This window comes from Hemicordylus capensis, chromosome 1 (assembly GCF_027244095.1).
Source record: "Hemicordylus capensis ecotype Gifberg chromosome 1, rHemCap1.1.pri, whole genome shotgun sequence".
Taxonomy (NCBI): Eukaryota; Metazoa; Chordata; class Lepidosauria; order Squamata; family Cordylidae; genus Hemicordylus; species Hemicordylus capensis.
The window spans coordinates 412312028-412432197 of NC_069657.1; the positions used below are offsets into that span (position 1 = coordinate 412312028).

The window sequence follows — 120170 nt, forward strand, 5'->3', positions numbered from 1 at the left end:
GTGACAGCTGCAGGAGGGGTTAATTCACACCCAGCCTTCGGGACTTTGTTATTCACTAAGTGCCAGCCACTCGGAAAGGGCAATCAGATATATGCCTCTGGGAAGGAGACCTTACACAGACATCGCCACTCATGTCTTTGAAATCAATGGTGGTGTTTCATGGATGCCTCTCAGAGCAGAAGCTGGCCTATGCAGTTATCAGTTGAGCGGTGCATCATTTTAATCCATATGATTTTATGTTCTTATTTAAAAGATATTCGCTTTCTGCAAGTTAGGACAAAAACCAGTATTATAAAAACCAGAGTGTATTCCTAGAAGTTGCCTAGCTCCTCAGTAGGCTGGCTTCTCATTCAGTGCCTTATTATCTGAGAGGGCATCAGAGTTACAGAGATGGCAAGGGCTCATTTGTAACTACACATTGATCCTGTTTGGACATCATGTTCAAAGCCAGCGTGGTGTAGTGGTTAGAGTGCTGGACTAGGACCGGGGAGACCCGAGCTCAAATCCCCATTCAGCCATTATACTTGCTGGGTGACTCTGGGCCAGTCACTTCTCTCTCAGCCTAACCTACTTCACAGGGTTGTTGTGAAAGAGAAACTCAAGTATGTAGTACACTGCTCTGGGCTCCTTGGAGGAAGAGCGGGATATAAATGTAATAATAATAATGTTCTACATGTGTACATATATGATATGTCTGTACACTTGCACATGTGTTTGTGTGAATGGCAATGCCTGCCTTCATTTTAAAAGTGAATCTGGGCACAGGCCCCTCAAATACATGATACAGATAGGAAGTGTACTGCTGTATCTGTGTTCAACATAACAAGTACTGTATCAGTGTACAGATCTATACACGTGTACACTGTACACTCATTGTCTGAGTGTTGAACATAAGTAGTGGTTAGAATGTTGGACTAGGACCAGGGAGACGTGAGTTCAAATCCCTATTCAGCCATGAAACTCACTGGGTGACTCTAGGCCAGTCACTTATTTCTCAGCCTAACCTACCTCACTGGGTTGTTGTGAGGATAAACATAACCATGTACACTGCTCTGGGCTCCTTGGAGGAAGAGCGGGATATAAATGTTTAAAATAAAAATAAAAATTTAATAAAATTTAATAACTAATAACGTCTGAGTCGAACTATATTTTGCTTCTGTTCGGACCCATTATGTTTAAAGTATTACCAAAAGTTTTACTTAGGAAACCCAAATAAAGAAATAGCACAATTATTTATTAGGATAAACAGCTAGTAACAATAAATCCCAGTTAACATAAACAACAGAATCTTTGTAAAGAAAAGGAGAGCTGGGCTTGCAGTAGTGAGCATGCATTGTCCCATTTGCTAAGCAGGGCTAGCCTTGGTTTGCATTTGGATGGGTGGCTGCCTGGGAGCACGGTCCACTGTAAGGCCATAGCACAGCGATAGAGCATTTGCTTGCATACAGACAGTCCTGGGGGCAATCCCTGGCATCTCCATGGAAAGTCTATTGCCTGAAACCTTGACCCTGTTGCCAGTCAGTATAGACTATATTGAGATAGATGGACTAATGGTCTGAATCACTATAAGGCAGCTTCCTATGTTTTAACAGCAAACACCCTCCTCCCCCCACCCCACCCCCAAACCCCAACAACAACACTGTACCTAGTTTACAATCCTAAAGCAATAAGAAAAACCCCCGAACACCACCAGTCTACATTTCCCTCCTAGCATAGACAGAATAACTGTGAATTACTGCTAGTGCAGTTGCAAAACATAGAGGCGGGTCTCACGCTCAATGAGACCTGCCTGGAGAGGGTTAGCCCGCACACGAGCAGGCAATCTGTCCGGGCAGCCGAAGCCGCCGCCCACACGACTATGGAGCCAGTGGGGGCTGGGAAGATCGGGGGATGCACGGCCCCAGGAAGCTCCAGCATGCCTTGCGTGAGCGCACAGGGCATGCTGGAGAAACCCCCAAGCCGGGAGGCTGCTTTTCAGCATCCCGGTCAGGGGGCAACTCACAATCAGAAAGCCCAGGTTAGCGGAGCACTCGCTCTGCTAACCTGGGCTTCAGGCAGGGGCAATTAAGCGGGTTACCCGCTTAAGAACCACCGGGCTCGCAACCAAGCCCAGTGGTTCTCCCAGGGATGTGTGAAGCAGTTTGAATTCAAACCAGGGTGGTTCGGAGGTTTGCATTCGAACCGGACCAGTGATCAGGTTTGAGCTGCAGGTTCGAATTCGAACCGAACCAGGGGGGTTCGATTCGAACTGGTTTGAACTGGTTCAGACACCCAAAAATTGGTAGGATGGTAGCTGGCACCCAGGGGTACCTGTCACCCAAATCCCAAAGCAATCGGACATTCATACGATTTTTAATGAATTTTTGAAAATTATTTTAATTTTTTCTCATAGGATATAATGGGACTCCAAAGAGGCCATTATACCTTATTGGGCAAGGAGGCAAAGGGGTGGCCTAGAGCAGTGTGGGGTTGGTGGTAGTGGTGTGGGGTTGGTGGTAGTAGGAAGATCCTTGCCCCTACCTGGCACTACCACCAACCCCACACTGCTCTAGGCCACCCCTTTGCCCCCGACGTGAAGCTATACATTTGCGGACACCTCCATGCTTCTTTATGGAGAAAAACCTTAAAGACGCGTAAACTTCAAAAATCACTTAAAAATCAGCCCTTTGCCCAATTCCTTTCAAATAATTCTGATAGCTTCCTTGCCCACCCTAGGAACTACCACCCACCACACTCCACTCTACGACACCCCTTTCCCCCGATGTGAAGCTATACATTTGCTGCAATCCTAATTATTCTCTATGAGGAATTCAGAAATACTTGAACAATTCACCAATAATCAGAGGAGTGTCCAATTGCCTTGGGGTTTTGTGGGTGGTAGGCACCCCTGTCTGTATATCACCCACCCCGCTTTTGTGCCCCTAGGTGCTCCACAATAGGGGATATGGACTGGTTCAGGTCCCATTATACTCTATGAGAAAAATAATTAAAAATATTTCAAATATTCATAAAAAATCATAGGGGTGTCTTATTGCTTCAGGGTTTGCATGGTTGTTGGCACCCATGGGTACTCCACAATAAGGAATAATGGGCTGGTTGGAGTCCCATTATATCCTATGAGAAAAAATAAAAATAAATTTCAAAAATTCATTTAAAAAATCGTACAAGTGTCCGATTGTTTTGGGGTTTGGGTGACAGGTACCCCTGGGTGCCAGCTACCATCCTACCTATTTTTGGGTGTCCAAACCAGCTTTAACCAGTTCTAACCGGTTCAAATTCAAACCGAACCAGGGGGTGGTCCGAACAAAACCAAAACCGAACCACCCCCTCCTGGTTCTAACCCGGTTTGAATTCAAACTGAACCAGGTAAACCGGTTTTGTGCACATCCCTACGTGCAAATAGCCTCATATATTAGGATACTCATGATCTTGTAGGTCATGATGACCTCCTCAACTTAGCCTAGCTTTTAAAAAATGGTATTTACCTCAGATCACTCTGCAACAGCCGACACCTTTGTGAAGGTGCTCATTGTGCCCACTAGCCTCCAAATAATTGTGTTTGTGAAAGGGTGAGGTGTAGATGAAGCACAGTTGCCAAAATCCCAGTCTTTGCCACCAGGAACTTTTACACACAGCAGGCTTTACTGAGAGTTTCCTTGGAGGCTTTATTGCAAACTCGAAGTTGTCCCCAAAAACCAATGCAAATAGTGGATTTTTAAGAACTGGGCTACACTCTAACACGCAGTGAAAAACCCGAATTGTGTGTGACTGGGGTGAATCTGGGTGATATGTGAATGCACCGCCTCTATTCCAGAGGAGATGTGAGTTAAAAGGCTTTAAAATCCCCATGTGAAAAGCTTCGAGGTGGCAAAGTCCAAGGCTCCATATCAGTTCACAATTCGGTATAGCAGCCTGACTTTGAATAGACACATTGGATTCAGTCTGAACAGTAATTGCTTATGTAACCAATTGTGTGCATTTGCTAACATCTTTTGCCTCCATACATACTGATGTGTCCTTTTGCTCTTCTTCCAAATGCAGCTGTATTGCTGTTGTAGTGCATTATCTGCATGTTTTGTTCCCTTCATGCTAGCTGGGCAAAACAAACAGTCAGGGTAGAATGATTTATTTTTATTAAACAAAACAACATTGTTTAATAAAATATACCAGTAATGAAATACGCATTGCAATGCTCCAAAGAGAAACTTCCAAATGACCTCTTTAATGAATAAAAGATATTGGAATAACTTAAAAATTTTGCACAAAACTTGTAGGCTAAAACAACACCAAGCAAACCTTTTGGTGTAACACACTCTCCTCAGTGCTTCAAGCACTGAGTAATATTATACTGACTGAGTATTACAATGAAACATTTGCTTGGTTTTGTTTTAGATTACATGTTTCATGCAACATTTTCCCCGGTCTAATTCAAGGTGCTGGTTTTGACCTTTAAAGCCCTCAACAGTTTGGGCCTTGATACCTGAGGGACCACCTGCTCCCAAGCGTTGCTGCCCATCTGACAAGGTCATCTGAGGGGGCTCTTGTCTGGGTCCTGACAATGAAGGAGGCTCAGTTGTTGTGCACACGGGACAGGGCCTTCTCTGTTGCAACCCCCAGACTCTGGAATGCTCTCCTGGTGGCTATTCACTCCTCTGTCTCCATCACAGTTTTTAGAAAGCTTGTGGAATCCTGGCTTTTAACCCAGGCTTTATATGATTAACTCTACTGCTGCTTCTTTGTTTTTTTGAGCTGGTATGTTGTGCTTGTATTTTCAATCTTTCTATTCAGATCTATGTTCCTATATTTTTAGCTTAATATTTTGATTGTGTAACTTTTATAGTTTTTAAAAAAACATTTTTGGTGTGAACCAGGATTGTTTTAATGAAAGGCGGTATACAAATTCAACAATATAAATAAATAAATAAATAAATAAACATTTGTAAGTTATTTTAATATAACTTATGCCCAGAGACATAAGTTTGGGCGGGGTATACATTTAATAAATATAATCATCATCATCATCATCATACCCAGTGAGGCACAACCTTGGCGTGGTTGTGGGGCTTGCGTGCTCTGAGGAATGTGAGAGCTATGCCAGAGGTCCAACCATACTGGACAGGTCCCACCAGAGGAGCCAGACAAAGAGTGCCTCTCCCATCAACAATATTGTAAGACGTAACTTTAATAAATCTATACTGGATCGGTCATCGCCCGGGTCAACAAGGACCATGCCAGGTGTTGGAGTCCTTGGACATCTGGTGGCAAGTGGGCTACAGGACTCAGGATCTTCAGTTGAGCAACCAGGGCTGGAGACTGCAAGGTGACTGGAAGAAACGTCGCTTAACCAAAAAAAAAAAATGAAAAATGCCAACAAGGAAATAATGATCTGCTATTACAAGTCTAGTCCAACTAGAAGAGGTTATTTTAAAAGAATGTACCAAATTTGGAAAGAGAAGCATCCAGATACAGAAATAACAGAACAAAGGCTAGCAGACCAGAGAAGATTCATAATAAGAAATAAAGTATTCACAGAAGTTGAGCTGGAAGAACTGCAAAGAGCAACACAGGCTCAAGATATGGAAGAAGAATTACCACCAACCGAAGCAGTTGCTCAGGCGCAGGTGGAGGAGGTGCTGGAAATAGAGGATGCCACTGTTGCTGAACTGTTCCAAAATCAAAACCAGGCAACCTTCCTTTTGCCTTCACCTCAATAACCTGAATGTCATTTAACAGAAAAGCAACAAGAACTAAAGCAAAAAATAACTGAACACATGCACCAAACAACCACCAGGGTTCGACTTCCAGCTCTAAAAACAGTTGCCAAAAAACAACTTGCTCAGGCATTAAAAGATGTCAATGCTGCACTTGCAGAAATAACAACCAATAATTTGCAAGAAACAAACCAACTAATGTACAGTGCAGCAACAATAACAACACAAGAACTCGGATATAAGATCAGTGGACCTGTAAAAAAATGAAAGTAGTACATCACCTAAATGGAAGATTAGATTAGAAAATAAAATTGCCAGGCTTAGGTTGGATGCTAGTAAACTGAAAGATATGAAAGACAAGAAGCTGAAGAATGAAAACACCAAACAATATCTAATCCAAAAATATCATCAAGATTCAAGGAAAAATAGAGAAGTCCTGGAAATAATAAAGCAGCAAATAACAGTAGTGTCAAAGAAGATTAGCAGATACAAAGCCAGAATTAGACAACACAGGCAGTATCTCCAATTCCAGTCGAATCAGAGACGTTTCTACCAAAGCATAGAAGAAGAAACTTCAGGAAACTTAGGAACACCAAATAAAGAAGAAACAATGCAAATCTGGGGGAAACTATGGGACAATCCAATAGATTATAATAAAAAAGCAGGCTGGGTGAAAGAGGTCGAAAAATGTAACCAACAAATGCAAGATCTAATAATAACACCAGAATTAATAAGTGAAAGAGCAAAGAAAATTAAAAATTGGACCGCACCAGGCAACGATGAACTGCATGGCTTTTGGCTTAAACACCTAACAAGTCTCCATAAACAACTATCAAAGCAGTTCAATCACATTTTGCAAGGAGGTGATATTGAACAATGGCTAACAACTGGGAAAACTCATCTCATCATGAAAGACCCAGCAAAAGGTGCAGTTCCAAGTAATTATAGACAGATAACCTGCCTGCCAACTATGTTCAAATTATTAACTGGAATAATAACAGATGAAGTGATGCAACACTTATTAACTAATTAGCAGCTTCCAGCTGAACAGAAAGGAAATTGCCCAAACACCAGAGGCACAAAACACCAGCTGCTGATTGACAAAATGATTTCAGAAAATGGCAAGAGAAGAAAAACCAATCTATGTGTTGCATGGATTGACTACAAGGCGGCCTTCGACATTACCTCACACATGGATACTAAAATGTTTAGAAACAACTGGTGTCAGCAAAAACATTCAGATATTTATATTAAAAAGCAATGAGCATGTGGAGTACACAGTTAACATTCAATGGTGAGACACTTGGACAGATTAGCATTAGAAGAGGCATTTTCCAAGGGGACTCACTATCCCCTCTTTTGTTTGTAATTACCATGAATCCACTTTCACAAATACTAAACAAAACAGGCCTCGGATACCAAACATCTAAAACATCAAGTAAAATAAACCATCTGCTCTACACGGACGATCTGAAGTTGTATGGAAAGTCCCAGTCAGAAATCTAATCACTGCTAAACACTGTCTGTATATTTAGTAGCGATATAGCAATGAAGTTTGGACTAGACAAGTGTGCTGCATTAATAATGAAAAGAGGAAAAATAACAAAAACAGAAGGAATAGAACTGCCCAATGGAAGCAACATCAAGAACCTGGAGAAGAAAAAACATTACAAATATTTGGGCATTCTTCAGGCTGATAACATTGCACACACTGAAGTTAAAAGAAAAATTGGAAGTTAATACATCAGGAGAGTTAGAAAAATCCTCAAGTCCAAACTCAATGGTGGGAACACCATACAAGCCATAAACACCGGGGCTATACCTATTATCAGATACAGTGCAGGAATAATAGACTGGACCCAGACAGAGCTAGAGACGCTAGATCGTTACCATCAATCATGCTCTGCACCCCCGCAGTGATGTCGATAGGCTATACCTCCCTCGCAGCTCAGGTGGAAGAGGAATGCTGCAAGTCCATCAAACAGTAGAGGAGGAGAAAAGAGGCCTTGAAGAATATATCAAGGACAGTGAAGAAGATGCACTTCAAATGGTCAATAACGAGAAACTATTAAACACCAATGAAACAAAGCAGGCCTACAAGAAAGAACAAGTCAAGAATAGAGCAGAAAAATGGAAAAATAAGCCACTGCATGGTCAATATTTGCACAATATAACTGGGAAATCAAACATCACCAAGACCTGGAAATGGCTTAAGAATGGCAACTTGAAGAAAGAAACAGAGGGTCTAATATTGGCTGCACAAGAACAGGCACTAAGAACAAATGCAACAAGAGCAAAAGTAGAAAAGTCAACAACAAACAGCAAGTGCCGCCTTTGTAAAGAAGCAGATGAAACTGTGGACCACCTAATCAGCTGTTGTAAAAAGATCGCACAGACTGACTACAAACAAAGGCATGACAAGGTAGCAGGGGTGATACACTGGAACATCTGCAAAAAATACAAGCTACCTGTAGCCAAAAATTGGTGGGACCATAAAATTGAAAAGGTTGTAGAAAACGAAGATGCAAAAATGTTATGGGACTTCCGACTACAAACAGACAAACACCTGCCACACAATACACCAGATATAACTGTAGTCAAGAAGAAAGAAAAACAAGTCAAAATAATCAACATAGCAATACCAGGGGATAGCAGAATAGAAGAAAAAGAAATAGAAAAAATCACCAAATACAAAGATCTACAAATTGAAATTGAAAGGCTGTGGCAGAAAAAGACCAAAATAATCCCAGTGGTAATTGGTGCCCTAGGTGCAATTCCAAAACAACTTGAAGAGCACCTCAACACCATAGGGGCCACAGAAATCACCATCAGCCAATTACAAAAAGCAACTTTACTAATTCTGCAACAATATCTATAACAGCAACAACATTGACAATAAAATTCAGCCATCCCAGGTCCCTGGGAAGGACTCGATGTCTGGATAAAACAAACCAGTCAATAACACCTGTCTTACTGTGTAAACAGACAGACAAACAAACACAACAACAACATCTTTTAACATTAAAGAGGTCATTCTGAAGTTTGTCAAAACAACAGCAACAAAAACTCTTAGGGGACATGCACATATTCACCAGAGTAAAACCACACAGGAGTGCATTTGATCAGTTGTATTGCTGCTCTTGTTATAAGTGTTATAAGATTTCTTCAGAAAGGTTTCTGCAGCACTGTGGGCTGCTACAGGCAGGCATTTTTCTTCACATCTGCACCAGACACATGGGAAATGATGCTTATCATTTGGAAGGATGAAACAGTGAATTAAACAATTCCAGGATAAGCGAGTATACCCCAAGGTAGTTTTGTAAAATACATGGGCTCAGAATGTCAGTTCTTTCTCACGTGTTTTTTTTTTCTGGCCCCAAAAAGCAGTAGTAAAAGAGAGCTGTGTGTTGTAACCAATCATGCATTCCTAAAAACTAAGGGAGCCACATAACATATGTAAGGATGGGGCTGTAGATCAGTGGTGGAGCATCTGCTCTGCATCAGAAACTCTCAGCTTCAATCCCTGGCCTCTTCAGGTAGGGCTGGAAAAGACTCTTGCCTGAAGACTTGGAGAGCACTACACCAAATGGATCAATGCTCTGACTTGGTATAAAGGAGTTTCCTATGTCCCATTTGAAACTGTCTATCCTACTGAGTTCAGTGGGGCTTTCCTCCCAGGTAAGTGCAAATAGGCTATCAGTTAATTAAACAAATGGCTCTGCTTGCTTCAGCCAGTGCCAGGTAAATTAATTGTGCTGTGTACAAATCAGAGGGAGCAAAGTAGGCCCCAACACATGCACATGCACACACACTGAGGAGGAAAGGAGCACAAAACAAAAACAAAGTCCCAGAATATATTACTATTCAGGCATTACTCTAAAGAACTTCTTAATTTCAACATGATTAATTTAGCCTGGATTTCAGCTATTGCCCGCTCCTACTTCCTGCCCACATTTCTGAAGATAAATATTATTTATTTCCTCAATCCTTGTCTCTTTTCATGTGTAATTTTTTTAATTCACCCTGTGTAACTCAGCTGTGTTGTTTGACTACTGTAATGTGTTCTAAGTAGGGCTTTAGGAACATAGGAAGCTGCCATATACTGAGTCAGACCATTGGTCCATCTTGCTCAGTATTGTCTACACAGACTGACAGAGGCTTCTCCAAGGTTGCAGGCAGGATTCTCTCTCAGCCCTATCTTGGAGATGCCAGAAAAGGAACCTGGAACCTAGATGCTCTTCCCAGAGCAGCTCCATCCCATAAGGGGTATATCTTGCAGTGCTCACACTTCTAGTCTCCCTTTCATATGCAACCAGGACAGACCCTGTGTAGCTAAGGGGACAAGTCATGCTTGCTACCACAAGATCAGCTCTCTTCCATAGTCTGAAAGCTCCAGTCAGTGCAAAATTCAGCAGCTGGTCTCTGGCACAGCTTGGAGAGACAATGTTACTACTTTTCTGAAAGCATCACACTTGCTGTCAATACACTTCTGGTCAAGATACAAAGTGCTGGTAATTACCCATAAAGCCCTAAACAGCTTGAGTCAAGGTCACTTAAGAGGGTGCCTTCTATATAATTCCCACGGCTTGTTAAGGTTGTCTGGAAAGGTCTGCCTTCAGTTGCCACTGGTTTGTCTAGTCTAGAGAGACTTGGGGTCAAGCTGTCCCTGTAGCTACCCTTGAGTTTTGGAACACACTCCCAATCAAAATACAAGGTTTGTCCTCCCTACCAGCTTTCAAGAATGCCTTAAAGACAAACCTATTTAACCAGGCATTTGATGGTTGCTTTTAATTGGGTTTGTTTTAACTAGGTTTTAATCACTGTGTTAACTCTGGCTTGTTTATAACTGATTTACCTGCTTGTAAACCACCTAGAGACTCTTGATTAGATGGCATATAAATGTAATACATAAATAAGAATACAATTATATTGTAAAGATGAGGGTTGCTGCTGGTCTTTCTGAGTGAAAGGACTTCTTCCCCTCTCCCTTTCCCCAAATCCTGGTGACTTTCAAAGAAGGAATCGATATAATGCAAATGTAGATCCCTTGCTTTTAAAATTGTGGGCTGTCTAACAAAACACACTTTCCCTGCTCTTTTGCTTTCTTTCAGCACTCTATGTGTGATACCTGCTCCTTTCCCTTGGTTCCCTCACCTTGCTGGGTTGAAGTACGTGAAGCTTATTTCTGAGTAAACCTATATAGGATCATGTCCTTTTAAAAGAATCTATGTTTTGCAAATTGTCAGTGCATAACAATACATTATAAAATCAAAAATTATAGGTGATTAAATATTCAGTATAAAAATGCATTTATATGCAGTATAAAAATGCATTCATTCCACTTCCTACAGAACCCCCATTTAAAAAACACTTCAGTGTCCTCTGTACACTGAAATGCACCTTTGAAAGAAAGAAGAATATGGAATCAGATCATTTCCTATCTAACCCCTTCGTTTTCCACCCCTATCTTCAAGTCCCGAAAGATGCCAGATAAAGCTGAAGAAGGTTGTACAAACTGCACAGTCTCTGCTGTGTGTGTAGCACCTGCAGTTCACATGTTGGCACAGGTGGCCAAATCAAAAGCTAATCACCATTCAGCTTCTGGCTTCGGTGTGCTGCCTGCTGTGTAAGAATCTAATGGACGTGGGATTCATTCATTCATTCACTCTTTCATTCAAAAAAAAGTGGATCTTAAAGGGAGAGCAGAGAAGAGGAGAGAAAAGAGATGCTCTGGAAATCAAGTTCGGAGTGATTAAAGAAATGAAAGAGAATGGAAAAACAAGTGTGTGCTTGTGTTTGTGTGTATGAGAGAGAGAGTGACAAAGAAAGATTGAGAGAGAGGAAATTGTGAGAAAGGCAGTTAGTGCGCCATTGACAACTCTGCCCAGGAAAGGGTTAACTATCTCCTCCTGGTTAAGTTTACATGTAAATAGAGAACAGCTGCTCCTCTCCGGCTCAGGCTGGCCCACAAGAGCTTTTGATTGGCTGCCAATGACATCACTCCTTTCCCTCCCCCCCCCACCTCCGCCTGCTGGAACACAGAAGACCCGAAGCAGCGTTGAACAAATCGTCCCTTAAGAGACGAGAGGCCAGCCCCTGGCTCCTCCCACTTACCCACCCGCCGCCAATCATTGGCATCCCCGGGAGGGGGATCAAACGGCTTGAAGAGGAGGGCCCCTATTGGGTGGGCGCGCCGTCTATCCCTCCTCCTGCCACGCCCCTTTCTATCCTTACATTTACTGTGTAGCAAAAGAGAAAGTAACTATGTTGCAGCAAGAGATCAATGAAGCTCAGTGAATGGGGGCTTAATGCGTAAATCGATAGCCTCAGAAGAGCGCCAGATGCTGGAGGGAAATATTCATTTATGAAGTAAGTGGGAGACTTTGGCGCTGTGGGAAAGGCAATATGTGCGTATGTGGTCTGTGTCTATCAGCAGTAATAAATAGAGACTACCTTAGGAAAGAGAGAAATTGGATAATGCGATAAATTTTGGGGAGGATGTGGAAATTAAGACCCCGACATACTGCTGAGCTTTCCCCTTCTTCTCCCGTCCTATGTCTGAGCTTTGCGTCTGCCGACCCGTGTGTGGTTGTGTAGTGAACCTTCACTGACTGGATCGGAAGAAACGAAGGTTTTTTCCCCCCTCGTTTGGGATTGCTGCAGTATCGGGTGGAGGGAGCTGTATGTGGATCACAGTGCAAAGGAGGCTGTCGGCATCAGCATCCCTTGTAGATCTTATTTGTTATTGCTCTGTCAACGCCGTCTCTGTGTGGTCCTGACGAGCTCTGGATCGTGGAGTGTGAAAAGGTGGCTCTTTTGGCTGGGATCTTTTAACTCCGGTCTGACTTCATGGTTTGGCTGGAAATATATTACTTCTGCTGCAGAGATGCAGCCCTCCCGAAATATCTTCACAATCCGAAGCGAGCCGTGTTATCTCTTTGGCCTCCAAATACTTTATTAGGGTATGGAAAAATATAATCTTGCTGGTGCCACACGTGATTTGGCTACAAAATTCACAGCATGTTTTTGCTCCTTTTTGTGTTGGGAAAAATCGTACTATTTCACGTCCTCCTTTTTCTTCTTTTTAGCCCAGCCTGAAGAGCTTTCCTTCTCTTTTAAATATATTTTGTTGCTGGTATTTAAAAAGGGGTGGGTGGGGCTAAGGATCAGCATAAGCTTCTGTTTTATAAACGTCTGTATTTCAGACCCCCAGCCTACTCCACAATAGGTGATAAATGGTATCTGCTCTCCCACTATAATTTAAATTCATCCTGCAAATACTTTTCTCTCCATAGGAGATGGATTGACTTTCATGTTCTCTGCTTGTGGTCCTGGGCTAATGGCCCATCCTAATAGGAGGGAAAAGGATGTTGTAGGATTACAGAAGTGGACAGTAGAAGGTTGGGTGGGGAAATAGCTGATTATAGACAAATTCAGTCACTTTTTATCATTCTTTAGCTTGCTTAAATAGTTTAGGCAATTCTGTGTTGAATGGGAACACCATGAGAGGAGAGCTGGTCTTGTGGTAGCAAACATGACTTGTTCCCTTAGCTAAGCAGGGACTGCCCCGGTTGCATTTGAATGGGAGATCCCATGTGAGCACTATAAGATATTTCCCTTTGCAGATGGAACCACTCTGGGAAGAGCAGAAGGTTCCAAGTTCCCTCTCTGGCATCTCCAAGATAGGGCTGAGAGAGATTCCTGCCTGCAACCTTGGGGAAGCTGCTGCCAGTCTGTGAAGACAATACTGAGCTAGATGGACCAATGGTCTGACTCGGTATATGGCAGCTTCCTATATTCAATACAGTCTGAAGCTTTCCCTGATTCTTTATGCTGTGCATCGTAGTACTTCTAGTCGAATCCCAATCAAGCTTACTCAAAAGTAAGCTATCTTGAGTTAAATGGAAGTTAGTTTTTTTATCCAAGTGCTTATGATTGCAGGCTTAAGATTCTGGCAGATTAATGCAAGCAGCATTTTTTAAAAAAATCATTTGACTGATTGTTTGGAATATGTCAAATGTCATTATAGTCGATCACGGAATACTGCTATAAAACTAACTGTAACTTATGTTATGATCTTGCATGGTGGTAGCAGTTGAAGAGATCTCATCTCTGATTTTTAGGAGCAGAAAAGGACGTTGTCTCAAGCTGTCCTGTCATGAGCAGGGAAGTGATGAGGAGGAGGTAAACCTGGGAGTATTGCTATCTTAAAGTTTGGATACCCCAGGGCGTCTATCGAAATAAAACACACTTCTGCTCATAAGGGATGCATGACATCCTCTGACTTCTTCTTTTTAAAAAACCCTCCTTGCTAGCTTTCAGTATTTGTTTAGTTTTCTGGATAGTTGCTTGAGGGTTTTCACACAAAAAAGCCAATTTGTGAAAATGGTTTGCTAGGCAAAGTTGAACATTCTTCTAAGACAAATTTGGGTGATCTGCATTCTTATTAATTGCTAAGGAACAAGAATGCATTGCTAGCTTTGGGCAACTGAACTTGTAGAAGGCATAAGAAGATGTAGGAGTGGGGCAGGATCTTTTTCATGGTGAACTGCCTTGCCTTGGAACAAACGGCATGGCTAACTTGCTTGAGGGGTCTAATGCTATCTGCTGTGCCTTGTTGCAGTCCTTGCTATAAATTGTTTAAGTCAGTCTGTAGCAGGTTTAGGTTAGCATGTCGCCTGTGAGCTACCTTCATGCAGAATGTATTAACGAATAGTAGCATATGCTGCTGCTGTTTAACAAATTCTGCATGGTGGTAACTTAAATTCTGCAACTTGTATAAATTGTGTGGGTTCAAGCAAAATTACCTCCTCTCTCATTTCTTGCAATTTGTGCTCTAGCTTTTGCTATTTTGCAAAAAATTATTCTTCTTTTGTTATTCCAAGGCAAGGAACAGTACCTTGCTCTCTGTTATCTAGAAATATTGCTCAACAATTCTGCTGGCTTCTTAGATCTCACCAAGCATTACTCACATAAGAAAAGCTTTGCCATTGCAAGGGCTAGAAAGCTGCTTTTTCTTGAAACGAATCCGAGATCCTAAGAAGCTGAATTCTGCAGTGAAGGACACAATTTCCTGTGTGCCCACAGAATCTGTATTTGGATATTGCATTTATATCCGGTCTTTATTTCATGTTGTAACTCATGGTGGCATGCATCCCAGACACAGGCAGGCACTGACCAGAGCCAGACCTGGTTAGTTTCAGCAAGGTTGTTGCATCTTGTGCCCTCAGACCATACCCTGGAGAACTGCAGCATACATACAGCCTTGGTCTGCAGGGGATCTGAGTTGTGACAGTTCTGCTGTGCTACAAAGATTGAGAAAGAGAGCTTTCTAGCTCCCTTACAGACTTCTGTAGCTGTGCATCTGTAGCTTTTTAGAACAGTTGTCCTGTGCTGCTGTGGCGGTGGCGGTGGCAGCAGCAGTAGTAGCTAGGAATAAACACTCTCCATCTCTTTTACTTGTCTGTAGAAAGGGACTTGGGTTCTCGCATGTTCATGTTTAGAACGCTGCTAACTGGCTGTGAGTATGAAGCCCTGTGCATCATGGGATGCCTGATCTGTTTTGTTTCTTTTAACAGAGAGAGCTTGAGTTCCTTTTGACTTGCCATTCTCAGCCTCCTCATGCCTCCATCTCCACTAGACGACAGGGTAGTAGTGGCACTTTCAAGGCCCGTAAGACCTCAGGATCTCAATCTTTGCTTAGACTCCAACTACCTTGAATCTGCTGCTTCTGCCAGCGAGAGCCACACCAGTCTCCTCAGCACAGCTGTTGTGTCCCTCAAGGCTGCTAATCTCACGTATATGCCCTCATCCAACGGCTCTGCCCGCTCCTTGAGTTGTGGATGCAGCAGTGCCAGTTGCTGCACTGTGGCAACTTACGACAAGGACAATCAGGCCCAAACTCAAGCAAGCACCAGCAGCACCTCTGCCAACGTAGGAACCTCGACCACTTGCCCTGCTACCCAAATGGTCAACAACAATGAGAACTCTGGCCCTCTGAGTCCCTCAAGTGGTGTGGGGAGCCCCGTCTCGGGCCCGACGAAGCAATTGGCTAGCATCAAAATCATCTATCCCAATGACTTGGCCAAAAAGATGACCAAATGCACCAAGAGCCACCAAGGGCCCGTCATCATTGACTGTCGGCCTTTCATGGAGTACAACAAAAGCCACATCCAAGGGGCTGTCCACATTAATTGCTCTGATAAGATTAGCAGGAGAAGGCTTCAGCAGGGCAAGATCACTGTCTTGGACTTGATCTCTTGCCGGGAAGGCAAGGACTCCTTCAAGAGGATCTTTTCCAAAGAAATTGTTGTTTATGATGAGAATACCAATGAGCCAAGCAGAGTAATACCTTCCCAGCCATTGCACGTAGTGCTGGAGTCTCTCAAGCGAGAAGGCAAGGAACCATTGGTTCTCAAAGGTATTTATATCTAGTGTTCTACTGCTTTTCTTCTGTGCTGTTATGGAGGCTGCAATTCTCATGCCAGGTCACCAAGAGGTAAAACTTCAGATTTTGTGATTGTAATTCATGATTGCTTGATGCAGTAGAGCTTGTCAAAGGGGGTGTGAAGTCTTAACATCCTTGATTCTAGAAAGATTACAAAGTAGAGGTTCCTTCATGGGAACAGTGAATGAATATCTTTATTAGGACCAGTCAAGTTCATAATGTGGTATGCAACCTTCTGAATTTCACAGGATTTTTCTTGGGCTTGGGTGCTTTTTGTTTTCTGTTTGGTAATAGAGAGATTTCTGACTGAGGGCACAGAGTTAAGCTTTATCTGCATTTTCTTTTACAATGATAATGGAGGAAGCCTCTGCAGTCCTTTAGAACTATGCCTTGCTCCAAAGATCTTGGGTTACACAGAGCCATCCTGGGATGGGGTGAATCTCCTTTTGGAAACAGAAAAGGCAAATCCTTAGCCCTTGTGGATATTCTTGGAACCCTTGTAAGCAGAAAATTGAAATAAAAACATGGCAGTACTCTCCTTGCAAAGGGAGTAGCTACAGAAAATGAACTAGTTACAGAACTGATGGAGGCCAAATTTAACAGCATTAGCCAACCCAGGGTGCTAATACTTCTATTTATATACTGCTTTTCAACAAAAAAAAAGTTCTCTAAGCAGTTTACATAGAAAATAATAAGGTGTTTCCCTGTCCTAAATGGTCTCGGTCTAGGTAGAGCTGGATATTGGTAATACTTGCATTCAAGACTGACTTCCATTTGCTGCTTTAGAGAGAAGTGAAAAGGGGAAGTGTGAGTGGTTTGCACTTCCTGTTCCCCTGCTTTCTCTGGAACACTGAAGTGGAATTTGTGGCTTCTGGAGCTCCATAAGCCACTCCAAAGTGCTTATGGAGCTCACAGTGGTAGAAGATGAGAGCTCTACTCCCACACCACCAAAGACGTACAAGACCCCCCTCCCCTGGCATTTACCTCTTTTGGTAACATGAAACAGTCACAGAATACGAGTGGCCTGAACTCATTAAGTGAAGGTGGACTCCTTGAAAAATATAGTGCAAATAGCTTGGTGAAATACTGATTGATCTTACATAGGAACATAGGAAACTGCCATAAACTGAGTCAGACCATTGGTCTATCTAGCTCAGTATTGCCTTCACAGACTGGCAGTGGCTTCTCCAAGGTTGCAGGTAGGAATCACTTGCAGCCCTATCTTGGAGAAGCCAGGGAGGGAACCTAGAACCTTCTGCTCTTCCCAGAGCGGCTCTATCCCCTGAGGGGAATATCTTGCAGTGCTCACACTTCTGGTCTCCCATTCATATGCAACCAGGGCAGACCCTGCTTAGCTAAGGGGACAAGTCATGCTTGCTACCACAAGACCATTGATAGGCTAGTGTCCTGAGCACAATACATCTACTTGGCTGAAAGCTCTTATTATTAATTTCTGGGTAACATTTTTAGTGTTATTGCTTAGAAGAGCATTCTGTAGGCTTAGTTACCTTTTGTGCAGCAGAATAAGGGGTACAGCTACTGTGGCTATCACTGGTAACTAGAACATGACAATTTCCTCAGTTCTGCACAACTGATCTGTTAGTCTACCTTTACCTAAAACTAATAGTATGTTTGTTTGTTTGTTTGTTTATTTATTTCAATTTATATACTGCCCTTCCAAAATGTATCCCCCCTCTCTCTTTTTAGCATAATAGCTTGTAGGTAGCCCAGGTTTTCTGAGACCAGAGAATTTATATTAACCTGTATAAAACCTGTTGAAAGAAGGTAGACGAATTTCAGGCAGCTAATGTGAGTCTCTCTGGGCAGGATCCAGGGCAGTGTTCCCTCTAACAGGGATTCTCAGATATTGACTACATCTCCCATAATCCCCAGCCAAAGACCATTGCAGCTAGGGATGCTGGGAGTTGTAGTGAACAACATCTGGGAATCCCTGTTAGAGGGAACACTGTCTGTGTTCACAGAGTGAACACTGTCGGTCATTACTAAGCACTGTTGAAAACTGTGAGACAAGTTAGTCATGACTAATGCAGATTTCATTAATTTTAATGGGAGTCATGATAAACAGTCTAGATCCTGCTCTCTGGGTTGTTAACTAGCTATTGGAATCTCATGCATAGAACTGGTGTTGGAGGTTGGCATAGTTGAGCAGTTACTCAGGGCTCTCAAAAGGGTCCACTGCTGATTCCTTTTCTATGCCTGTGGCCTCTGCATGGTGGTGGGGCACCACCAGAAAGTGGGACACTGTCTTGGGGCACATCCATATAGGAAGGAGAGTCATGGAAGATAGCTTGCTGAGGTCCTCCTGAACCCTGGATCTGGCCCTGTTCAAACACAAGGAGTGTTTTTAGAGCACTGGTAAACCAGTCCACCTTAAGAGGAGCAGCGGGGAAATGTTTGACTAACAAGCAGAAGGTTGCAATTTGAATCCCCGCTGGTACTATATCGGGCAGCAGAGATATAGGAAGATGCTGAAAGGTACCATCTCATACTGTGTGGGAGGAGGCAATGGTAAACTCCTCCTGTATTCTACCAAAAGAAAACCACAGGGCTCTGTGGGCACCAGGAGTTGAAATCAACTTGATAGCACACTTTACTTAAACCAGTAGTTACAGTTATGATCTTTCTTCGTCCCCAGCAGTCCAAGAATGAGCATGAGGCCATAGCTCAGTGGTAGAGCATCTGATTTCCATGCAGAAGGTCCCAAGTTTAGTCCCTGGAATCTTCAGGGCTGGGACTGGGTAAGACTCCTCCCCCAAAACCTTGGAGAGCTACTGCAAGTCATTGTAGACAATACTGAACTAGATGGACCAATGGTCTGACTTGGTTTAAGGCAGGGGCACACATCTCAAATGCCCCGCTTGGTCAGAACCGACCATGACTTGGTGCATGGGTGTCAAGGTCAATTTTAACATTAAAAATATTATTAAAAATATTAAAGCATATTATTAAAAACTTTAATAAAAGCAGTTCAAGTTACTTTTTTTTGACACACACCCCAATATCCACAAGGATATTGGCCAGAAAATAGGCTTTACCCCTGCCAAGTGAGTGGGGCACCTGGAGTGCATGCCAGCCCCAGACAAATGCCCTCCCCTCTCCCTAAATCAGTGTCACTTTCCAGCTGCAATCCTAGGCATGCTTATCGGGAAGTAAGCCTTACTGGGTACCCCATGGGAAGTATTTCCAATTAAACACCCATGGGATGGCACTGTAAGGCAGTTTCCAGCTCCTATGATGCTGCAGGACATTCCTACCCTGGGGGGGCGGCAATAAAAATGTCCCTGCCGGCTGGATCTGGTCCCCCAGGCCTTATGTTGTGCAGACCTGGTTTAAGGTAACTTCCAATTTTCCTAGTCTTTTGGAAAATGCTGCTGGTATTGCAGAAAGACTTGGTAGAACCCTTGACACCTCCAGTGAAGGGATATTGGGGAGCAGGGCAGAATAAGACCTCTGGCTGAGAGGTCAGCTGCTGACAGTCAGAGTAGACAATGCCGGACTAGATAGACACATGGTATGATGGGTTCAGGTGGCATTCCCTTTCCTCTTTAAATTGCATCTTCTATATTGTAATTAATATTCTGTAGAGAAATGGTATGGCTGTCGTGAAGCAGCGCTGCTCAGCTTTGGCCCTCCTGCAGACATTCGTTGGCCTACAACTCCCATAATCCCTGGCTATTGGCCAATGTGGCAGGGGAATTGTGGGAGTTGTAGTCCAAAAACAGCTGAGGGGCCAGAGTTGAGCAGGCCTGCTGTAAAGCCACTAGCCAGATTTCCTCTTCTGTTAGGATGGAAGAAGAATGATTAAAATGGCCTGAATCAAAGTGAGCGGAAGGAGAGCTGCCTCTTTCAGGACACAGTTCTCCTACCAAAAAGTATACATCTATGCACAGCACTGAGAGCTCTTGTTTCTAGTCTGTTGCGTTCAGTATAAATTTAATAGCCATGAGGCGATCTCAAATGGATCACTACAAAACATGGAAGGGGATGTATGACCTTTTAAAAAAAAATTCTGGGATACTTTTCTGAATAATCCAGCAGATAGGAATGTCTACAGTTTCTCATCCTTGGCAGTACAAATATCACAAGGTGTTTTGAAGGAAGGAAATCTATGGGTGTAGAGGTCTGGATTCATCAATCCAGACCCTACATCAACCTCACAGGTCCTGAAAAGGCTGTGACTGGAGATGGTGAGAGTTCAACAACATGTGGGGACCCAAGTTTGGGAGCCCCTCTTGTGGGGCAGCAACCTTTAGAAACGTAGTTTCCTCAAGAGCCTTTTCTCCCACCTCTCCAGATACCTAGCAAAGCTAGACATTCAATGGTGACTAGCCTTTTTAGCTACAGTGCCACTAGCACTATGATGCCACTGCACTACATATGCACCCTGCCCTCCTAATGCCTTGGGATGGCTTTCCTTTTATTCTGTTGAACCATGAAATGGGCAATAGAAACCTGTCATGGGACATGCAGGAATGTAGACCTGTCTGACTTGATGGCATTCAAAAGAAAACTATTGGGAGAGCTTTATCAGTGGTTCCTGTATCTTGACTAGTGTGAAGCATTCCAGATCATGGTGGGGTCAGAGGGGATTCTCCATAGGTATAGTGTCTGCCTTTGCAGACGGAGTGAGTGTGTGTGTGTGTGTGTGTGTGTGTGTGTGTGAGAGAGAGAGAGAGAGAGAGAGAGAGAGAGAGAGAGAGAGAGAGAGAGAGAGAGAATTCTTTCTGAGCAAAGAGGCCCCCTTTTAAAGTGAAGATTCTCTTTATTTAGCAGGAAGAGAGCAACTGGCCCTTACCATCCCTATAGCTGTTGCTGGTGTCTATCTTATGTTTCTTTTTAGATCGTGAGCCCTTTGGGGCAGGGATCCATCTTCATTTGTTTTTATTTCTCTATGTAAACCGCTTTGGGAACTCTTGTTGAAAGGTGGTATATAAATAATGTCGACATAATTTCCATACACAACCGTGCAAGTGCACACTTTTACTCTAATTAGTACAAAGAACCAGGGGCGTTGCTAGGTACTTAAAAGATCCAGGCCCCAGGCCCACAGCCTTCTGATAATTAAGCTCAATCATTTCATCCTCCCAGAATAATTATGTATGTATTTTTAAAGTCTCTAACGTTGTAATGCAGCACCTATGAAGGCGGAAGCCACAGAGAGCTAGGGGAGACAAGGGTCTCTTTGCCATGCTCTGTGCAGGTGCACTGCACTACTTTTTCTGGAAGAGGTTATGAAGGAGGGAGGTGGCTGATGAGGTTTAGGGATCTGAGCAAATCATTGGTGGCCTGTGCCCCATGGGCCACCCCCAGCGAAACCCCTGCAAAAAGCCATACTGATCGAGATTTAGTCCTGAGGATCAGGTTCTTGCCAGTTTTTTGCCCTCTTTAACTTGGAGGGGAACATTAAGGCAATGTTATAAGAATGCAGGCTGCAGGTGGAGCAACTGTTCTCTCGGCTAAAGTTATCTCCTCTGAGCAATCTTGACAGCCAGGAAATGATAAAAGATAACATATTTAACTTTTCTCTGCTGCGGAACACTAGAGTACTGGTGTCCAATACAGCAGCAGTCTGGGTGGCATGTAGATCTGAGGCCTGCAAGATGGTAGCTGAAATCCTTTGGAGTACTGCCCCTTTAGGAATTTTTAGACTTCGGTTGCTTCTTTGGCTCCTGGTGGAGTCTCTGATTACATCATCAGTGGGGAGTGAAAGAATCCTTGCCGTGCGGCCCAGCGCACACTGCTCTTGCTCTGTAGTTGGGAGTTTTAAAATTAGCCAAAAGCACTTAGCCACTTGATCTAAAGAAGCTTTAGAAGAAAAGATTAATTTTTTCCTCCCCTCCTGCCAGCTAAGAAAAATTGTGGGGAGAGATCAAAGGATTAATACTGCGGATCTTTACTTAATGATGGCTGGAAAAGAGTGAGGATGAGCAGCAGGAAAATGAGAGAGCTGCAGCAGCTCCATATATTCTTTTTAAAGCACCCGTACTGACAGAAGCACGGACAAAATCAACCCCCTCTCTCATCCTCCACCTTGTTGGGAAGTGTGATCTGGGCAGGGGATGCATATTATAATTGGGCTCTGCTTCAGCCTCTGTGCTTGCAATGTGGCCAGAGAGGTGTATGTTATTTGATTTCACTTGTCAGTGGGGAATTTTTTCCATCATGCTTCGGTGGCTTTTAATGCCCTGCCTTTGATGCAATTTTTGTTTTTAGGGTCTGAACTAAAACGGATGCCGGGGCTATAAAGCCTCTTTGCTTTTTATGTTGAGTGAGGCTCTTGCTCGCCTGTGATCCAGTCATAATTTATAGCTGGCCCATCTGATCCTCCTGGTTTATGTTTGTAAACATTGGTTGCTAACTGCCCTGTCCAAGTTTGTCTCCACCTCCCCCCCACCCCCACTGATCCAGTGCCATGTTCTCCATGTTTGGTGCTGCCTGTCAGGCAAGCAGCTCTGTTGCCATTTCAGTGGTGCAGTGTCACACAGAGGAGAAACTGATCAGAGAGCCCTTGCCCCCACGGATTAAATTAGGTTTAATTTACAGCTCTGGCTGGTGACCTCGATCAAATATATATTCCTGCTCTAGACGTCTGGTGCTTTTTGTTGTGATGCTGGTGTGATGTGTGTGTACTACTTTGGTTTAAGTACAAAAAAATGGCAATACTAATGCCAGTGGGCCTTTTGATACATGTTTGAACTTGTCCCCTGGAGTGTAGATCTGACAATACTGCTTTAATTATATTATATATGGTTCTCAAACGGGCCCCTAGATATTGTTGGACTTCAATTCCCATCACCCTTGGTCTCTGGGGACCCAAGTTTGAAAACACCTGGATTACATGAGAACTTCTGAATTGCACCTAAGGGTAGCATTTTCTCTCCCTCCCTTCCATACCACAAGCTAATTTAGGCTTGGGGATATTGACTGGCCCCAGGTCACCCAAAGAGTTTCATAGCTGTGTGCGGGTTAGAATACAGATCTTCTCCAGCTAACTGGAGCTGGTGCTCATAAAATGGAACCACCTCACTGGTGGTTGTGAAGGGAAAACATGCTAAAGATAGTTAGCTTTCTGCAGATTAAAATTTCTACTGGTGTTGGGAGTAGTGGCAGACATCCAGTTATATGCAGGGAGTGCCTTCTGCCTGTGCAGAGAGGGATGGGGTGACTTTCAGCTATTTCACCCCCTGCCTTCAGTGTTCACTCTAACAGGGATTCCCATATGTTGTTGACTACAACTCCCAGAATCCCCAAGCAAAAGCCATTGCAGCTGGGGATTCTGGGAGTTGTAGTCAACAACATATGGGAATCCCTGTTAGATGGAACGCTGCTCCTCTTCCCTTGGCAGTCACCTAGGCTTCCTAAAAATATATCTATAAGGGCTGTAGAATCCTCAGGATCATATTTTTCAGAAGGCAGAGGTGGCTGCAGAGGAAGGAAAGGCAGGTGAAAATGATCTCTCTTCCCCATGCAAGAGCAGAAATGTTCTCTGCACACAGCCTTTAGTCTGGATATGGCAGCTGGTATATGTACACATTGGCCTCAGTTCAAATTAATTGTGTACATGTAGGTTTTTTACAGGTTTGTTACCCGTCCTCTGGGGAGTCTGGGGTGGTACGTATGGTTCTCTTCCCTGCTTTCCGCTATTTCATCCTTGCGACAGCTCTGTGAGGTGTATTTTTTTGTTGTTGGTTTTTAAGTACAGAATAATAGCTATGCCTATAGAAGGTCAGATGGTGCTTTTGGTAATTATGCTGTATGGCACATAATTAATCTATGGAATTCTCTGGCCATTAACTGGATGGCTCTAAAAGGGGCTTAGACAGATTCATGGAGGACATATCTGACAGACCGCTTACTAGTCTGGCAGCTATAGGACACCTCCAGCCTCAGAGGCAAGATGCCTCTCAATACCAGTTGCAGGGGATCAACAGCAAAAGAGAGGGCATGCTCTCATCTCTTGCTTGTGAGCTTTTCAGAGTCATCTGGTGGACTGCTGTATGAAACAGGATGCTGGACTAGATAGGCCTTGGGCTTAATCCAGCAGGGCTGTTCTTATGAGGCAGGTAAGGCTGAGGGTGATCTTGGGCTAAGCATAATCTAAGTGAGCTTCATGGCTGACTGTATATTTGAACTGGAATATTCCTGGCTAGATACTCTAACCACTACACCCACTTTTGTCCTGTTTGTCCTTCAAGGAGTTCTGGACAACTCTACATGCAGATGAGACTTCTTTTCAGTGATGCATACTTTAATTGCTGATGAAATAAGCCTCTGTCCTAAAAGTGGCTTACCTCTTCTGCTGTCTGAGCTGTAGCAGTGCAAATGTAAAAGCATGTGCCAGCTGCACGCATGGTCTCTTTAGGCTGCGATGCTGGAAAGTAACCAGTGTGTTGACTTGTAAGGTAAAGGTAAAATTGTGCCATCGAGTCAGTGTAGGTATCTTCCAATTCACCTTGATTTGGCTTGCTCTGAAATTCTTCGGTATCTTCTCCTAACACTTATCTGTTCAGTTCCCCAAGAAGTTATCCGTGAAATGTTTAATTTCTATGCTTGAGTTTTGATATGAATAATAAGCCCCTAAATATATAATATGCCTTTCCTTGCTGAACAACAGCTCTGACTGGTGGCCAGAAGTCAAGAACTTAACGAGCTAGCTGTAATTTTGGCCTTACTTAGCCTAACTTGTGGTTGAAACTGTTGCTGCTTATATTTGGCTGCTTAATTTAAGATGAGAGTTCCTCTTTCTCATTCTGTCATGTAAATAATAGATAGTAGCATCATGCGGCTCTTCAAACCAAACCGGTTTCTCTAATGGGTTTTTTTCCCCTTTGACCATCATGATTTTTTGCCCTCCCATTCGCTCTAGAAAAAAGAGAGCTGTCTCTGATATTTTACTGCTATGTTGGCAACACATTCTATCAAAACATGCACTCCTAACAATGTTTTGTAGAGTAACCTTTTCCCTGAAGATAAGCAGATGACTAAATCTAGTTTTACTGATATGTTTAGCTGGGTAATGACTAAGGTTGTGATCTATACCCTCTTTTCAGTAGGATTAGATTTTCTTAAATCCAATTACTGTTAATTGAGGTTCAGTGCAGATGACTACATTGCCAGTCTTAAAGGACTGGGAGTAAAGAGTGCACGACTTCCTCTTCCCTATGGTATAAATATTCCTTTTTCTTTGGCTGCCATAACCATGGCTTCAAGAGTGTACCGAGGTTGAAGGCAGCCCTGGGCAAGATTTGAGGTGGTGTCTTCACCCCCGCTGGTCCTGCCTTTGTGGACAGGGCCTACCCAACTCTGTGCTAGTAGTGTCCTGATGCAGTGTTCCCTCTAACAGCGATTCCCAGATGTTGTTGACTACAACTTCCAGAATCCCCAGCTGCAATGGCTATTGCTTGGAGATTGTGGGAGTTGCAGTCAACAACATCTGGGAATCCCTGTTAGAGGAAACACTGGTCTGATGATGTCACAGTCCTGGTCCTCTGCCCTATGCCGGTGTGAGAACAGGCCTGCCTTAAAGGGACTGCCTGTTCTCGCTGGGATGGGGCAACTCCATGCTGGCTCTGCAGTGCGGCTGGCTGGCCCTGAATGAGCAGCAAGTGTGAGGGGTTGGCAGGTGGCTCCTGGAGACCCAGTTCAATGGTGACTAGGGATGGGCCCGGACCGGTCCGGACCTGGGTGGTTCGGATTGGGGGTGGGGGGTAGCTTTAAGAGCGGCGGGAGGGTTTACTTACCCCTCCCGGTTCATTCACACAATCCCCATCTGGCATAGCAAGAGTGCCAAGGCAGGGTAGGAGAGCTGTGTACTTCCCTGCCTTCCATGTCATGTGAACCTACCAATGCTGAGCAGCACTTTGCTCTGCCACGTGAAGTGGAGGGATGCTGTGCTCGGGTTGGATAGGGCCAGTTGCTCTCCCTCTGCTAAATATAAGAGAACCACCACTTTAAAAAGGTGCCTCTTTGCTCAGTTAGCAAGGGTAATACAACATTAACACATAAAATAAAAACATGTAACACATCATAACAGACCAAAATTGGGTGGGGGGAGAAAATACAAAATACAATACAAAGCAATTTAAAAACTCTTAAAATTGGTTTAAAAATAAAAATGTACCATCAGTTAAAGGAAATCTATAAGAAGGATCTTAAAGTTGGATTTGAGGATCAAATGTCGAGATTTGAGAAGGAGCTGTGTGAAAACGATGAAAAATTAGTTTCTGTATAAGTTGTTGCTTTTGGAGGAGACAAGAGATGAAGTGGTTAAAACGTCTATGATAAAATGGGCTCAAGATGTGGGTCATAATATAGATATGGCAGCTTGGGAAAAATTATGGAAAATGGATTTAAAGTTCACTGCATGTTATACTTTAAAAGAAAATTATTATAAGATGATGTATAGGTGGTACTTGACACCCAAAAAATTAGCTTTAATGTATAAAAATGTTCCAAACAAATGTTGGAAATGTGGACATTGTGAAGGAACTTTTTTTCATATGTGCGGGTCTTGTGAGAAGGCAAAGGCCTTTTGGGATATGATATATAATGAGTTGAAGAAAAATTTTAAAATGACATTTCCTAAGAGGCCAGAATCCTTCCTGCTGGGAATAACGCAAGAAGAGATTTCCAGAAGAAACTTAACAGACCATCTGCAGTACCCTCATGGACCACCACCAGTCTGCAGACCTCAGGATGGGAACCATGAGTGTAGAGAATCCTACCATACCCCTAGATTTCTAATCAGGTCTGCAAATACAGTTCTCTTCATCACTTAGTCAAAGGATTTGGAGGACTACGATTCAGAGGAGTAGGCTGCCAAGTAGTTGCATGCACGCTGCAGTAAATTACCTTTTTGCTAAATGTATTGGTGTCTGAGGGCCTTGCATCCCCTCCTCTGAATGTTAACCTTGCTCATATTCTATAGTACACTTTTACATGCTCTGCCAGAACTTTCTATCAAGGTTCCTGTTGGCTGAAGAGGCAGCCAAGTTGTCCTCTCATACTAGACGAGCCAGGAACATTCATTTTCCTTCACTGAATATTTGATTGCTTCTTTCAGTTTTAAAGAGATTATACTTTCTGAAGTTGCTATCAAAACGGACATTTAAAATTAAAATGGTGAGAACTCCATTTATTCCCAAGCTCTCATTGTATCTTTGAATTTTTATGCATTCCAAGCAGTGATGTAAAATGCTATGGCTTGTTAAGACATGAGAGCCAGATGGTTTCTCTGACTTGGGGAAGGTCCTGTGTTGTCTGTGGCAGAACCAATACTATTGTCTCTTGCATTTCATGATTTAGTGCCATCCAGTACGGACTTTGCCTCCTATGGTTATCTTGGAGAAACGTGAGGTTTGTAATGGGAAATGTTCTCTCTTCAGGAGCTGAATGTCATAACTGGGAGAATCTTATGGTACAGCATTTGGTAAGCTGTACTGTTTCAGACTGTGGAGGAGGTGCTTATTTGAATATTCCTCCATTTAAAAAACAAAACAAAAAACACCCCTGCACATAGAGAATGGAATATGAGTGGTTGCCCTATTTGAACAGATGAGCAAAAATAATACAGAGAAGTGAACAGTTGATGCTTTTGTTTGACACTGTATTATAGTCAGCAGTTGTCTCTCAAAATATGCTCCCTTTAATTTGAGAGCAACACATTTAAGGGCCTTGCCAGAGAGGCCACAAACCTGAAACTTTGTGTTTAGGGGGTCTGAGGAACAAGGAATCATCACAGAAGAGCTAGATCATACACACTGGTACCCTAATGCATGTTTAGTTTTTCAATTTGCATTACTTCTTGGTGAGCAATTGAGTATAGCTCCATGTTTTTCTTTGGCTTCAGACTTAAGAGGTAGAGATCTAATTCCTAATGAAAGCTGAATAGTTAGGCCTGGGGGAAAAACTATTTAGTGGACAGGGCCCTCCATTGTGTGACAAACCTGTTCCCAGACAACCAAGCTCCCGACATCTTATACCGTTGGCTCTAGAGCAGTATTCAGGCACTGTTGTATGAGCGTACAAACATCTGTGCACTTGTACATGTGTTTATGTGAATGACAGTACCTGTGTTAATTTTAAAAGTGAATTCAGATACAAGCCCTTCAAATGCATGGTACAGATAAGTGTCAGGTGTTCAGCATAAGATGTAAATGATTGTACCTGTGTAACTGTACACCCGTACAAGTGCAGAACATAACATGTGAATTGGCTTCCTGTGTTCACTGTACACTTTAGAACTTCTGTTGAATGAAATTATTTAGTGTATAAATATTTGTAGTAATAAACTTATTGAACATCATGTGTGAACAGGGCTTAGCTCTAATCCAGTGCCACATCATGAGTAGAATTATTATCCTCTTCCCCTCCCTCCTCCCGCTTTCTGCAGTGTGTGTAGTCCCGTAGAAGAGTGTTGGAGAAGGGGATTGCACATAATTCCTTTTAAGAGAATCATAAACGCCTGCTAACTTGGCAAAGAGGCACCTTTTAACGTGGTGATTCTCTTTATTGAGCAGGGGGAGAGTAACTGGCCCTATCCAACCCCAGCATGGTACCTCCAGTGACTGTTGTTTCTGGTGTCTGTCTTATGTTTCTTTTTAGATTGTGAGCCCTTTGGAGACAGGAAGCCATCTTCTTTTTTATTATTATTATTTCTCTGTGTATTATTTTATTATTTCCCTGAGCCATTTTTGGAATGGCGGTATAGAAATCGAATAAATAAATAATAATAAAAAATAAACTCTAGTGCCGGAAGGGACACCCAGGTTCCCAATGTTTTACTGGCCCCTGCTGCAATGCCTTTTATACCACAAGTGATGTGCACTTATTCCATGCCATGAAAAGCTTCTCCTGATTTCTGCATATAAGGCTGCTATTCATGGCCAGTGTTGGGTTGGCATTAGTGGAGAGCTGCCCAGGGTGCTTTGGGCCTGCTGGTCATCCCTGAAACCATTTTTGAGTGTCCAGCGTCTGTGCTATAGAAGCGGAAAGACTTTGTCGGTGTCCATGCATGTAGGAGGAGGGGACCCATTAGGGTTGCCAGCTCTGACTGAAGCTGTTCTTGGAGGGCTTTTCAGTATTTTTTCCACCACATCAGGACATTAAGATATTCTGATTTCAATAGTCCCCTGGAGACTCTAGGCCAATCCTGGAAGGTTGGCAGCCCTAGGACCCCATGAAACGTTGAGCCAGTCCTGCTGCTGTTTAAACCCACTAGAGCAGGCCTGCTCAAATTCGGCCCTCCTGCAGATGTTGGCCTACAATTCCCATAATTCCTGGCTATTGGCTGCTGTGGCTGAGAATTATGGGAGCTGTAGTCCAGAAACAGCTGGGGGGGCCTAAGTTGAGCAGGCCTGCACTAGAGCAGGTTCGTCCATGTATTTTGCCGATCAGCTGGCAATCCTAGGCAGTTATGCTGTTGTCCATGAGCTTTCCCAGACAGCAGGCTTTACTGCAAACTCGAAGTTGTCCCAAAAACCTGATGTAAAAAATGGATTATTTTTTTACCCTGGATATAAATCAGGCTACACTCTACCTGTGCAGTGAAAACCCCGAATTGTGTATGAAGTGCTCCCTGATAGCTCACAGGGACTTTGGAGTAAATCTGCCTGATATATGTTTTTGTTGTAAAAGGGGCTAAACGTTCCTTGCAGTTACACTGTGGCAAAGAGCAGTTGCCTAGCTTTTTAAAGTAATGTGTGAATGTCCAAAATGGTATTGGCAGGAGCAGGAAAAAGGTGTCAGTCTTAATTTTATTTTTACATTTACTCCCGCCCCCCCCCCCGCCACCCAAGGAGTGCATGTTGATCCTCTGAATGAGAGACAAAATGACTGGGAGACAAAACGACTGGCCCAGAGTCACCCAGTGAGTGTCATGGCTGAATGGGGATTTGAACTTGGATCTCCCCGGTTCTAGCCCAACACTCTACAACCGGGATTCTCAAACTTGGGTCCTCAGGTGTTATTAGACTTCAACTCCCATAATCCCCAGCCTCAGTGGCCTTTGGTTGGGGATTATGGGAGTTGAAGTCCAATAACACCTGAGGACCCAAGTTTGAGAATCACTGCTCTACAACATGCTTTGAGCCATTCATCTTGTGTGAATTTGCCAAATAATGGATAAGTATTTGGCGCAGCAGGGAAAATGACTTGACTAGCAAGCCAGAGGTTGCCGGTTTGAATCCCCGCTGGTATGTTTCCTAGACTAGCTGGGGAAATGATATCTATTCTTCCCACTTCACTTTTCCTTGGTGGTGAAATAGTGCTGTCTAAGGCCTTGAGAAAGAGGCACTGTTGTGAGAAATGGTTGCTTTTGCTAAACTTGCCACTTAAGCAAAAACAAGGATTCTCTACCCTTCAAGAGCTTCAAATCTCTAAATTCATTCAAGGGGATTCTGAGTTTGCCCCCCCCCCCGCAACTGCTGAATATTGCCCATTGTGTTGTCTTAATACTCACATAATCCACCACATGACAGCACCAGCTGCTGATTTTGTTTCAGAATAAGAGCTGAAGCGAAGGGCAAATAGTCAGTGTTGCATTAGATACCAATACCCTGGTGGCTGGATGAAGGAGAGAATCAGCAATACAACCCCCAAATGGATAGATTAATATTTCATACAAGTCTCTCTCTGAGAGCTCAGTGCAGACATGTGTGCTAATTCTGTGCAAAGTGATGAAACACCTCCAGGTTTATGTAAAGTGTGTGTGTGTGTTAATGGCTTGTCCTTTGAATTTTTCATCCCTGTTCTTTTTCAGTGTGTCTCTTTTTGTGTGGGTACTCTGAAAATAATATGTGGTACGAATATTTTTGCATTATAAAAACAGATGCTCATTTGGGGTGACATGTACAAGGATTACTCATTTGGGTTAGAGGTGATGTGAACCTTCCATGGGGATGGGGAGTTCGGTCCTATTAAGAGGTCCCCCCACACACGCTGTGGTCTGAGCCCAGCTCAGAATTGGTTTGCACTCTGCTTTCACAAGTATCCTGCTGTCCCAGCCAGTCCCCATCCCCGTGCATTTCCCATAACACATTAAATCATAACAGACACCCCCCACAAAGTAACACGGAAATACAAAACAGCTTAAACCCTCATTTTTGAAATTAGTTAAAAATCAGAACAAATCTGAAAACCCGAATTTTAAAACCCAAAATTAAAAAGCCTGGGTGAACAAAAAGGTCTTTATCTGGCGTCTAAAAGAACAAAGTGATGTAGCCAGGCGAACCTCCCTGGGGAGGCTATTCCATAAATGGGGTACAACCACCAAAAAGGCCCTCTTGCTGGTAGCCACCCACCTCACCTCGTTTGGCAGGGGAACCTGGAGGAGAGCCTCTGAAGAAGATCTTAAAGTATGGGTAGGGACATAGGGGGCAAGGCGTTCTCTCAGGTAACCCAGTCCCAAGTCATTTAGGGCTTTAAATGTTAAAACCAGCACTTTGAATTGAGCCTGGGAATGGACTGGGAGCTAGTGCAGCTGATCAAGCACTGGCATAATCTGATCAAAATGCCCAGTCCCAGTTAATAATCTTGCAGGTCTATTTTGTACCAGCTGCAGTTCCAGACCATTTTCAAAGGCAGCCCCGTCTACAATGCATTGCAGCAATCTAAGCGAGAGGTTACCAGAGCGTAACTGTGGCCAAGCTATCTCTGTCCAGGTATTTATTAATTTATTAAGAGGTTTAATATGCCACCCAATCCACATGACTCAGGGTGGTGTACAAACAAGAACAGCTTCTGAGATTTTAAAAACAAGCAAAAATAAAATAAAATTAAAGGGCAAATGCCTGGCAGAAAAGAAATGTCTTCAATAAAGTTTTAAAGGCTGAAAGGGAGGAGGCAGACCGAATCTGGGTGAGTGGGGTTGGGGAGAGAATTCCAAAGTGAAGGGGCAGCAACAGAGAAACCCCTTCCACAGGCCCTAGTACTACGGATCTCTCTGAGACCAGAGATGGAAATAAGGGCAACCTGAGAAGTTCTTACAGGATGGGACAGGACTAGCCGGGATAGGCAGTCCTTTAGGTAAGCAGGTGTTAAGCCCTGAAAGATTTTAAAGGTGAGGACCAGCGCTATGAATTGGACCTGGAAGCAAATAGGTAACCAGTGCAGCGACTGCAAGAGAGATGTCACACTATCATATCTCCTAGCGCCCATAAGCAGGTGTGCAGCTGCATTCTGGACCAACTGAAGCCCCGGGTCATCTTCAAAGGCAACCCCAGGAAGAGTGCATTACAGCAATCCAGATGATAGACGACGAGGGCATGAGTTACTGTTGCCAGGGTATGGTCGCAGTTGGCATCAGGTATAGTTGCATCAGGTATGGTTGCAGTTGGCATATCACCTGACGCTGATAAATGGTGCTCAAAGCCACAGAGGCCACTTGAGCCTCTAGTGACAATGCTGGATTGATGAGCACCCTCAGACTGTGAACCTGGTCCTTCAGGGGGAGTGCAACCCCTTCTAGAACAGGCTGAACATCATTCGCCCGGGCAGAGGAACCACCAGCCAACAGTACTTAAGTCTTTTTTGGACTGAGTCTCAGCTTATTCACCCTCATCCACTCCATTACTGCATCTAAGCACGGATTCAGGACAGTCAATGCTTCATCTGCATCTGATAAAAAAAGAGATACAACTGAGTGTCATCTGCATATTGATGACCCCTCTCCCAGTGGCTTCATGTAGATGTTAAACAGCATAGGGGAAAGAATGGAACCTTGCAGAACCCCATAGCATAACTCTCAAGGGGTTGAACAGTAGTCCACCAGAACCACCTTTTTGGGAACAGGCCTCAAGGTAGTAGTGGAACCAACTCCAAGCAGTGCCTCCCATGCCCATCTCGGCCAGTCTATCCAAAAGGATTCCATGGTCAATGGTACTGAAAGCTGCTAGAGATCCCCCCCCACTCCCCCCCCCCCGATCCCACAGGGCAACCAAAGCAGTTTCTGTTCCAAAGCCAGTCCTGAGACCTGATTGAAATGGATCTAGATAGTCCATTTCTTCCAAGAGTGTCTGGAGCTGGTCAGCTACTACACACTCGAGCACCTTGCCCAGAAAGGGAATATTGGCCACAGGTCTATAGTTGTTTACATCCTCTGGGTCCAGACTGGGTTTCTTTAGAAGTGGTTGAATAATAGCTTGCTTCAATGAAGCTGAAACCAGTCCCTCTCTCAATGAGGCATTTAGAACCTGCTGGACCCAGTTAAAAATTCCCTCCTTACTAGATTTAATAATCCATGAAGGGCAAGGTTCAAGCATGCACATGGTCGGCTGAACCCAACTAAACACCTTGTCCACATCCTCAGGGTCCAATAATTAGAACTCCGCAAGCAAAACTAGGCCAGGTTTTACTCTGGGCATCTCTCCCAATGATCCTGCATCAGCCATAGTGTCAACTCATGGCGAATGCGAGCAACATTATCCTCAAAGTGCTGTGCAAATGCACCACAGCATGCTACCATGGGTTTTAATGTATCCTGCCCAGGGCCAGATTTCAGAAGGCTCCATCCATTCCACCTGAAAGAGCCCTGATAGACGACACTGAGAGGATGCAATGGTGGATGAAAAAAACATTTATTCTGTTCCATCACTGCCACAAAGTAGGCTCGATAATGAGCCCTAACCTGTGTGCTCTCAGACTCACCCCGAGTTTTCCTCCACTTGCGTCGCAGCCATCTCTCAGCTTGCTTCATCACCCTCAGCTCAGGTGTGTATGAATGTGCTTCACAGGCTCTGCTTTGTGGGAGTGATCATATTGACTGTCCGAGCCATCTCCATTCCAGAGAGCAACTAGAGCTTTCTTCCACACAGAGTTCCTTCAAGGCCTCTCCTTAGCTGTACAAAGATGCATCATTTCACTGCTGGAGATCAATAGAACATCTCCAAGTCAAAGCATTAAAAATTTAGGTTTAGGTCTGGTTCATAAGTTTTGGGGGTTTAAAAAAACCCAAGTTCTGGTTCAGATGCTTTGAAGCAATTAGTTCTTCATGCAATCTATTTGATATAGAACTCTTCTGCTTGCAGTGCAAATCTAGAAAATAAATACTATATTTTACTTGAGAAAAATAAGTATTTTTTTTTAAACTGGTGGGTTTTTAATCTTCTTTAATTTTCACACAAAATGAATATATAACCACATTTTTGAAAACCCAGAAAGATCTCTGCCCAGGATGAATGGTAGCAAGGAGTTACTGCAGTGCAAAGGAAACGGAAGAAGGTTGGTGGGTGGGCAAGCTTCTGTTCAAGCACCCGGAGGATTACTAGTCTTGGGCTCTGCCACCAATCTTTGTCCTGCTCCTCTACCTCTTCTTTTCAGGTGGCTCATTGGGAAACATAATTTCTCCCACATATAGCTGGAGCAGAGGAGAGCTCTTGCCACTCCTCAGAATAATTTCCTCTGAGTATCTAGTTGTTGAAGCAGTTACCACTTCTTGCCTTTAGGGACTGTGTTCAGGTTTAACAGAGATATTTAACCAATATATTTTAGGCTGAGGTTCAGTTCCAATTCACTGGGCGGGGAAAATGTTTTGTTTTTGTTTTTTTAAGTTTGACTCCCTGCACATGGTCTCCAGCAGGAACTGATACTAATCCAAGTATTATTTCTAAATAAAGAGAGGAGATGTTGTGCAAAGCCTATGTCCAAGTGAGCCATCCTTGATCCCACCCCCCATACCCTTCCTCAATGAAGGAATTTTTTATTTGGAGAAGGAGTGGGAAGGGAAGTGGCAGGAGAGGGCAGGGCTGTGACTCAATCAACTTTTCCAGCATACTCCTCACCAGTGGTCCCTCTACGCTTTTTTCATCTCTGTGCGGACTGAGTTTTGTTCTGGACTGCAGTATCAAGGCAGTGTGCGCACACTTGCATTCCGAGTGGGGCCTGCCTGATTCAACCTGAGCAGGATCTAAAATTAACTGAGCGAACATCAGAAAACTTGTGAGTATGTGCATGCCTGAGAGGGAACAGTGCTCATTGCGTGCTTTAAAAAACCCAACCCTCAGCCTTTCAAGCATAACAGTATGCTTGGAGCCCAATTGATTTTGCAGGCAAGCTGAAGAGGGCTTGCACATCACTAACTTGGATATTTTAAACCTCAATCCACCAAGAAAAAAAATACAATGCTGTGCAAAGTTGAACTGTGATCCTAGGTAAAATGTGCTATTGAGTTGGTGTCGACTCCTGGTGACCACAGAGCCCTGTGGTTCTCTTTGGTAGGAGGGGTTTACCATCGCCATCTCCTGTGCAATATGAGATGATGCCTTTCAGCATCTTCCTATATTGCTGCTGCACGGTATGGGTGTTTCCCATAGTCTGGGAAACACACCAGCAGGGATTTGAACCAGCATCCTCTGGCTTGGTAGTCAAGTCATTTCCCCACTGTGCCATTAGGTGGCTGTGAACTGTATTGCTACAGGGTGTAATTCCCAATCCAGCTAAATCTAGGCCACAGCAAGATATTGTGGGGGAAACATTGAGAGGGTGCTGCTAAAAACATCTCCTCCTCCTCTCCCTGATCCACCCCCATAACATCCAGTAGTACATAGGAAGCTGCCTTATATCATTGGTCCACATAGCTCAGTTCTTTCTGCACTGACTGGCAGGCAGGAGTCTTTCTCAGCCCTGCTTGGAGATACCCGGAAGTGAACCTGGGACTTTGGGCATGCAAGTAGAAGCTCTACCACTGCACTACGGCCCCACTCTCTAAGAGAAATAGCTTGCCACAGACAGTGCACTTGCATGCAGTTGCCCAAAATGCAAACCAAGGTGAACGCTGCTTGCCAAAGGGGACAATGCAGACTTGCTACCGCAAATCCAGCACTCCACCCCCACAACTTTACAAAACGTGTGACATTACAGTGCTGTTCCTTGAGTTTTCCCTGCCCCAGCTCGACTTCATTGACTGCCTGTGTGTGAGAGATATGGAAGCTTGTAGCAGGGAAGCTTGTCGCATCTTCTGTATTGCTGAACCTACTGAGGAGAGTGGAGGAGGTGGTGGTATCAGGCTGCTGTCTCTGGCAGCGTTTGCTAATCTTTGGTCACCACTGTTGTTGCTGCTGTCTCTGTGGTCATTGTCATCCCCTCTAACAAAGAACTATAGTGGCTGAATGCCTGTCAGTCTGAAAGTGAAATGGGACCATTCAAAAATTAGGTAGTGGTTTGTGCATACAAGAGTAGGGGAAACACTCCCTAGGCATGCAGAAGAAATCCTTGTAAACAAAGGATTTTAAAAATATCCTTCTACCAATGGTCCTATGAGCTTCCAGGGCATATGGAATATTCAAGGCACAGATATGTGGTTTTTTAAAAAACACACATAATTAATCTCAGTGTCCAGAGAGGGGATCTCCAAGCTTGCCTTGCTCCCCTCCTCCATGTGCTCCTTTGGGTTTTAAAAAGTAGACTCCCACCCAATGTTCCCTCTAAGGCATGCATGTGTGTGCACGCACACACATTTTTTGTTGTCCGCTCAGTTAATTTTAGATCCCGCTCAGATTGAGTTGGGAAGGTCCCACTCTGAATGCACATGTGCACACACTGCCTTGATACTGCCACCCAGAACAAAACTTTCTCATCTGTTGGTGGAATGAGAATAGAGAGAACACTGCTCCCACCCCTGCTTTATAGAGGAACAGGGCAAGCACATGTTTAACACATGGGTGCTCTGAACTTCTAGTTGGGCCCTCCCTTCATGTGGCAACTCTAGTTCTGCTATTCTGTCATTGAAATGGGAAGTCTTGCTTTGAATTGGCCTGTGAGTTCTTATAGCTAAGTGAACTCATCCACAAAAGATCGAAATTGCTCTCTGCAGTAATTCTAATAGGGGGAAAGATGCATCTCCTTTCCAGAATAAAAGGGTTTTCCAAAGACTTAACATGGTTGGTGCACTTGCAGGCTTGGAGGAGAGCAAATTTATTGTAGTCTAACATAAGAACACTGTAGGGGCAGGGTAATTGTACTTGTGCATTTTTCCCCTTTTACAATATTAAATAGAGTTTAAGAAAAAGTTCTCTGTAAAATGCAAATTCACAACCCCACTATCAATATGGAATACTAACCAGACACTATTACTACTACTACTGCTATGAATATTTATGTACCGCTCTTCAACCAAAGTTCACAAAGTGGTTTACATAGAAAAATACTACATAAATAAGAAGGTCCCCTGTCCCCAGAGGGCTTACAATCTAAAAAGAAACATAAGGTAGACTTTGGCAGCAGCCACTTGAAGGATGCTGTGCTGGCGTTGGATAGGGCCAGTTACTCTCCCCCTGCTAAATATAAAGGAATTACCATTTTAAAAGCTGTCTCTTTGCTCATTTAGCAGGGGTACACAATCATAACAAAAACCTTTTTACAATGTAGAGGGAATGTTAAAATGGCTTCTAGAATAAACATGTATGTACATATAATCTAAAACACACTAAGATCGGGCATTCAGACTTCACTGGGGGTTGCTATTTTGGACCGTGACTGTTCCAAAATGCATCTTGTTCTGCTTCAGGTCATACAAGGAAATGGCTTTCTAAAGCTGGCCTGTTACTTCTCTTCCACTTTCCCCTGCTGAGATATTCCTACATACTCGGGATTTCTCTCTGTGCAGCTGTTCTAAAGTAGAGACCAGGAAGCCACAGTAGGTTGTCAGAGCACTGGTTGTTTGCTTTTGTTTCACTGTGCCAGTATAAGCATCAATTGATGACAAAGAAGAATTGAGCATTGAAACCAACAGATGGATCCCAGGCACAATATTTTCTCTTTTTGGGGGGCGGGGGGGGGAAGCCCTTGTCAAAAATTAGGGCATTGCTGTGTTACAGTGAAAGCACTGGGAGGCAGATGGAGAAGTGCAGCAATAAGGATCTTCTTCTCCAAACATTCTTTGGGCTGAAACTTAGTGGCTCAAATCAGTAGGAGTAACTCTCTTGTAAAAACAAAAATCATGAAATGTATTGGCACACAAACACTTGTATGTGTTTCTGAATTTTTAAAACATGGCTGTCCTGGATTAATGCAAACCTTAACTACACGTATGTCCAGTCATATTTAGGCAGCAAACTACCGCATCCTAAGGTACTTAAGCAAATTGAGAAAGCAGATAATGACACTTTATAATATCCCCCCATGACTTAAACAGGGTGTAGAGCTCCATATTATCACGAAGAAACAAACAAATCCATTGTAGAGAGAAAGCTCAGAAAATAAAGATTGCTATAATGTGACTAAGTAGTAGAAATACATCTAGATTTTGGGCTAAATGTTATATGAACTCTTCGGTAGTATGTTGTAGACAGGCTACAGTCCTATGCTTACCTGGGAATTTGCAGCCTAATCCTATGCATTTGGAAGTAAATATCATAGTCACTGTAAAATTAGCTAGTCTGTAACTTTGTGTGGGATAACTCTCTTATCCCAGCTCATCAAAACAGTCTTAACGCTAGCATAACTAAACCTTGTTCCTCTTATCAGTCTGATTCTGAGCGTTCACTTTGAGCTTGATGGCTCAAAGTGAACTAAAAATAGAAGGCTTGAATGAACTTCTCAACTCTTTCATATGTAATTTGTTTCTTGATTGTGTGTTCAAACTAGAGTTGCCAGAACCTAAGGGGTATACTCGTGGGTCAAATGGGCCGTAAGCCAGAATTTGGCTTTTTTAAAGCCAAATCTGGCCACCTAGGAAACATCCAGTTTTTCATGTGCAGAGCAAGCTGCTTGCTTAGAAGTAAGTTTCCACTGAAGCCCTATTATGAATATTATTCACATGCCACTTTTCAACAAAAGAACCTCTCAAAGTAGTTTACATAGAAAAATAAGATGGTTCCCTGTCCCCAAAGGGCTCACAGTCCAAAAAGGAACAGAAGATGGACACCAGCACTATTCAGGAGTTACTCTTTGAATGTGGGGAGAGGGTGAGCAGGATATTGCCCATGTCTCCTGTCCAGGGCACTTTCCAGACTAGACCCTATAATGGGGTCAGGACATATCTCGGAGATGTGCTTCCACACTTCCTGCGTCGTGACACGGCGGTCCCTATGCGGACAGCAGGGTACCATTCACATTTCCAATGCCTTGTCTCGAATTTAATTGCTGCGATATAGAGCTAGGACATTCTATATCCAACGTGGAAAAGTTGCTGTTTTGCGGGGGGTTTCGTTTCCGTGAGACTGCTCCCCCTGCTATTTACGTTTCAAATGTGACTTGCCTGAACGGAGGCATTTTGCTGCTGCTGAGCAGCTAGTCTGGAAAGCGCCCTGATATGCACACTGAGCATGCCCCTGGACCTCTGCATATTAGGTGTTTGCCTGAAGGGGGAAGTGCTGAATGCCAGGAGGGTTCTGTGTGATTTGAGCACATTGGCACAGGGGAGCATGGCTGTTGGGTGCACAGCCACTGTCCCCTTTGTGTTGGACATAATGCCTGAACAGGGCATGAGTTCCATGGGATTTACTTCCCCAGTAAGGTGGTTCTTCTTGGGGGTTTTTGGGTTAGGATTGCAGCCTTAATGGAGGAATCCAAGGTCTGTGTGAAGCAGGAGTGTTCTACATAGGCCTCGGCACCATGTTACAGGTGTAGCATGCCTGGCAGACTTCCCAAATGCACCCCTGCATAAAATTGCCCTGTATTCTGCAGCATTTCAAAGTACTCTTTCCAAGATCAAGTCTAGAAAAATCCATTCATCACAATTGCAGTGTTATCGCTGACACTTTGAATATTGGAGCTGAGCGATTTGCAGCAGTGTGAATAGGATATAATGATATTTTAGAGCATTCCTTTAAAAGGTGGTGCCATTCAAAAGATGAAGTGTTTCATAAGAGACCTTTTTAAATTTCTCACAGAGGTCTAACTCTTATGTTTCAGGCTTTGAGGAGCTTTGAGGGCTGGGTGGGATGAGAAGAGGAGACCCCCACCCCCAGCCGAACTCTTCTATTCTTTCACCACGCCCAGCCTTCACATGGCTGGTTGCTTGTTTTAGTGGTTAGGTGTAGAAAATAGTAGAGAAGAATACAGTAATCTTTTGGATACTGTAAGGAGGAGTCTTACTTAAATTAGAACTGAATCTGTACTCATTTATATCTGCAAGTGAAAGGAAAAACAGGAAAGATCATTCTGTTGAGTTGTCGATTCCTGGCAACCACAGAGCCCTGTGGTTTTCTTGATAGAATACAGGAGGGGCTTACCATTGCTGCCTTCCATGCAATGTGAGATAATGCCTTTCAGTACCTTCCTATATCGCTGCTGCCCGATATAGGTATTTCCCAAAGTCTGGGAAACATACCAGCGCGGATTTGAACTAACAACCTCTTGCTCCCTAGACAAGTCACTTCCCTGCTGAGCCATTGGCTCAAGTGCTATTTCCTAATAAATCTGCAAGTTGGGCATAGCAAGGTTGGAGTGGGCCCAGAGACAAGATTTTAAAATGCCCCCCCCCCCCCCGCAACTGAAGCTCAGCTCATGAAGTGAAGAAATCTTAAATGATGCTGAATAGTGGTAACAAAAAGCATAGTAAAATGCTTTGGCTTTTTGGTTGGCAGATTTGGCTTTTTAAAAGCCAAACTTTGGGTTACGGCCCATTTGACCCATGAGTATACCCCTTAGGTTCTGGCAACTACACACACACACACACACACACACACACACACCCCTATGTGCCAAAACAGAACATCATCCTAAATTATTTTTTTAAAGGTTTTGTAAATTGTGGACTATGTAAGTCATTTCATGGTACTAGAGAAAGACATGCTGTTCTGGTAGCTCCAGGTCTTAATACTGACATCAATTTCAGAGGATGAATACAACTGAAGGAAGCCCGGGTGGGTGCACAGCTGGGGTAGTCAGTCTTGCCTCTGGGGGCCCCCCAGACAACTGTCTTCCCTTGCTCTGTTATAGTTACGCCCCTGTTGCAAGTGCTATCTCCTAATTAGAACTGCCATATTCCTACCTGTTGAAAGTTTTGTGTGCCCTTCCCTATTGCAGGAGGTTCAGAAATTAACCTGGTGCAACTTTTCTTGTCACTATAAATGGAAAAACCTCCTTGCCAGACACCTGTTAAAGGCACAGAACTGTTGTTGAGGGGAAGAATAGTGGGAACCATACCAGTTTTAATCCCCTGTACAAAAAGCACATTTTGACAGTCATCCTGGATGATTGTTAATGATGCTTGGCCTCAGCAAGCATGCCAGTGCCGAGACAGCAAAACATGTTTTGGGTAACTTCTTTCATATTACTCTGGGCCGTCTTGCAGACTTCAAAATCCAGGTTGGTTGCTGCTGTGTGGAGTGTTGGTTTGAAACTGCAGTCAGTCCTGGCTTCCTGATAACAGTCTTGTGATTAAAAATATATTTGGAGATGTATTTTACACTTTTCATTGTATGCTCAAGGTATACTTGTGGACAAAAAAAGAGAGAAAGTAATGTGTGAAGCAGCCCTCAGATTCAGACTGTGTGTGGAAGAGCAACTTGGAACATGCTCAGAGGCATTTACTGCTTCACATGGTGTCCAGAAAGTTTGGTCCCAGAGTCTAAAAGCAGGAGCAAAAGAGTCCTAGAAGATCTAGAAATGGAAGCCTTTGGACTAGAGCAGTGGGTCAGTCTTGGATCTCCAGATTTTGTTGTTCTACAATGTCCATCTTCTCCAGCCAAAATGACCAAAGACCATTGTTCCAACAACATCCAGAGACCCAAAGTTTGAGAAGCCATGAAATACAGTGTACAGAGGGTGCACAGTTATATGACTATTTTTTAAAATGTATCTATCGATTATTTATTTAACATATTTTTATACCGCCCAAATCTTGCATCTCTGGGTGGCTTACAACAATACAAAATAACTGACAGCAGAAAAAGTTAAAACATTACAACAATTTAAAATTTTAAAACAATGTTAAAACTATTTAAACAGTAATTAAAAGCCTGTTGCTCAGATGTGTCTTTAAAGATTTTTCTAATAATTGTCAGAGATAGGGAGGCTATTTTTGCAGCAGGGAGCATATTCCAAAACTTGGGGGCAGCAGCGGAGAAGGCCTGTCCCCGAGTAGCCACCAGACAAGCTGGTGGCAGCTATAGATGGACCTCTCCTGATGACCTCAATGGGTGGATGGGTTCATGATGATGAAGACGTTCTATTACATATCCAAGGCCCAAGCCGTTTAGGACTTTATAGGTCATAACCAGTGCCTTGTATTTTGCCCGGAAACTTTTCAGCAGCCAGTGTAGCTCCTTCAATACAAGAGTAATATGGTCTCTCCGAGATGACCCAGAGACCACCCTGGCTGCCGCATTCTGGACCAGCTGTAGTTTCCAGACTACATACAAAGGCAGCCCTACATAGAGTATGTTGCAGTAATCCAGTCTGGAGGTTACCAGCATATGTACCACTGTTCTGAGGTCATTTATCTCAAGAAATGGATGCAGCTGGTGTATCAGCTAAAGCTGACAGAAGGCACCTCTGGCCACTGCCTTGACCTGGGAGACCAGGGAGAGGCTTGGATCAAGAAGCACCCCCGGACTGCGTACCTGTTCCTTCTGGTGAAGAGTGATCCCATCCAGAACAGGCAGATCAAACTCATCTCCCGAGTTTCGACCCCGCACAATGAATACCTCTGTCTTGTCTTGATTCAGTCTCAGTTTCCTATCCTCATCCAGTCCATTACTGACTCCAGGCAGGCATTTTGGGAAGCTGTGTCCTTTCCCAATGATGTTGACATGAAGAAATAGATTTGGGTGTCCTCAGCATACTGATAGCACCCTGCACCAAATCTCCTGATCTCTCCCAGCGGTTTCATGTAGATGTTAAATAACATCAGAGCCAATACAGAGCGCTGAGGGACACCATACAAAAGTTCAGATTTTGAAGAACAACAGTCTCCAAGGGTCACCATCTGGAGCCTGCCGAAAGGTAGGAGCAGAACCACTGCAAAGCAGTGCCCCCCACTCCCAGCCTCCTCAGACGGTCCAGAAGGATACTGTGGTCAATAGTATCGAAAGCTGCTGAGAGGTCCAAAAGGACCAACAGAGTCACACTCCCTCTGTCAATTCCCAATTGAAGATCATCCATCAGGCTGAATAAGGCAGGCTCCACCCCATAGCCCTCCCAAAAGCCATGTTGAAATGGGTCTAGACCAAAGGCTGTCGGTCCAACAACATCCAGGGACCCAAAGTTTGGAAATCCCTGAACTACAGTGTCCAGAGGGTGCACGGTTAATATGTGACAATTTATCCATAATATTTAACAACTGTGTTTCTTGCCTAACTGTAATAACTTGCTGTGGCTCATGGACAAGCCATTAGTGTCCCAATGCAATCTAGGTTGCTCATGAGCGCCTCTAAGAAAGTGTTTATCAACCAGCCTGTCCAGATAACTTGCTTATGAGGTGGGAAAGCAACTGACCTTGCAAGTTTTAATGGAATCTTCCAGGTCTGCTTGCTCAAAACTGCTGCAAGTTACTCACTTTGACAGCTGAACTTGAAGGGAAGAAGTGCTTAGATGCTGCTGGAAAAAAATAGGCTGGTGTGTGTTTTTTAAAGTCCCTTTGAGACAAGGTAAAGTGAAATTCTTCCACTTCTGTTTTGAGAATGGTGAGAAAAGGTTCACCTGTGTATTGTGGGCTTTCCCACTGTACAGATAGTGTGCATCTAGTTTCCCCCTGCTGTGTAGTAACTGCTGCTGTGTACCTAATATTGGTGTGTGTTAAATTTGTAAATATTTAGCTGTTTTCCCCTCTTCTGGTACTGAACTTGGGAGCTGGTAGAATCTCTAGCAATTCTGCTCTGAACAGTGTTAGCAGCGAGTAGAATCTCTCCTGCTCTTGTCAAAACGTTGGAGCAGATGCTTCACTCCCTCCTGCTTGGGCACAAAACGGGGGCTAGCATGGCTAGATTTCTTTGCATATGCTCAGAGAGGTGGTGATATTGGCACATGGGGGGCGGTGGTGTTCAGTACAGATGTGAGGAGGCTTAGTGTAGGCCTGCCAATTTTAATACGTTGTGTTTTGAGAATTATAGTAATGGAGAGCCAGATTGGCAAACTGATGGCATGCCAGCTATCAGAGGTCATGGAAATATATGCCTCTCTGCCTGTTCTGTTGCACACTGTGAGATCAAAGTTAAACTGTGTTGGAGTTCACGTGTGTTGGTCACTCTGAAATATTGTGTGTGTATGAAATGGCCATTGCAGATCAAGCACTGCAACACCAAACATTCATATGGGCAAAATACAAAGTGCTGGTTATTACCTATAAAACCCTAAATGCCTTGGGTCTGAGGTATTTAAGAGAGCGCCGCCTTCTTCATCAACCCCATCGCCTGTTAGGATCATCTGGGGAGGTCCAGTTGCAATCGCCACCATCTTGGTGGTTGGCGACTCAAAACCGGGCCTTTTCTCGAGTTGCCACGGGACTCTGGAATGCGCTTCCTAATGAAATTAAAGTCTCCTCTTCTCTGGATGTTTTTAAGAAGGACCTAAAAACATACCTGTTTAGTCAGGCTTTTAGTCTATAGTTTTAAAGCTTCGGTTTTAGAGTTTTAATTGTATTTTAAATTATGTTAATGTTTTAATTGGTTTTATATCATGAACCGCCCAGGAACATTTTTGTATGGGGCGGTATAAAAATGTACTAAATAAGTGAAATAAATACATAAATATCTTTTGGATCACTGGCTCTCCATGCAGGCAGTTCATAGCTTCAGTTGAGTCATTAGGGTTGTGACTGACGTACATGCATCTGTGAATCCTAACTTAATTTGCCACGGCTGACACCATGAGCAGGTTAAGCTGTTCTCCTGTAGAACTGAAGGTCCTTTGCCTAGGCAAACTTGACACTTTCCAGGCCCCTAGAGTGGGGTGAGATGGCAGGTGAGAATAGTACTCCCAGGACTAAAGGATAAGAGCCATTACAGGAGCAAAATCTATGAGCAAAAATCCAACCAAGTTCTGGTATTCTGTCTCTCTCTGGGAGACTTTCAGCAGCGCTCAGAATAAAGAGAAGTTTCTTTTAACTGGGAAAAGGGGCTTGCAGTTAAACAGGAACTGCAAGCCGCTGAAGCACTGTGTCAGCTCCACACTTTGCTTGTGAAAAGCAAATGGCAGCAGAATCTGCTGGGACTCCCTGTGTCTGCATGGGAACTGCTTGGTGGCTTGTGCCCAAGGTAAACAGAAATGCTGAAATCATCAGTGTCACCTTTCCTTCCCTTCCCCTGGCCTATCATGGCCATTCTCTATCAGGACATGTTGGTAATTTGGACCCAGTGCTTGGCTTATAGTGCTTTTAAGCATTATGTGCACACATAATGCTTTTGAAGAAACCAAAGGATTATTTTCCCTTAGTGCTACATCTGATGATGGTAACCTTAGGGCCAAGTGGCATGATGACTTTCAAGTAAAAGGTTTATAGCTTCACGGGATTCCTCCATGGACCAGCACTATATTCCTGTGATAAAAGAGCTCTGTTCACAAATCTTATAACAACCATTCTGATAAGATAATGTGGTAATGAGCCTTGTTGGATAGAGCAAGGGCAGATCTACACAAGTATCGATACAGTGAGAGATTCTTGAGGACTACTTGCTTGATTAACTCAAGCAGTGACTGATGGGGACAGGATATTGAAATTACTAAAAATTAGTAATTTTTTTCTAGTAGATGAAATCTGAAATTGAGCACACAAATTAGGTTGTACCCAAAGGTTCCTTTCCTCTGACAAGAAGGTTCATTCTGATGGAAGGTAACTTCTGGATCGATCTACCCCATAGTGTGGAACTGCCACCTCAATTTTTGTCCACCACTTCTCCTAAGCAAACAGCTTTGAGAGGGATCCATTTCCCAGGGAGAGTGGGAAGAAGGTAGCTTGAAGATGGGCAAGGAACTCCAGTTGGGAGGGAAAGTGACTCTTGGAGAAGGGTTAAACACCCCTCTGTGTCTGCCCCTCTTACACACAGTCCAACACACTGAAACATCAGAAATCAGGATGGCCTTTCTTTCTCCTGCTGGAGCCTTGAGGCATCACATCTACTCTAGAGCAGCAACTGACATTCCAGAACACAGCAAGCCAAGACACAGATGGAATGTTGGACTGTGGGATTTTCTCCTTCACATGCAGCAGCAGTCCTTGGATACAGTGGGGTGTGTGGGGTGGTTGTGGAAGAAGCGAGGAGGGATTCTAATTACAGCAAGCATAGATTTTGTTCCTGGCACAGTAGGTGCTGTCGTCGTCTTTTTAAAAATGTAGAGATCTTAAAAGGAGCTGGGTATTCTATATTCCCATTTTTCTGATTTAAAGTGGTTGTGCACATCGTGAAAAGTGTCTGTTGGAGGACTGATGCCAGCTTTTCTCGTTTCAGGCTAACATATACTAGGGGAATTTACATAGCTCCCTTTTCAAGCTAGGTGTGAGACGTGCGCGCGTACACACACACACACACACACACACACAGTTTTGGAGTCTGGAATTGAGAAATTAGATAGGGAGCTAACTTTAAGGCAAGGGTAGGCAGCCCCCTGCCTTGGGGTATAGAATTTGCTCCCTGGGGATCTGATGGAATTGGTTGCTGACTTGGAGGATTTCTCTCTGCTCCTTCAGCTCCATCTGATGTTTAACTTGGATATTTATAAATAAACCAAGTATTCAAAAGACACCTCGGCCAAAGGAACCCAGAACCTGACAGGCACTGAAGCTCTGGAACTTTTCACTGCTTAGAATTGAGGAGTGGACACATTACAGTATCTATCTAGCTAAGAACGTTGCATTCTGGGTGTGTTTACCAGTGTATTGTTAGTAGAAATGTTGGGGGGTTTCTAGTGTGAAGCAATGCATATTTTGTAGTTGTTAAAGTACTTCCAAATTCTACTGATTTGTTTTCCTTTTCATTGATAAAATACAAATTATAATAAAACAAAATAAAGTGAGAATTGGCCCAGAGTGCATATAAGAACTTCAAGAGTGTTAAGAGGAAAATATCCCACTAAATGGGTGTTGACTTTCTCCTCCATGAAGCTCTGATCAGAATCATGGCTGACATCCAGAGCAATGGAATAAGCATCCATTGGGAGCTGCATCTCTACAGCTGAAAGCTTCCCCACTCACAGGAGTGTTTGCGAGCAGGGTGGGGAGAAATTCTGGGACTATCTTCTCCGCCTCCAAAAGTGCTCTGTGCCTGTACAACTGCTTGCATATTTACAGGCACGCAGCACTTTCAGGGGCAGAGAAGGTCCCCCCAAAATTGCTCCCCACCCTGCCTGAATGTGCCCCATTATTTGACAAGCCCAGGCAGCAAGGGCTCCACTCCCATTGCATCCTCTCTCCATCACCCTAGAAGCCAGTCTGTGTTTTCCAGCAAGAGTGCAGATTCTCCTCATAACATAGGAAGCTGCCATATACCAAGTCAGACCATTGGTCTATCTAGCTCAGTATTGTCATCACAGACTGGCAGCAGCTTCTCCAAGATTTGGAGAAGCAAGGTCTCTCAGCCCTATCTTGGAGATGCTGCCAGGGAGGGAACTTGGAGCCTAGATACTCTTCCCAGAGTGGCTCCATCCCCTGAGGGGAATATCTTACAGTGGTCACACTTCTCGTCTCCCATTCATATACAACCAGGGCAGACTCTGCTTAGCTAAGGGGACAAGTCATGCTTGCTACCACAAGACCAGCTCGCCTCTCCTGACATTTCTCCTTCATTTGACTGAACTTGCTTCACCAGACCTAGTAAACCATATCTACCCACAAAAGTGTCTTTCCTCTCCTCTTTCAGGTGTTCTGCAAACTTTTCCTCTTCTGCACACCAAGGAGTAGGTTTCCCTTAGTTTTACCTGGTTGCTGGCCCTTTATTTCATTGTTGGCAAGTGAAGAAATGATCATGATTATGTTACTCTCTTCTGTCAGTGGCAGAGACTCTAGAGGCCTGTGCTCAGTGTCCGTCTGCCCCATTCACATGTTATGTTCAGCACTTGTCCATCGAGTGTACAGTGTATACAGGTACAGATCTGTACACAGATACGGTCATTCACATGTTATGTTGAATGCAGGTACAGAAGTATACTTCCTATCTGTACTATGCATCTGAAGAGCCTGTATTCAGGTTCATTTTTAAAATGAATGCAGGTACAGTCATTCGCACAAACATGTGCAAGTGTACAGATATCTCTACACATGTACAGCATGATGTTTGAATCAGGCCTCCCTCAAATACTTCTTAAAAATTCTGTCTTTTGCCCTTCACACAAGTAGCCTCAGAGTGGCTCACAAAGTTTAGAACTTTAAAAACTTAATAATAAAACACAGCAGGAGTAAACAAAAGAGAAAGCAGCTAATAGTGGTTTAAAAGGCCAAGGTAAAAAAAGATTAAAAGGTCTTTGTGTGGCAGTGGAATGGCACTTGAGGAGGGGTCAGGTGAACACCTTGAGGAGATTGTACCATAGATAGAGTGTCACAGCAGTTAAAACAAAACAAAACAAACTCTTTGCAATTGCCACTCACCCCACCTCAGATGAATGTTCATCAGTTTAGGAATCCAGAAACCTGTCCTCGGAGATACTACTATTGAAGATGTAAGGGATTCAGATAGCAATGGTTCATTCTTGGGGAAATCCCCCCCCCAACACCCCTCTTTGTATCAATTAATTGTTTGGGACCATTGTTCCCTCTAACAGGGATTTCCAGATGTTCACTACAACTCCCAGCATCCCCAGCTGCAATGACATTTGGCTGGGGATTATGGGAGTCGTAGTCAGCAACATCTGGGAATCCCTGTTAGAGGGAATGCTATTTGGGACCCATGTAGAATGCAGTTGTGCCAAAAATTTACTGGATAGTCACAGCAGCCTCATTCAGATGTTATTTTAAATGGACGGTGTACTTGAGTATGCTGTCCAAAGCGGGAACGGAAGTCCCGCCACAATGGTGCGTCTGCCATCCCTCTCCCTCACACTTACATCTTTCATCTGAAGAAGTGAAGGTTGTAAGGATGAGGGTGGGTGCTTCAGTGGTCAGGAGGTATGGGCTGAAGTGCCCACCATCACACTTACAGACTTTGCCTCTTCAGATGAAGGCCATCCACCTTGCTGCTGGTTGTCCTCTTCTTTCCCCAGCATTATGGACTTCTCAAGGGAGCTGGGTCTTCGCATAATGTGTCCGAAGTATGATAGTTTGAGCCTGGTCATTGGTGCCTCGAGTGAAAATTCTGGATTGATTTGTTCTAAGATCCATCTGTTTGTTTTTCTGGCTGTTCATGGTATTCTCAAAAGTCTTCTCCAGCACCAACGTTCAAAAGCGTCAATACTTTTTCTATCTTGCTTCTTCAAAGACCAGCTTTTGCATCTATAGAGTGTCACGGGAAAAACCACTGTCTGAATGATTCTAATCTTTGTAGGTATAGACACATCACAGCATCTAAATATCCTTTCCAAGGCCTTCATTGCAGCCCTACCAAGTGCTAGCCTGTGGCATATTTCCTGACTGCTGGATCTTTTACTGTTGATGGTCGATCCTAAAAGGCAGAAGCTATCCACCACTTCAATGTACATTTACTACATTTATATCCTGCTTTTTCCTCCAAGGAGCCCAATGTAGTATACATGCTTACATTTATCCTCACAACAACTCCTTGAGGTAGGTTATGCTGAGAGAGAAGTGACAGGCCCAGAGTCACCCAGTGAGTTTTGTGGCTGAACAGGGATTTGAACTCTGGTCTCACCGGTCCTAGTCCAACACTCTAACCACTACACCACACTGGCTCATTACATAGTCCAGAAATCACGGTGCAAAATGCAGTAGCCAAAATGGTCTCTGGGGTTGCCCATATTACTACTACTTTTTTTTTAAAAGAACTACACTGGCTGCTGATACATTTCTGGGCAAAATACAAAGTGCTGACTATTTACCTATAAAGCCTTTAACAGCTTATACCCAGGACATTTAAGAGAATGGAACATAAGAAGCTGCCATATACTGAGTCAGACCATTGGTCTGTCTAGCTCAGTATTGTCTACATAGACTGGCAGACTTCTCCAAGGCTGCAGGCAGGAGTCTCTCTCAGTCCTAGCTTGGAGATGCTGCCAGGGAGGGAACTTGGAACCTTCTGCTCTTTCCACAGTGGCTCCATCCCCAGAGGGAAATATCTTACACTGCTCACATGTAGTCTCCCATTCATATGCAACCAGGTCAGACCCTGCTTAGCCAAGGGGACAAGTCATGCTTGCTACCACAAGACCAGCTCTGCCTTCTTGGTCATGAACCCTGCTGCCAGCTATCATAGGAGGTTCACCTGCAATTTCGACTGGCTTGTCTGGTGGAGACTCAGTGATGAGCCTTTTCCGTAATTGCCTTAGGACTGGGAGATGCACTCCCTGTTGAAGTTACAGCTGCTCCTTCTCTGATGGCCTTCAGAAAATTGAAGATGCACCTGTTCAGTCAGGCTTTTAGTTAATTTTAAACTATAACTTGTCTGTTTTAATAGTTGCTTTTAATGTTAGAGATGTTTTTAACCAATTGTAAACCAACACATGTTTTTGGCATTATATGTGCTAAAATAATATTATAATGAAAGCCAGGTGAGCTTTGGATTCTTAAATGTTTAATAAGATGGATTCTGGCACCATGGCCACAAGCCTGCAGACCTGTTGGCTGTAGGAATCCTAGGAAGGTGATGCCACAGTTCTAGTCTGGCTGGTACAAAGCTTACTATACTGGATGATCCACTTTCCAGCATAGCCTAGAACTGGGCAAGAAATAGAAAAAACTTGACAACCGTTGCAGTTGCTTCCACATCCCCTGACCTAACTGCTCTCTGTTCCAAACTGGGAGGAGAGCTGGTCTTGTGGTAGCAAGCATGAATTGCCCCCTTTGCTAAGCAGGGCATGCCCTGGTTTGTAATTGAATGGGAGACTACATATGAGTACTGTAAGGTGTTCCCTTCAGGGGATGGGGCTGCTCTGAGAAGAGCACTTGCATGTTTGCATGCAGAAGGTTCCAAGTTCCCTCCGTGGCATCTCCAAGATAGGGCTGAGAAAGACTCATGTCTGCAAACTTGGAGAAGCCACTGCCAGTCTGTGTAGACAATACTGAGCTAGATGGACAAATGGTCTGACTTGGTATCTGGCAGCTTCCTGTGTTCCTAAAGTGTCCATCTAGACTAGGAACCCACAAATACCCAATGAAATTGGTTACTGGTTGTCTGAGTGTAGTAAGTGACACTGGATCCCTTCCTCTTATGGAACAGTTTGACCTTCTTGATCAAGGAAGTATAATGCCCGCTGTCTTGATTAGAAGAACAAAGTGGTGTCGAGATTAGCTATGGCCCTAAAAGAGTGCAAGTGCTTTTTCCACTGTGTGATATTGTTGCTGGAGACAATAAGATGGTTAAATATGTTTATGCTTTGATTAATTATGTTTGGTCAGCCTTAGTTAAAACTCTTGAGCTAAAATGTTAAATTGCCTCCGGGCAAACCTCTCTCTGGCAATCCTGGGTGGTATGCAGATTAATATTAGTGTTAGTACATGAAATAGGTGATTTTTAAAATTAATACTAGTATATAAACATATGCCATACATAACAAATAGATAAGTATACCAAAATTGTAATGCTTGCACAAAAACAGTACTTTAGAAAAGGATTAATATACCTTATGAATTCCTTTGAATTTCATATCATCTTGATATAATAGTGAAACTGACAGCTTATGTAAGAGTTAGATGAGACACAGGAGAACAGTACTTTCAGAAATAATTGGAGTACTGTAAGTGTATTAAATATTGGCAAAACAGACCTCATTCAGTTGCTGTTACTCATCTTTGTTTTACAATTTATGAAATAATCTTAAACATTTAATGGAAGTTTATAATAAAGCTAATCTATACTGGGTTTACCTTTTTAGCAGTACCAGTGCATGTCCCCTTCCTGTGTTCTGCTAGAGTGTTTCACCTTGGTTTGCATTTAACTATAGTTGACACACGGTGCATCCATTTCTAGTCCAGCCTATGCCCTGCGGGTCAACAGTCTCTGCATCACACATCATATTATATACTGAAGGCAGACAGCATAGCCCTTCTGTCTACCCTTCTGTGGCACAGAATGCCGAGAAGCAGTAGGCAGACCTTTAGACTATCCACAAAATCCAGCAAGAACATTAGTGTGAGTTGGGGGTCAAATCTCCCTTGTTAGAAACTGATTTGCCAAACCCTGGTTAAAGGTAAACATGGTTAGGGTTAATACTACTGGTGCGGGTGTATCACTACATCATTGTAAGCTCTCTAAAGGAGAGGGAATTTGTACAAGAGCGGAAGGATGATGGACGCAGTGGAGCTGTATTCCTCACACAGAGAGAGGCTTGTAACTCAGCCAGAGTCTTCCTGAGAAGAACACATATGCGGGGAAATGATTTTTGCTGCTGTTCCCTGCCTCTGTAAGTGCTTTCTGCCTTGCAAGAATATGTCCCTGAGGACTGTGTGACCCCTGGGGCCACATTTTGGGAAGATTACAATGGTAAACTCCTCCTATATTCTACCAAGGAAAAACACATGGCTCTGTGGTTGCCAGGAGTTGACACCGACTCGATGGCATAACTTTACTTCCAGAGTACTTCCAGAGGCAGGAGAAAGAGTGAGCTGTGGAAATTTCTCCCCCTATATGCATGCTCCACTGATCGGGAATGTTCTGGCAGAATTAAGTGCAGCCTGTGGTTCTCAGCCAGTGTGATCTGGGGGGCCCCCAAACCAGCTCTTTCCTGTCATACCTTTTGGAAAGCTATATTGTGGCCTCTGGTTAAAACATGTCCAGCAAGAGTTTGTGTGTTGGAAGAAGAAAGAAGGATAGTGCCCATATCACCACAAAAACCTTCCTTCATTTGTTTTCCCTCCTCCCCATCTCCCACTACCAAACTGGAATACAGCTGATTTTGGCTGGATTTGGAGCTACTGAATGGATATTTCTTTGTTTTATTTTTATGTTTATATCTATATCCCACTCTTCCTCCAATGAGCCCAGAGCAGTGTACATGGTTATGTTTACCTTCACAACAACCCTGTGGGGTAGGTTAGTCCCAAAGTGATTGGCCCAAATTTACCCAGTGAGTTTCATGGCTGAGTAGGGATTTGAACTTGGATCTCTAGTCCAGCACTCTAACCACTATACCACACTAGTGGTGTAGTTTTTCATATCTTTCCCTGCTCAATATTTTTGTCCATTCTTGCACACTGAAATACCACTAGGTAAAAAGAGAGTGTTTCAACAAGGACCTAACATTGCCTGTACAATTTTTCGTATTTTTGTAAAGTTCTGAATCAGGGAAAGATCCCAAGCTCAAACACTGTAATCTTAGTCCTGCTGTGTGTGCACTTAATTTTATGTATTTTAAATGACATTGCCTTATCCTTCAACCATCTCGTGCCTTGAGTCGGTTTGACATAATGTCCTCTGCTCATTAAAAACACAGAAGTCATTTAATTGTTGTCTTAGTGGAAAAATACATAAGGCTGTCATCAGCTGTTGCTCTGGCAGAGCTTTCAGCAGCAATATAAATAAATGAGGTCACAGTTTTTAAGCAAACAGGCTGTGCCTGGCCTGCAGAGTGGCAAAGTGCTCTCTCAAAGAGTAGATACGGACCAAGAACTTTATATAAACTTGCTGCCCCAAATGTTCCTCCTTTTGATATGAATTTAAAAATAACACACACTGGATTTTATATTGGCGCACTGAATCCTTTGCCATTTTTTAATCCCTTCCCTAACATATCTGCGCTAAGGTAATCTATCCTATCATCTATATTGCTCAGCAGCTGAAGTTCTATCTTAAAGCTTAACTTCACAGTGTGTTGAATCTAAAAATAAACTTTAGGGGAAAATATGTACCAGGACAGGATTCCTCCTTGCCCCCTCCTGTAGTATGACTTTAATTTGTCTTACCTTAACTTTCTCATTTTGTTTTGAGGCAGATGTCTGTAAGCATATCTACTGAAAAGACTGATACCTGCACTGGTTGGATAGTCCTTCCTTCTCCCCCACCCCAGCCCAAGAAGTTTCCCTACAGTCCCTTGGGAGTTATTCGCACATGGCTTCATGCTGCAGGGTAAATGTTGAGCGAAGCCACGTCGAACTACACTCGTGGTATTGAGGGAAGCAGCCCCTCCCCTCTGCTCTCCGTTTTTGTTTTTACAAGTTCACATGGCATGCCTCCGTGTTTTCCTTCTAGCCAATGGGGTGGAGAGAGAGAGATTAGCAAAGCGCCACATCTGCATTTCTAAAGAGAGTATCCCTCTTATCATGCTAATGATTCTACATCAGTGCCTCTCCCTATTTGCTCCGGTGTTTTCAGAAACAGTAGCTTAAAACCAACATTTTAAAAACCCGGAAATACCTCGAGATAAGCTAGAATTCACAAGACAAAGCCCGACTCGTGTGTGGAGTGGGTCCAAGGATCCTGAAAGGACTTTGGGGTAAGTTTGGCTGATGTGTGAATACACACACTCTCCCCCGAAGGAGATTTGGGGTAGAAGCCCTGTCTGTAAAGCCTCCTGGGAACTGTAGTCCTATGAGGAGGGGGTTAGTGGGTTTCCTACACAAAGCTACAATTCCCAGAATTTACCCAGAATTTGGCATTTTATTCCGCTCTCTGTGGCTTTTATGGTTTTAAATTGATTTCAAGGTGATTTTCATGGATTTTATTGTGTGTTAACATTTATAAACCATCTTGGGATAAGTTTTATGAAGAGGCAGTGCAGAAATCAAACGATATAGAAATAAAATTAATATTGGAAAGTCAGGGCAGTTACATTTGTGGAAAACTAATATAAATTTATAATCTAGATGTAGATTATAAATTTATGTTGATAGACCTTCCGCTAGATTGACCTTCTGCTTGATTATCATCTAGATGTAGACTGACCTTCTGCTTGACAGGTCAAAATCAGGAGGCCTGTATACAGTAGAGCAGAGAAGGTTCAAGTCTGTAGGTGGAAGATTGGCAGTGAGAGTTGTGAGGGCATTGGCAATGCCTTAATTCTTCTGTTTCTTCATCTTGTGCTTGTTAGGTGCCACTCCTGTGCTCCATGATAGTTTCAATAGGTGTTACATATTTTGATCCCACTCTTCCTTTTGGGAGCTTGGGACAGCATACATCATACCTTTTTATTCTTCCTTGAAGCACAAGGATACTAGGATTTGAGACATCTTGCCCAGCTCTGACAACTTGCACTGGGAATCACTTATACTGATGAGATTGGAACATAGGAAGCTGCCTTCTACAGAGTCAGACCAGTGGTCCATCTACACTGTCTACACTGACTGGCAGTGGCTTCTCCAAGGTTTCAGACAGGAGTCTCCAGCTCTACCTGGAGATGCCAAGAAGTGAACCTGGGACCTTTTGCATGCAAGCAGATGCTCTGTGCTATGGCCCCATCCCCTAAGCGGTATATCTTACAGCAGACTGTGCCAAATGTAGTCACTCATCCAAATGCAAACCAAGGTGAACCCTGCTTAACAAAGGGGACAATTCATGCTTGCTAGCACAAGACTGGCTCTCCACCCTGAGCTTGATTTGGACTGGTCACCTGGACTGAATTTTGTGGCCAGCCGGCCATTTTAACCAAGTTCTCTACAGACCAAGTATAACAACACTGTTCACCACAGTGCATTGCACTGGCTCACAAAGAGGTGGAAATGGTTATGGTCCTATTCTCCAAAGGCTCTTCTTTGACTTGAGGGGGAAAACAACTAAGCAAAGCATTTGTGAATGAACTGTCATGTTCAACGGTTTCATTGCTGGAGGGAACGGATCTGACTTTATGAGGTTACCAACATGAGTTATATAAGTGTGTTTGAACCACAAGATAGTTTGATGATCTCTTCAGTCTGAAGAGCTCTCTTGAGAGAGGGGGACGGGGCTGAGAAGTATGCCATTCAGTGCATGGATAAAATATTGGATGCATCAAGTATAGGGTTTTTTAAAATTAAGTTTTCCCAGCATTACAGAAGTAATGTTTCTGAAATGTTTAACTCCATTGGGTAGAGGATGGCCTACTTGTGAACAAAACATAATAATTTCTAGACTTGGGAAGGTTTTTTCTAACACATGCAAAATATAATAGAAGTTTGCATAGTGTTTCTTTGGAAATGGTTATTTGCAATCCTCCAGACTGGCTCCATAGTAGGATGGGAAGAACTGGAATTTGCCTGGCCTCCAAGATCAGAAAAAAAAACCAACCCACCCAAACTCCACTGTCCAAACAGCACTGCCATTCTTGCTTTCACATGGAGCACATAGAAAGATCAGGCTAGCCTGGCCAAATGTCTTGGGTTTCCCCAATCTCCAGCTTGGGATATCTTGCCTGGAAATCACTGGCACTAGAAATCCCTTTTACTGATGTGCTAGGGCTTCTTTTATTCAATCTGCATATATTCTAGTGAAGGTCTACCTGAACTGGTAGAAACCTGTGTTTGTTCTAGAAACCCCTTCGGATAAGGGCTTTGGCTGATTAAGCCAGTTTGGTGTGTGTTGAAATAAATCCATGTAAATATAGGGCATTGTGTGGTACAGGTTCCAAGATCTTTGGGAAAGGGCAAAGCTAACAATACAATGCTCATAAATTGCCACATGTAACATCAACACATGGCACCCTCTTGGGGCTCCTGGGACTGTGGAGGCCCTGGACTTCAGCTCAAACGTCCAGAGGTAAGAGCATTTCTTTGTGCACAAGCACCCTGGCACTTCTGCTACAGTACTTCTGCCTTCACCACCCTGCTGTTGCTCCCTACTACTCTCACCTCTGCAGTTTTTGCTGCCTGCCACTCCTGAGTCTTCTTGCTCTCACTGCCTTGTAAGTCCAGTGGACCATCCACAGCCAGTGTAGGGTCGGGCTTCCTGTGACAATTCCCAGGCACCAGCTCAGTATGATGTCTGAAAATGTAAGCACGGCACCTGAGCCAGGTTAGAAGAGATGCAGCCAAGAGCACACAAGGCAGGGGTGGTTTGCTCCCTCCTCCTGGTCATATTGGTCTATCACCTGCCTGACCCAGGTGGGTATGACCAGGAAGAGGAAAGAGCAGCTTGCCCCCCCTTTCTTGCTCACTCCTCATGTCCATGTCAGTCCTCCACTTGCCTGAGCCAGATGGATACAGCTAGGAGTAGTCATGAGCATGCAAATTGGGGAGTCTTCCCCACCCCCCATGGAGTGGAGGGGGTTGCTGGAGCTGATTAGCAAGTCTGCCTCCCATGGAGGGCATCGTTGGGGAGAGAGTAGTGAGCATCTTCTCTGCACTTACCCCCTAGGAGCATAGTCTGGCACCTAAATTTTTGGGCTGGCTCCTAGAGTCAATGAAAAATTGTTGAGGTTTTACCCTAGGATACTTTGCCCAGGGACTCTTCAAAATTGGATTAGTCCTGAGTAATGATAGGAGCATTTCCCTGGAATATGTGGGTTAACCAGTACTTGTTTTTCAGGCTAGGAGTCTGTGTCCAGCATCACAAGCGTGCTTGAGAATTAGAGCCAGTGGTGCATGAAACACTCTATCAGTGGTCGTATTGCATTGGTGACAGGACATTGCAAGAAAGGAATAGGATGTTCTGTGGAGTTTGCACAGATATGCCCTGAAGATCACTTTTTAAATAGAGTCTATTGGAGCAGTCCTTGTGGGAAGACAGTTAAATTGGTATAACAAATGCATTTCATTTTATTTAAGGTCAAATAGTCCATAATTTTGATCAGAGTTCACTCTCTGGCTTAGGAAAAAATGACATAGCTTGTTAGAAAATCATGTCATGATCTTGCATGATGGACCTTCTGCAAATCTCTTCCAATGCTGAGTTATTGCCTACACTGCCTTACTACTCTGAACTGCTCCTTCCTTGACCGCCTCATTCCATTACATCTGTGTCTAGATTAAAATATTTTCCATTATCTGATAGGATCTCCTTCTCAGGTAGATCCTATCTACTTCTCCAAAGGATTATTGCAAATGGCAAAATTGTAAATTTCAGAGCTATACTTCTTGCTAGACAAAGTTCATTGTGGATGAATGATTACTGCTGGCACCCATTTATATATATTAGGTCTGCATATGATTTTGTATCTTATACATGAGCAGATGCATAATTTAGAAGCTTACATTTCGCAAGTTGACTTGAAATAGAAATAACAGCAATCATTTTAGGAATCAATGTCAAAAGTATCAACATCAGAAGCATAGACCAATTATGCACTTGGAACCATCTATTCTTGTTGGCTACATTGTTTTATACTTCCTGTTTTGTATTTGTATTTTAAACAAATAGATACTATTTTTATATAGAGAAAGTAGACTAGAATTCTACTAGTCTTAACAGACAAGCTTAGTAATGGGAAAGAACACTGAAACAGTGGACTGATTGCTTAAATCTTTTGACTTCAATAGTCAATAAAGAATGGTGGTGTCAGTGAACATAACCTGATTTTTGGAATTATCCTCTTAAAAATCTGGGGAAAGTTATTCTTAAATAACTGTCACCTCACTGTGCCTTTTTAGTACAGCTAAATTGTAGTCTATGAGGTTTTAATTTTCCAGAAATTATTTGTGTCCTGCTTTGTCAACAGAAAATGTTCTCAACATGGTTGGTTCATGTAGCAAAAGATATAGGAATATGTTTCCCTGTCCCAAAGCGGTTCACAATCTAAAATGCAACTCAAGGAAAGCATCAGCAGAAGCCACTGGAGGAGGAAAGCTACACGGAGTTGAATATGCTGTTCCCCTGACAAATACGAGGTGCCTCTTTGCTCAGTAAGGTTATTTCCTCAGAAATTTCAACTATCCTTTGAAAAGATGGCACAAAGATGCTTAAAAAAACTTTCATGGTTAGGGGGCAAAGGAGGCAAGAATACAAGCAAAGCCTCTGAATGGATGAGAATCGAAGAATGCCAAACCAGTGGAAACTCCAAGTCATGGCTTCATATAGTTGACACAGAGCAGACGTGCCTCAAAGCCTCTGATGAAATGTATACAGCAGTCTCTCTTTCATTATAATCTGAGTTACTTCAGAGTTTTAGATTTATTATCTTTCAGTTAAAAAATAATATTTTTTAATAGTCTTATTCACACGCTGACATTGTTTTTATGGCCGTTCTTGAGGCAGTCTGACTTGTGGATCTCTCTCTTTGCACCTGAAAGAAACAAAGTAAAATGGTAATCATTCTGCCTGAATATCAGCAAAATTTCTTGTTTGATTTAACCAATGTAGCTTTAAATGGTTGCCTCAGCTACAAATTAAAGATTCAGAATTGCCAAGAACTTGACCCTTGAGTATAGGTGGTTTCTGTGGAGAAAATGATTTGTAGTTATTTTACCAATTAATGTTTTGGGGTATGCTTTTAAAATGAGCATGGAAAGCTCTGTAAGCATAAGATCATTTTTTTAGTACAAAGTATTACCTGGTATGATACATAGACAGCCTTCCTTTTTGTTGCTTTATTCCTACTACTGCTCTTTCCTTTTCTGTATGCTGAAATGAAAAGGTCAAATAGTTATTACTTATGAGTGTAAATAATACAATTTACCATCTCTCAGAAGAATAACAAATCCATCTGTTAATAACTGAGGGAGGAGGAAAGTGGTGGTGGGGGTCAAGCAGAGCAGAATACTATCATACTACAAATATTTATATATAGCTTAACAAAAGTTCAAAGTGGTTTGCATAGGAAAATAAATTATAAGATGGTTCCCTGTCTCAAAAGGACCCACAATCCAAAAAGAAACACAAGGTAGAACCCAGCAACAGCCACTGGAGGGATTCTGGGTGTGAGCCAGGCCAGTTGTTTTCTCCTTGCTAAATATAAGAGAATCCCCACTTTAAAAATATGCCTCTTTGCATTAAAAAATAATAATCCTCAAACAATGAGAAAATGAATTGAATGCTGGAAGTACATAATGTGAGTAAACAGGAACATGGAAAAGCGGTGGACAAAATGATAGCTTAAAACAGTGCTGTGTACCAAGACCTTTCTCTGTGCCTGTGAATGCAGTGGGCACTACTTATGTACAATTGTGGCCTGCATATCTGAAACATCTGAAACGGAGAGGAGAGCTGGTCTTGTGGTAGCAAGCATGACTTGTCCCCCTTAGCTAAGCAGGGTCTGCCCTGGTTGCATCTGAATGGGAGACTTGATGTGTGAGCACTGCAAGATATTCCCTTCAGGGGATGGAGCCACTCTGGGAAGAGCAGAAGGTTCCAAGAGCCAGCGTGGAGTAGTGGTTAGAGTGCTGGACTAGGACCGGGGAGACCTGAGTTCAAATCCCCATTCAGCCATGATACTAGCTGGGTGACTCTGGGCCAGTCACTTCTCTCTCAGCCTAACCTACACCGCTCTGGGGTCCTTGGAGGAAGAGCGGGATATAAATAAATAAATAAGTTCCCTCCCTGGCTTCTCCAAGATAGGGCTGAGAAAGATTCCTGCTTGCAACCTTGGAGAAGCCGCTGCCAGTCTTGAAGCCGCTGCCAGTCTTGAAGACAATCCTGATCTAGATAGACCAATGGTCTGACTCAGTATATGGCAGTGTCCTATGTACCTGTCTGTACTAACTCTAAATATTACACCAGTGATGTAACCTCCTTAAATCAAGCCCAACCATAACAGCTAGTGAATTCATTGTGACTCTGCATTCACCTCCGCTACCTCAGAGCAATAAGTATAGATTTGCAAAATGTCAGAAAGATATGTCACTTTAATTTTTTTTAATGGTTTGATATCCTCTTTTTTTAAAACAAAAAACCCAGAGTGAGGAGGTGGGGGTTAATGACAGACTAGAAGACAGTATCTTCTTACTAGAAGATTTTAATAGAAGAAAACAAAATGGCATAAGGACCCTGGAAATGAAACAAAGAATTAATGCTGAATGAAAGAAACTTTTCAAGCAATGCACCCATGCAGGTGTAAACAAGCAAAATCACTGGGAGGCCTCTATTTACTGTTTTACATCCCTAATTTCCCCAAACTCCTCTTATAATTTAAGTATAACTTCAATGCGGCTTAAGATTGCTCTCCCCCACCCTTTTCCCCTACAGAGGTTCTGTGCCTGTGGAAACTGCATAACAAGCAAAAATTCATTAGGAATGTCTTTCCTCTGGCAGAGATGGGGAAGTCTGCACTCACTGAATTTTTGTCTGTCATGCAACAATTAAAGAGAGAGGACTTCTATTGTGAGGGGGAAAGTGGCAATCCTAGAACCACTTAAAGAACAATTGGATATGGTTAAATGAACTAACAGATGCGAATAAGCATTGGATGTTGAGATGGTTTGGATGGTAAAAAAAAAATGGTTTGGACTCTGACTTGGTTAAAGCCAGAGTTCACAATATACTGATGCTCCAACATCTCTTGTGTAACATTGCAAGACTTTCACCACCTTAGGGTAAAAATAGCTAGCCAGCTGCTTTCTTTCCGAGCTGAGGGGAAAGGGCCTTTAAGGACTTAGATACAGTCTGTCTGATGCAAAATAAATTTGCTTCAGAATATTTGGCAGAAATGCCTTAGGAAACTGAAAAGGGCTGGACACATTGCTTCTCGGTCTTGATCGTCCGTTGAACAATCATAACAAAAAACAGCACCAAGAACCCATACTGGCTTTTCCAGTTGTTCAGAAACAAAAATGCTTATTTGGGTAATCAAGCACTTTAATTCCCCATCTTCTCTCACTCGAATACCTGACCCTCCCTTTAAAATGGTAGGTCAATGCTTCATTCTTGTGGGTGGTGTAACACATCTCTAGTAAAAAGTGATTAAATGTAGTGCCTTATCTTTGAGCGCTGAGTCTGGAATGCATACAAGTGTTATTGTTCTAGCACAGAGCAGTTTGTAGGCACAATATTCTTCATATTCTCATTTATTATTTCTAAACATAACTGTCTCATGATTGCCATATTTTTTTTAACTTCTGTCTTTCAGTGAAGTGTTTCTAATGAGAAATGTATTTATATTGTTCAAGGTAACGTCACTTTATACAAGGCGTCTTGCTCTTTCAAATTTTTGTCCAGTTCAGTTAAGCAACATTCCTCTTGAATTAGTGCATTATTCCACATGCCATTAGTAAAGACTTAACCTATAATCTCACATGTATACAGCAGGGATATCGCTGTGTTTTTCCTCCTCCCTGTTGGGCAAAAGCAGGCCCAACCACCTGTTAGCATTACATCACTGGGCTCCCAAGAAAACAGTTGTAACCAAAAGGCCTCAAACAAAGTAGCTCTTCTTGCATTGTTTGTGCTCAAAAAGCTGATGTCATGCCGAGCTGATGTCATTGTCTGTCTTTGTATAATTGCTATGGAAACCAGGAAGGTGGGAGCCCAAGCTGATGCCCTCTCAGAACAAGGTGTAGAAAGTTTTTAAGCTTCTGCTTTTCTCTTTAGTTTGTGTGGAACAATTCCGTAGAAAACAGACTGGAAAATCCTGAGGTGATTTAGGGCAACATAAAATAGCCACTTTAGGGTGTGTGTTTGTGTGTGTGTGTTGCTCCCCTTCAAATTTCACTCATTTTGAAATAATCTCTTCTCTAGTCTTTTTATGAAGAAGAATACACAATAGTGGATGCTTTTAATTAGGAGGGTTTCCTTTCATTAGTAAAGCTAAAAAAAAATACGGTGAAAAAAATCAAATAAATAGTTGTATCTCTTCTTTGATCAAGAAGACTAGCTGGGTGTTTATGTCCATCACACACCCCCTATCCCACCATTTGAAAAAATGAACTATTTGAGAAGTAAAATGTCAGGCACAGCTATCTCCGCCCCCGCAATAAATATATAAATCTTTTTTAAAAAAATTCTTGTTTAAAACCAAGTGATAGAAACATTTAGCAAGTTTTTGTAGGTACTGAATCCTACCCATCCAATACAGCATTCGGTCCACCTGAATGCATTGACTCACATCCTGACCAATGTAATGCTTGTTGGAGTGCATTCTGATCATGCATGGGGGAGAGGCAATTTTGACTGAATCCCCTTCCCTCAGCTGCCACAAGACCCCCACCCCATTCATTCATTCATTCATTCAGCCAGCACATATCTGTACCACCCCATCTACAAATCTCTGGGCAGTTTACAATCTAAAACACAACAATTAAAACATTAATGCAATTAAAACAATTTAAAATATAGATTAAAAACTCTAAAATTGAAAAATTTAAAACTATAAATTAAAATTCTGCTTAAACTTCTGATTAAACTTTTAAACAGGTGTTTTCCCCCCAGATTTTTCTTGAAAACATCCAGAGAAGGGGAGGCTCTAATTTTGTTAGGAAGCACATTCCAAAGCCCTGGGGCAAGGCTTGAAAAGGCCAGGTTTTGTTGCTGCCAACTGAGCTGCTGACAACTGCAGCTGGACCTCCCCTGATTATCTTAATAGACTTAATCCTCAATATGTCTCTTGAGGGTTGGGGAAAATTGGGGGCACTTGAGGGAAGGAGGGATTGGTGAAAATTACCCGTCTTCTCCTTACACAATGAGAACATACTCTTGTGAGTGTGATGTTGTCAGGATATGAGCCACTGAAACCAATCTTACCTATTGACAACAAAACATAGGAAGCTGTCTTAGACAGAGGTCCATCTAGCTCAGTATTTTCTACACTGACTGTCAGTGGCTCTCCAAGGTTTCAGGCAGGAATCTTTCTACCTGGAGGTGCCAAAGATTGAACCTGGGACCTTCTGCACACAAAGCAGATGCTCTACCACTGAGCTATGACCCCATCCCCACCCCCAGCTTTCCTGACTTTAGCTTCACTGCTTTGAAGGAAATGAGAATTGCAGCCTCGGTAACAGTTCAGAATTTTGTGGTTGGTGCACTGTGAGTGTTTGCCTTGATTGCTACATTTCTCGGGTTTCTGAAAGCCTTTTTTAATCTCTCTCCATTTCAGGTGGACTCAGCAGTTTTAAACAGAACCACGAAAACCTCTGTGACAACTCCCTCCAACTCCAAGAGTGCCCTGAAGGAGGAGGAGGTGGCGGCGCCACTGCAGTGACCTCTACACTACCTCAGTCCATCCCGACTACTCCAGACATCGAGAATGCAGAGCTCACCCCCATCTTGCCCTTCTTGTTCCTTGGAAATGAGCACGATGCTCAAGACTTGGAGAAGATGCAGAGGCTGAACATCGGCTATGTAATCAACGTGACCACCCACCTCCCACTCTACCATTATGAGAAAGGCTTGTTCAACTACAAGCGGCTCCCAGCCACAGACAGCAACAAGCAGAATCTCAGGCAGTACTTTGAGGAGGCTTTTGAATTCATTGGTAACTATCCTCACTTGCGCTCCTGTTTCCTAGTCGATTGCTATAATTGCTGCCTTCACGGCTGAAATGCTTTTAGTGCTGGGTTGATAAGCATAGAACCGATTATCTTTGCCCCAGCGGCTGAGTGACTGTAACTACCTTTTGATTTGAGAATTACAACACCTGTGCCATCTTATTGGCCTGTGATGGTGCTACCCAGGAAATCCAGTGGTCACTTTTCATTTTCTAGAAAAGCCTCTACAGTTATTGGTGCCTGCTCTTTGCAGTAGGCCTACTTCAGTGTTCAAGGCTACAATCCTGTAGCACACTTACTTAGGAGTAAGCCCTATTGAATTCAGTAGACTTACTTCTGAGTAAATATACTTAGAATTGCACTGAATGACAAGAAATGGAAAACAGGGTCCTGAAGACTACATATTGCCACTAAGGTGCTTTTATATGTCTGAGGCATATTTTATTTTGAATTTCTTACATGTATAGCTCACCTCGTGCTGAAGGTTCAGTGAATATTTATTTTTATGGGTTCTTTTTTAAAAGGTAAGTTTCTAGTTCTTATGGATATACAGATATATTTTGAAAATGGCTGCTCAAAAGACTGGAAGGAGGGATATAAATAAACTTGGGATTCTTCTTAATCCTCATTATTGCTAAGCACATATTCAAGGTCTTCCTCTGATTTTTCTGCACATGAGAGTAAACAGTTTTTGAATATAAATTGTATAGTATAGGGACAGGTGGCCCTCATTATCTGCGGTTTCAGCAACTGCAGTTTCGCATATCTGCAGTGAGGTCCTAGAGACCCAGTTTCCTTATCTATGGGTGCAAAAATAGGTGACTTTAACCTATCTGCGGTTTTGAGGACCACTGGAAATATCTTCCAGAGTCATTTCCAGTCACATTTCCAGTCTGAAGGCAGTGTGGAGCTATTTTGTGGCACTTTAGAAATTGAAGAATTATTATTATTATTATTATTATTTCCCCAAAATATAATTTTTCCTGTGGTTTTTCACAAAAAGGAGGAATTGCGGGTGGTGGGGGCATTGCTGGAGAATAGGCCTGTGTGCGTTCAGAAAAATTGGATTCAACCAGATCCAAATTTGACAATATCTGATTCAGATTCTATGGCCCCTGCTGATATTGGATCGGATTCAATTTCTGAATGAGAATATATCTGGAGGATATGTTGTACAGGAGGCCCTCTTTGTTTGCGGGGGTCCCATTCTCACCGAAAGGTGTAAATACGGAAATTGTGTATAAAGAAACCTTACCCCTGTGGGAATCCAGGGGTTAGGATCCTACACACACACACGGCTAAAAAAGCAGGGGGTGGCAGAAGTAAGAGAAATAAAGTACTGTACCTTGCTCTCCAGTGGGCCTGTGCAAATTCAGATTTGAACATTTGGGTGTTATCCGAAATTGCCCCAAATCAGTAATATCAGAATCTGATTGTGCGTGGGTTTTGTTTTGTTTTGTTTGAAAATCGGGTCTGTAAAGTTGGAATTAATTCTGAAATATCGAAATTAATTTTGGAAATACATCAGAATTAGAAAAATGGAATAGGATTTCCCGCCATAGAGGTGAATGTGGAAATTGAAAAGAAAATCACAGGCTGGTTGGTCTTAGAGCCTTGAAACTTGCCACACATGTGAGGAAGGAGGTCAGGGCCCCATGTACTATGTTGGGGGGGGGGGAATTGGTTAATCCCCTGGTTTTTGGTGAATTTTTGAAAAATTTCTTTTAAAATGGTAAAATCTGACTTGAAACAAGCCAGAACTTTACAAAAAGTTATGAATCTGAAGGTTGTCCTTGGACCATCATTCCATCCTCATGTGGAGGGAAAAGGACATTCCTTTGTTTTCTATATTTATTTATTTTGCTTCCCTATTGCAAGAACAGGCAGACCTTTTTAAAAGGGATACATCTTTTAATCCCTTAATGGCTAGAAGGGAAAGTGAGAAATTTTTTCTAACCAAAAAACCAGAAACATTCAAAGTACTTTTACTTCTACTGACTGTGTGCTTCTGCAATGAGAAAGACAAAAATTAATTTAAAAAACCAAAGAAATGTCTTTGTTCCTCCACATTGGGGTGAATGATGGTCCAAGGCCTTTTGTAAAATTCTGGCATCAAAGAAGCTAGTTTTAGCCCTTTTTTCTATTTTTAACCCCCCATCCCCCAAATCAAAGACCCTTACTGGGGAGAAAAGGGGCACCCTGTGTAGTTGGTGGGGAGAAAAGGGGCATCACTGCTGCTGGGTTGGGGGGGGCAGGTGGCCTGTACACAGGCCTTCTATGCCCTCGCTATGCCACTGGGGACATACCTTCATCTCCAGGTTATGTGGCTTCCCAAGCCATCTGGTGAGCCAGTGTGGGAAAACAGGGTGCTGGACTAGATAGGCCTTGGGCCTGATCCAGCAAGACTGTTCTTATGTTCTTAAGGAGAAGCTATCATATACCATGGTTAACTGTAGAATCTGAAATGAGCCAAGAATTAAATAATAGATGTGTGGTATTCAAAGCTAAAATAGCCTTGCCTTTACACTAAAGTGCCCACCTTTTAAAAATAAATAACACAAACATTTTTGCAATACTATCCTTAGAAATATTTCCTTGTAGTTTAGTATATCTGAATGATACATTCTCTTGGCTTTCAGAACTTGGCAGAATTCCTTCAAGTACCACAACTGTGCTTTTATTTAGATATTCTTGTGATGTTAATGAGCTAAATTGCTTGCTGCTGCATCATCTCTGGAGACAGAGAGAGGCAACCTTTTTTGCCGAGGTAGACACCAAAGCCCATTGGTTCAGCCTGAGTTAATATTGAACAATGATAGTTTTGCCTTATGTGCTTTTGTTGTGCAGTCAATGTGCAACTTTGGGGTCATATTGGCCAACACGGTGAATAAATATAGCCTTGATGTGCCTGCAAATCCTCCTGTATCTTCTAGTATAAACTGTGAGTCTTCAGTCCAGTTCTGCCTCACTGACTTCATTCTGTAGCAGCAGAGTTGATCTGATCTGCTGCTGCTTCTAGAAAGGAAGATCAGAACCCTTTTCAGATGTTCTCCCCCATCCTGCATACACCTAGCATGTGAGCAGGTAAGCGGGGATGGCTAGTTATGTTCCACACCAATGCATCCCCCAGTTTCACACCCACACACACACCCACACACTACAACAATCACATATTTGTTGTTTCTACAGGACCGAGTTGAATTCACAGAGGGATCCCCCATGCAATTTGGAATCCTGGTCAGAATTCCAGATTGCATGGAGGGATCCTTTGTGCTCTTGGTTCTGCAAATCCAGACGAATGCCCACTGCATAGTCATTAGAAGCCTGGCTGTTGACTAACCAAAATGCTCCCTTTTCCCTCTCTCACATGTTGGATATACACATTTCTTTGCTCTAGCAACAAACTGAGTGATATTAAGTGAAGATTACTTCCTCTGGCTAGGCCAATGAGCAGCAGAGGTCAGCAACCTAAGCCCTGTGCCCATATCCATTAAGCCAAAACCTTCCCCCACAACCTCCAGTCCCAAACTTCATTGGACTGCCATCACATGGTGAATTAAGTATGCTTGGCTGGTTGAGGAGGAGGGAAGGGGTGGAGAGATTTTCCAACCTTTGTGAACTGGATTGGACCGACAGGTTTTGTGGTGTTTGCTTTAAGAGCAACATAATTATCTTGGCAACAAGAGGCTGGTTGGCAGGCACTGGTCCTTAGAAAATTAACCACTTTAACTATCCAAGCTCACTTTTACTTATGCTTAATGAAGGCTCTGTGTATGCATAGAAAACAAGAGGATATCAGGATTGGGCTACTGAATGACACCATTCTGAATGCTGGGCAGCAATTGCTGGTCTTATGGTAGCAAGCATGACTTGTCCACTTAGCTAAGCAGTGTCTGCCCTGGTTGCATATGAATGGGAGACTAGAAGTGTGAGCACTGTAAGATATTCCCCTCAGGGGATGGAGCTGCTCTGGGAAGAGCATCTAGGTTCCAAGTTCCCTCCCTGGCATCTCCAAGAGATGGCTGAGAGAGACTTCTGCCTGCAACCTTGGAGAAGCCGCTGCTGGTCTGTGTAGACAATACTGAGCTAGATGGACCTATGGTCTGACTCGGTACATGGCAGCTTCCTATGGGTCAGGTGGGTGTACCCTACCCAGATTCTTTCCCCAGCATTTTACTGAGAGTGGACAAGAAGCTGTCTGACCCAGCACCCGCCTCCCACATGATCACTCTCCTTGCCTCCTGCCTTGATCTTTGGAGTGTACATGACCACAGATTGGGAGCACACCCAGCTCTACTACCCTGACAGCGGACATGTGAATGTGTGTTTAAAAGTAAGATGTGTAATTCTGTATTTCAACAGAAGTTCTGTATGGACCTGTTCATATTCCATTTGGAAAGGGACACATATTACAAAAGAGCAGCCCTACTGGATCAGGCTCAAGGCCTATCTAGTCCAGCATCCTGTTTCACAAAATGGCCCACTAGATCCCTCTGGGAAGCCCACAGGCAAGAGCTGAAGACATGCCCTCTCTCCTACTGCTACTCCCCTGCAACTGGTATTGAGAGGCATCTTGATTCTGAGGCTGGAGGTGGCCTATAGCCACCAGACTAGGAGCCATTGATAGACCTCTCCTCCATGAATTTTTCTAATTGGTGGCCATCACCACATTCAGTGGCAGAGAATACCATAGCTTGATATAAAATGCATACAGCTTACTAAAGATTGCAGATATACATCAGGGGGTGGAATAAGTCAGGAGGAAAGACTTTCTCCTCGATCAGAACAGCTACTGATGAATATAGGTGAAAATATATGAAGTATAAGCTGCCTTATATGGAGTCAAAATCACTGGTCCATTTAGCTTAATATTGTCTACAGTAGGGATGTGCATGGAATCAGGTGGGGAAAGTTCAAAGGCAGGGTGGGTTGACTTTAAGGGAAAGGGAGGGTGCACTTACCCCTCTCTCCGCTTTCCCCTTGCTAGTGCTCCATTTGCAAAGGGACTGTCGGGATGGCAGCGTACCTCCCTGCCGCCCCATTGCCTCCTTGGTCCCGACATCACCAGAAGTACCTGATGCGCGTGCACGTGAATGCACCGGTGCATCCGGGCGCACTCGTGTGCACGCACACACCAGCGTGCACAGGCACATCAGGTACGTCTAGTGAAGTAGGAAGCAAGGAGGCAACGGGGCGGCATGGAGATACCCCTACTTTCGAACTGGTGGAACCACCAGTCAGTTCTGTGCACATCCCTAGTCTACAGCAGTGGTTCCCAAACTGGGAGCCTCCAGATGTTGCTGAACTGCAACTCCCATCAGCCCCAGCTACAAGTTATTGTGGCTGCTGGGGATAGTGGGAGCTGTAGTTCTTCATCATCTGGAGGCTCCCAGTTTGGGAACCACTGGTCTACAGTGACTGGCAATGGCTCTCCATGGTTTCAGACAGGCGTTTTTGCCAGCTCTATCCGGAGATGACAGGGATTTAATCTCTAACTATTTGCTTTCAAAGTGCACACACACACTGAGCTGAGAGGAGAGAAAGGGTCACTTTTGTCTGCTCATGGAACAGCCCACATCTCTGTCATCTGGCATAGCTTAACTAATTTTGATGGCCTGTCCTTAAGGCACCTGTGTAATTTTTCTTGCTGCTGCTCTCTGTTTGCATAGAATATGCATGTGCATGCACGTGATAATTGCTTTTATACAAGTTTTTCTTGGATTCACACAACTGCCATTTAGTGCACAATAATTTTATATTATATTTTGGTGGTTAATATGAGTTGAATGGAGAATTTCCACGACCAACAAACTTCGGATCTCGTGAGAAATGTGTACAAATGGCTGACCATAAAAAGTGGGGTTTGCATGTTGCACAGTCTTCAAACGGTGTTGATGGCATAATAGGTTATTTCATACACTGACTTTTCCCATAGAAGGCTTCTGCCCATAGAAGGCTTCTGCCCATAGAAGGCTTCTATTTCAACTTTTCATAAACACCGGTGGTGGTGAGAAATAGATCTATTTAAGACACTCACAATCTCTCTGCATGTGCATCTTATACATTCACTGGTCATTGTGTGTGAAATGTTCACATCTTCCAGCATCGCTTGGAGATGGTGCATGTTCATCAGGTAGTATGCAAAATCCCTTGTTTTTGTTGTTGATTTGTGCATATTCTCCACATGGTCTGAGGTAGGTGTGTGTGTGTGTGTGTGTGTGTGTGTGTGTGTGTAATATATATGGATAGGGATGTGCAAACCAGTTCGAGTTTGAGCCGGTCTGACATTGAACTTGGTTGGCTTGAGGACTTGCCCTTGAGCTGAACCACACCTGGTTTGGCTCGAATTCAAGCTGAACACCCCCCCCCGATTGGTCCAGGGGTTCTAACCCAGGCCACACAGATGGCCAGTGTGCATGCACAGTGGCCTCCAAAATGGCCTCTGTCAGCATGAAGAGGCGCATAACGGGCCAAACATGGTCTGAACTGGGCCGATTGGTGACCGGAGGGAGGCCAGTGGGGGGAGGGAAGAAGACCACCGGAGACCCTCCTGCAGCTGTGGCAGTGCCCGTTGAAGGTGGTGAGTTATTTTTTAAAAATGTTTTTGTTAGAACCCCTGGACCAGCTCAAATTCAAGCCAAATTGCGGGGGGGGGGGATGTTCGAGGGGGCAAAACTGAACTTGCCCAGTTTCATGCAAACCCCTATGTATGGCACTTGGCCTTGTTGAAAGGTTCCAGCACATAACTTGGTTTCCTCGCTTGTTTAATCAAGAGCATTCAGGATATTGGTCTGAAAGTAATGTATTTACCTGGATACAAGGCTAGGTTTTTCCCAAGTTTTTGATATTACAAATCAGAAGCTCATCTTGAATTCAGAGTCCTGTTCCTTTTGAGTAAATGCAGATATAACCAGTATTTAACCTCTACTTTTTAAAGGGGGTCATCTTCAATTCAGAGTTGTCTTTGATTTGGGTATACACAGTACTTTCAAATATGTGCTTGAGTGCCCAGAGACATCTGGACTAGCGGTGCTTGGGCGAGCAGCTCACCCTTTCTCCTTTCAGTGGCATCTGATGGAAACTCAAAACTTAAAATGGATTTGTTGACATGCAGTTCAATTGTTGGCACCTTTTACATAATAGTTTGCATGGGAAATTATCATAGCAAGAATAGACTTGAGATAGTGAATCGGTAAGTGAATGAATTATTGGTCACTTCACCATTCCTAGTGAGAGTTGAAGATGCCAGCAACTGATGCTTCACTTACTAGGGGGGAAATAAAATCAAAGTACACAATTTGAATTCACATAATCTTTCTACTTTCCCTTCTTTTGGTTTTTCTATAAGCCCAGGTGAGTGAACAGCCTAGGCTGCTCATTTTGCGGAGGGCACTATGAATTTCTGTGTGACTGTGTGTGTTTAAACCCATCATTCTTTGAAGTAAATGCTTATGCCTGTATCTGTTCTTTTTCAGAGGAAGCTCACCAGTGTGGGAAAGGTCTCCTTATCCACTGCCAGGCTGGTGTGTCCCGCTCTGCCACAATAGTAATTGCTTACCTAATGAAGCACACACGCATGACCATGACTGATGCCTATAAATTTGTCAAAGGCAAGCGACCAATCATTTCTCCTAACCTTAATTTTATGGGGCAATTATTGGAGTTTGAAGAAGATCTAAACAATGGAGTCACACCGCGAATTCTTACACCAAAGCTGATTGGGGTAGAGACGGTTGTGTGATGGAAACAACGCACATGATGAAGAGACTATCGTATTCCTCACTCGACATAGATTTGGGAAGCTTGGGGATTTTCTTTTTAGCTTTATTGGGAGGGAGGGCGGTTATAAGACAAACTCTGGACAAAAACCTTCTTGAAGGAAAGATTTCGAAAATACTTCACATGTTCAGTGGAATGCCATTGCAAGCCCCTTCTCCAAAACTGGATGAAGGACAGATGCATAAAAAGAAGCGAGTTTTAAAAAACGAAGTGCGGGTGTGAGAGAACTGGATGCTATATATATATATGTATATGTATATGTACATATGTATATGTATATATATGTATATATATCCATTTTGGCAATTCAGCTACTTGTAGAGATTATAACTAAGTAGTCTGTGCGGGTTCATAGACCGAAGACAGCTATATTTCAAAAAACAAAACACAACCAGCCAAAACAGAAGCAAAAAGACAACAAAATCTATGGGCCTTGAGTTTGCAGAGGCTTTGCTTATGAAAAGCTAAGCAAAATGCTTGCTGGTGCAAAGAAGATCAGAGCAGCTTCCACTATCTGCAAAACACGTCTTGCCCTCTTGACTAGAGAAAATCTTTTTATTTGCCGTGTTTCATCTTCCGGTACTATTTTTCTATTTGGGGCTTGGGAGGGGGGAATTTTAACACCAAGGGACTTGATCATTTTATGCCATATGCCTTTACTGGCTTCTTGTGCAATAATAGTTTTGGGGAATGGAGAGAGTTTATTTTGAGCATTCAAACCAGTTACAGCTGCCCAGTAATAATAATATTTTTTCAAAAACAATAGTGCAAAGGTGGCTGGCTTGATTTAGAAGGAATACAACAAAAGCAATTATTTTTTTCCCCTTTTCTGATTCTGGTTCCAGTGCCATAAACCTTGTTACATATGTATATCAGAATGTACAAAGATCAAGAACAAGCAAAGTTTATTTAAAATATTTTTTCGCACAAAATACTGGTGTGTGTCTGTTCATGTAAAGAAGTTTGATTATAAAAATGAAAACTGTTTTGGAAACTGTTTGTGTGTCTTTTTTTCAATTTCCTTATCATGACTTCTTGGGCTTCTCAAGGGCTCAGGTAGTTTAATGTGAGCCCCCGGTGAAGTACGTACCTACTTAAATGGCCCATGTTACTCTGGCCTTGATTAGAGACAATTACTCCTGGACCTTTCCCAGGCAGCAGGCTTTACCACGGGTTTTCTGCATGATTTACTGCGAATTTGAAGGTGCCCAAAAAAACTAATGCAAAAAGTGGATTATTTTTTACCCTGGATATAAATTGGGCTACACTCTTAACATGTGATGAAAAACCCAAATTGTGTGTGAAGTGCTCTCTGATAGCTCGCAGGGACTTTGGGGGAAATTTGGCCAATATGTGGACACATACCTCCATTCTGGAGGAGATGCAAACTAAAAGCTGGGTATGAAAAACCTCCTGGTCCCACATTGCTGATAGGGGGATTGCAATGTGGGCAGTATAGTTCATATACAGAACTGTTTGGGGGAAAATCATGATGCCTTTTTTTTTTTGTATGGAATTCCACATTTCCACTTCAGTATTAAGTGATGTGAACCAATAGCATGATAATCGGCTATGTGGACACTTCCTTAGCCAATCACCTGCTAACCAGTCACCATATTTCACCATTTGGGCAACTTTATACATCTAAAAACATTATTTCCTTGCTCTTGCAACAATCCTAATTGGAGAAGTGATAAGACAGAAACTAACTGAAGCTCTCTCTCTCTCTCTCTCTCTCTCTCTCTCTCTCTCTCTCTCTCTCTCTCTGGCCCCTAATTTTTTTTTTAATAGTAACCATTATCTAGAAAAATTGAAGACCCTTTCTTCCTTCATTCCTTGCTACTTGTTTATTGTCGACTTATTTAACGAAAACAGGTACGGGACATATGGCTATCTTTGGTATGGCTTTCTAGCTCCCATTTTCATTCTTCCCTACTCCATTCACTTTTTAATAATATCATATTTTAACCTCTTGTTTCGCACTTGACCTAATTTTCCTCCAGCATTGTTCTCTCTTTGGTCTTGGTCACATCAGTGTGAAATGAGGCATGTACACGTAGCATTTATGACCAATCTTTCATATAGACATGTTACCCTTTCAGATAGTCCTTTGATCACTCCTTTTATAGTATAATCTTGCCATTGCTAATCCAGAGCTTGGTTCAGTTCACTGTAAAGCAAGAATATAGCTAAAACTGGAGGGACAAATGTCCCTGGGCCCTATAGGGAGGAGAGTCCCCTTGGATGGGTGACAGCTTGCTCTCTGCTCTCCTCCTCATGCCTCTCTGAGGAAGGTGAGTGGGCAGGGGTCCATCTTCACTTTTTGTCCCAGGGCCTACACTGATTTTGCTATGCCCCTACTGTTAAGTTCTCTTGCATGTCTCAGTTGACTACATCCAAATTAGTGTTGCCAGAGGCGCTCTTACCTCTGGACCTTGGGGCCCTGGTCTGTGGCCTCCAAGGTCAGGGTGGCCTCCTGAAGCCACCCAACACCTGCCCTGCTGATGCCCCACCGCGCCGAACCTCTGTTGTTTTTCAAGATTTCAGCCACCGTGTGCGGCATGCAGCCAACGAGTGGTGGCCGGGGGTTGAGCTGAGCAGGCCTCTCCCACCACAGTGATGGTGGCCAGAGCGACTGCTGGGCCTGTCCGTTCAGCCCAGTGGCTCTTGATAATTGCAAGGCGTTCCAGAGCTTCTGCACAGTTGAAATAGATCGCCGCAACTCCATGACATCACGGGCTTGCAACAATCTATTTCAGCTGTGCAGGCATGCTGAAATGCCTCGCAATTACCAAGAGCTGCTGGGCCGATCGGACTGGACCAGCGGTTGCTCTGGCCACCAATGTGGAAATTTTGAAAAAACAGAGCTTTGATGGGGTGGCTGTGGGGTGGCTGCAGGAGGCCCCCCCAAAGTAGGTTTTGTGGGGGCCTCACAGTGGGGGGAGGCCTTGTTGGGGGGGGTCCGGGTGCAAAAATTACCTAGGTGCGACCCTGACTGTTGCACTAGCATAAAGCTGTTGTGCTAGTGAAAGGACATAACACAATGGCACCGCACACAAAATGGAGCAACTGTTCCAAATTATTTCTTGTGCTAGCCAAGATGCTGACAAATTTCACAATGTGTTGTGCAGTGTTTGTGTCCCACAGTTGTGCCACACTGCAGAGCACTACAACTTTGCACAAACTTCTGAAGTGCATGCAACTTCTCTCACTGCATTAGTGCAGCACTGAATTTCATCCATTAAAATAAGTGACAATTGTCAAAGAACTCCGACAGTATTCTTGTGCAGTTCACACTCCAATGGAGGATGCACATGAACGTTCTGATGAATTCACATGAACGTTCTTATATATGTTTGGGGTGATTAGAATATCTTTCCATAAGGTTACTCTTGTGGAAGCTATTCCAGGAAGCTTCATTGTTGTAGTGAGAGTGCCTTATCAGATCATGATTTATACAGATGAACAAAAATAAGACTTCTCATAAGAAGCTGTGTATATTGACCCTAATACATGTCTTTCTGTGCACTATGCAGATATTTTCTGGAAGTTTTGTGCCTTTATTAAACTATTTTTCTACTAGAAGTGAACTTGGCTTTGCCTGATCAGTGGTAGTCCTTTCTTTGACTTTCTTAGTTCATGTGATGAAGAACTAGGAGTTGACAGCTCTTGAACTGCATGAAAGAGAGCTGCTTAATAGAAAGCACTCCTCTCAAAGGGTGAGTTTGCGCAATTTTGTATTAAGAGCTGGCAAACTGACTTATTTCCTCTTCTTATCTTGCATTATGCATCATGTGTAGGGATGTGCAAACTGGTTCGTGCACTCCCGGGAGGCGGGGGGGGGATCCTTTAAGGGGCAGGAAGGGTGACCTTACCTGCCCTGCCGCTCCCCCACCCACGTCGACGCTCTCCCCAAAAGCATTGGTGTGGGGCTGCAGCATACCTCCTTGCAGCCCCATTCAGCATCATGACGTAAATGGCCAACGCACATGTGCATGGCACGCATGCGTGTAGGCCATTTCCATTATGACATTGAATGGGGCTGCAAGGAGGTACGCTGCAGCCTCGCACCAACGCTTTTGGGGAGAGTGCCGGTGGGAAAGCGACCGGGCAGGTAAGGGCACCCTCCCTACCCCTTAAAGGGCCCCCCCACCTCCAAACCAGCTCCAACACCAGACTTCCAAACCAGTTCGATACACCACAAAAGGAGCACCGAACTGGTGGTTTGTGCACATCCCTAATTATGTGTTGTGTTTTAGTGCCTATGACTTCTGTTTGATATCAAAGGGGGGAAATGTGTTCCAGAGAAGATGTTTAAGCCAATTTTCCTCATACGGAATGTTGGGTGAAATGAGAATTTAATGAATGTGAGCCAAGCTTTGTTGGATGATGCCAGGGTGTGATTGCTGCACCATGCATGGAAGTAATGATTCAGGAAAGTTTTCATCTGTGTTGTTGGAGATAATTAAGTAATATTTGAAGATGAGCCTCAGGTGCCCAAACCTGTAAGGGTTTATGGGCAGCCTACTTAAATATATATAGCAGAGTATTTCAGGAGCTCACTCCCAATATAGCAGAAGTTAGCAGGGTCTCAGAGGCAACAGCTTGTGAATGATAAGCATGGAGATTTATTTAAGATTATACTGATCTACTGTATTCAGAAGTACATGATGATAGGAAAGACCTATACCCTAGCTGCTATCTACATGGTGGTCAGAGAGAGACCTATAGAACCATGGTGAGGCGGGGGGGGGAGGGGTGGTAGAGAGAAAACACGAACTATGATTGAGGGGTCATAAAGATAGAGAAAAAGAGGAGGAGATCCTAACTGACTATCTTTACTCGCAATGCCCCTAGTGGTCATTAGGGTTATTGGTCGATGCCATCTGTTTTTCAGCCAAAGACCTGTTTTTGTTATAGAGCCTATACTCCACAGAGAATTGCAGTCAGTCCTAGCTCTCTGACAAGTATACCTGTTTGATACTTTTACTTCCAAACATCTACACTGGTCACATTCACACTCAGCTTTCTTAGGTATATACTAAGAGCCAAACGACATATAACATGTAAACTGATATCTCAGAAGTTATTTCTTTTTTTAAGAGCAGCCATATGCATATGTATTATTAAAGAGCCAGTGGGATTATATGGTTATTATTTATTATGTATATTAATATCCCACTCTTCCTCCAAGGAGCTCAGTACGGTATACATGGTTATTTTTTCCCCTCACAACAACCCTGTGAGGTAGGTTAGGCTGAGAGATACATGACTGGCTCAGAGTCACCCAGTGAATTCCATGGTTGAATGGGGATTTGAACTTGGGTTCTTCCCAGCCCTAGTCCAACACTCTAACCACTACACTACGCTGGCTCTCTGCTTAGAATACTGGACTAGGACAGAGTACAGATGCCCAGCCAGCCAGGAAGCTCACTGGTCAACCTTGATAGTGATTAGTCTCCCACCTCACAAGTTTGTTGTGAGGATACCATGGGGAGAGAAATTTGTACACCACCCTGAGCTCCGTAATAGGATAATGAAATGTACATGTCTGTGCATCAGATCAGGCTGTGGGGTTGGGGGAGGAAAGTTGTTAAAACTCCCCACCCATGCTTTTTACCAAATAGTCCAGCTGACATTAGCCCCACTGAGGAAATAAGACCTGACAGATACCTGTCTTGTAGCTGTCTATCCCTCACCAGGGTAAATATTCGCTTGTGGAGGTGACATCTCATGGAAGGGTAGCATGTGCACAATTATGCTGCTTGTTGCCAGCACTCAGGATTGGGCAGTACAATATGTCTGACTGGTTAAAACGGAGAGTGTGCACACTCTACCCTACCCACCTGGCACGCCATTCTACCCCAGACAGCCCTGTGGAGGAAGAGGGAACATCCAAGCTAGCCCCAGTCTCATATTACAGAAGTATTAGAGTCCTCTGATTTGGATTGCTTTGGACATGCTGCCCCTCAGCCACATGAGTATGAAATGGAATAGTGTGCCAGATGGCCCGGCTGGGTGTGTATGCCTTTGCTTTTAATGGCACAATAGCTGGGCTGGTCAAACATACTGTCAGAGCTTGCTGCTTTGTCAACAAAACATGCAGGATCTCAGCACTGTGGAGAGGTGGTATGTTGCTGCCTTCTCTGTTGCTGCCCAAGGCTTTGGAATGTACTCGCTGCTGAAATAAGAGCCTTCCCAATCTCCGGCAACGTTTTAAAAGGCGGTTAAGACACATTGGTCCACACAGCCTTTTCATTAGATTTAACAGTTTTTAACATTGTGTTAAATCTTAAATAGTTTTAATGTTTTAATGTTTAATCTTAATTTATTTTATTGTAAACCACCCAGAGACATATGTTTTGGGCAGTATACAAATATGTCAAATAATAAATAAATAAATAAATAAATAAATAGATGTAAAATTGCCTCTCTTGTTCCATGAAGCAGTCTCTGAAAAGAATGTTAGTCATGATTAACATAACAGCCAATAATTTCAAAGGGTCTTAATAGGCTGTTAAGTTAGTCATGATTGACTTCGCCCAGTGGATTGGGAGTCCTAACTAACTTTCTTTGGATACAACCCAGAGTAAAAGTAATCTGAGAGTGCAGATCTGGGAGAGCAACTTAAGCTGTTAACAGGATCAAAAGGTCCTTCCTCAGAGATGTACAGAAAACCATCAGCAAGAGCAAGGAACGGACTCCAGCAATCACAGCTCCTGCTGGTCAACTTACGAGTCAAAGAAGTGAGTCCTTTTGCAGCCATTTCCACCAGACTGTAGCACAGGTTAAGACAAGACCGCAAGATTTTGTTTCTGCTTCTCTTATAAACGCAAAGCATCCTACATATAAACTGAGAACTTGATTAATAAACAGCTTCATTTTATTCCTCTCCTTCCTCTTCCTCTGCCATTCTCACTCCATCCCCACATTCTCTTAGGATCCCCAGTGGGTCAAACTTCTAAATAACAATCAGATCAGATACAACACAAGGCCTCAACTAGGACCGGGAACACCCGACTTCAAATCCCCATTCAGCCCTGAAAGTCAGTGAGTGACTCTGGGCCAGTCACTTATCTCTCCGCCTAACCACCCTAACAGGGTTGTTGTGATCAAAAACATAGCCATGTACACTGCTCTGGGTTGCTTGGAGGAAGAGCAGGATATAAATGTCAAAATAAATTTTAAAAAATCATCAGCTTGGAGGATCCTGTACCTAAGCTTTGTACTTGGGAGGGCTTATCTGGGTGGAGGTATGGCATTGCCACTCTTTGTAAGCTTTTGTGCCTGAATGAGCCAGCATAGCATAATGGTTAGAGTGTTGGGCTAAGACTGGTAAGACCTGAGTTCAAATTCCCATGCAGCTGTCAAGTTCACTGGGTGAGCTCTGGGCCAGTCATGTATCTCTCAGCCTAACTTACCTCACAGGGTGGTTGTGAGGATAAACATAATCCTATACACCGCTCTGAGCTCCTTGGAGGAGGAGCAGAATGTAAATGTTAAAATGACTAACTATGCCCTCTCTTGTCCTCCTGAAGGCCTGGCTGCCAGAACCAATGGCAGGCGGAGGGGGCAGGAGGCCCATTTTCCCAGGGTCTCAAGGTCCGTAGAGGCTTCAAATTTAGAAGAAGTACTGATTCACTGTTCAAATAGGGACAGGAGTGTTTCAATGGGCTCACCATGCTTAATATCAGCTTTAACATTTCATGAAAGCTAGATTTTTCTTCAATAGTGTGTTCGTACTGAAAAGGCTAGAAAAGCATATGTGTGTTAAATAATATTAAAATTATGTCTCTCTCTCTCTCTCTCTGGTGCCTTATTTTGTTTTCACGTGTCATTATTTATTATTTTTATTATGGCGATGGGCATCAAAAGCTGGAAGTGGCCTAAGCCTCTCTGGACTTCGGAGAGGGGCCTGCTGAGTGTAACAAACCCTGCAGCAGCTCTTGCTGTCTCCCATGAAGTTAAAATGCGAGAGCAACCGGAGCGTCAAAACTATACTGAAATCCTGCTAGCATCATTCCCTAATTCTGCCCTTTATGAAAACTGCTGTGTGACTGTTAACAAATAGCCCTGTGCCTCTAAAAGAAGAGCAGGGTGTATGATGTTGCTCCCGTGTTTCTTCTATGTTTATAATGACCCTCATTTTACCCAGAGGGTTACAAGTGGCTGGGCCTGATAAGCCACAGTTCAAGTTCTCAGCATAGAAACAGCACCAGAATAGTTATAGTGTTGTTTCTAATTGCAACGGATGAGCAGACCAGCTCATTAATCCTCCCCTATCAGCAGCACATAACTTGTCTGCACCAGAATAGCCCTGATCTCAGCAATCCTGCGCTCCGGCTTGGGCTGGTGTGTTCAACGTATTTGGGAAAGACAGGCGTCCACAGCAAGCCCAAAGGGACTTCTACTTGACTGATCTGGCTTTATATGGCTGAGGCTGTGCAGAACCCACTGAGGTTTATGTCATTTCATAAGAATACACTGGTGCCTTAAACTTGCGTGATTTGGAAGAACTTCGCAAACCACGTTATTAAGCAATTCTCATTTATTCCTTTGGCAGTCTACAAAAATGCATGTTCCAGATTGAAAGAGGAAATGCCAAAAGACACCCCCCACCATCAAATAGAGATGATGTCACTGCTGAAAAATCTGCTGATTTACTATTTCACATCTTTTGTGTGTTCATCTTTTCAAGAGGCACTGCAGGTGGAACAGGAACTGGAGCCTTTGAAGTAGTGTCTGGGCTAATGTTGTATATAAAAGAGAGAGAATATTATGCCCTTTTCACGCATAATTTTCCAACAGCGGGAAGTGCAGAGGCCCAGCTCAGCAGGGCAGGTGTCATGAATGAGCCAGTTTGGGTACAGGCCTCAGACAGACATATACAAAATCCATTAGCTCATTTGTCGGATGAACAGTAGTGAGGTGCGTACACATACCATATTCTCATGAAACTGACAGCAGTGTGAAAGAGCCCTTCCTTTTGATTGTCCTTAATTTCTTGGCAATCAGTTGCATATACCTGTACTGTCCATTGCATGTACCTGTACTGTCCATTAGCAAATAGGCTAATGAATTTTCCCAGGCCTGTGAGATAAACATATGCAAAGTGCATTAGCATATTTGTAAAATGAGCAGTAGCGACATACATGTATTATAGTCCAATGAAACTGATTACAAGGAAATTAAGAACAGACAAAATGACTTTCCCCCACAGCACATGTTTAATCAGTGGAATTCTCTGCCACAGGATGGGGTGATGACCACCAACTTCGATGGCTTTAAAAGGGGATTGGGCAAATTTATGGAGGAGAGTTCTGTCAATGGCTAGTAGTCTGGATGTTTACAGGTTACCTCCAAATAAAGAGACAGGATGCCTATGAATACCAGTCTGAGGGGAGTAACAGCAGGATTATGAGCTCCCCAGAGACATCTGGTGGGCCACTGTGAGAAACAATATACTGGACTAGATAGGTGTTGGGCCTGATCCAGCAAAGCTGTCCTTATGCTCTTATGGCAAATAACCCCTTAAAGCTGCATCTGACCTGGTCCCTAGTCCACGGTATAGAGTTGCCAACTCAGACACTATTCCTTGAACAGTTCATTCACACAATCAAAAAATTGTGTTCTACCCAGGTTTGGGAGCAGTGTGCGCTCCCAATTTTCGGTTGCATGGAAGCAAGGTGGAAGGAAAACCTGAGCAGAAGTTATTGTGTGGAAGCAAGGTAGGAGGAGAACCTGGGTAGCTTTTCTTCCTATGTTGCTTCCACACAATCACTTCTACCTAGGTTTTCCTCTTACCTTGCTTCCACACAACCAAAAATTGGGAGCACACACAGCTCCCAAATCCAGGTACAACACAGTTTTTGATTGTGTGAATGACCTTGAGATCATTTTCTCCATTTCCCCCCACAATATCAGGTCATAAAAATCTCCAGGATTGTTCTCAATATTTTTATTTATTTTTTATTTTTTACATTTTATATCCCGCTCTTCCTCCAAGGAGCTCAGAGCGGTGTACTACATACTTACGTTTCTCCTCACAACAACCCTGTGAAGTAGGTTAGGCTGAGAGAGAAGTGACTGGCCCAGAGTCACCCAGCTAGTCTCATGGCTGAATGGGGGTTTGAACTCGAGTCTCCATGGTCCTAGTCCAGCACTCTAAACACTACACCACACTGGCTCTATGTCACCTGGAGATTGCTGTCAATTCTTGGAGACTCCAGGCCAATCTTGCAGGATTAGTAACCCTATTAGGATGCTGCTGTTGATTATCCTAGATCCTGGCTTCATCAAACTGGATACAATTATAGTTTCCTGTTGAGAATCAGATCACTGTATCTTGCATTGGTTTTCAGAGCATTAAATGGCATAGTGGTAAAATAGAATTGGCTTTATGAATGTTTAAATGTCTCATCAGTGGGATATTGTCTGTTGCCCTGAAACAGTGAAAGTAAGGATCATGTCTTCCTGCTGTAATTATAAGATGCTTGATTAGTTTATGCTTAATAATATGCACGCTACAGGGGGTGGAGGGAAGGATCAACAGGAGTGCATCAGAGATTACTGAGTGACCCTTATTTCATACTTCTGGCAGGAATGGAATGAAGCGAACATTTCATTATACCTAATCTAGGAACTTAAAAGACAGTAGCCTACACCCAGATTTGTGGTGTGCTAGTTGTAGAATCCAGAGGAAAGAGTTGTGGCACACAAGGACCAGGAGGTGGAGTATAATTAAGAATATTAAAGGTTTAATGAAATATGCCTTGTTTACAGAAAGGCAAGTGCAGACTGCTTTCTATTCTCCTGCTCCTTGTTTGCCCTGTTTCCAGTCTAGGACTGAATTAAAACTGTAACTAATCTACAACCTAACCTGGATCAAGGAATGGATTCACTAGAAACACAACACTAATGTAATGGTGTTGCACTGGCACAGTGACATTTTGGAAAGAAAGGGGCATCTGTTCTAGACTGATTCTTGTGGTAGCAGATATTGACACGTTGCACAGTGTCAATAGGTTGAATGTGTTGCACAAAATCTTGCACAAAGCATTACATAAATGTGTGTGTGTGTGTGTGTGTGTTTCTGTGTATCCCAGTATCTAGTGTCTCCCAGTATCTAGTGTCTCCCACTAGTGCAGCGGTTCTCAACCTTGGGTCTCCAGACGTTGTTGGACTACAACTCCAATCATCCTCAGCCACAATGGCCAGAGGCGAGGATGTTGGGAGTTGTAGTTCAACAACATCTGTGGACCCAAGGTTGAGAACCTTTGCACTAGAGTTTCCACTACATTGCAGAGCATCGCAACGTTGCACAGCTCTGCAGACTTCTTAAGTGTGCACAACTTCTCTCGTTGTGCTAGTGAAACACTAGTCTGGATGTGAGCCAGTGGCTACAGTCCTGCTAGTACTACAAAATAAATAAATGGAGAAACTTCTATTGATTCCTAGTAGACTACAGCCAGTGTTTATCTACATGCTCAGCTGCTGGAATTTGGGTGGCAATTCACATTGTAGAACTTAGCAAGAACCAGGGATGTCATATTAAATGTTGTGGAGCTGCTGCAGCAGTGATATCAAATATTGAAGAGCCATTCCCTATTTAGAGGAGAAATAAATAATTGAATGCATGCTTGAATTATGAAAGGAATCCATGGTTGCTAATAAATAAATCACAGAGAGCCCATCTGAAGTGTTAGGGTGACTGTAGCCCAGGGCTGTGAACATTCCATGAACTCAACCGGATGACCATGAAAACAGTCTGGTCTCTGGCATAAAATTAGATAACATATTGTCAGAAAGCCAGGATGGTGGCGGCTTGGTTGGGGCTACTAGAAAGCTGCTAATAAGTGTCTGTAGGCTCGGGCACCTCCACAGCAAAAGAAACGCAATTGAATAGCAAGAGCACACTGCAGCTTCAGGCAGCAAAGTACAGAACAGCACTCTTGGAAGGAGCCATTAGTAAACTGAGTAGATGAAGACTGAGAGGGACCAGGGAGCACACTGGAATGAGCAGGGAGTTAGGTGAGGGAGGAACATGGCAAAGAAGATGCCAGTGAGGAGTGAAGAAGTTTTGGGTGGGCTGCAGGAGATTTGTAGGAAAGATTGGCTGTAACTGTGTGCCCTTCAGCTGGTCTTGTGGTAGCAAGCATGACTCATCCCCTTAGTTAAGCAGGGTCCTCCTGGCTGCATATGAATGGGAGACTTGATGCGGGAGCACTGTAAGATGTTCCCCTAAGGGCAGAAAGAGAATCTACCAAATCTGGAAAATTAATATTAAATATGGATGCATCAACCAAAGAGCTAATATCAAAACTTTACGCTATTTTGTTGGAGCATAAATTCTCACCATTGGAGGGATTAAAATCTGTCTGGGAAATGTTATACAGTTATTGATGAAGGGGTCTGGAAAAGGATCTGGTCTTCTAAACCTATATTTTCATCCTCTGTCCAAATTAAAGAAAATTATCTTAAAATAATTTATAGATGGTATATGACTCCAGTGAAATTGGCCCCTTTGCCTCATACCGGGGTCCTGATCTTAAGTCCCCACTGAAGCTGCTATTTACCAGTGAATGAATGAATGAATGAATGAATAGCTTTATTACAATCATAGATCAGACATAGAAGCAAACCAATAATACAACATTCAGATAAGAGTTCTATCATACAGTACACCCCAACAGGGTGGCTGTTTTATGGCAGCATCTAGGAAGTATAGCCAGAGGTTAACTGTTGGCGGATCTTAACAGCAATCACACAGAATTTAGCAACCTTATGAGTGACAGAGGATTTCTTATCTGCAAGAAGTGTGGCATAGAATTCATCAGTTCGGCTAGGGAAATGTGATAACAAGGGAGTAATAAGATTACATTGACTATCATTATAAAAGGAACAACAGAGCAACACAAGGTGGACAGATTCAACCTCACCTGAACCACAAGGGCAGATCCAACTGGCCAAGGGAATTTTTTCCAATAAAACAGCTGATGGTAAGGCATCATGCTCTGAGGAACCCACTGTGATGGCTAGGTAGAGAACATGATATTAGATAACTTGTGGATTCCCGGCTAAAATCACTAAGGCGTCCTCTTATGGTCTGTGAAATAACACTTAAGTCATTTTGATGCTCAATGTCCAAGATCCACTGTTTTAGGATCTTCTTGGCTTGACTGTATCCTAACAATGTCAGATATTCTATAGAGAGGCCAAGTGGTCAAAGTTTACCCAGCCGCAGTTGTATCCAGGAAGTTTGAAACCAATCGGCCAACACAAGGGGAATCAGCCCCAGAGGGGAAAATTGATCTTAAGCCAGTAGTTGAAAATTAAAATCCATGCTTTTGATTCCACACTCTATATGTCCATTTCCAGCCTTCGTGCAGCACTTAGCGCAGCACTAGGGGCCCTAAATACTGCTCTTAGACTGAATAATCTCCAATGACCTATAGTTAGAGTAGGGGCCCAAATGTGCACCATATGGAAGTCTGGCCAGCGATTTGGCAGTAAACAACTTTAGCACTGTGGGGATAACCTTTGGAGTGGAAGAATCTCAAAATTGCGAATGTGCTCCTTTGTGCCTGTTAGGCGACACAGTCCACATGGGCCTTCACTCAAATATTTAAAACAATTAACCTGTTCGATCTGATGACCCTCTATAAACTAAATGAATCTCTTTGGCTTCTTGGCAAAGACCATCACCTTAGATTTCTGAAAATTAATTACCATATGTTTATCCTCACGGTAATTAGCCAGGAGCCTAAGAGCTCTCCTAAGACCTACTGGGGTTCGTGAGATGATAGTAGCAGCATCCGGAACCCCCCCCCCCAAACAAACAAACCAGAATTTCTACCCCTGCAATGTTCGGAGGGTGTAACCCTGGATCTGAGATATTTTTAGCTAAGGTGTTTATGTACAAATTAAATAGGGTGCCCAAATGCACCCTTGTTTGACTCCTTTGCTAGTAGTTATTAGATGTGAAAGTGATCCTTGGGGGTTACATTTCATAGAGCTTCCAGATGAGAAAGAGTGTGTCAATGTTAGTGTCCCTACGTTTCCCCCCCAGACTTGGCCTCAAAATTGAATCAAAAGCTGATTTGAAACCTACAAAGGCCACATCCAAGGAGCACTTGGGTTTACTGCTGTACTTCTCGATGAGATGTACAGGAAGAAAGCTGGTCTTGTGGTAGCAAGCATGACTTGTCCCCTTAGCTAAGCAGGGTCTGCCCTGGTTGCATATGAAAGGGAGACTAGAAGTGTGAGCACTGTAAGATATTCCCCTCAGGGGATGGAGCTGCTCTGGGAAGAACATCTAGGTTCCAGGTTCCTTTTTTGGCATCTCCAAGATAGGGCTGAGAGAGATTCCTGCCTGCAACCTTTGAGAGGCTGCTACCAGTCTGTGTAGACAACACTGAGTGAGATGGACCAATGATCTGACTCAGTATATGGCAGCTTCCTGTGTTCCTATGAGATGGCATAATATCAAGGCATGATCCATGGTGGAATGCCCCATTCTAAAACCAGCCTGTTCACCCCTCAAAATACGTTATTTCTCCATCCAGTCTTGGAACTTCCAGTGCCTTGAGTAGAGCTTACTCACAATACTCAGCAGGCTGATTGGGCAGTAATTAGCAGGATCATGTCGGTCTCCTTTTTGAAGTATGGGGACCATTATAGCTATGCCCCAATCTCTAGGTATGTGCCCAGTGTAGTCTTTCCATGTATAGACAGCACCGGGCACATACCTAGAGACTGGGGCATAGCTCAGTCTTCATGTAAAGAAAGCTGCCAGCACAGGAGCCCACCAATCCTCATTGAACTTAATTGTTTTGACAGAGATACAGTCACTGCCTGAAGCCTTGCCTACTTTTAAGCAATTGAAAAGTTTCTTAACTTCAGCTGGACATTAAGAAACTTCATTTCCACTTACCAGTGGAAAAGCAAACATGCCAGAACCAAATGCTCTGTTAATGTAATATAAACCACTACGTAAACCACTTTGAGAACTTTTGTTCAAAAGCAGTATATAAGTTGTTGTTGTCATAGTCATAGTATAGTTTGACCTTTTCTCTAAACTAAAGCACAACAAAAGCACTGGCTTTTCCTTGTAGGCTGAGAAAGGGAGGGAGGCCCTATTTACATGTAACAGGAAACCAGAGTTAAACAGAGCAAAGTTGGATTTCTTGTATGTCCAAATGCATGGAATGTCTACCCCACTGGGAAAGCGACCCAAAGTTTCACTCCCTAAACTCCAATTTGAACCCTTGGTCTGTTGTAAGTTTCACTGCTCCTACCCGAAGTTAGCAACAGCTGCTGTATGTCTGAATTCAGAAAAGGAGGCTGGATTCTCCAAAACTGGAGTTGATAGTAGTGGTGTGCATGGAACCGCCGCGGCGCGGTCTGGCACTGAGGGGAGTCTACCTTTAAGAGCGGGAGGGTAGTACTTACCCCTCCTGCCACTCTTCCCCCTCCGGTGCTGCATTGAGGAACCAAGTTTCGGGGGCGGCAGCGTTCCTACCTGCCGCCCCTGCCCCCGTCGTTGCCAGGAAGCCTCGGAAATATGAGTACGCATGCGCGTGGTGTGGTGCGTGCGTGCCTGTTGCTGCCGTGCGCGCATGCGCATGGCAGCAACAGGCGCGCGCGTGCTGCGCGCATGCGTACTTATATTTCCGAGGCTTCCGGGCAACGACGGGGGCAGGGGGGGCAGGGAGGAACGCTGCCGCCCCCGAAACTTGGTTCCTAAATGCTGGAGGGGGAAGAGCGGCGGGAGGGGTAAGTAATACCCCCCGCCCTTAAAGGTAGACCCCCCCTCAGTGCCGGACCGCCGGAGGCCTCCAACATGGCCTCCGAACCAGTTCGTGCACATCCCTAGTTGAGAGAGGAAGTTCCTCCCTCTCCATTCTAATTGGCTGATGTGGCTGTCCTTCATATGAAGGAGGAAGCCTGGCCACCAGTCCCTTATCCTCTCTGCAGTCTCTCTGACTTCTGTTTGGGTCTTGGGTGACATATCTGAATGCAGACAGATAGGCATGGGGTGGGGGAAGGGTGAAACCATGTGTCCACTGGACCCATGTTATGTGGAAATGCAGAGAGAGAGAGAGAGAGAGAGAGAGAGAGAGAGAGAGAGAGAGAGAGAGAGAGAGCATTTCCCCCATAATTACTCCAAATACAGAATTTGCAATTTCCTGAGTAGGAATTCAGTTTATTCTATTGGTTTAGATGGATCCCTGTCTATCTAAATCTAACATTTAGAGACTGAAGAAATGTCATCATGGGGAAAGGGTAAGACGAGCTCTGCTATATGAGGGCTACATGTCATTCACAAAGAAGTGGCAAAACCTGCCATGTTGTTTTAGTAAGTAGGTGATCTGGTAAGCACATACAATTTGGGGTTGTCACCCACCCCTTGTCATTGTAGCTTATTGTTGGGAGATGTTTCTCCTACTTCATTTCTGCGGGCCATGCCAAGGCATAAGGACTCTGCCAGAAAAGGGCAACTCTAGTGACTCTCTGAGCCTGTGGAACAATGTTTTTCTTCTTTTGTATTCTGTGAGACTAATCCTGTGTAAGTAATTAATGAATCAAGCCCTTAAACATAAGCCTTCCAGCCTTTTTAATGGAATTGATCTACCCACACAACAATTCTAAGAGCTGCTACATAAACATGCAGTGCCATTTCTTAAGTGGCTATGAAAGACTATTTGTGCCTCTACTAGACAGGTGTCAGAGAGCTGGAGCACAAGAAGAGCACACCAGGGAACATAATAAAGGTAGCTCAGCTTTTTATGCTTTTACAGTGTGCTTAAAAGCAATCATGCCTTTTCAGTATTCTCTTTAATGTCACTATTAGGGGGCTTTCTGACCCTGAGGTCTTTGTTACTTATAATGGTAGGCTTTGTGAGATTGCAGAGCACAGCAGAGATATGGTCAAAGAATTGGTGTTATATGGTGCTGAACTAAAAGGACCCTGGAGCCTAAGTGGAAAAGATCTGCAAGGGAAAACTGAAGAGGCAGCTGAAAACTGGAATGTGTGTGAGAGGGACCAAACCCTATAAGTGTTGAGTGGATTTGTCACCTGCTTTTTAACAGGTTAATAGATTAAATTTAAATAAATGTGTGCATTATTGCACTTAGCAAAGGTAAAGTGTGCCGTTTAGTCGATGTCGAATCCTGGCGACCACAGAGCCCTGTGGTTGTCTTTGGTAGAATACAGGAGGGGTTTACCATTGCCTCCTCCCATGCAGTGTGAGATGATGCCTTTCAGCATTTTCCTATATCACTGTTGCCCGATCTAGGTGTTTCCCATAGTCTGGGAAACATACCAGTGGGGATTTGAACTGGCAACTTCCGGCTTGATAATCAAGTCATTTCTCCGCTGCACCATTAGGTGGCCATATTGCACGTAGAGAGGTAGTCAAATGTGGATAAACATTGTCCTTACAGTTGAAACTACACACTGTCCTTTAGTATGATATATAAATACGTGTGTGTGTGTGTGTGTGTTTAGACTGGAGACCATGGCAGCTTTCCTCCCAAGACCAATAGCAGTTTCTGAGGAGGAATTTGTCTTGGGACTGTAGTGCAAAATAAGGGTTACCCTCATAGACATTTGGTTCTAATCCAAGTGTCCCACCTCCACAACAGCTGTTTGGGTTTTGATTTTTTAAAGATGGAAGCACAATGATGGTTCTAGTGTCATATGCAGTTTGGCTCAAGGTTGGAGAAGCCAACTCCCTCCCTGGTGGATACCCAGAAGGCATACCAATTACCTTTCACTGAACGTTCACAGGTCCTTATGGCCGAGAGGGACCAGAGAGAAAGCTCTTGCCATCCAACTTCCATGTGCTACCCTTCCACATCTTGCATGCCCAAGTCTCTTCACAAGCACTCACACTGCTGGAAGTGGCTCAGTGCCTGTTGCACCTTGAGATGAGTCGCAATGTGTCATCCTGTCCCCTGGTGAGCCAGGCACTGATGCTGCCCTGCCCCCCGCTGCCCCCCAACCCACCACCAGCAATAATGCCGCCCCTCATCAGCTGCAATTTCTCTGTCTTCCAGACAGCACTGCTATTTGCTGTAGCACGCAGTGTGCATCCAACTTTGTGGCCCATCTGTCTCTCTGTTTCTCACCACCACTGCTGCCTTCTGCATCAGCGCGCTCTCTCTCTCTCTCTCTCTCTCTCTCTCTCTCTCTCTCTCTCTCGTCTTTCCAGTACCAAACTTGTCTGCTTTGTTTCCTTCATTAAGGGTTGTGCAGCCCTCATGTACATATTCTGTATTCTGGAAGCCAAAAAGTACTTTTGAAGAGAGGGAAGAGCAGCAGAAATCATTGAGGCCATTCCCACAATCAAAAACTTGTTTTCTACCCATGTTTGAGAGCTGTGTGTACCCACATACAAAAAACCTGGGTAGCTTTTCCTCCTACCTTGCTTCCACACAATCACTTCAACCCAAGTTTTCCTCCTACCTTGCTTCCACACAACTGAAAATTGGGAGCACACACAGCTCCCAAACCTGGGTAGAACACAGTTTTTGAGTGTGTGAATGACCTCACTGCCTTCTCCCTCTGTGCATGCAACTGGCTGCATGGCAAGCCTTTGGCTGAGCTCCACAGCAGCCTTTCTGCAAGTGCACAGCTCTTGATCTGCCCTCATAATGCTGCGGAACATAAAATCACTGGCTGAATACTGTTGGCCATTGAATTTCCCTTGTCTGCACTTCTGTGTGGCTCTATGATCTTATTCTAAGCACTTTTGCAAAGGTCCAATTGCCTTCAGTAGGACTTCTCCAGAGTAGGTAGCCAAGGCTTCCAACCAACACTTTAGAAAAGAGCCATTCCTCTGTATATACTTTTCCTTGAGTCTGCTGCTATCTGATAAGCCCTCTGGCTACCTCCTTAAGCCCTGGCCTTGACAAAGCAATTATGGAATAAACTGCTGACTGTATTGCCTAGTTTTGATAGATGGTACCTGTTTTCTATCTCCTCCAGAAGCTGTTTGTGATCAAGAGTCAAACCACTTTTCAAAAACCATTTATCTTGGCCATACTGTAATCAGGCAGAGGTCCCGATGAAGCCAGTTGAATAAGTGAGCCTAGCATCAGAGTTGAGTCCTGTTTGCATGTTTGTATTCAGGCCTATGTTCATTTCTTCTCTTATGAATGCATTTGAATACATACATTCAAGTGATGAGGACAGGCTTGTTCAAATGAATAATAATAGTCATGGGGGCCATTCACAGTCACACAACCAGGTGGGCGGGCAGGGGGAAGCCTGGTCCAACTCACCTTCTCCCCAGATGATTGCTGAAATGTTGCTGGGAGTGCGGATTGTGCTCCCAGATGATCCACACTGCATAGCATAGCAAAGAGCTCCAGAGGCCAGGATGTGTCCAGGCCGCTGGATATCCCACAATGCACTGCACAGCATGTGTGGTGCATTGGGGGGGTTCCCTCAGGAAATGGGTACTCTAGGCACCTGTCTCTCTGCTGGGGCTGAGCACAGCTGTGGCAAACACATGATCCTGGAGCCCAGGTTAAGGGCTTGTTCCAGCCTTTAACTCTGGCTAAAAGTCGGATTGAAAAGCTGGGCCAGACAGCACTGACCCACCTGGATTGGGCCGGATCCTGTTGGTTCTCACGTACAGCCCAATTGGGCTTCCCTAGCCTGGATTAGGCTGCACGTGAGAACAGCCTCAGTGAATACTAGTCCATTTATCTCACTCTTTCCCTCACTGGCAAGTTCACTGGGCCCTTCACTGGGCACTGCGTCATTTTGCCAACGTTAAAACTACATGCTTCATTTTTAATGCTAGCGCAAATCCAAGTGATGATAGAAATTTTATAGCACTGTGGATATGAATCTGGATGAGTGATAACTCAGAAGGAATGTTGCCTTCCTTTGATTGACTCCACATGGGGCTTTTTTTCATATGGACATGAAGCTTTTATTGGCCAAATGATAGCAAAGTAAATCAAATATCAGAACACAGTGGTCATCTTTCTCTGTGGAGAAGATGCCTGAATAATGCACAGTGTATGATGACATTCTAGATATTCGCTCTTTGTAGGGTTTATTCGAATGTGCAGCTGGACACATTTTGTATGGCTGGGAAAACGTTTGTACAGTGGGAACTAGGTTTTTGTGCAGATGGGAATATGGGGGGTTAATAAGGAATAGCACTGTAGAAATAGATGAGAGAAGTGTCTCAGTCCTCAACTATAGATTGGGAAGGAAGATATCTCATCCATTCTTTGCAAGCACTTTCTTTTTCCTTCCTTCTCTTATTTTTCTATCCTTGCTTCCCTCCTCCCTCTCTGTAGCTTTCTCTTAAACTCTGTATCCATTCTCCTTTCCCTTTCTCTCCCTGTTTCTTTTTTTCTTTTTTTCCCTATTAGAAAATGTTTGGGAGGTGCTCACACACTGGGGAGCCTGTCTCCAGGGGTGTAGCTAGGGGAGAGGGGGCCTGTGTTCACCCCTCTCTCTGGCGGCCCCACAGAGTGAGGGAGATAATAAGAAAATAGGGAGAGGTGGAGCTGGTGGGGGGGCCTCAGGAGCTGGGGGCCTGGGTTCTTCGAACCTTTTTGCACAATTATAGCTACACCCTTGCCTGTCTCCTCTTGGACGTGCCCAGTAAGTAAAGGGGTTGGGAAGTAAAGAGATGGGAGGACGAAGGAGGGCCCAAACAAGCCAAACTGGGGCTGCATCAACGCAGACCCATTCGAGCCCCATTTGACCTGAACTGAATGGTTCAGTTTGTATCAAATTGGGTTGACTCAGCCCTGCTTTGACTTCCAAAGCATCACACAGCCCTACTTCTTATTGTTTTTATTTGGGAGGGGAGATATATTCTTATGTTAAATTTTGTTTACATTAAATGTCAAATTAATAAAAATAAACTTGTATAAGCTGCCTAGAGATTTTCTAATTAATTCTCATTGTCATATATTAGATAAATTAATTAAATAATTCTGACCCAATAAAGTGGACTAGGCAAGAGATGTATAAAGTTGTGTGTATCTGAGAAGGAAGGAGGATAAAGTATTATTAGTAGTTACAAGGAACTGAAAGGCTGAAAATCACTAAATGAGATCATTCTGAATCCTTGAGTATAATGCTCCTCACCTCCCCCCTCTTACTTACACATACACACACACACACACACACACACCCACACCCACACCCAAAGATCGATATAGGAATATAGGAAGCTGCTGAATACTGAGTCAGACCATTGGTCTATTTAGCTCAGTATTGTCTACACAGACTGGCAGCAGCTTCTCCAAGGTTGCAGGCAGGAATCTCTCTCAGCTCTTTATCTTTGAGATGCCAGGGAGGGAACTTGGAACCTTCTGCTTTTCCCAGATCGGTTCCATCCCCTGAGGGAAATATCATACAGAGCTCACATGTGGTCTCCCATTCAAATGCAACCAGGGTGGACCCTGCTTAGCTAGGGGGACAGGTCATGCTTGCTACCCCAAGACCAGCTCTCCTCTCTTGAGGGGTTTCTTAGGAATACCACAGCTGGCTTATGAGAGGGGAATTTACAGTACAAGATACACTTTTATGGTTCTAACTCTGCCAGTCTAAAGGATATAATTCTATAGTCCTGCCACAAAGACATCACAAGCTTCAGGTCAGTAGTGCTCTTACCACAGGATTTCGGGGCTGAAAACCAGGGCCTCTACACCCCATGGGACCCCCCAAATCCTCGATAATCTGTCCTGGGTGGTGTGGTTGCTGCTGGCCTGCACTGTGATGAGCGGCTGAGTGTGATTGTGACTTATACCGGGTGCTTTAGAGACAGAGGGGGGAGTGAGGAAAGAAATATGTGGGATGAGAATATTTTAGGTTATATGTTGAAATGTCTCTGCTAATGCATATTTGCATAAATATACCTGTTTTATATTACACAAGTGAATTTTGGCCCGTTGAATAACGGGCGCTAGCAACGGTGCTCCTGGCCCCCCGCCGCCATTCCCCCTCCCTCCGCCGTTCCCCCCCTACCTTTAAGGGCCAAATCGGCCCAGGCACTTGCCCCCGCCAGGCTGGGGAGACGGAGGCCGGGACCGGGGGCGGAGCGGAGGCCTTGTAACTTTTTAAAAAAATGCTCCCGCGGCCCACGCCGCCGACCGCCCACCCTCCCTCCCAGCTGCCGAGTCCCCCTTACCCTGGCTGATTGCTGTCGGCCGAAGACAGCCCTTAATTTAAGAGGCAGAGAGGAGCTCGCAAGCAGAGCTCCTCTCTGTGCAAAGCCTCTTGCCGAACTGCCGCTTTCGGCGCTTACTCCCTTGTGCCCGAAGCGGCAGTTCGGCAAGAGGCTTTGCACAGAGAGGAGCTCTGCTTGCGAGCTCCTCTCTGCCTCTTAAATTAAGGGCTGTCTTTGGCCGACAGCAGTCGGCCAGGGTAAGGGGGACTCGGCAGCTGGGAGGGAGGGTGGGCGGTCGGCGGCGTGGGCCGTGGGAGCATTTTTTTTAAAAGTTACATGGCCTCCGCTCCGCACCCGGCCTCTGTCTATTTTGGCCGAGAAGGCGGCTCCGCCACCGCCTCGGTCACTTTCCCCCGCCGCTGCCTCTCCGGCTTCTTCGGGGTGGCCGCTTCTGGCCGCCCAAGATGGCTGCCAGGTGCCGGCGAGCGTGTCTCCCTTGCCCTGTTCTGGGCCTGCACTTCGCGCATGCCCAGAACAGGGCAGGGAGGCACGGACACACGCTTGGTGTCCGTCCACGGACGGACACCAAGCGTTTTATTAGAGAGGATTCATCTGAGTTCATTTGCTGTATATGTCCTCAAGAACCCCACATGTTAAAAATAATGTGTGTGTGTGTGTGTGTGTGTGTGTGTGTGTGTGTGTGTGAGAGAGAGAGAGAGAGAGAGAGAGAGAGAGAGAGAGAGAGAGTATGTGTGTGTGTAGGGGGATGATGCTTAACATGCAGCGGGTGTGGGGGCGTGCTCCAAAGGCCTTTAGGTCTAGGCTCCAAAAGTGCACCTCTGCTTCAGCTACACACAATCCCTTCTTCAAATGCTAGGGTTCTCATTTGAAAGTAGGATTTCTGTGGCAGTTCTTAAGGAGAGCTGTGAAAACATGAATTTCATGTGAGCCAGCATGGTGTAGTGGTTAGAGTGCTGGACTAGGACCGGGGAGACCCGAGTTCAAATCCCCATTCAGCCATGAAACTAGCTGGGTGACTCTGGGTCAGTCACTTCTCTCTCAGCCTAACCTACTTCACAGGGTTGTTGTGAGGAGAAACTCAAGTATGTAGTACACCGCTCTGGGCTCCTTGGAGGAAGAGCAGGATATAAATGTAAAAAAAATAATATAATAATATAATTTAATGCTGTGGTAAATACAGAAATTGATAGAGACTCTATAGACAGAAACGAAGGAGAGAAAATGGTAAGTTCCGTTTCCAAGTATTCCATTCCCTAGTGTAAGGAATGCTGCCTCCTGATTTTCAGGTTATCATGGATTTATTTCAGAGTATTCCCAGCTTTATATTTCCCCACAGGCAGGCAAGAAAGCAGGTTAAAGGGGGTGTGTGTGTATGATTCTGAGTGGACAGATGCCAGGAAGAAAAATGGTTACAAAGCCTCATCCCCTCCTGCCACAATACCAGAGGAGAGCTTGTCTTGTGTTAACAAGCATGACTTGTCCCCTTAGCTAAGCAGGGTCTGCCCTGGTTTGCATTTGAATGGGAGACACATTTGAGCACTGTAAGATATTCCCCTCAGGGGATGAAGCCACTCTGGGAAGAGCATCTAGGTTCCAAGATCCCTCCCAGGCATTTTCAAGATAGGGCTGTGAGAGATTCCTGCCTGCAACCTTGGAGAAGCCACTGCCAGTCTGTGTAGATAATACTGAGTTAGATGGACCAGTGGTCTGCTTACTCAGTATATGGTAGCTTCCTATGTTCCTGTGCCCTTTTTGCTCCTGATCACAGCCTCTATAGGTTCACAAGGTCTAGTACTGAAGGAGCTCTCTGTCCGTCTGTTTCTTTCCCATTTAATGCATGGTCCAAAACGCACAGTTCCAGGACAGCAAAAAGGAACCAGAGACAAGAGGCAGGTGTGTAATCAAAGGGCTTAGGCCAGAGTCAGGCAAAGAAAATGAACTAGCTAGAGAAAAATGGTTCTGACTGAGACATTAACTCTGAAGCCAGGGCTCTGTAGGGTCTGGTGTGTTGTGGCTGTTCTTCACTGTCAGCAGCCTGGCTGCTAGGAAAGATGGTACAGAAACCCTTAAATCCAGAATCCAATCTATCAGGCTTTCAGAAGGATCAGCGTGTTGATGGTACAGGAAGTAAGGCATGGACCTTATTGTTAGGTGCCCTGGTTTGGGATACATATCCCCCAATGCCTTACACTGAGATGCAGGCAAAACGTTTCCATTTGATGAAACATCAGCCACCAGTTGCCTATTCCTATCCTGAGGTACATACTGTAATTTCCAAAATGCGCATGAGTAGAATATATGAAGTAGCTTTATATCGAGTCAAGCCATTGGTCTATCTAGCTCGGTATCTACACTGACTGACTGGAAGTGGCTCTCCAGGGTTTCAGGCAGGGGTCTTTCTGAGCCTTTCCTATAGATGCCAGGAATTGAACCTGAGACAATGCAAAGCAGATGCTCTGCCAGCAAGTGACAGCCCATCCCCAAGTATTCTTTCAGCCTGGAGTGTTTGACAGGTTTGCCACAGGATAATCAAGCTAAATAACCCACAATAGATGCTGAACTCCAGGGTGGTTTCCAGAGACAGCAAACTTTACACTGCAAAAAGTGGTATAAACTGCGACATTTTCGTTTTGTGATGCCGATTTAAAACCGCAGCTGAAATCCATTGCCTCCTACAATGAGCAAATGCAGCTTTTGTGTGTGTGTGTGGGGGGGGGGGGTTTGCAATGCAGATGCAATGTTATAGGGTTGTAAAGAAAAGTTGTCCCCTCGAGTCAGTGTCAGCTCCTGGAGACCACAGAGCCCTGTGGTTGTCTTTGGTAGAAAACAGGAGGGGTTTACCATTGCCATCTCCCAAGCATTTTGAGATGATGCCTTTCAGCATCTTCCTATATCGCTGCTGCCCAATATAGGTGTTTTCCATAGTCTGGGAAACATGCTAGCAGGGATTCGAACCGGCAACGTCTTGCTCCCTAGCCAAGTTACTTCCCCGCGCAGCAATAAAACACAAAAGAAGGCGCTGAAAATGCGAATGGCACCTTGCTGACAGCGCAGGGACTGTGATGTCAAGACACAGGCAGTTGGAAGGGCACTTAAGGGATACGTTGTGACACTGTGGTAGCATGTAATCTGGAAAGCACCCTGGTAATAGTTAAATCTGAAACGTCCCCCGCCCCCCCATGTAAATATTGTAGTTTTGTTATTTTATATCTCTCTTGTCTCTTATTGGGAACAAAACATGTTTGATGTAATCTTGTGTATAACTAAAGCAGGCAGGCATGTAGCTCTGACAAATTGCAAATCTTAGCAAATGTGTAATTGTGTTTTGTTAGAAATAGGAGGGCCTCATGATGATGTCAGGTGCCCTGAATTCTTTCTAGTGTATTTTTAGGCCTGCCATAAACACACAAAATTTAGCTTTTCATCTCAACAGTGGGAGTGTAAACTATTCTGACAATTGGTTCTGTGTGGGTTTGAGAAGCCAGGTCAAGTAATTGGATTAATGTGCTCTCCACTCCTGGGCCAGTCTGCCAAATTAGTTGACTGCATAAACTCTTTTCATATACTGTGATAGGACTTTAAGGCCAAGGTCTGTTTTAATGGAACGGGTTGTCTTTTTATCAGCAATTTCCGCCCCCCAATGTAATACCCAAAATACTCAGCAAAAGTGTTATTCCTTTTACTTTATTGACCTGTATCATCGAAAGTATTCTGCTGCTGTCAAAGGTTCAGAGGAAAGAGTTCGTTCAAGGTGATTTTTTTTGGACATTACAAGAGTCCTCAAACCACCCGCTACTCTCTGTGGCTACAGCCAGAGAAGCGTACAGGTCAGCAGAGATTAAAGAGAACTGCTGAATATGAAGATGAGTGAAACTAAGAGTGATGCAAAGCAGTGGAATGTAATAATATAAAAGGAGAACCATGAAGGTTTTCTAGTCCAATTCTCTGCACTGGAGCAAAATCCCCCCTATACAGAGATTGCTAATTACTGGTTAGAGGAGAGCTGGTCTTGTGGTAGAAAGCATGAATTGTCCCCTTTGCTAAGCAGGGTCCACTACATGTGTAAGCACTGTAAGATATTCCTCTTAGGGGAATATCTGGGAAGAGCACCTGTATGCTTACATGCAGACGGTTCCATGTTCCCTCCCTGGTATCTCCAAGATAAGGCTGAGAGAGACTCCTGCCTGCAACTTTGGAGAAGCCGCTGCCCGTCTGTTTCTACAGTACTAAGATAGATGGACCAATGGTCTGACTCAGTTGAAGGAAGCTTCCTATGTTCCTACTAGTTGTAATAGGAAAAAAATTGTAAATTAGCATCAAAATTATAATGTAAGAGAGAAAGAAAGAAATCAGATCACATTGTTTGAAACTTAGGGTGGAAATGAAATTTCTTCAAACTGAAATTCAAAAGAGAATTTCAGGGTTCCTCCCAAGGATCAACATCAGAGAATTATCTCAGATCCCTAGTGGGCTTCTGTTACCAATGGACTTCAGACTTAATGCCTAAAGGAGGTTTCAGGAAACCTGTACCCTACTCAGGTTGAAGGAAGTCCACCTCATCTGTCCCATCCAAAGGCTACATCAGGATCGGAGCTGAGGTAAGTAGATTTGGACATTATGTAATGTTAAGTGGGAACACAATATGCAAGCGACTTGTGCTTCCTGTTCTTGGTGCTTCTCTGTAATAGCTGAAGTGGAAATCTTGCATCTCCATGATGATGACACCCATAAATGCCCAGTGTAGTGACAGCTCATGCAACTGAGCAAAGAGGCACCTTTTTAAAATGGTGATTTTCTTTATTTAGCTGGGAGAAAGCAATTGGCCCTATCCATCCCCAGAGCATCCCTCCAGTGGCTGTTGCTGGTATCTGTCTTAAGTTTCCTTTTTAGACTGTGAGCCCTTTGTGAACAGGGAGCCATTTTATTTATTTGTTTGTTTGTTTTTAAATGTAAACTGCTTTGAAAACTTTTGTTGAAAAGCTGTATATAAATATTTGTTGTATTCATATCTCGCTGCATGGTGGAATTTGCAAGTTCCCTACTGCACACTCGGGATGTGAAAAAAACTCAACCGAATTGATTCAAATTCAAATCGAATTCCAATGGATTTGACTCAGAACTGCTTCCACAGAATGGGATTCGTTCAAATTGATTCAAATTATCCTGAACTTGAATTTGATTTGAATTTGATTTGAATTTGCTTGAATTCAAATGAATCCCATTCTGTGCAAGCAGTTTTGAATCTATTTGGATTCGATTTGAATTTGAATAGATTCAGTCAATATTTTGCACATCCCTACTTCACACTGCAAAGATGTGTAGAAAGCTGGAAGTATAAGAACATAAGAACAGCCCTGCTGGATCAGGCCCAAGGCCCATCTAGTCCAGCATCCTGTTTCTCACAGTGGCCCACCAGATGCCGCTGGAAGCCACAGACAGGAGTTGAGGGCGTGCCCTCTCACCTGCCATTTCTCCCCTGCAACTGGTACTCAGAGGCATCCTGCCTTTGAGGCTAGAGGTGGCCCACAGCCCTCCGACTAGTAGCCATTGATAGACCTCTCCTCCATGAAGTCATCCAAACCCCTCTTAAAGCCATCCAGGTTGTTGGCTGTCACCACATCCTGTGGCAGAGGGTTCCACAAGTGGATCAAGTATGAGTCACAAGACCTGCCCATATTTGTATGTTTGTTTGTTTGCTTGTTTGTTATATTTATATACCTCCTTCAATTAAAACAATCCGAAGGTGGTTCACACAAAAATTTAAAACAAGACTATAAAAATGACAAAATTAAAATATTAAGCTAAAATATAAAACAAATTTGACTAAAAAGATTTACAATATAAGCATAAGAACTGCCATCATGCCAATTTTTTGACATGGATTTCAGACTGGATTAGAGAACCATACATTTCGATGATGGCAGTGGAATGGTCAGACCTTGAAGAAGGGTTACATCTGTAATTATGGACTAATATAAAAAGGAAAGATCATGACATAAAATCCCATACAATTAGAAGTAGTTTATTACATGTTTGGGACAAATATAAGAACAGGATAAGTCCGGAGCTATTGCCTTTAGCAGAAGTAGGGACAATCATATAAAAGCCTGGGTAAAAAGCCAAGATTTAATCAAGAGAGCATTCCAGAGTCTGGGGGCAGCCACAGAGAAGGCCCTGTCCTGCATGCACGGCAGCCAAGCCTCCCTCATTGTTGGCACCCAGAGCAGAGCCCCCTCAGATGGCCTCGTCAAGCAGGCAGCAACCCTTGGGAGCAGGCAGTCTCTCGGGTATCCTGGGCCCAAACAGTCAGCTTAAAGGTCAAAACCAGCACCTTGAATTGGACACATATTAGACACATTCTAAAGCTACTTGGATTTAGCAGATTAATTATCTGCCTGTTGGCAAACCCTGCAGCATAATAGCCATTGCCTAGTTTGCTGGGTCCGATCCATACTGACTTTACACTTGTAAAGCCAAAGATAAGCAAGCAGTTGTCTGCCTGTAACAATGGTGGAGCTCCCTGTGGCTTCATCTGGAATTTGATCCGTATGCAGCAAGCAAGCATTCAAAAAAAGCTTGCCTGTTTTCTGAAGTGTCCCTCTTAGCTTGTAGTGTATTATTGTGCTTTTGTACATGTGCTTTATTGTATGGTGCTTTCCAAGTGGTAGCTTAATTTCACCTCCACTTCACCCACCATAGCAGCTAGCCGCTTGGAGATTCAGCATATCCAGGAACAAGAAAAGAGTTTTAGATCCAGACTGGTGACAGCCATATACAACATTTGCAAGGGCAAAAAGTTAGAGATAGAGAAGATACTCCAAATGAATGCTCAGATGGTCTGGCCATGTAATGCACAGCAGTAATTAATAGTTTCAGTGAGAATGAGAGTTTATTTTAAAAAACTTTAAAAAAATTTTTTTTATAAAAACAAAACCACCTACATGTGCACCTCCAAAATAGGGGTTTTATTTTGTTTATTTATTTATTTTTAATTTGTTTTGAGTGCTCCTGATCCACTGGATACCGACTATGCAAGTGCAGAATCTCATTTGAAATCCAAACTCAGATATAAAGAATTACTTATAGATTAAAGGTTTTGACCTTTAAAGCCCTAAACGGTTTGGGCCCGGGGTATTTGAGGGACCGCCTGCTCCCAAGGGTTGTTGCCCGCTTGATGAGGACATCTGAGGGGGCCCTGCTCCGGGTGCCGACAATGAGGGAGGCCCGGCTGTCGTACACTCGGGACAGGGCCTTCTCTGTTGCTGCCCCCAGACTCTGGAATGCTCTCCCAGTGGCCATTCGTTCCTCAGACTCCATCACGGCTTTTAGAAAGCTTTTAAAGACTTGGCTTTTTACCCAGGCTTTTACACGATCGTTTTTACTGCTGCTTCTGTGGGTTTTTATCTGTTGTCTTGTTTTTAATGCTTGTTTGATATGTTTTTAGCTTGGTGTTTTTATTGCTTGGTGTTTTTATTGCTTTTATTGTATGTTTTAATTTTTGTAAACCACCTTGGGGTTTTCTTTTAACGAAAGGCGGTATAGAAATGTAAAAATAAATAAATAAATAAAATGAATTAACCAGGAGCATCACAAGTTTGGAGTGGGTCCTGGGACAAAAAGTGAAGATGGGTCTCTGCCCCACCCCCTTCTTTTTCTCAGAGGCACAAGAGAGAAAGCAAAGAGCAAGCAGTCATCCAGCTGGCAGCCGCCCCCCACCCCCGCCATGTTCTACAGTTGCCCCTGAGATTAATATATTGTTATGCTCCTCCCATCCCCTAGTAGGGAAAAGTGCAGTGCTGCTTGGATTCTGACCTCCTTTGGGGGAGAGGCATGTAGTGTCTTTGTCATATTTGTGTTACTTACACAGATACAAGCGGATGAAGGTGAAATAGCACAGCACTCCTGCAAATCAGCAACCATTGCCAAAGAATGTCCTGCACCCCAAGGTGCCTCAGCCTCTTCATTCTAGTCTTCTGAAAACACAATCTGTGCCTTGCATTTACTCTGAAATGCAATTCTTTGCACTGTCCATTGTCAGACATTCCTGGCTGGGGGTGGGGGAGGGAGGAAGGAGAGGTTGAGTCACCTTACACTTTCACATCAGCACTTCCCACCAGGTGAAAGATATGTGCCCTCTTGCAAGGATCTTAATGGCTCCCCCCACCCGACTAATGGTACTGCAGAAGTGCAACATTAATGGCACATTCAGGAACATCCTAAGAACGTAAAAGCAGCCCTGATGGGTCAGTCCCAAGGCCAATGTCTAGTCCAGCACCCACCAGATGCCACTGGGAAGCCCACAGGCAAGAGCTGAGGACAGGCCCTCTCTCCTGTTGCTGCTCCCCTGCAACTGGGATTTAGAGGCATCTTGCCTCTGAGGCTGGAGGTGGCCTATAGCCACCAGACTAGTAGCCATTGATAGACCTGTCCTTCATGAATTTATCTAAACCCTTCTTAAAGCCATCCAAGCTGTTGGCTATCACCACATCTTGTGGCACAGAATTCCATAGATTAATTATGCACTATGTGAAAAAATACTTCCTTTTGTCAGTCCTAAAGTAATAATCCCCTGGCCTTTTTACTCAGTGATAAACCTAGGAAAAGAGTTGGTCAGCTAGCATTCATAATCATAATCTCAAACTCATCACATTACAAAACTGCCTTCTACTGTCATATCTTTGGTCCATCTAGCCTAATATTGCTCACTTTGACTGATAGTCACTTTTTATTAGAGATGTGCACAAATTGAATTTTTGTATTCAATTTGTACCCAAATCAAATCACCCCTGATTTGTTTTGTCTCTGAATCTCTCCCCCCAAATCACCCCACATTTGATTTGGATTTGATTTGATTCAGTTCAGATTTGGATTGATTTGGACCACTTATAAAGGCCGACACCATATTTGGGTGGTGGATAGGTCCCCATGGGTGCCATCCCCCCCCCAAATTTCAAGGCAGTGGGGTACGGTTGTTTTTTTAAACTGATTTTATATATTTCCTACATAGGAAATAATGGGGATTCAAAATTGCCCTATCCTAACCCTAACATGGATCCCCAGCTTTAATTTTTTTAAAAGCTAAGCTCTAGCCCTTGTAGAAGTGGAGTTATGGAGCACAATGTGCAGTCACTATTTTTCAAGTGTTTGGATTGTTTGGTGTATAATAACTTTTCCTCATAATGAATCCCTATGAGGATTCATTGCACACCTTCATTTTTCTGTTTATTTTGACTGTCATTGGACAGTGCCAACTGTCAATTGCCATGTGCCAACTACACCCCCTCACCACCACCACCACCACATTCAAGGCAGTGGGGTACTCAGTTTATTTTTTTAGGAATATTGTTTAGATTCAGATTTTAGAATATTGAAGTGTTTTAGACACCAAAGAGTCTAAACACTTGAAAAAATTCCTAGAAGATAAACTGAGTAGTACCCCACTGCCTTGAAATTTGGTACTGTCCAAAGACAGTCAAAATGAATAGAAGAAATGAATTTGTATAATGAATCCTCATAGGGATTCATTGAGGAAAAGTTATTATACACCAAAGAATCCAAACACTTGAAAAATAGTGACCACACATTTATTTATTTTTAAACAAAAGCTGGGAGTCTGGGGAAATTAATAGGTAATTCTGAATCTTGAATCAATTCAAATTGAATCTGGTGCAATTTGATTTGGACCTGAATCTAGCCAATGGACCACAGGGGTGATTTGTTCTGTCTCCAGATCACCCGGATTAGCTAGATTTCGATTTGCACATCCCTACTCTTTATGATCTTAGGGTCAGACTTGATGAGATTAAACACATCTACATCACTTACATGTTTTGTTTCCTTACAAATATCAGCCATGGGGGGGGGGGGGTATTCCAAAAAGGGGGGGGGAGATTAAAGCCATTGGCCTGCATAGTTTCCCCACCAAATAAATTACCTCCCAGAGGCTATTTGTCCTCTTAAGGTGCTACGGCAGCAAATTTCACATTTAGGAACCAATAGCCCTTTTGAAGCGGTGATTTTTGGAGGGAGAATGTCATGAGCCAAAGGCTTAAATCACTCCATCAGCACTGCAGTATTCGTTCAGATCAGTCCCTGCAAAACACACACACACACACACACACACACACACACACACACACGATTTGGCCTTCTTGCAAAGGTCTTTGGCCTTCATGCAAAGGTATTTCCCACTCCTGCTCCGGAATTCCTTTGCCCGTGGGATGTCAGAGAATGAGCCCGGTTCCTTTTGCATGTAAATCATGGTCACTCCCCAGTAATTATTGACTGTTTGTTTATTATATTTGTATACCACCCCTAACTTCCATCTCTGGATGGTTATACTGGAAATACTTTGGAAAACAGGAATGGCAGAGGGTGATTCCAAGGAGACGTTTGGAAGTGCTGAGCCTGGCGAAAAAGCCTACCTATATTAAGTGTGACTAGGAATGAACGTTAAACAAAGGCAGGTTGCAAGTGTTGCTCGATATATTAAAAACCTTTAAAAGGCAAGAATAAACCTATATTAAATCATTTTGGGAGTCACTAATAATACTGCAAGTGAACAAGCAATCTAGAGCACAGTATGGTGCTGCTCGCAAAAAAAAAAGTGCACATTAGAAACAATAGAGTGATGAAGACTAAATCATAGCATTTTGTAGTTTTCACTTTCTGTTCTTTAGAACTCCTCTTGTATTATTAGACTGCTGCCGATCCACCTGCTGATGCTCCTCTATATTATTACTGTAGGCATTCCTTTTAATGCCAAACATATTGGTGCGAATTAAAGCTGAAAGGAAAGTTCATGACAACTGCAAATCCAGCAAGGTTTCCTGATTTCAGCGTTGAATACTTGAAATTTTGTTTTTAAAATCCAGCTTTGATCCTAACCCTGATTGATTAATTTTAAGGCAATAATAATAATTATTATTTTTGAATTGCATTAATATACCGCTTTTCAGGTGAACCTCCCAAAGCAGTTTGATAAGTGATAAGTTATCACTTATAATAGTTATAAGTTAATGATAAGTTTCAGATTAATAAATTCAATCATTTTATCTTATCTGTTGTTAATTGCTTTGACTGTCAAATCTTTGATAGAAAGGTCAGATATGCATTATGTTAATAAATAAATAACATACTTTTACACCCTAATCTTTCTAAATCCAACAGGCTCAGCATCCAAGTTGAGATTTCAGGAAGCCCTCCAATATCATGGGGGTTATGTTCTGGGAAAGTCCTGCAAATGGTGAATCCACACTATTGGAGTGCTTAACCTAACCCCCCAAATGGGGTTAGGTTATGCAATCAGGCAGTGTGAGTGGCTGGGGCAGTGTCCCAGCGGTTGGAGCTAGGACCCTGGCAGCATCAGCTCTCAGCTGCAATGTCACATAGTGACCACTGGGGGTATTATGGTCATGGATAAAAGTGCTGGATTCCTCCCTGCTTTGTTCTTCCAGTGTTCGTCTCCATTTTCTCTCTCCAGATCTGGCTGTTTGTTTGGTCTCTCTCCCATTTCAGCCTTGAGCTCAGCTTTCCTATCCTTTTGTAACTTCAAAATAAATCCTTGTTGTTCTTCAGTACTAAAGAACTGTCTCAAGTCCTCTTGCTTTGCTCCTTTCTCACCCAACTGGTTTTGCTCTGCTATTTGGAGACTGAACTGCCATTCTTCCCCTACATCAGCTATGTGTGCCACCTCTTAAAGTCTTCCTGCACACCAGCTGCAAAGTGGGGAGAGTGGCCATTTAGACTTTAAACCTCCTGATGGGCAGGTAGGTTTAAAGTTTAAATTGCCACTCTCCCACTTCCCAGCTGGCATGTGGGGAGGCTTACGGAGGTAGTGATTTAGTTCTGGAGGTGGGTAGACCCATAAATAACTGAAACTACCACCCGTGATAACTAAATTGGTATAACATCACGTGGCCCACAAATAAGTGAAACTGTTGGAAATGAACCTGAGAATACCAAGGGCCACCTGTACTAATCAGGATAATATTCATTCTTTCTTTCTTTTGTTTTTGCAATCAAATTTGAACAGAAAATGTGCTTGAGATATCTTCCCCCCCATCTATTTCAGCTCAGTTTTTGAATGTTAATTCATTTTATCTCTCACAAGAGGTAGATGGTATAAGCAACAGCTAAATACTTCCTCGTGGAATGTTCTCAGCAACCTGGACCCTGTGCTGTCTACTCTTCCACGTTGATAGCTACCAGCTATTTGTAAAAACAGTACCATATTTACCTGAATAGAAGACAACCCTGAATTTAAAATGACCCCTTTTAAAATATGGGTTAAATTTAGGTTATACTATTTACCCAAAAGTAAGAGGACCCTAAATTTAAATAGAAAACTCCCCCCCCCCCCCGCATTTCTAAGATAGGAACACAGAAACATAGGAAGCTGCCATATACTGAGTCAGGCCATTGGTCTATCTAACTCCATATTGTCTTCACAGACTGGCAGCAGCTCCTCCAAGGTTGCAGGCAGGAATCTCTCTCAGCCCTATCTTGGAGAAGTCAGGGAGGGAACTTGGAACCTTCTGCTCTTCCCAGACTGGCTCCAACCCCTAAGGGGAATACCTTACAGTGCTCACATTTCTAGTCTTCCATTCATATGTAACCAGAGTGGACCCTGCTTAGCTAAGGGGACAAGTCATGCTTGCTACCACAAGACCAGCTTTCCTCTCCAGACCAGTTCTGGGAAAACCTGGTCTTGGATTCAAGAAAATACTTTAATCTGCAGGAAGGGACAGGCTACAGCTTAGTGGAAAGGTACATGCCTTGCATGCAGAAGGCCTAAGGTTCAGTTCCCAGCCTCTCCCATGAAAAGGATCTCAGGTAGCAACCTCTGCCTGAAACTCTGGAGAGCATTAACAGAGAATCCAAGTATCGTATACTAATATTTTAATATAATAAAGCCATGTGAGTAAAAGACTCTGCAATTGCATAAGTTGGCATAATACTGTATCAGTTAAAATAGAGCTATGTGTTTCAATAAAATTTATACCAAATAATCATTAATTTCTATGTCCAACTGAAAAGATAGTTCATTTTGATATCTTAGATATCTTATTGCTGGTAAAACAGGAGAAGTGCAAGTGATGAAGTCACTTCATCTTTCTCATGATGAAGTCTCATGTAACAATTTTGCCAACATCTGATCAGTCCTATATTTTCGCCATATGTGTTTCAACTCAGTCAAGTCTTCTTCAATGGCAGTTTTCTGGAGAATCCCTTTCTACTAGTGGTATCAGAATGATAGCAGAGTGATTGAGGCGTTGTTAGTTTCTCCCTTCATCTGAAGGGAGATACTTGGATTCTCTGTTAATGCTCGCATATATTGTTGAATCCATATAGGGTTTTCTTTTCTTTTGAAACTCCGGAGAGCCACCACTAACCCCGGTAGACAATTTTGTGCATGGTAGTGTTGGGAGATCAAGGGGATAGTGGGGGGCAGCATCTCATTACCACACCACCTCAGGCACCAGGGGGCCTTAGTCTGGGCCTGAAAAACCCTCTTTGAAACCCTGGAGAACCACTGCCAATTACTGCAGCCAGTACTGAGCTAACGGGCCGGTGATAAGGCAGCTTCATCTGTTCACTCCTAGTCCTGCTATCAGAGGCACTCTTACCCCTGGACTTTGGGGCCAAAGTCCAGGGCTACCACACACCCTGCCCCCCCTCAGTCCTCTTTAGTCTGTCCTGGGTGTTGTGGTTTGTGCCCTCACATGTTAAAAAATGATGCTTAACTTGCAGCAGGGGGCCTCCAAAGGCCTTTAGGACCAGGCTCCAAAATTACCTAGGTTCACCTCTGCCTGCTATCTGTTTTCCTTGTTATTTCTAGTGTAACTTTATCTGTAAGCATGTGTAAATTTAGAGGAGTGTCCTGGCCTCTGGTATGTTTCCCAGACAATGGGAAACACCTATATTGGGCAGCAGCGATATAGGAAAGATGCTGAAAGGCATCATCTCATACTGTGCAGGAGATGGCAATGGTAAACCCCTCCTGTAGTCTACCAAAGACAACCACAGGTCTTGTCGCCAAAAATACTTCTATTACAGGCAGTGTTCCCTGCAACAGGGAATCTCAGATGTTGTTGACTACAACTCCCAACATCCTCAGCCAAAGGCTATTACAGCTGGGGAAGCTGGGAGCTGTAGACAACACCACCTGGGACTTTTACACACAGCAGGCTTTACTGTGAGTTTACTAGGAGGGTTGAACTCGAAGTTGTCCCAAAAAACTGAAACAAAATAGTAGATTTTTTTTTTAAACCCAGATATAAATCGGGCTACACTCTAATGTGCTGTGAAAAACCCGAATGGTGTGTGAACTGCTCCCCGATAACTCACAGGGATTTGGGGGTAAATATGGCTGATATGTGAACGTACCCCTTCCATTCCAGAGGAGATGCGAGTTTAAGGGCTTTAAAAGCCCCATGCGAAAAACATCATGGGAAGAATCCCTGTTACAAGGAACACTGATCACAGCGTGTTCAGTTGGGAGTTGTTTGTGGAGCAGGTTGTGTGTCTCATTGAATTGATTCTGCCTGTCATCTGACCCTTGAAAACCACAGCACACCCATGATGATCCATTTCATAGCAGAATTGGGAATGAGAGTCAGGTGCCAGATGTCAGATGCATTTGGCTAAAATGTGCATAAAACCCCATGCAAAAATCCTGTGCAGCCTAGCCCACAGTCCTCAGCCCTTCTTCCCTGTACCTTGGACAGGAAGCTTGGCTCAAGAGCTCCCAGAAAGGAAGAATAAAAATATTGTTGGTTTTGGTTCCGCCATTAGCTTGTTTGCTTTGCCTGCTGACTCCTTGAAAGCAGGCTGCAGCTGACTAGGCAAGGTCAGCCAGACATCCCTTATTTGTTGAACCAATCATAGACACGAACTTCATAAAGGTCTTTCATTTGCAACCTACAAGTTGCTCAGGTTATGTGGGTTTTCAGTCTATTTTTAACTCGGCAATCTGTCATTGGGGGCTTTATGGAGCTCTTTGCTACATGCCTCAGGATCTGTAATGTAATAGCAGAGTATATTATAGGATTTCCTCTACCACTCTTTAGAAACAGCAGGTGCAGTGTCAGCAGTCCATGTTGATAACAAAATGCAGATACCATCACAAATACATTGCATAACACACCTAACCTTGGAGGTATTAGCTCTTGTCAGATGATCAACAAACACAAAAAGTACAATCTTGTTTAACACTTTATGCTACAGTGGCCTACTGGTAGCATAGCTCCAGTTGTTAGATCATGCAGTGTTTTTTGAGGGTGGGGGAAAACGTATTATACAGCTATATTGGAAAGTTAACAGTTTATGGGCCTTCCAGACCAAAGTGCTTTCATAATTCACTGCTGTTAAAAGTCTGTCTTTCTCTATAATTTTATATGGTGCATAGTTAATCTTATATAAGAATATCAACATTCTCTTTGAAACTGTATGTTAATCCATCTGCCCACATTTTTTCTCCTGAATCAGTGTCCTGACATAGTTGGAAGAACCAAATTTGCGAGGGAGAGGCAAATTTGAGAGCAAGAGACTGTATTGCAGGGAACATTTATGTGGTAGATGGGTTTCATTTCATTCATTCATCTCATCTGGAAGAGAGGGCTGCTTCTCCCCTCTAGGGAAATGGATTTCCCCTCCTTAAGAGAAACTTCAGCCCCCTTCTGACATGAACAGCCTTGATACCCATCCCCTCAGATTCCTCTCAGGTTCTACCTGCATGCCTAGCGACCAATACACCTCACAATGAGGAAAAGAGCAAGGTTTGCAGTGGTTAAGAAGCCTAGATGCAAAGGGTCAAGAACGAACGTAGGGCATTCAGAAATTAGCAACAACCCGTGTTATGCTTGTCTGGAACATAACTGAGTGATAGTGCAGTTGACACTGAGGACACATTTGCCAAGGGGATTGGAGGGAATAATGGAGTTGTGGTGCTGAATGAAGAGGGAAAGATCCTAAGGGGACAAGATGGGCCAAAGCCAATATTTGGGCTGGTACTAGCCCACCCACTCGGATATATGTTGGAGATGGACTTCCAGTGCTTCGACCTTTTGCACCAACTGTCTTAATGACCACTAGGGGCAATGGGAGCAGAGACAGTGAGTAAGGGTCTCCCTATCTGTTCCTACTCTGTGACCCCTGGACTGACTCTGCAGCACTTCCTGTGCTGAGTCACAATCCTTCCTTTCCTCCTAGAGAGCAGATGGAAACATCTCTCTCCCTCCTTACCTATCCATTATGTAGTCCTTTATATTTGATATAGGCATTTCCTCTCTAAGTATATTTGACCAATAAACATTTAGTATTCAGTTCTACAAAGATCTCCATGTGTTTTCTCTAAATAGCTGCAATAACAAAACCATCCTCTACTACCCACTCTGTAACTGGAGTGTGTGTGCTCATTCCTTAATGATCTGCTGTTTTACCCATTAAGGGTAAAAATCGACAATCTCTAACAATACATACAACCCATAGTGTATGTATCTTTTAAAAAACTCTTTTTAAAAAAGAGTTTTAAAATTGCTTTGTATTGTATTTTGTATCTCCCTCCCCCCACTTTGGGGGGGGTTCTATTACGATTTAACGTGTTTGCTTTTATTTCATGTTTTAATGTTGTGTTGTGAGCCGCCCAGAGAATTTATTATGGGGCACCTAACAATTAAAGTTTTTTATTATGCTATTTATACACAGTCTACCAGATGTTATTGACTGGATTTGGTACTTTAATTATTGGGCTCTTTCCAAGGGTCTAGGATAACAAAAGAAAAATTAAAGATAGTGTCGTAGTATTCATGCTGTCCCGAGTAGTGGGGCCTTCTGTAGCTGATGTGTTATAATTTTATCGATGCCCAAGGTGTCAAGATGGTGTTTGGTACTACACCGAGGGCACCAATAACTATTGGCACCACTATTGTTTTCGTTTTCCAGAGCCGCTCAATTTCAATCTGAAGGTCCTTGTATTTAGTTATTTTCTCCGATTGCTTTTCATCGATTCGTCTATCCCCTGGGATTGCAATATCAATTATCAGAACCTGATTCTTCTCGATGACTGTCAGATCCAGCATATTGTGTGCTAAATGCCTATGAGTTTGTATTCTAAAATCCCAAAGGATTGTTGCTTCCTCTTTTTCTGTGACCTTCTCAATTGGATGATTCTACCAATTCTTGCTGGCTGGCAAGTTGTTGTTGTTGTTATTATTTATTTAATATTGAATAATGTCTTTGTCTATATAGCCTGCCATTTGAAATGTATCTTATTAGTACTTTATGATGCTCCATGTACTTTTCACTCTTCCTCCAAAAAGCTCCAGGTAGCATCCATGATCCCAACCCCACATTTTATCCGTACACCAACCCTATGAGGTAGGTTAAGATGAGAGTGCCTGGCCTAAGGTCACTTAGTGAGCTTTGTGGCTGAGTGGGGATCAGATCTGAGTGGGGATCAGATCTCCCTGGTTGTGGTCTGACTCTCTTATTACAACTACACACTGTTTTTCACCACACTAGTGGTGAGCCACTAGTTAGGACCACTAGTTCTAACTGAGTTTGGCATTTCAGTACTGCAGATCTGTGTTGTTCGGGTGACCCAATTATTCTAAGAGCACTATCAGTCCAGATTAAGCTCATAGTTAAACCCTCAAGTTCAATTGATTTCAAAGGAGATGAAATGCACATGCAAGCAGAGTTCATCCATTAGTAGTCATTATCAGAAGCCCTATCTAACAGGTTGCCTGACATTCACACAGTCACAATCCATGTTTGTGAAGATTGTGCTACATGGCAGAAAAGCTGCATTTTCCATCAATGACATAACAGAGTTTGAGTCTGGGGAAATATAAGATCCCCATAGCAGTTTGGATCATCCAGAACAAATGAATACAATTGAGTGCATTTATTGTGCAGCCCCCACCCCAGATGTCTGAAAAGATTCTTAGTGAGAAACTGAATCAAAAGAGTAATGCAAACTAAACAAACCATCCATTGGTGATACCAAGTGGAAAGAATTGTGTCTGTACTATATTTGTGCAAGGGGGTCAGACATGCTAAAATTATGCTGAAGTCTGGAATAGAGGAAACAGTATATTTTAATCCCCATTTTTGCCCATTACGCCCACCCATAACCCTGACACAAGAAACCCTCCAGTAATCCAAATAATTGTCATGACTAAAGAGGGCTGCATTGTTTCCTAAAACTGGATGAAACAGCCTTATTTTAACCCGGGGTTATTTTCATCAGGACTGTCACACAATCCCCCAGCTGTTAACTTCACTATGAAGACACAGACAGCTTCCAGGAGAATACAACACTGTCCAAGAACACAAATCTGTCCAGATCATATTGGACAAAGAACACAACAGGCAACAAACTATAGCAGGAAGATGGTGGGAAGAGGGGGAATTGAAATGATCCTGTTTGGGGAATGGCAGAAAAGTGGATAATCAAGTGTTAGGATATAGAACAGCCAGGGAAGGCAGAGAAAGACTTATAGCAGGGCTGTGCAACTTGAAGCGGTTGTTGGATTATAACTCCCATCATCCCTGTCTGTTGGCCACTGTGGCTGGAGAAGATTGAAGTTGTAGTCCAATAACAGCTGGAGAGTCAAGGTTGTGCACCCTTGACTTATAGCCTGCTTCTATTCCCCAGTTCAGAAGTAATGATGCCAGGGGCATAACTATAATAGGGCAAGGGGAGACAGTTGGCTAGGGGACCACTGCCTTAGGGGGCCCCCCAGGGGCAAGTCACATGACTGACTCCCCAAGCTGCGCACCCGCCTGGGCTTCCTTCAGTTGTATTCATCCTCCGAAACTGATGTGAGTGTTAAGACCTGGAGCTACCAGAAGAGCATGTCTTTCTCTAGGACCATTAAATGACTTGCATCATCCACAATTTACAAAACCTTTAAAAAATAATTTAGGATGATGTTCTATTGTGGCACATAGGTTATATATATTTACTATGCTTTTTGTTACCACTATTCAGCCTCATTTAAGATTTCTTTACTTCATGAGCTGAGCTTCAGTGAGGTAGGGGGGCCCATTTTAAAATCTTGTCTCTGGCCCCACTCCAACCTTGCTACGCCCCTGAATGATGCAAACCAAACCATGGAGCTCTTCTCACAATCAGTGAGAAGAGCTCCAGAGCGGTCTGCAGAAAAGGTGGGTTTAACCTACCTTCCCCGCCACCGGTCTCCTGTCCTTCCCTGGGTGGGCGGATCAGCCACCCAGACAAGCGGCGGTTTCCCCTGCCGCTCTGGGGATCAAGGTGCTGGGATGTGCCACCGCACGTTGCCCCACTCCCCAGAGCTACAATAACACACCACATGAGTGTGTAGTATGTTATTGGGATCCCCCTCCCCCCTCAGAGTGCCAGCCTTGGCTGCAAGCAGCCGCAGCTGACACACAATCAAAAACATGAGATTAAGGGAGTGCTTGCTCCTTTAACCTCATTTTAGAGGGAGGCTAATACGGTGGGTTTGCCGTTGGAATCGGGCCCGATCCTGGCAGTTCACACACCCATGCAAAACCGGGCTGGGCTCCCTTAGCCTGGTTTTACACGTGTGTGTGAATAGCCTCCATGTGTTGTTTCAGCAAAGGTGTCCTCCACTGCAAGGCTATGGACAGCTTCAGGTCTGCTGAATTTGGGCATTGGCCATGCTGCTAATTGCCCTCTGTACCTGTTGCTGCTGTTCACTATCATTGCACTGAGATTTTCTTACCCTTCTGACTATCTGTCCTCCATGCACACAGCTGTACACCCTTTTTTCAGACTTTTCAATGAACACATGTAGGTTGGGGCCAGGCGCAGGCCGTGAATGCACCTCGGGGGGGGGGGGGGGAGCGGCGGGCAGCTTCTTTAAGTGTAAACGGAGCCGGTGCTCCGTGCCGCCCAGCACGGAGCACTTATCTGGCCGCTGGCTCCATGGGAGCCAGGTGAGTGGTGGAGGCGATTCCCCGTCGTGGGGGCTGCTGGGCGGCATGGAGCACTGGCTCCATTTACACTTAAAGAAGCCACCCGCCGCCCCCCCCCCCGAGGTACGTTCATGGCCCACGCCCGGTTGGGGGCATAGCTTGTTACCATGATGCCACTCTCCCTTACTCCTGATCGCTGAAAAAGAAAGATTATCTTTAAATGTCCTTACTCTTCCCAAGGTTATGAGGCTCTGACTGGCAAGGTTTAGAGAATGCATGAGCATCTCTATGTGCAACTCGAAAGGGGTTGAGCATTTGTGCATATTCCAAATGAATGCCTACAAATATGAGCAAGACAGATATTTATATACTGCTTTTCAACAAAAGTTCCCAAAGTGGTTTACATAGACAGTGAAACTATTCTCACGAGCGGTGAAAACTGGTCTAGGGAAGCATGCGGCGGCGTGGCTTCTTAAGTAGGAGCTGGCTTAACCTGCATTTTGGGCACGAGAGCATTGCAGTAGTCCAACCTGGAGGTTATTTATTTATTTGATTTTTATACCGCCCTTCCGAAATGGCTTAGGGCGGTTTACAATTAAAACAGAAATCATTAAAAACAATTAAAACAGAGATACAAATATAAATACCAGTTTAAAACATCTTAAAAAACATTTAAACTAACAAAACAATTAGAACCCTGAAAACCAGGTTAACATTAAAAGAATTAAAACTGATTAAAAACCCTGAAAGGCCAGGCCAAACAGATGAGTTTTAAGGGCTATCTTGAAGGTTAATAAGGAATCAAGATTACGAATTTCTTCTGGGAGTGCATTCCACAGTCCAGGAGCAGCTACAGAGAAGGCCCGCCTCTGAGTCGCCACCAAATGAACCGGTGACAACTGGAGACGGACCTCCACAGATGACCTTAACGTGCGGTGGGGATCATGTAAAAGAAGGTGCTCTCTAAGATATCTTGGACCCAAGCCGTTCAGGGCTTTAAAGGTAATAACCAGCACTTTGTATTTTGCCCAGAAACATATTGGCAGCCAGTGTAACTGTTTCAAAACAGGCATCATATGGTCTCTCCGGGTTGCCCCAGAGACCAATCTGGCTGCCACATTCTGAACTAACTGAAGTTTCCGGACTATGTACAAAGGCAGCCCCACGTAGAGTGCATTGCAATAGTCAAGCCGGGAGGTTACCAGCTGATGCACCACTGTTTTGAGGTCATCCTCTTCGAGGAATGGGTGCAGCTGTTGAATCAGCCGAAGCTGATAGAAAGCACTCCTGGCCATGGCCTCCCCCTGAGATACCAGGGTGAGGCCTGGGTCCAGGAGTACTCCCAAGCTACGCACCTGCTCCTTCTGGGGGAGTGTAACCCCATCGAGCACAGGGAGATCTAACTCATCCCTCAGATTCTGAGCCCCCACAATGAGCACCTCTGTCTTCCTTGGATTCAGCTTCAATTTGTTCTCCCTCATCCAGCCCATTACTGCCTGTAGGCAGGCATTTAGAGAATGAGTGCCATTTCCTGAGGATGAAAAGGAGAAGTAGATTTGGGTGTCATCAGCATACTGATAACACCCAGCACCAAACCTCCTGATGACCTCACCCAGCGTTTTCATGTAGATGTTAAAAAGCATTGGTGACAGAATGGAGCCCTGAGGGACTCCATATAACAGCTCCCGTTTTGAGGAGCAACTGTCACCAAGCTCCACCATCTGGAATCTACCCGAGAGATAGGAATGGAACCACTGCAAAGCAGTGCCCCCTATCCCCAACTCCCCCAGGCGATCCAGAAGGATACCATGGTCGATGGTATCGAACGCCACCGAGAGATCCAGAAGAACCAGCAGAGTCACACTCCCTCTCTTGATTCCCCGGTAAAGGTCATCCAACAGGCCGACCAAGGCTGTCTCAACCCCATAGCCCGCTCTAAAGCCAGTTTGAAATGGGTCTAGATAATCGGTTTCCTCCAAGACTGCCTGGAGCTGGTCAGCCACCACCCTCTCAATCACCTTGCCCAACCAAGGGAGATTGGCGATTGGCCTGTAGCCATCCATCGCTAAGGGGTCCAAGGAAGGCTTCTTTAAGAGTGGTCTAACCATTGCTTCCTTTAGGCAGGGGGGCACCCTACCCTCCCTCAGCGATGCATTTAAGATTAGGCCATCTCCAACAATCTCCCTGCTAGATAGAAGCAGCCAAGTCGGGCAAGGATCCAGAGAACAGGTGGTAGGCCGCACCGCCCCAAGCAGCTTGTCCACATCCTCAGGAGTCACAGACTGAAACTGATCCAATCTAATACTGCAAGAAGGATTGCTGGACACCTCCTCCATAGACCTTGCAGAAATAGTGGAGTCCAAGTCAGCCCGAATACAGGAGATCTTATTCGCAAAAAAACCATTAAAGGCATCACAGCAGAGCAACCCCAGGGACTGATTGGTAGTAGTAGGAGCAGAAACCAAACTCCTCACAACCCGGGATAGCTCCGCCGAGCGTGAACCTGCAGCTGCAATGCGTGCAGACCAGAATCTCTTTTTCACTGCGCGCACTGCCACCGCATAAGCCTTCAAGTGGGTCACATGCTGAATCCTGTCAGATTCGAACCGAGTTCTCTTCCACTTGCGCTCTAGTCACCTACCCAACTGCTTCAGCCCCCGCAGCTCCTCAGTATACCAAGGGGCCCTTTTTGCAGCAGGTCGGAAGGGACGCTTACGAGCAATCATGTCTACTGCCCTGTTGAGTTCCCTGTTCCAGGTTCCCACCAGGGCATCGACAGAATCACCGGCCGCACCAACGCCAAAATCCTCCAAGGCCTTTTGAAATCCCACTGGGTCCAGCAGCCTTTTCGGATGGACCATCCTAATAGGTCCACCACCCCTGCAGGGGTGGATTGCGGTTGTGAGACCAACCTTAACCAGGTAGTGGTCCATCCATGACAATGGGGAAACCACTGGATTCCCCACCCACGGAACACCCCCCTGATCTGAACAAAAGACCAAATCAAGTGCATGGCCAGCAACGTGAGTTGGTTCAGAAACTAGTTGAGATAGGCCCATAGTTGTCATGGCCGCTATGAACTCCTGAGCTGAATCAGACAAGCCAGCCCCAAAGTGGATATTGAAGTCCCCCAGCACTAAAAGTCTAGGAGACTCCAACACCAACTCCGCGACCAGCTCTGTCAGCTCAGTTAGGGAGTCAGTTGGGCAGCGGGGTGGACGGTACACCAACAGAATCCCCAATCTATCCCAGCTGGTAAAAAGCTATCCCAGCTATCAATCACAGCTGGTAAAAAGTGCTCCTGGCCACAGCCTCAGCCTGAGGCACTTAGGTTGAGACCCGGGTCCAAGAGCACACTAAGCTACAGACCTGTTCTTTCTGTTGGAGCTAGGACCCTGGCAGCATCATCAGCTCTCAGCTGCTATGTCTCATAGTGACCATGGGGTGGGTGGGTGGGTGTTGGGGTTATGGATAAAAGTACTGGACTCCTCCCCTTTTTGTTTTTCCAGTGTTAGTCTCCATTTTATCTCTTCAGAGATGGCTGTTTGCTTTGGTCTCTCTCTTCAGCCATGAGTTACAGTTGAAATTAAGCTACAGGCTTTTTCACATTTGTTTGTAACCTTTTATTTAAATAAATCCTTGTAGTTTTTCAATACTAAAGAACTGTTTGAAGACCTCTTGCTTTGCTTCTTTCTCACCAAACTGGTTTTGCTTTGCTGTTTGGGGACTGAACTGCCATTCTTCTCCTACACTTTCTGGGGGAGTGTAAACTCATCCAGAACAGGATCTGGATTCCATCCCATCTTGTAGATTATGACCCCTCAACAATGAGCACCTCCATCTTGCTTGGATTCAGCTTCAGTTAATTATCCCTCATCCAGCCCAATACTGCCTGTAGGCAGGCATTTAAGGGGCTAACACCATTCCAGATCTTGATGACAAGAAGAAGTATATTTGGGTGTAATGAGCATATTGATAACACTCAGCACCAAATCCCTCACCCAGCAGTTTCATGTAGATATTGAAAAACATTGGTGACAGAATGGAGCCCTGGGGGACTCCATATAGTTAGCTCCCGTTTAGAAGAGCAACTGTCACCATCTGAAATCTTTCATCTGAAATCTACCCAAGATATAAAAGCAGAACTGTAAAACAGTAAAACAGTGTAAAATTGTGCCTTCTATTTCCAAATACCTCAGGCGATCCAGAAGTATAACATAACCGATCATATCAAAAGCTACTGAGAGATCCAAAATAACTAGCAGAATCACACTCCCGCTGTCAGTTCCCTGGTTTGTGGTCATGCAAATGGCCTCTATGCATGCATGGGGTCACTAAAATGGCCCCCACATGTGTGCAGAGGCCCAAACCAGGCTGCTGGCAGCCACCCCCAACACTTCACCTGCCGCCACTCCTGTGGCTGTCACTGCCACCGCCGGCACTTGTAAATAGTTAATTACTCCCCTCCTGCCTGCTCTACTCTTAGGCAAGCCCCCCTGCCCCTTTACTGGTAAAGAGGAATCCTCACCGCATTTCCCTTTACCAGTAGAGCTCCGAGCCAGCTCAGTTCGAACCAGGCCCAGTTCAGTTCAAATTCGGACTGGCCAAGGCTGGTCCAGTTCGACCTCAAACCTGTTGAGCAGAGCCAGCTCGACACTGAGCCCAGCTTGAATCAAGCTGGCTCACACACTCCTAGCCTGCTCTAAAGCCAGTTTGAAATGGGTCTAGATAATCAGTTTCCTCCAAGACCACTTGGATCTGGTCAACCACCACTCTCTCAATCATCTTACCCAACCATGGGAGGTTAGGGACTGGCTTATAATTATCCATCACCGCATATCCAGAGCGGGCTTCTTAAGAAGAGATCTAAACATTGCCTCCTTCAAACAAGGTGGCACCCTGTCCTCTCTCAGTCAGGTATTAATAATATCAACTAGGCCAGCTCCAACAACCTCCCTGCAAGATGAAATAAGCCATGTTGGGTAAAGATCCAAAGAACTGGTGCTAGGCCACATCTCCAAGTAGCTTGTCTCAGTAACTGAGATTATTTTATTAATGTAACAGCCTCCCTAGTCTGAGGATTCACCCTAAGATGAATTATTTGTGGATTGTGCTTTAGAAAACAATAGGAGAATCACTATTACATTGCAACCTTAACTGGATCAAGAAGACTATAGACCACAGGTTATTATATTATGAATTTACTATCTTACCTAGTAAAGATGGTCATGATTGTTTTTAACACCATTTCCTTTTGTTTAGACATGCATAAATCCTTTGGACTGTAACTGAAGAAGTTTTATGAGTGCTACCTGTTTTGTAGTCATTTGAACTTGCAGCTATTCTTGCTATCCATCACCTCAGCAGTCACTTCAAGTGCCATTCAAAAGCAGACATCCAGCAAATTGTACAAACAGAGGTGTAACTAGGGAAAACAGCGCCCGGGGCAAGCACTGAAATGGCACCCCCCCACCCCCCAACATACTACATTATACTTGGGTTTTTCCTCACAAGCGCCCGCCGCCGCCGCCAAGCCAGGCCACTGACTGGCCACCAGGCGCCAGCAAAGCAATGGGGGGGGGAGCGCGGGCAGCGCGGAAGGGACCGCTCGTGGGGGAGGGGGCGCCAACACGCTCCCTTGACTGCTGCAGCGCTGCTGCACTGAGCAGGAAACATTTGTATTAACAAAAAATTAAAAATAAAATTAAAAAAAAATTTTTTGTCATGGCGGCGCCCCCCACGTGACCAGAAAAGATGGCGCCCGGGGCACGTGCCCCCCCTGCCCCCCTATAGTTACGCCTCTGTGTACAAATAACCACCTTTGGACATTTACATTCATCTCTCAAGAGATATTTAAACAAGCTTTTGAAAAAACTATTTAGACC

The 120170-nt window shown here is 43.9% G+C and overlaps 1 protein-coding gene across 2 annotated transcripts; it reads left to right on the plus strand.

The window, feature by feature from the left end:
• Positions 1 to 10310: 10310 nt before the first annotated feature.
• DUSP10 (dual specificity phosphatase 10) lies at positions 10311 to 73184 on the plus strand. 2 transcript variants are annotated; one of them, XM_053308604.1, is made up of 4 exons: positions 10311 to 10425; positions 15290 to 16131; positions 64021 to 64398; positions 71887 to 73184. In XM_053308604.1, the coding sequence occupies exons 2-4, from the start codon at positions 15333 to 15335 to the stop codon at positions 72150 to 72152; spliced, it is 1443 nt and encodes a 480-aa protein (XP_053164579.1). In that variant the 5' UTR covers positions 10311 to 10425; positions 15290 to 15332; the 3' UTR covers positions 72153 to 73184. The 2 variants fall into 2 exon arrangements, with proteins under 2 accessions (XP_053164579.1, XP_053164569.1); XM_053308594.1 differs by lacking the exon at positions 10311 to 10425 and adding an exon at positions 11893 to 12080.
• The last annotated feature ends 46986 nt before the right edge of the window (positions 73185 to 120170 follow it).

What these genes read in the sequence shown, in the direction of transcription:
- DUSP10 (XM_053308604.1), top strand. Translation starts at nt 15,333, where the DNA reads ATGCCTCCATCTCCACTAGACGACAGGGTAGTAGTGGCACTTTCAAGG. An exon ending in GGAACCATTGGTTCTCAAAG is followed by an intron (nt 16,132 to 64,020) that starts GTATTTATATCT and finishes TCTCCATTTCAG; the next exon opens with GTGGACTCAGCAGTTTTAAA. An exon ending in GGAGGCTTTTGAATTCATTG is followed by an intron (nt 64,399 to 71,886) that starts GTAACTATCCTC and finishes GTTCTTTTTCAG; the next exon opens with AGGAAGCTCACCAGTGTGGG.